At 53.2% G+C, this 112,264-nt stretch overlaps 1 protein-coding gene across 1 annotated transcript; it reads left to right on the top strand.

Annotated features, from left to right (window-relative positions):
• Window positions 1–41,144: 41,144 nt before the first annotated feature.
• Window positions 41,145–100,977, top strand: CLIP2 (CAP-Gly domain containing linker protein 2; the record flags this gene model as incomplete). Its single annotated transcript, XM_079719050.1, has 16 exons — window positions 41,145–41,268; window positions 56,117–56,667; window positions 71,705–71,829; window positions 73,318–73,531; window positions 74,151–74,348; window positions 75,279–75,382; window positions 77,569–77,629; window positions 83,804–83,908; window positions 85,556–86,491; window positions 88,738–88,795; window positions 91,397–91,480; window positions 92,441–92,597; window positions 94,144–94,303; window positions 95,999–96,190; window positions 96,478–96,540; window positions 100,843–100,977. 16 exons carry the CDS (start codon window positions 41,145–41,147, stop codon window positions 100,975–100,977), a joined length of 3,267 nt encoding a protein of 1,088 aa, XP_079575176.1.
• Window positions 100,978–112,264: the final 11,287 nt, after the last annotated feature.

Genomic DNA, 112,264 nt, shown 5'->3' with positions numbered 1-112,264 from the left:
CCCGCTCGCAGCAACGAAGACCCAACGCAGCCAAAAAAAAAAAAAAAAAAAAACTTAAGTAACTTTGCAAATAAAATTTCAGTGCACAGAAGTTGTCTCAGGGCCCACCAGAAAACCCCCATTTCCCCTGGGTGTTGTCACTGTATCCTGCAGTGTGTACCAGCATAGCTCTTACCGCAGTACCAGGAGGTAATTTTTGTTAAGTGCTAATCAATGCTTGAGTACTATTTTTAGTACAGATGAGAGAACCAAGGGTCACTGAGATTCAGTCTGCCTCTCTGAGGACATCGTGACATCCTGGGGGCCTTGATGGCCTGGGGTTAATTAAGGCCAATCTACCCGCAGAGAAGGTGCACTGGCCACCTGAAAGTCCCTCCCTCCGTGCCTGTCTCTGTCTCTCCTGGAGTCTCTCCCTGAATCTGGTTTCTCTGAATTTGCGAGCTGCTCCTGTCATTCCGGATAACAAGGTCACGGAGTGACCTCCAGCCGGCTCTCTCCACAGGCGTCCCAGAGAAGGCAGCCCATTTTTCCAGGACAGTCCTAGCTATTGAGCCAGAATGTGAGTCTCACATGGTCAGTCCACAAAGGACCGGGCCTGTGTGAGCTCTGTTCTGGGAGCACTGTTCTGACCACAGTGGGAGATGAAAAAATAAGCCCGACAAGAAGTTCATGATGGGAATGTCCTTGCACCTGGAGAGCACTTGCAGCTGGAGTGGCCCAGGCCCCACGGGGAGATGACCTGTGAGCTCAGCCTTCAAAGGAAGCACAGCTCAAGTTTAAATCGATGCTCCTGAGCAAGAGTGTCCAGAGGAGGCCTGATTTTTAAACGTCTACACCTCTCAGAGGAAAATCTTGGGTCCTAGGCCCCCAGACACCTCCATTTTGAGGGGCAGGGGGAAGATGCTACACAGGACCCTAAGATGCACCCTTTAAAAGACCTTCATTTTTCCTCACAAGGAAAAATGGCATTTTAGAGGGGGTGGGACTGGGGATTTCAGAGAGCCCACCCTGCTTTAGGCAAATCCCGAGTAACAATCCTTTAAAAACCCTCCCAGAGAACCAGCTAGTCTAAAAAAATGTGGTTCCAGTTCAGTGCCTTCTGTATGTAAATTTTTCATTTTAACTGTTTCGTTACATTTTAACAATCAGGAAATTTTGAAAACTGCTTTACACACTTCCTTGCCTTCTTAAAATAAAAGCGGATGAATGTTTCCTGGTGCCTTAGAGTTTTCACTACAGAGGCTGCGTGACTTGTGTGCTGTGATGGGGGGCTGACCCCAGGGCTGGGGGGTGTGCTGGACCACTTGTCCTCATACTTGACAGCCCGGATCATTAGTCTCTTTGGATTTTTTACTTCTCATTTTGTTCTGTTTGTTTATTTATCCAAGCTCTCCCTTCTTCCTGTTCTCAGTCTGTCTGCCCTGGCCTCCGTGTGGCTACATCTCAATCTGCTAGTGGATGGGGGACCAGAACATGAAGTTCGTTCAGTTACGTCCCGGCTATCCCTCCACCAATAATGTTAAAATTACTACATTTTAACATTATGCAAATGAGAGATGAGAGAGAGTACTTTTGTTTTTTTGCCAATCTGGTGTGCATATATATATATATATATACATATACATATACAGATACACACACGTATATTACATGTAATATACATATTATCTGTAAATGATAACATATGTGTATGTATAATTGCTGTTTTAATTTTAATTTTCTTTTCTTTTTTTTTTTGGCCACGCCACTAGGCATGCAGGATACCCCCACCAAGGATCCAACCCGTGCCCCCAGCCCCCCGCAGTGGAAGCGTGGAGTCCTAACAACTGGACTGCAAGAAAACTCCCTAGTTTTCAGTTCCTTGATAAGCTCCTTTTAATATGTGTGTTGACCTTTGACATTTCCTCTTCTGTGACTTGTCTGTCCATTTTTCTGTTCTGTACAAATTATAAGGCCCTTTTGGAGAGCAATGTGTCAGTTTCTAGGGATGCTTTGTTTTTTATTTCTATTATTATTATTATTATTATTATTTTGGCTGCGTTGGGTCTTCATTGCTGCGCACGGGCTTTCTCTAGTTGCGGCGAGCAGGGGCTACTCTTCATTGCGGTGCGTGGACTTCTCATTGTGGTGGCTTCTCTTGTTGCAGAGCACGGGCTCTAGGCACGTGGGCTTCAGTAGTTGTGGCACACAGGCTCGGTAGTTGTGGCTCTAGGGCTCTAGAGTGCAGGCTCAGTAGTTGTGGCTCACAGGCTCAGTGGCTCCACGGCATGTGGGATCTTCCCAGACCAGGGATCCAACCTGTGTCCCCTACATTGGTAGGCTGATTCTTAACCACTGCGCCATGAGGGAAGTCCCAATGCTTTAGAACTATACATTTTTTTGACCCAGAATTTACTTCTAGAAACTTGTCTGAAGGAAATACACATATTCGCAAAGATATGTGCGCTAGGATATTCATTGCAGCGGTTTTTGTTTGTTTGTTTTGTTTTGTTTTTTGGGGCCGCACTGAGCAGCTTATGGGATTTTAGTTCTCTGACCAGGGATTGAACCCGGGCCATTGGCAGTGAGAGCATGGAGCCCTAACCACTGGACTGCCGGGGAATTCCCTCATTGCAGCAGTTTAGAATGGAAACAAACAGAAAATGATAGAAATGTCCATCTGTAGTTGAATGAGTAGGTAAATTATGGTATATTCATGCTGTACAGTCACTTAAAAATGAAGGCCATTTACGTATGCTGAAATGGAAAGATCTCCGTGTGCCGCCCCCCCAAAAACAAACTCACAGGAAAAACATAATCCAATGCATTTTAAAAGAAACTATATCTCAGCCTGAAACAACCAACGTTAGCTGTGTTTCCCTCTGGGGAGGACAGTGGTGTGGAGGGGTTGCCGGTGAATTGGAGAAGGAACTCTTTCTCTCATGGACTTCTGTTAGTTGTAATCTTCTACAACAAGAGTTACCTGTGAGCTATTTGCGTCTGAAATATCTTATTTCAAATGAAAATTATTCTGTCTAAAGTCTTGCCACATCAGGTGTGGTCCAGGGTCCAGCATCATGGGCACCAGCTGAGAGCAGTTTAGAAATGCAGGCTCTCAGAAATCTCTCCACCAGTAACGAAAGCGGCAGAATGCGTCTCAGTACTCAGTGGAGCGTGGGCTCTTCTGTCTCAGGGCAGAAAGAATTCAGCGAGAGGCAGAGTGACAAGTAAGGGAAGAGTTTATTAGTATAAGACACTTGTGAGAGGTACAAGCAGGTGGGCCAGGGAGTGCCACCTTGAGAACTTAGTGGGCTGTAGTTTTATAATCAAAGGAAAAGTGGGGAGGGGGAGAAGACCACCTTCTCCCTCATTTTTTTTTTTTTTTTTTTTTTTTTTTTTTTTGCGGTACGTGGGCCTCTCACTGTTGTGGCCTCTCCCGTTGCGGAGCACAGGCTCCGGACGCGCAGGCCCAGCGGCCATGGCTCACGGGCCCAGCCGCTCCGCGGCATGTGGGATCTCCCCATACTGGGGCACGAACCCATGTCCCCTGCATCGGCAGGCGAATTCTCAACCACTGCGCCACCAGGGAAGCCCTCTCCCTCATTCTTGAGTAGACGTCAAGCTTCCATCATCAGCTCCACCTCCACGTCAGGTGGGGGAGTTTTTTTGTCCCTACGTGGTCAAGCCGGGACTGTCATGGTGCAATGGAAAAGAGCCAAAAGGCAGTAACATATACTAAAATATGGTAAATCATCTCAGGTTTCAGTATAATGTCACCTTTTCCTTATATTTTTTGTTTTTCTTGGGCACCGAGAACATGTTCTAGAAATCATTAACTTGAGCTCACAGGGCAGGATGTGGGTCTCATTCCACCATTTATTGTTTGGGGGCATGTCTTATGCTTCTGTTGCATGGTTTTGTTGCTAAGCAAGCCTGCTTGGTTTTGTGGTTAAGCAAACCTGCTTTCTTGAGTGATCATTAACTTACAGGGTCGCCCATAATTCTTTCTTTACTTGTAATCCCCTACTGGGATTAACTATTTAATCACCTACTCTGTCCCTACTCTGTGCCTATCGGTAATGTTAAAATTACTACATTTTAACGTATGAGGATGATTAATGAGACAGCATGTTTTTGCTCAAGCCTGGCTGCAGAGAATCACCTAGAGAGTTTTACACAAATGCAGAGGCCCCAGAGGTTCTGATGTAGTAGGTCTGGGGGCCTGGGCATGCAGTTGGGCTGAACCTCTGCTAAGGCGTCAATAAATGAGGGGGAAGCAGTGTGAGTAGGGGTGGGGGGATTCTCCCAGCAGGAACGTGAGAACCAGGGCAGGCTCTTTAGGCTGATCTGTGGGGTATTTTTTTTTTTTTTTTTTGGCCTCCTGTTGGGTACTCTGTGGCATGGGATATTTGGACTGCCAGATCAGGAAACCCACTTAAGAAGTCCTGGGAATTCCCTGGTGATCCAGTGGTTAGGACTCTGTGCTTTCACTGCCTAGGGCTCGGGTTCAATCCCTGGTCAGGGAACTAAGATCCCACAAGCCACCTGGCCCCCCAAAAAATTGTTTTAATAGGAAAAAAAAAAAAAAGAAGGCCTATACTGAAGAAAACTGTGTGTCCTCACAGGATCAGTTAGGGGTTGATTAACTGCATTCAAAAAACATCATCTAAGCAGTTTCACATTTCTTTCAGTAACAGTCTCCCCAGGACATTATTTCTCAATCTGAGGTCATGTCCACCATTTCAATACCACATCCACTGTGAATGGTTCATGTTGGTCCAGTCTAGCTGGCTGGTGCTCCAATTTGGGGGGTATATTTTATGTTTCCCCTAATCCCAGAAATAGCCAAGCATGGGTCTCATCTGAAGAAGGCATCATGTACATTTTAAACAAAGCTTAGTCCCAGCATGCCCACTCATGCTCACACAAGCACACCACATTCCTTGGGAAGCCCCAAGGGCGTCAGTTCCATGAAGGATGTGTCTCATAGGTGGAAATGTTTTCTTCATACCTGAGGCCATTGGGTGCAGGGTGTAACTGCGAAAGTCCTCTGTACCCTGATTCCACCAAGACTATAACTTCTTATGCTCCAGGAAGTGTCCTGGGTGCAGGGATGTGTAGTACACAGGCTGAAGGGTGAGGCGGTGAGGAGACACAGCAAGAAAGGCTGGTGCACAGTGTAAGGCCCTAAAAGAGTAGGGTCTGACATCCATGGAGCAGATGCGTGGGAGTGAAGGGTTCCATCTGAGGGTGGTAGCAAGAAGAAATGGCCACAGGGCTTCTCTGGTGGCGCAGTGGTTAAGAATCTGCCTGCCAATGCAGGGGACACAGGTTCAAGCCCTGGTCTGGGAAGATCTCACATGCCGTGGAGCAACTAAGCCCGTGCGTCACAACTACTGAGCCTGCGCTCTAGAGCCCACGAGCCACAACTACTGAAGCTCGCACGCCTAGAGCCCGAGCTCTGCAACAAGAGAAGCCACCGCAATGAGAAGCCCATGCACCGCAACGAAGAGTCGTCCCCACTCGCCACAACTAGAGAGAGCCACGTGCAGCAACAAAGACCCAATGCAGCCAAAATAATAAATAAATTTATTTTTTTTAAAAAAAGAAGAGATGTCCACAGACACAGGTGGTAATTGAGTTCTCTTCAGCCATCCATCCATCTATCCATCCATCCATCCATTCATTTATTCAGCAAGTATTTATTTAGTGAACCAGGAGCAAAAAGTCTGGGCCCTATCAGAGTGTGGGATACGGATGAGGAAAAGCTTTAGCTGAGCATTGCAGGTGCTACAATAAGGGAAGTCCCAGGCCATGGATGCGGGGAGGGGGACTCTGAACCCAGATTTGGAGGGGAAGCATCAGGACCCAGGCCAGGACCTGATAGTTGAGAGGGAGTTATCCTCCTGGGGGAGCCCAAGAGATGGGGTGCCCTGGGTTCCAGGAAAGGGTGTAGTCCATGCAAACATCTGGAGGGGGTGTCTTAGAGACCAGTTGAAGCTCACAGAGGTGAGTTCGCACCAGGTGGAGCAAGTGGAAAAAACAAAGGGACAGCACCCTGAGAAGGTACAGTTTGGGGAATGACGGGGGAGGTGGGGGGCGGTTGTTAGGGACACTCTTAAGTAGCTGAGACAAAGGATGCCCAGCTGCAGGAAGGGCAGGTGAGGGGCTGGAGAGGAGGCCAGGCACTTCTGCGAGTGCCAGCAAGTCAATCCTGTCTCAAACCGAGGAAGAGGGGATGAAGGGACCCAGGGATTAGGGGAACCGGATGCACCCTAAGGTTAAGCGGCATCCCGACTCACTTGGAGGGCACTGGAGTCCCAAACCCGGTCTCCAATCAAGGGGTGGAGCCTGCACATGCCCCCAACTCCCAACCTATAGAGGAGACGGGGGGGGGGGGTGGGGGGGTGGGGTGCGGGGGGGGGTGGGGGGGGTGGGGTGCGGTGGGGGGGTGGGGTGCGGTGGGGGGGGTGGGGTGCGGTGGGCGGGTCCCAAGTAAGCATTGTCCAGGAGGTCCCCACTTTGGACAGTCCCCGATCAAATACCACCTCTCCACAACCACCCGCAAATATTTACATCCTGTTTATGCCGAGGCCTCCCAGGGCCTCAGTTTTCATGAATAAAATATGAGTTTCCAGGCCGAGCCAAGGAGGGAAGAACCCCCGCCAGCTGGTAGGGACCAGAGGCAGTTTAGCATTTCGGTTGCTGTCGCCTCCCGCGTGGTATTTGGAGGCAATTTGAATTGGACGGTCAAGGTGACCGGGGCGGGAGATTTGGCTGTTTCTATACTGTCTGAGGGTTCCTGGAACTAAACTACTTGCAGTGCACATACCCGGAACTTTTTTCATAAGGCTGTTCCCTGAGAAACTCAAGACTTTCGCTTGTTTATCCTTCAGAAATGCTAAAGTCTGAGCATGTTATAGCCAGAGGGGGTTGTTTAGAGATAATCTAGCCCAAAGCTCTCATTTTAAAGATGAGGAAACAGGATCAGAGGGCAAGGAGCTTGCTCAGGGCCATTCAACGAATCAGTGATAATCACACTTCCGGCAAGTACAAAAAATTTACATTAATACGGTATTCTTCAGAACAGTTTTAGATTTACAGAAAGTTAAGTAGATAATAAAGAGAAGTTCCCCTATACCCTATTCCCTGGCACACAGCTTCCCCTATTATTAACATCTTGAATTAATGTGGTGCATTACTTATAATTAGTGAACCAACATTGATACATTATTATTATGTAAAGCTCACAGTGTACATTAAGGTTCACTCTTTTTTGTTTGTTTGGTTTTTGGTTTTTGATTTTTTTTTTTTTTTTTTTTTTTTTGACCGTGCTGCACAGCTTGTGGGATCTTAGTTCCCTGACCAGGGATCAAACCCAGGCCCTGGGCGGTGAAAGCATGAAGTCCTAACACTGAACCCGCCAGGGAATTCCCAAGGTTCACTCTTTATGTTCATCAGTTTTATGGATTTTGACAAAGGCATAATGTCATGCATGTATTCACGATTACAGTATCTAACAGAATAGTTTCAGCACCTAAAAATCACCTGTGCTCTACCTATTCAATCCTCCTCCCTTCCTCTCCCTCCCAGTCCCAGGCAACCACTAATATTTTTGCTTTCGCGGTGGTTTTGCCTTTTCCAGAATGTCGTATAGCTGGAATCATACAGTATGTAGCCTTTTCAGACTGGTTCTTTCACTTGGCAATATGCAGTATATATACATATATTTTTAATACCCATAGAAACTTCCTCATGAGTAATAGAGATCTTATAGTTTGATTGAATATTTCACATTCTTTGCTCCTTCCAAAGATGTGGAAATTCATGGAAAATGATGCAAAATTCTTCCTTAATTAGAGAGACGGATTCAGGTTGGTGCCTGGACTTGCTTCTCTGAGCCTCAGCAATTTTTCTCCCTTGCCTTTCAGATACCTTCTCTTTAAAAAAATTTCTTTGCCAGCCTTTCTTGTCGGGAATTTTTGCCTCTCAAGTGGTCTTTTTCTCGGTTCCGATTTCTCTACAAAACCTGAGTTGGGAGTGGGTCGGGGAGAAGTTTTGTTTCTTTGGACATGGAGTGTTTTTCCTACGCCAGGCTAGAATCAACTTCCTGCAACATTTTATTTAATCTCTACAAGTCTGTAGCAGAGAAATCCTTCCTATTTTTATACAGGAGAGAACTGAATAAGTCCCTGATCAATTAGCCCAAAGCCAGGCAGCCAGCAAGTGCCTCCAGGCAGGGGTGGGGTTTGAACCCAGGTCAAAGGTCCAGATCTGGGCTTTAAACCTTCACTGCTTCCTTGGACGGCCTTAATTTTAATTCGGATCCAAATAAAACGTCCCCCACATTTCCCCCATTTTCAGAGTGGGGTGACAATGTTAGTAACCTGAGGAAATACTACTTGTGGGAAAGAAAGTTCTGGTTTAGAACTGCTGACAGAAAACAAAACAGGAAGTCAAGCATTCCTGGCTTAAATGGACCATCTGGGAATCTACTAGAATTAGTCCTGCCGGAGGCCAGGCTGTGCAGCGCTTCACCCTGGGCTCAGAGGAGAGGAGAGGGGCTCGAGTCTGCAAACAGCCCTGGGCCGGATCTGCCCTCCCACGAGGGTGGGAGTCAGGGAGAGGGTGGCCACATCTGAGCTGAAGCACCAGGCGCAGGGAGAGAAGCGGGAAAGGCAGGAGCACCGGAAGCCCTCCAGCCGATGGGGAGGTAGTGCCATGGGGAGGGGTGGAGCGAGTGTGTGGGTGGGGGCAGACACCAGGGCTGGTGGGGGGATGAATCAACCTCGGGGGCGTGTGGAGAGCCTGCCTGGCTGGAGCTGGGTGGGCCATTGCAAGGCACTGGAGTCATTCTCTCCCACTGGGGTTCCTGGGCCGCTGGTACAAATCCCTGGCACCCCTGCTGCTTGAGAGCATAATTACTACCCCCTCCAGAGGACCTGCAGCGGTGCCAGAGCCAGGCGCTGTGTGCAGAGCCCTGGAGAAAATGCTGTCTTATTTTGCTCTCCCAGAGAGGCAAACTGAGGCACGGAGCAGTGAAGGTCGTCATCCAGGGTCACACAGTCAGTGGTAGGACCGGGATCTGAAGAGAGGCTGTTGCTCCCCGGACATCCCTCCTACCCCTCTGCCCGCAGCCTCTGTCTAGACACCTTGGACCGCCTCTGTGTCCCCTTTCCCAGGAAGTACCCGGGACCTGGGTCCAAGGTGTCATCTGATCTCCTCTCTGAGGCAAGAAGGGGGGAGCGAGGATGAGGGGCCCCAGATGTTTGTGGCCTCAGTCCGGTTAGGTGGTAGGAAGGAATATACCAGAGAATGGGTTGCAGCCATGGGAGGGGAAACAGGATCCATGGATTCTTTCCCAGTTCCAGGCTCCTTGAGTTAGGGCCTCCAGGCCAAAAAGCGGGCCCCACACCAGGACGATGCCCTCTCCACCCCAGCCCAGCTGCCTCAGTACCACCGGGGGCTGAACCATCCAGCTGGAGGACAAATGGCCATAGTTAGATTTTAACAGACAGCTGGAACAGGGCCCAGGTGGAAGGGAAGACCAGGTGGGGCTGGCAGGGTCCCTCACCTCCCTGCTAGGGGCGCTGGAGCCCAGGTCCCAGGCTGAGCTGGCGCTACCCGCCAGCAAGGCGGGGATCAGTTTTGCAGCCCCCCACACCCCGACATGCAGCCGTTCAGGTCTGAGAAGCCCATCTGAGTGGAGAGGCTTCGTTTACGGCCCCTGCCCTCCTGCTTCCTGGAAGCTCTTCATCTTTTGGAGGCTAGCTCTGGGCTTTTTGCATCTCAAGATCTCCAGGAGAATGTCCTTACTTACCAACTTTCTGAAATGACTTTGCACAGCAAAGAATAATTTTGTAAAGTGAATTAACTTAATTTTATCTGGAAAAAAATAAAAATGGCAGAAGGAGTCATCCTGGAGCCTGACCTTGGCATGTAGGTGGCCAGGTGGCTAGCATGCCCTGGGCTACCTTGGGCAGCGTTTGCAGTGGTGTCATTGATTTCTTTCGTCTTTACCTTTCTGAGTTTTGTTATTGTTGTTGTTATAAAGATTCATTTATGTAGACACTGAGCATTACACGTTTATTTTGTTAACTATTGAAAAATGTTAACAAACTATTGAGTAAATGTAACATTACTCTCCATGGCAACTAGATCTTTGATGTATGATAGTTTGCCCAAGAAATTTTCTTTAAAGAAAGAGTTGAGGGGCTTCCCTGGTGGCGCAGTGGTTGAGAGTCCTCCTGCCGATGCAGGGGACACGGGTTCGTGCCCCAGTCCGGGAAGATCCCACATGCCGCGGAGCGGCTGGGCCTGTGGGCCATGGCCGCTGAGCCTGCGCATCCGGAGTCTGTGCTCCGCAACGGGAGAGGCACAACAGTGAGAGGCCCGCTTACCACAAAAAAAAAAAAAGAAAGAAAGAAAAATAAAGAGTTGGCCCTGGAAGGGGATGGGCATTCAGTGTTGGGACCCATATGTGGCTTCTGTAGAACAAAGAGGCGTGTTGCTAAAAAGTAAATTGAAAATCTCTGATTTAAAGAAGGCCCCCAGAGACTTAAACCATGAAGAAAAAAGATGATAAATTTGACTACATTCATATTTAAAACTTCCATCCATTCACAGACATGATAAACAGAGTTAAATGAAAAGCAACAAACTACCAGAGGTTTTGACAATTCTTCCAGCTGATAAAGGAATAGTGTAAATAATCCTACAAATCATTACAAGAAATGACAAACCACCTCATAGAAAATGGACATTTGCATGGATAACTATTTCACAGAAAAGGAGACTCACACAGTCCACCAAATTTTGAGAGATGCCCAACCCCACTTGTAATCAGCTTTTGTTTGTTTGTGTTTATTTTTGGTTTTGTTTTTTCTTTTACAACTACAAGACAGCAAAAACTAAAAGGTCTGACAATACAAAATGTCATCATGGATATCAGACAAAAGAAACTTATGTTCTGCTGTGAGGATGTAAATTGGTACAACCAATTGGGAAAACAATCCGACATCATCGTATGAATGTGAGGGCTCATGTCCTCCAAGAATTTGTAAATTTCCCTCCTGAATGCACATGCCATGAGACAGGGACAAATGAGAAAACCAGAACAAAACTAAACAAGACCCCAAACTGGAAACAACATAATGGTCCGTCAGCCGGGGAACAGGTGAGTGTGTTGAGGGACAGTGGCCACCCTCATCCACGTGGACGGATCCCAAACACTGTTTTGAGCTGCACGAGGGAAATCGCAGACGAATACCTACAACATGGTTCTTTTTACATATGGGCTGAAAGCAGCAAAACAAACAAATGATCAAACAAATAAACAAAAACAACGAACACAGCATAATTTGAGGGGCATATACATAAAAAGAAAAGAAAAGCAATGGGAGAAAATCCAAATTCAAGAAAGCAGGTACCTTTGGGGAGGGGATGGGCTGGAGAGGCGGGTGTAGGGGGTTCAAAGGTCCAGGGAACATTACTTTCTTAAGCCAGGGGTTCCTAACATAGCTGTTCTTTTTATTATATTTAAGCCATGCCTACAAGTGTGCTTTATATGCATGATATTTTATGATCAAAACCAAAAGCAATTTACCACCCACCTCCCCACCCCTATTCCCATCTTATGAAGCAAGGACCAGGATGGTAGGGGCAGAAATCTGACCCTGGTCTTCCCTGGTGGCGCAGTGGCTGAGAATCCGGCTGCCATTCCAGGGGACACAGGTTCGAGCCCTGGCCCGGGAAGATCCCACATGCCGTGAAGCAACTAAGCCCATGCGCCACAACTACTGAACCTGCACTCTAGAGGCCGTGAGCTGCAACTACTGAGCCCGTGTGCCACAACTACTGAAGCCCGCGCGCCTAGAGCCTGTGCTCGGCAACAAGAGAAGCCACCGCAATGAGAAGCCCGCACATCGCAACAGAAGAGTAGCCCCTGCTCGCTGCAACTAGAGAAAGCCGGCTCACAGCAACGAAGACCCAACGCAGCCAAAAATAAATAAATTTATTTTAAAAAAAAAAGAACTCTGCCCCCAAATCACACAGGGAGTTGGGAGCAGAGTGCAAGATTACAGCCCCACCCTGATCTAAAGACCCCCCCCAGCCCCACCCTGACCTACACACTCCCCACTCTAGGCAAAACACCCTATGTGTCTCCTTTATTCCCACCCGATACTTCACTGCACTCCTGATACCAGATGTGTGGGATCCCCACACCAAGCAATTTTCTCTGCTACACCAGCTGGGGGTCCCGCAATTTTTTTTTTTTTTTCCACACCGCCTGGCTTGCAGGATCTTAGTTTCCTGACCAGGGATTGAACCCAAGCCCTTGTCAGTGAAAGTGCAGAATCCTAACCACTGGACCACCAGGGAATTCCTGGGGGTCCTACAATTTAACTCAGTTCTGACGCTCTCTACCTGGAGTTAGCACTCCTAGCTTCTCCCCAAACATGGGGCCCATAAGTTAAGGGCTGAGTCCCATGAGACTGTCCCCCACCCACCCCTGAGATGCCAGTCACAAGTCCAGCTTGTTACCTGTGCTTTTGATCAACTGGCTGTAAATTTGACGTTCCCACGACCCCTCCTTGGGTTCAGTCATTTGCTGGAACAGCTCACAGAACTCAGGGAAACACTTATGTTTACTGCTTTATTATATAATAGAGGATATGATAAAGGATAAAGATGAACCGCCAGTTGAAGAGACACATATAGCCGAGGTCCAGAGGGGTTGCAAGTGCAGGATCTTCTGTCCTCATGGAGCTGGGGTGCATCACCCTCCTCGCATGCGGATGGGTTCGCCCACCCAGAAGCTCCGTGAACCCCATACTTCGGGGATTTTTATGGAGGCTTCATCATGTAGGCACCATCGATCATTAACTCCATTTCCAGCCTCTCTCCCCTTCTTGGAGGATTACGGGGGTGGGGCTGAAAGTTCTAAGCCTTTAATCATGGTTTGTTCTTTCTAGTGACCAGCCCCCCCATCCAGGAGCCCACCCAGAGCTGGCTCATTAGAACAGAAGATGCTCTTGTCACCCAGGAAACTCCAAGGGTTTCAGGAGCCCTGTGTCAGGAACCGGGGTCAAATACCAAAGAACAGCACAAAAGATGCCCCTGGTGCTCTTATCACTTAGGAAATTGCAAGAATTTTAGGAGCTCTGTGCCAGGGGCTGAGGGACAGAGACCAATATATTTTTTCTATTGTTTTCCACCCACCCATCTGCACCCTGATCTAGAGACACTCCCACCCCACCTCCACGCTTACCTAGAGACCCTCCACCCTACTCCTACCCTGATCTAGAGACAGCCCCACCTCCACCCCTCACCCCTACCCCGGTCTAGGGGCCTTGCTGTGACTCTGATCTCGGTGTTTCCACGAGGCTCCAGGGAGGAGACCAGGGTCAGTGTGCTGATCCCAAACCCGGGGCAAAGGGGCTAGAGGGTGATCTGTCCCCAGTGCACCCTCATCTGCAGGGAGCTGGCAGGCACAAGAGGGGGAGGGGTGGCCTCGAGCAACACACTGGGCCTCAGACAGAGATCCTTGTGGACAAGAAACTTGGGGAGACTGCAGCTGCAGGCTGGGTGTGGGCAGGCGGGCACCCCCTGATTTGATAGTTGGAGGCCCTTTGGTGGATAATTCTGGGAAGCCTTTGGTAAATGATACCCTCTTGACTTCTGACAGCCCCTCTGACTTGCCCTGGGGCCTCTGGACACTTCAGCTGGGGGCGCTGGATGGAAGGACGGAGTTGCAGAGAGAAAAAGGAGCACGTCGGAGGGGCTGCAGGACCTGGGCTCCTCCCTGCACTGGCACCAGCCCTGGGACCTTGTGGCGAGGGCTGGGGGAGCTTGGCCGTGAGAAAAAACAGCAGCAGTGTGTGGTGGGGAAACTGAGGCAGGAAGCTTTTAGGTGTCTTTCTCAGAGCCCCATGGAGGGTTTGTGCAGGAGCTGCTTTCAGCTCTCCAGGCTGGAGGAGGAGAGGAACCAGCTCGCTGATGACATTCACAGACACCCTCCCTCCTGCCAAAGACGGAAAATGCTCATTTTGGTCCCCTCCTCCTCTCTTCCCTGCTAAATCTTGATCAGAGCTGCCCACTCTGCACCAACATCGCTGCTTCTGCCTCTTCTTGCCCAACCAACAGGAAAAGACAGGCGTGGCAATGCCTTACAGACATGGCCCCACTGCCCTAAATTCCCTGTCTTCTTAGCCCCGCAACTGAGAGGTAGACGTGGCCCCAAGCACCCTGACCATGACTCCGTCAGAGCACTTAGGTTTTGAACCCTGTCTGTCTGTCTGTCTGTCCATGCAGGTGGAGGTGGAGCCTGTCATTCCCATTTTGCAGACAAGGAGACTGAGGCTGCCCCTCCACCCTCTCCTCAGTCCCAGTTCCCTGGTGCTCTGTGGGCTGAGCTCTTCAAGTTTCCTCCCAACATCACTTTTGAGCTGCCCCCTCTGCCTGCGCACCACACTTATCCTTCCAGACACATCTGGGCTATCACCTCCTCCAGGAAGCTGCCCTTGGCTCCATGCATTGAGAATTAGATGTGGCCCAAAGCACTCTGCCCACAACTTCATCAGAGCTCTTATCACTTTATACTGAGAAACTGTGTCTGCATCTTTTCAAAGCAATTTTGTAGCCACACACTGGGCAGAAAAGTGGTGAAAGTATTTAAAAGCAGTAAAAGGGGTTTTGTTGCTGGGACACTAGCATTTTGAATATGAGCTCTAACTGTTGTATGTTATGCACACCTGGACCACATCTGTGGGATGAGGGGACAGTTTGAGAATGATGAAGCTGCAGGGGTGAGCTGTAGAGTAAGGAGGCTGCTGGTGGCTTTCCTAATGATGCTTTGTCTAATGCACTTTATCTTTCCTGCTGAAAAGCAACAGGGGTTGAACAAATAACCTCCTAGCTTCTCCCCAAACATCTGGCTCACAGACACTGGGGGTGGAATGACACCAAAGCTCAGAGGGTGCCAGAAGGTAGGGTGGGGAGGATGGAAGGGTGTGTGGGTTGGTCTAAGAAAAGCCAGATTAGGCAGCAGTGCAATTCTGTCAGGCAACCAAGGTGGCCGAGAGCCCCAGGAGGGGTGGAACCAGGAACGTCATGGCCCTGGGCCAGCGTGAGCCTCCTTAGGACACTGGTTCCCAAACATTCCAGGAATAGCTGCCAACTTTGACCTCCATCTGCCGCAAAGTGAATGAAAGTTTTCCAGAAAGCCAGGTTTACTTAATTCAAAGGGTTGTCTTTTATTCCAAAATGACGTTCTTACCTTTTTCTGGTGCTAAAACGTCCTTTCTCGCAGGCAATGATGGTGATAGCCCAGTTGTTTTTTTCCAGAGTCTTTTTATGGTAAAATCACAAACTGGTAAACTTCTGTCAGTTTCAAGTTTTGTGTTTCTGGTGGGGTGGGGTGGGGTGACTGGTGATTGGTGTGACTTCTCAGAAGGACCCAAAAGACCGAAACCAAAAGAAATGACCCCTCAGGTGGGGGCTGTGGAGAAGGTGCAGCCTGTGAGGGGCAGGCGGCCCTGGAGGGAGCAGGGGCCAGCAGCCAGCATCCTGGGGAGAAGGACACTGGCAGTCTCCCCGGGCAAGAGGCTCACAGAAACAGAATAAACATGATTCCAGGGTGTGTTACCACCTCGGCCGAATGATGCAATGCACAGATGTGCAAATTTGGGGACGTGGAGAGAGGGATGAGGAATAGCAGCTGGGAAGGAGGGCTCTTTCCCTTGGTTGGAAAGCAAGGGACTGCAGAGGGGCCCTGCAGGCAGCACCTTCTAGAGGCTTCCCTTGGCGAGAGGAGGCTGGGTTCTTGTGGCCCAGCTGGGGACCCAGAGAGGAAGTAACCCCAGGGGTGTGGCAGGCACAGGCAACTAAGGCCTCTACCCACAGAGGCAGATTTCCACCCCAGCAGGAACCACGGCAGCAGCAAAGTCCTTAGCTGCACGTCACCCGATTCTCAGTGACTGTGGGTGTTGTCCACCCACGCAGGGGGTGGCTTCTTCCCTCCACAGTCCCCCATTTCCAAGGCCCCCCGTTGAAGGAGCCCATTCAGGAATCGCCCAAGGAGAAGTGCCTCCCCCCGCCAATCAGGCCTCAGAGGAGGACTTGTGCCACCCCAGGGTCACAGGTGCCCCCCCCCCAATGCGTATTCACAGCCACTGCTTCATCTGAGAGGCAGGAAATGCAGGGATTAAAACATGGACTCTGGCCCTGGGCCGCCTGGATCCCACAGGGTGCTTCTCCCTACCTGCCTGTGAGCCTGGCCGAGATTCAGAACCTCACCTGTAAATGGGGCAGGTACAGCCCCTGTTCCTGGGGCGTCCTGAGGATTACGTGAGCTTACAGAATCTCAGGTGCTTAGAAGGGTGCCTGGCATGCAGTGAATCATCAATGCAGCATATACAATAGGCACTCAAAGTGTACGCCTGGAATTGGCATTTTGCGAGCAGCCCTGTGGAGCAGGCAGGATTCCTGTGTTACCTGCCCAGGGTCATAAAGCTGGGGAGCAAACAGAGCTCAGGTTGGAGTTTAAGGTGGCATCTATCTCCCTGCTCTTTCCTTACAGGCCGGAGGGAGCCTGGCTCTGAACCCCGGGGGCCTGGCTAACCACGCACTCACAAGCTGTGTGACCTTGGGCACGTCTCATAACCTCTCTGTGACTCGGTTTCCTTTTCTCTAAAATGATATAGTAAGCCCACCAGCTGTAGAATATTTGGTGAGGATCACAGGAGTTAATACTGACAGACTGCGTAGACAAATGGACAACGACCAGACCATATATAAAAACTGACTGGGCTTCCCTGGTGGCGCAGTGGTTGAGAGTCCGCTTGCAGATGCAGGGGACACGGGTTCGTGCCCCGGTCCAGGAAGATCTCACATGCCGTGGAGAGGCTGGGCCCGTGAGCCATGGCTGTTGAGCCTGCGCGTCCAGAGCCTGTGCTCCGCAACGGGAGAGGCCACAGCAGTGAGGGGCCTGCATACCGCAAAAAAAAAAACCCAACTGACTCACAGCCTGAGTCCTCCAGTTCAGGAATGCAAATGGTAACCCCCGGAGCAATGGGCCCCGAATGGCCAAGGCTCGATCAAGAACTGCCAGCTTCCTGAGTTTTTGCCTCTCCTTCCTGCTTAGGGCCAATCCCCGAAAGCCAAATGTGCTCCCCTCACCAATCACAGAGGCGATATTCATCCCTCTCTAGTTACCCAGCCTCCAGCCTCCAGCCTCCCCAGCCAACAGCCTCCAATCAAAACACACCCGAGGACTTCCCTGGTGGTGCAGTGGTTGAGAATCTGCCTGCCAATGCAGGGGACACGGGTTCGAACCCTGGTCCGGGAGGATCCCACATGCCGCGGAGCAACTAAGCCCGTGCGCCACAACTACTGAGCCTGCGCTCTAGAGTCCGCGAGCCACAACTACTCAGCCCGTGCGCCTAGGGCCCGTGCTCCACAACAAGAGAAGCCACCGCAATGAGAAGCCTGCACACTGCAACAAAGAGTAGCCCCGGCGTGCCACAACTAGAGAAAGCCCGCGTGCAGCAACGAAGACCCAACGCAGCCAAAAACAAATAAATAAATTTATTAAAAAAACAAAACAAAACCTACATCCGAACCTTCCCTCTGGTCCTCTCTGAAGCCCTCCCACTCCTGGCCTGTGAGTCTTTGCCAAATGCGAGTGATGCATCTGACTCCCTCGCTAGAGAAAGTGCTGAAAAAACAGCCTTGGCTGGTTCTCCGCTGGGTGGTCTTTGTGGATTTCCATAATCCACATAACTACTCTGTAATAAGTAGTCAGAAATGCCAGCTTTGGGTCACTCAGCGAGCCTGGGTACGGGCTGTATCAAGCCTGTACCAAGCGGAGGGAGGGGGCACGGCTTCCTCTTGAGGAAGGAAGAACTGGGCTCAGGCATCTTCCTTGCATTTGAAAGTAAGGGTGTGGCCTTCAGAGTGATGTGGCCTCAGCTCCTGTCTCCATGGTGATGTCACTCCCAGCTCAAGGCCACAACAACATCCAAACAATGTTTTGTGTGTTTTTAACAGAGACACAACATCCAAACAACCATTTGAACAGACACGGGTTTGGGTTTACATTTCTTTTGTTAGTTCTAAAAGTAACACATGCTTGTAGGAAAACACAGAAAAGGGAAGAGAAAAATCCCATTGGCTCCCCCCACCCAAAGGCTACCACGGTTACATTTTTCCCCCTTGACGGTTTACAAGGCTGAGATTGTACCATATGCACATTTTGTTTCATTTGACATAAATCCAGGAGTGTTTCCCGTGTTATTTATTACAAATTCCTTGTAAATAGCAATTCAGAAGCTATAAAATATTCTATCATGTGAATGTGCTATTGGTCCTAAAAAATTATACAATAAAAAGTATCCCAGGGAGACAGCAACCTGCAGGGCAGCCAGGCCTCTCGCCCCACCGCAGGCCCCCGCGAGAGCGCTGCCCTGGCCCCCCAGCTATTCCCAACGTGCTCTTCCCATGAAACTCCCCCTCCCGTGAGGCTGCCAGTCATGGCCAGTGTCAGCAAGAAGATGGCCAAATCAGCACTTTCTGTGGAGACAAAAGAGCTGGGTGAGAGGTCTATGGGGACAGCCCCCTCCCCCAGTCCTCCCCCTTCCCCCCCATCCCCAGGCCTGATGCCCAGGGCATCGTGCCCAGTTCCACCCTCCACATCTACAGCAGAAAACCCCAATCCAAGCTTCAGCAAGGTAGAAGCGGATCTTCTCTCACGTAGAAAAAGCCTGGCAGTAGCAAGGGCAGAACCTCTCAGGTGAGTTGCCCCTTTGCAGTTCTGCCCACCGTTCAGGTGAGGGGAAGCTAGGACTCTGTGGTGTTCCCTGCTGCTCTGAATAACTGGGGGGGGCGGGGAGGGCTGTCAGTGAGGGAGGGGGCCGGTGGGGGCCGGGGTGGGAGGAGGGCAGGAGAGGGGTGACTGAAACTGCCAAGTGGCACAGGTGAGCTCAGGTGCATCACAGCAGCACCTGGGTAAATCCCTGTCTCTCTTTAGACCTCAGTTTCCCCACCTGTACAAGGAGGGGCCAGTACTAAATGGTGGTTTTGTTTCCAACAGGGAAGCTTCTTAGTTCATCCCTGATGGGCTGGTGTCCTGGGAACTTTATCCAATTTCCTGGTTCCAGAAGCCTCAGGTGTCGAAGAAGGGAGAGGTGCCCACAGGGCCCAGGTGCCATTTGATCTGGGTCAACCCCCCTCCCCGGCCCTGCCCCAGTTTGGGCAAATCACACTTTCTGCTACACCCCACTTACCCCCTCTCTGTTCTGAGCTCTCTCTCCTGCCCTAGAACCTGGGTGTACAGACCAGGTGGGCTTCAGGGATCTGTGAACTGCCTGAAGCTGTCTGCAAAACTCCGTGTGTGTGTGTGTGTGTGTGTGTGTGCATGCACACATGTGCGCATACATGTGTGCATGTGTGTATGTGTGTACGCATATTGCATGTGTCTGGGGAGAGTCCCCATGGATTTCAGAGTTTCCAAGGCATGTGTGGCCCTAAAAACTTATAAGAACCCCTGGCCTGGGCCTCTCCCTTTGTTTTCTGTGCTGTCTCCCCTCCCCAACAGAATCCCAGACCCCCAGCTCTAGCCTGGAGCCTCCCAGCCTCCCAGCTGGTCTCTTAGGGCTTCAGCCTGCTCCCACAGGCTGCCAGGAGAACTTTCCTTTTTTTTTTTTTTTTTAATAATTTTTTTTTTTTGGCCACACCTCAAGGCATGTGGAACTTCCCCGACCAGGAATCGAACCTGCGCCCCTGTAGTGGAAGTGCGGAATCTTAACCACTGGACCACCAGGGAAGTCCCAGAACTTTCTGAGTAGTTTCCGACTGAGTCCTATCTGCTTTCTGTCATCAGGACCCCCCTGGCCTTTGTAGCCATCCTGAGCTCCCATCCTACCCCACACTAATTCCCAGGCAGAATATTCAGAGGAGAGTAACCTGCAAAAGCCCTGCCCTTTTACTCTTTGTGTTTCCTCCTCTCCATGGTGAGAGAAGTCCCTGTTAGAACTCATTGCTCACAGGAGAAAATCCAAACTCCTAATAGGCACTCAAGTTCTTTTCTAACCTAGCCATTTGAAACAAAGTTCACATTTCGTGAATGCAGGCACTATTTGTTCTTAGCACTTCACCTAGATTAACGTATTCAACCTTGATAACAGCCCTAGGAGGTAAGTGTGTCACTAGCTCCATTTTATAGATGGGGAAAACTGAGGCCCAGAGAGGATTGCCCATGAGCTGGTAGGTGATGGAGCTGGATTCTTACCACTGCACTTTGCCTCAGGTCCTATGTCTCAGTATCAAGACCGTCCATCCCAGCCACATGGAACAATTCACTCCATGTTTTCTGAGCTCAGCCCTCTCCACTCCCTTCCCACCCTGTTGACACCTCCTCCAGAAGCCTGCTCTCCACTGGGCTCACTCCGCACCCTCCTCCTACCTTGGTCTCCAGGTCTGGCTCCCCTGACCAGCGGAGACCTCCTCAGGGCTGGTCCAGTGCCCACCCTCCATCATCAATATCATGACCCATTTGCTGAACTGAAGTGAAACACGATCTCCAATTTATCAGTGGGGAAACTCAGTTCAAGAGGTGAAGAGGACTTCCCTGGCGGTCCAGCTGTTAACACTCCACGCTTCCACTGCAGGGGGCATGGGTTCCATCCCTGGTCGGGGAACTAAGATCTTGCATGCCACGCAGTGTGGCCAAAAATTAAAAAAAAAAAAAGGCTCATTCATTTCTCAGAGATTATGGATACCAGTGGAGGGATGGTTGGTAGCAACTTAGCAAATTCATCCATTCAACAAGTGTCATTGAATGTCGACCCTTGGCCAGGCAGTGCACTTATTCACAGGGCATATAAATAAGACTGGGCCTGGTGCCTGCCCTCCCCAGTCTCACTGTACAGACCACACCTCCCCCGACACACCCACATTCCCATATGCAAGGGAGATGGAGGTGAATTTGAGATGCGCTTTGAAGGGGAAATATGATTTGTCTAACCGAGAAAGTGGCGAGGAACCAGCAAGGGCAAAGGAACTGAGGTTACCTCATCAAGGGGAAAAGGGAGAACAAAGGCACAGAGGCCAACCACAGCCAGGTACCTTGGGTGTTGGGATTCAGTTACTTCTCATCCCTGGACGGCCACTTAGCCTCTGCCCTTGACCTCCCTGGGAGGGGGTGGAGGGTAGGGGATGTGGGGTAGGCGGGTAGCTATCCCAATCCTCTGATATTGTAGGAGTCAGCTGCTGCCGGGGGAGGATGGTGCAGGGTTCAATCTGTACCTTGGGTACCACTTTTTCCAAACTAGTGTTGGGAGAAAATCACCAAGACATCCGCGCCATTTGTCCCCACCCGTTTTGGCCTCAAGACAGCTCAGTAAGACCTGGAGTTCGCACGTCAGCTACCCTGTCTCCTCCTCATCCCTTCCGGTCCAGTTCAAAAGTCACCTCCCCTGTGAAGCCTTCCCGGAAGCTCCAGGAGCCTCCCCAACCTTCTCCGCAGCTTCCCGAGCTTCCATCTCTCGCAGTGCTCTGGGACATCCTTGTGAGCAGAGCAAGGCTGAAGGATGCTCTTCCGCCAAACACGACTGAAGCACCAATAGGTGCCCAGAGCTGAGGTGGGGGCTGGCGCGCCTCGGACGCCCCACGATTGACTGTCGCTGGAAGCGGTGGACAAGGTTCCACTCCGTTTTCCGCCCGCCCGCCCCCTTGCGGCGCGGCGCCGCAGCCTGAGAAACGCGAGGCCGCGCGAGCGCGCGCCTGACCCCCGCCGCTCCAGGCCCCGCCCTCCCGCGCCCGCCCTAGCGCCGGCCCCTTTTGTTCCCTCCTGGAGCCCGGCCGCTCGCTCCGCTCCCGCTCAGCTCCGCTCCGCTCCGCTCGGCCACCGGGAGCGCAGGCGGCGGTCGGGGCTGCCAGGGTTAGCGGCGGCCGGGGCTGCCAGGGTCAGCGCCTCCCGCCTTCCCGCCGCCGCCCGGCCGGCCGGCCGCACACGCGGCGCAAGGCCCGGGCCCGGAGCGCGAACGCGGAGCCCCGGGCGCCAGGAGGGGTTGCAGCCGGTGGGCAGCGGCGCGCGGGGAGGGGCCGCAGCATCCTCTGTCCCCGCGGCGCCCGGGCCGGGAGAGGAGGGGGCCGGGTGCCCGGCCACCCGCCGCTCAGCCTGATGCTGGAAGAGCGAAGGTAGGAGCAACCGGAGGGACCCCGAGGGAGGGGGCTCGATGGGCAACAAAGGACCGAGGGACGCGGGAGGCCGCGGTAGCCCCGGCCTGGTCCGAAGCGGGGCGGCCGGCCCGCAGGCATTTTCGGGGCGTGGGGGAGGTCCAAGGGTCGGGGGCTGGCGGGTGGGTGTGAGCGGGAGCTGGTCCTGGGTGCACCCCCAACTTCCCCGTCGCCTGCAGGCGAGGAGGGGGCGCTGCTGGTGTTGGCGGACCCTTCCCGGGCTGCGGGTCCTCTCGGTGAAGGCATCACCGGCACCCTTGGTGCCCCCAACAGGGCTTCGGCACATATACTGGGGAGCCGCCCGTTCCTCCTCCCAAGGGCAGCGCTGGGCGGCTGGACGCGCCGCGGGGCTCTGGGCTCACAGGCCCGCGGAGGGGGGTGGGGTGAGGGTGGTGGTGGGGTGAGCCTGGTGGGCGCGGCTACGCAGCCCCAGGATCTGGGAGGACACTGAGCCCCAGCTCCGCTGGCCGGGGTCACCTGGCCAATGCCCTTTGCACAACTTGGTTGAAGTGCATGGCGGAGGGGGTTAGGGGGAGACCGGGGTGGGGCGGCTTTCCTCAAGGGTGCCCCCCCCAAAGCTGGCGCTCATGGCTGGTGAGGCAGCACATTTTCTGCCCTCCCCACAGGGAGGGGCCGTGGCCGCGCGGAGGATGCTTCGCTGGGCCTCCAGGGCCCGCCCGTTTGGGTCCTTCAGGCAGGACCTGGGCGGGGCGGGTGCCCACTGGGCACTGCCATGCAAGTCCCAGCCCCACCCTGGATAGGAGGGGGCACCTTGTGGGGAGTCACACACCCAGCTGCGAATCCCCCAGCCTCGGAGATGCCGCCTCTCCCTTCTGGGTGAGAAGTGGGAGTCCAATATGGGGGGGTCTGCCCTCTCCCCTGTAAGATGCCCAGGGAGGCTAGTGGGGGTGGTGCTGACTTAGGGTTGTGGGCAGAGGAGGGGGAGGATGCAGGGAGTACCACGTGGGGCAAGACTTCCAACCAGTTGTAATGTAAACAATGAGCCCTTCATTCATCCAGCTGCTGTCACCTGGCCCCGCACTGCCAGGGGCTGACAGGTACCCTCACTGCTCCCACGGAGCACAGCCCAGCAGCCTTTGATGAGTGCAGTGATGGGGGAGCTGGGAGCACAGAGGAGGGACACCTGGAGGATGGGGTGGAGCAGGGAGCTTGATAGAGCTCACTGTAGAAGTTTGCTGTCAGGATGCCAGGGGGGCTTGAGGGAGGGGAAAGAGCATTGGCAGGGGATAGAAGTCAGGAGGCCTGGTGGCTGGTGGCTGAGAGGAGCAGCAAAGGATTTGGGTGACTGGGGCATGAGGTTTAAGGCAAGGGCGGTTCTGTTGAGGGAAGGGATTGTTCTGTCCCTCCTACTTTCCCAGGTGGGGCTCCTTAGACGCCCTTCTCCATAATCCCCGGACGCATTGGCATCTGCAGTGCCTGGCCTGGGAGGGGTGTTGGTATACAGGCTCTGGGACAGGTGGAGGGGGATGGGACGTTGAGTTTCAAAGGCAGAAGAGTCTGGCGGAGGAGACCTGGGGGGAGCCTCAGTACACAGGACGGTGTACCCGTAAGCCCGCAGGTGCAGCCAGCAGGCTGGGAAGGAGGTGCCTGGAATTTGTATCCAGAGCCTGAAATCCCAAGGGGTGCCGCCCACAGAGGCACTAATCCCTTTTCAGCATCTGCTGTCCACTCTGGCGATTAAGAGTTTGGATGCTGGAGCCTGACAGCCTGGGTTCAAAGCCCAGCCCTGCCACTTACTAGCTGTGTGACCTCAGACAAGTCACTATACCTCTCTCTGCCTCAATTTCCCCATCTATAAAATGAGGATACTTAAGGTATCTACCTTTTAGGGTTGTTGAGAGAATTGAATGGATGGATGTGTGCAAAGTGTGTACTGTGATGGAGAGAATGCCCGGTGTTAGTTGTCGCCACTGTACTAGGTGGCCCTCCAGCCTCCATCCACACCCACAAATGGCCCATCCCCTCCCCAGCTGTTTGTCCACTGTCAGGTAGTCCTGCCTTTAGCCCTGCCCAAGGCCCTGCTGTTCTCTGCTTCAGTGCAGCCTCTTCCCTGGGCTGTTCTCTCTGCTCTGGTCCAGCCTCCCTTGGTGATGGGAAGGCCACCATCCCCACAGCCCTGGCCATCCTTGCTCCTTCTGCTCTGGTCCACGATGTGGGGGACAGTTTTCTCTTGACCTTTCCTCCCTGGCCTTGCCACCCTAAAGATTGATCCTGCCCTCTTGATGCCACCTACCCTACCTCTGCTTCAACACCCAGAGGAGAGAAGCTGCATTCTTCACCCCTCCTGGTTCCCTGCTATCTTAGTCTGAGCTGTCCTAACAAAACACTAGGACTGGGTGGCTTATCAACAACACATTTATTTCTCACAGCTCTGGAGGCTGGGAGTCTGAGATCTGCATGCCAGCATGGTTGAGTGAGGACCCTCTTCCGAGTTGCATTTATTTTTGTATCCTTACGTGGTGGAAGGGGCTCGGGAGCTCTCTGGGGGTCTCTTTTACAAGGGCACTAATCCCATTCATGAGGGATGCACCTTCATGACCTAATCACCCCCCAAAGGCCCCACCTCCTAATACTGTCTCCCTGAGGGGGTAGGATTTCAACCTATGAAGTGGGGTTGGGGGGGACACATTCAGACCAAAGCACCTGCCCGGTGGTCCTTGGGGAAAATGTCAGCCTTCGTATAGGTTAAAAAAAACAAACCCAATGCATATTGAATGCTTACTCTGCCAGGAACTGTTTGAAACTCTGAGTGCCTGTATTAGTTTGTGGATATCTTGATACCATTGCCTCCATTTTACGGATGAGGAAATCAAGATGTGGAGAGATTTCCCTGTTTGCCCTCCACACATTTGTTAAACACCAACTGTGTGCTTGGGAGACCTGCTTCCTTCCCCCACCACGCCCACCTACCTACCTGGTTCATTTTCTGAAAGCAAGGTTTTGGCGGTGCCTTCCTCAAACACCTCCATCCCATTGGCTCAAGTACAAAATCCAGACACTATCTGGCCCTCAGGGCCCACCCCCAGATGGCTGTGCCCTGCCTTCCCAGTAAGGCTCTACCCAGACAGGCCTCACCTTTTATAAACTGACCAGTGACCCTGGCTTGATGGGTAGGCCTGGCCCTGAGCTGGAAGAGGGGGGAGGGCCCTGACACATGTCTTAGGATTATTTTGTCGCAGGGAACAGGAACCACCTCCAATTAGGTTAAGCGAAAGGGGAGTTGAGAGGAAAGGAACTTTGCAGGAAGCAGTTGCAGGCGGCCTGGCTCAGCCTGGCTCCCCCAGGACCCGGGAAGCTGGCAGGCAGCCCCTCCTCCGACTTTCCTCTCTCTGGACTGTGGTTTCATTTTCTCATCCTCTCCCAGTGCCTCTGTCTCTTCTCCTCTCCCTGTAGGCTGCTCCCTCTGGATTGCTGGCATGGCCGCCCTGAATGGTGGCTTCAGCTTGAGGCCCCAGGACCACCCAGGGCACTCCCCTCAGTCTCTGGGTGCCTGAGAGCCGGATGGGCCCAGCCTGGGTGAGGGCGCCCACCCCATCCCCTCCGCTGGTCGGGGCAGGCCACGTGGTCTCTGGGGCTGGGAGCGGGAGACAGTGCTGGGCACAGCTGGTACAGTGTCAGCTGCAGTTATGACGTGGGGTGTGTGCTGGGGAGAATGGGTGAGTGGTGGCCTCGCTGTCCCTGGCAGCCCACTGCAGGCCTCCCGCCCCCCCGCCCCGTCCTGGGCTCAGGGGCAGAGGATGTGCTCTCCCTTCAGCGCCTGGGAACTGGTGTGGGGGGGTGGCGATTGCTGGCAGGGGATCCCCCCCATCCCACCACTCCTTCCTCTGGGCTGTGCTGCCAGGCGCACAGAAACAGTAACACAGAGCTCAAGTTTTCAGAGGACATGCTTCAAAATGATAATGAAACATTATCCCTCTGAATAGAAAGTAGAGCATATCAGGTGGTTTTTATTAACAAGGCATAAATTTGGGGCCTTGTGCACTTACTGGCTTCCGTCTTCCCGGAGCAGCTCTGGCTGCATCCCTGGAACCTACCTTTGACTCCAGCTGCAGCCCAGAGAGACAGACGCCCACTCCTCATTCACTTCCATCTGTGCCTTTTTGGCCTTTTCACCCTGAGAGGGGGGAATTTGAGGCTCACAACGAGGGCCTGGTTTTCTAATCTCTCCTCCCTAAGGAGGTGACGCTGTGGTGTCCAGGGCTGATCTGCTCCTGCTTGCACCCATCTCCTCCCCGGGGTGCCCCAGTCCTGTCCTCCAACCTGCAGCGTCGAGGGTGACGGCTGGGTGGAAGCCAGCCCCTCAGTGTGGGGGGAACGCAGTACACCTTAGTTTTGGACCCTGCCTTTGAGAAGCTTTTGCTGAATTAGGAAGACATCAGCCCCCTTCCTGAAAGTGTAAACGACATCAGCATCTTTGAGCAACATTTTAAGGCCAGAGCAGAAGAGCCTCCCTGCCCAGTGGGGTCATTGCCCCGGGAGTGGTTCAAGTCCCAGCGAGGGTTGCTCGGGCAGGGCACGGGGTGTGTGGGAAGGCTGAGGAGACTGTCTGGGGGAAAAGGACTGGGCTGCATCCCGAAGGGTGGGTGGACTTGGGTAGGTAGGGAGTGCCTTCCATATGGGCACAGGGAGAGAAAAGTGAAGAAGTTTGGGTGGCAGGGTGTCGAGTGTCCGGCGGCGGGGGTGGGGTTCAGCGTGGAGCCCACCATTCTTCCAAGTCCACTGTGAAGTTGGGCATCTGGTTGTTGGACCCTGCGATGAAGGAGGGAATGACATTTGGTGTTTTCCGATTTTTTTTTTTTCTTTTTTGCTACCTTGTATCCTGATTCCGCTCCTGCCGTTCCCTTTTCTGCTGTAGACTGTTCCCTGCTTAACTTCATCTGCTTGTAAGTTCGCTCAGTCAGCTCACATTCAGCTTCTTTCCCATTCAGCTGGGCACTGGGAACTCGGAGCAGAGGAGGGAAGGCATCTGAAAGGGTCTCGTGTGTTCTTTGTCGGATTCCAGAAAGGACTTGAGGTGATTTACAAAGATAAATGCAGTATAACGAGATGAAAAAGATGTGAGAAAATCAGAGCAAGGAGAAACCCTGGGTAGCAAACATCAGATGAAGCTGGAGGAGCTTCGGCACCTTCTATCGGCGGTAATTTGCTCTGAGCTCTCTAGCAGCTGGATCGAGGGGGATAAGGAGTTTGGAGTGTCTTCGCATTGTCACGTTGTCTCGTGTAAGCCGCCGCTATATATAACGTGAAAGCCTGAGCGAGGGGCAGCAGCCCCAGGGAAGGGCTGGACAGGGTGGTCCTCGTTCTGGGGTAGGGTCCCCGTGAACCAGCATCTAGAATGCGGGGGTGGGGGGCTGGAGGAAGGCAGCCACCTTCTGATCTTTCTAATCCTCCTCCTGGAGGGTCCTTACCAGCAGCTGTGGGAGCCAAGAGCTGGGGCTGAGGCTCACAGCCAGCCCCCTCCTTGAGAGCCTAATGGGCTCCAGGGGTGGGTGAGACCTCGTGAGCCAGGAGCCAGACTGGTCCCTGCTGGAGAATCCCCATCCTGCTAGGAGGCCTCAGGGGCTATGATACAGGGGTGTGCAGAGAGCTCTGGACACACCCACTTGGCTCCAGGGCTTGGCTAAGGGGCAGAAGAGGGGTGAAGGCATTCCAGCAGAACAGGCTATGGGCTGGGGTGTCTTCAGGAGCAGTGAGAAGTTCAGGGAAGCTGGAATCAGGGTGCTGGGTGGGAGGGGTCCCAGGAAACAGGCCAGAGGCGGGTGCGGGCCAGGCCAGCTGGCAGAGGTGCTGCGGACCATGGCCTTGGCACCCAGGGCCGTGGGGCACACTCATGACCTCTTGCTTAAATCTGTGCCCTTGTTCCTGCAACCCTGTGCCTGGAGGAGCGTTGGTCCCAGTTCTGTGGAAGTAAAGATCAGTGGTTAAGAACGTGAACTCCAGGGCTTCCCTGGTGGCACAGTGGTTAAGAATCCACCTGCCAATGCAGGGGACACGGGTTCGAGCCCTGGTCAGGGAAGATCCCACATGCTGCAGAGCAACTAAGCCCATGCGCCACACTACTGAGCCTGCGCTCTAGAGCCCGCGCACCACAGCTACTGAAGCCCGTGTGCCTAGAGCCCGTGCTCTACAACAAGGGAAGCCACCGCAATGAGAAGCCCACACACCGCAACTAAGAGTAGCCCCCACTCGCCGCAACTAGAGAATGCCCATGCCCAGCAATGAAGACCCAGCGTGGCCAAAAATAAAAATAAATTAGTAAATTAATTTAAAAAAAAAGTGAACTCCGTGGCCAGAGGGTCTGAGTTCGAATCCCACCTGCAGCTGCTCAGTTGTGTCATCCCAGGCAAGCGACTTGCCGGCCCTGGGCCTCAGTTTCCCTGTTTGTAGAGCTCCCAACAGTATCTTCTTCACAGGGCTGCTGTGAAGACTGAACAGGTTAATATCTGTAAAGGGCTCTGACATGCCTGCAGCAGAACAAATGTTACTGGTCTGGGAATTCCTTGGGCTGAAACAGCTTGGCAGGGGATAGAGCCTCATCCCCTCTGAACTGCCACACCCAGCACACTGCACAGGTTCAGAGTCAGGCGCAGCAGCCCTGGGGGCCTGGGGCAGGGCTCAGCAGGTTCTGGTTAATGTTACTGACAGTAATGATAGCTGTGCAAGCTCATGAGAGCCTCTCAGGGCAGCAGGAAGCCACTCTGAGAGCAGGCCTCAGTCTCTACTTGATTCCCTCCAGAGACAGGGAGCTCACTACCTGATTCTTTGCTTGTTGGATCCACTGGTGAGCACTGGCTCTGTGCCGGGTGTGCTCAGTGCTGGGATTCAGAAGAATGTGAGTTAATCCTCCCTGTCCTTTCCAAAGATAGCTCCAAGCCGACCAGTGAGTGTGGCCATGGGGTGTGACAAGCTATTGTGGGCCTCCAAGTCAACATGGGAAGGATGATGGAGGCAGAGGAGTGTATTTCATTCATTCATGTATTCTTTTTTTTTTTTTTTTTTTTTTTAAAACACTTGAGTAATTTATTAATTTATTTTATTTTTTTTATTTTTTTATTTTTGCTGTGTTGGGTCTTCGTTTCTGTGTGAGGGCTTTCTCTAGTTGCGGCAAGTGGGGGCCACTCTTCATCGCGGTGCGCGGGCCTCTCACTATCGCGGCCTCTCTTGTTGCGGAGCACAGGCTCCAGACGCGCAGGCTCAGTAGTTGTGGCTCACGGGCCTAGTTGCTCCGCGGCATGTGGGATCCTCCCAGACCAGGGCTCGAACCCGTGTCCCCTGCATTAGCAGGCAGATTCTCAACCACTGCGCCACCAGGGAAGCCCCATTCATGTATTCTTTAGACATCTTTTGAGCTTCTCTATGTGCTGGGCGCTGTCCTAGGTACCGCGAGTCCTGAAACCAACAAGATATGCAAAGAACCTGCCCTTTAAAGCTGCTCTCAGTGAGAGAGGCTAGGGATTATGCCAGCGAATGAGAGGAAGGGTATTCTAGCAGAGGGAACAGCATGTGCAAAGGCCTGGAGATGTGACAGAGTGTGCATGGGGTGGCGGTGGCACTCTGCCAGAATTTGGTGGCTGGGGAGCTTTGAGGTGGGGAGTGCCTTTCTGGAAGCAATAAAAGAAAACACTGACTTTGAGAGGTTTAGTGACTGACCTCACCCCTGGGACCACCAAGTTCTGCCCCTCCTCCCCCCTTCTTTCCCCTCCCCCAGCAGCCCTGGCTGGCCCTGTTGGTAACCATGGCCCCCTGCCTGGTTCATCCCTTCTCCAGGCCACCCAAGCATGACCCCCTTCCCTGATTTCTAGCACCATTAATAAATTTTGCCTGCCTTTGAACTTCTTTTTTTTTTTTTTTTTTGCGGTATGCGGGCCTCTCACTGCTGCGGCCTCTCCCGTTGCAGAGCACAGGCTCGGGACGTGCAGGCCCAGCGGCCATGGCTCACGGGCCCAGCCACTCCGCGGCATGTGGGATCTTCCCGGACCAGGGCACGAACCCGTGTCCCCTGCATTGGCAGGCGGACTCTCAACCACTGCGCCACCAGGGAAGCCCTGAACTTCTTTTTTTTTTTTTTTTTTTTTTTTTTTTTGCGGTATGTGGGCCTCTCACTGTTGTGGCCTCTCCCGTTGCGGAGCACAGGCTCCGGACACACAGGCTCAGCGGCCATGGCTCACGGGCCTAGCCGCTCCGCGGCATGTGGGATCTTCACGGACCGGGGCACAAACCCGTGTCCCCTGCATCGGCAGGCGGACTCTCAACCACTGCGCCACCAGGGAAGCCCCTGAACTTCTTTTTAAATGGAAGCATACAGTCACACTCTAAGCACTTTTACATCTGCCTTCTTTCACTCAAGAGTCACAAGGTTCATACATATTGTTGCATGTGGTTGTACTGATAGTTTGTACATTCTCATTGCTGTGCTTTATTCCATTGTGTGAATAAACCACCAGTTATTTACTCATTCTGATGGAGGGATAATTTGGCTTATTTTCAGTTCGGGAGTATTAGGAATAGTCCCTATCTTTTGGTGCATGTATGTGCACTTTTCTGTGGTGGCATAGCTAGGAGTGGGATTGCTGGGTCATGCTCAGCTTTAGTGTGGAATGCCAGGCTGTTTTCCACATTGCTTACACCAACTTCCACTCCTACTAGCAGTGCGTGAGCGTTCTGGATATTCCACATCCTCACCAACACTTGGTGTGGTCCGTGTTTCATTTTATACATTCCGGTGGATGTAGTGTTGTCATGGTGGCTAATGAAGGTGAACATCTTTTCACCTGTTTATTGGTCTTTTGATTACCGACCCCCCCCTTTTTTTTTTTTTTTGGTGAAGTGCCTGTTCAAGTCTTTTGCTGATTTTTCTAACTCGATTTTTGGAGTTATTTCCATATTCTGAATAGGAATCCTTTGTACAATACAGGAATTACCAATTCTTTCTCTCTCTCCGTCCCCACCCACCCCCATGGTATCATTTGATGCACGGAAGCTCTAAATATTGTCCAGTTTATCCATCTTTTCCCTTATTTTCAGCACTTCCTGGGTTGAAATCTTTGCCTGCTCCAGTGTTAAGGCAGATCTTCTTTCATGTCTACTTCTAAAAACTGTATTGTTTTACCTTTCACATTTAGATTTGCTGTCCATCTGGAGTTGATTGTTGTGTACCATGTGAAGTACGTGTATTAGTTTCCTGTGGCTACTGTAACAAATGACCACAGACTTAGTGGTTTAAAACAACATAAATGTATTATCTTACACTTCTGGAGGTCAGAAGTCTGAAATGGATCTCACCAGGCTAAAAGCAGGATGTCAGCAGGGCTGTGTTCCTTCTAGAGGCTCTAAGGAAAAATCTGTTTCTAGAAGCCTTTTCCAGCTTCTAGAGGCCTCCCACATCCTTTGGCTGTTGGCCCCTGCCTCCATCCTCAAAGCCAGGAATGTTCGACCGGGTCCTTTGCAGGCTGCCATCTCTTTGCTTCTCTCTCTCCTGCCTCCCCCCTTCCACATATAAGGACCCTTGTGATTACATTGAGTCTGCCTGGATAATTCAGAATAATCTTCTGTCTGGTCACCTGATTAGCAACTGTTCTCTCTGCAACCTTAATTCCCTTTTGCCACGTAAACTGACACGTTCACGAGTACTGGGGATGGGGCCGTTACTCTGCCAGCCACAGAAGGGAGCATGATTTTTTTCCCATGTGGCTGTCCATTTGATCCAGCACCACTTATTGTAAAGACTCTCCTTTGCTCAGGGGTAATTTTTAGTTGTGTGTGCAAATTCCACCCCGACAGGCTGGGTTGGGGAGGAGAACCCAGGAGATGGGGGTGACTTTCCTGCAGCTGCCCTGGCCTGGATGTGTTGGATAGGGCTGCCATGGAAACCAGAAGTGAAGGAGGCAGTAGTGAAAGATGACTGGGTCAGCATCCTGGCCTGGAAGGCAGGATACCAGAGCCCGTTCCTTCCTGTTCCCCTGATCGCTGGGTGACCTCAGCAGGCCCCTCCCCTCCTTGGGCCTCTGACTCTGTCTGGTCTCAAGGACCTTCTTGGCCAGCACAGGTTTTCTTCATTTGGGCAGCTGACTCTCACTGTCCTGTTTGCTTCACTCCTGTGCCCTGGGCCTCAGTTTTCCCATTCTGTGAAATGGGAATAAAGGTGGGTCTGGGGGCAACTTGAGGTGTGTTGTTCCCCAGCCCTTCTTTTTGGACCTGATGAGGGACCCCATCCAGCAGAGCCAGGGTGATGCCTGCCCAGTGTCCTGGGCCAGTAGCAGGAGGGCTACAGATGTCCAGTTGCTGGGGCCGTGGGTGGCCACACAGCCAGGAGTGGGTTCTGGGGCCATGGTTGTGCCCTGGTTCTGAGCATGCCAACTGTGTGCATGCATGCATGTGTGTAAGACAGGGAAGTATATTGACGTTCCTTCCCCTCCCTAGACCTGACACAGCCCTGATCCTTTTTTTCTTTTTTTTTTTTTGGCTGCCCCACATGGCTTATGGGATTTTAGTTCCCCGACCAGGGATCGAACCCTGGCCCTCGGCAGTGAGAGCACGGAGTCCTAACCAGTTCCCAGCCCTGATCCCCTTTGCCGGGAGACAGGATCTGAACTCCAAGCTCGAGGGGAGGATGGCCACACCCCAGTGTGTCCAGCTCAGGTAGAACTGACAGGATGGCCCTTCCCAGGGCTCTGCAGTCACCCCAGGGGTGGGCAGGACACAGAAGATACCAACTGACTTTACAAAGTAAGAACCACAGCCCTGAGCTCAGAGGCCATGAGGATGGTAGGATGGTGAGTGTGTGGGACTGGATGCCAGCCTTCCGGCCTCAGCCCCTGCTTGTCTCCCCCCGGCAGGTGCCAGGGAAGCAGGGGAGTCGACCGGTGCTCTTAGATTGGTCTGTCCTTCCCCGCTCAGCCCCGTGGGTGCTCCTGCACCCCATGTCCGAGCTGCTGGCACGCATGCCCTGCCGTCTTCCCAGCGTCATCCTCTCTCCCCGTCCTTGAGGCCATATCAGCTGGTGTGGCCTGGGTTCCTGCCCCAGCCCTGCTGTGAGGCTTGGCTGGGTCCCTTCCCCACGCTGGTTCTGGATGGCCGCCAGGCCCCTGGGTACTCCCAGGGCGACTCGGGGCCCCAAGCCGGGCCCACCACCACCCCATTCTTCCTGGGGTCTCCCGTCCCATCTCCCGCTGCTGGCTGGCCCCTGTGTGAATGTTGGGCTCACACAGCCCGCCCCGCGGCCTCACTGACCTGGGGAGAGCAGGGGTGGGTGGGGGGCTGGGACGCGGGCAGACAGGCGCCGTCTCCTCCGCTCTCCCAGGCCTGAGGGGCAGCTGGTGTGAGCCGGCAGGCCTCGCAGCGGGGGGGCTGTCCCAGCTCTGCTCTGCTCTGCTTGCACGTGGGGATTCTCGCTTCACCACTGGGTGGAATTCCCTGAACGTCAGTCGCATGCGAACAAAATGGGCCTCTTTTCCAAGCAGGATGGGACAAGCAGTGGGTGCCGCCTGGACTGAGGCTCATGGGGACGTTGGTCACACTCGCCCTTGGGGCCCCCGCTGGATGTGGGGGTTGGGGTAGCACTGGGTTTCTGGTGCCGGCGGGAGTGTTGGGATGCCCCGTGGGGCAGCTGGGGGGGCCCGCGCCACACCCACATAGGGGCCTGCCTTTGGGAGCCTGGTGGTCAGCACCCATGGGGTTCAGTCTGTTTGGGGCCTGCCCCCCATTCCTCTTGGTGGGTGTGCATGGGGAGGGGAGGAACTGTTTCCTCTCCCCGTCCCCTGGTGTCTGTCTTTAAATTTTTTTTACTTAAATGTTTGAGGCACTCGAAAAGAATAGACAGGGCACAGTGAACTCCCATGTACAGCCTGCAGGACTTGAGCAAATCTCGGGACTTCCCTGGCGGTCCAGCGGTCAAGACTCCGCGCTTCCAGTGCGGGAGGGGCAGGTTTGATCCCTCCCCTGGTTGGGGAGCTAGGATCCCACATTGCCATTTGGCATGGCCTACAAGAAAAAGAAGAGGAGGAGGAGGAAGAAGCAAATCTTACAGATAGAAATGAAGCCCCAGTTGCCCAACCCCGGCCCCGTCCCCATCCCCCAAACTGCATTTCTTGGCTGTTGCGTGGGATGCTGTGGATAAGCGCCATGTAGGCGCCTCCAGGACCCTCGGCCAAGGTGCCCGGCCGAGTCTCCACCGCACCTGCACTGTTCCCCCAGGCTGTGCCCGCCCTTCGCCCAGCCCTTGGCCCACCTGCCCTCTCCCCGAGGCCTTTCTAGCAGCTTGGTATCACCTGGCTTTTTGACTTTTCGCCCATCTGATTGGGCGGGAAAGGGGATCTCCTTGCAGCGTGGATTTGCATTTCCCTGAGGACTGGGGAGGCCCAGCTGCTCTCCAGCCTAACGACATCCTCTCCTGGAAAGCTGGCCCGGCTGTCAGCAGGGTGCCGTCAGGTCGGTGCCCTCTGGTCCCTTTCTTCTCTGCCTCCAGCCCCATATACTACATACCAGGTGGATGCCCCAGGCCTCGGTCACGTCACACCCAGCCTGTCCCCAGATGAGCTCCCCACCCCGGCCCCTTCCTGCTCCCAGGTCCCCCCAGGTGTTGAGAGGTTCTCCCGCCTTCTGCCGTCCTCAGCCCTGCCTCCCCCCACCTCCTCCCACCTGCCCTCCTCCACCAGTACTTGTCACCTGCTTGGCATCTGTCCCCGCTCTGCCCCCTCCAGCCCCTGCCTCTGTCTCAGCTCAGGCCTCATGGAGTCCCTGTCTGTCACAGCACCCCCGTCATCCTCATTAGCTCCCAGAGGTTTCGCCGAAATGCTCATCCGAACTGTCAGATCCTTTGCCTGATGCCCTCCGTGGCTCCTCATCCCCTCAGCCTGATGCCTGGGCATGATTGGGAGACCCCTCCCCCCGCCAGGTGTCCCTTTCAGTCCCTGGATACCCACCCGCTGCACATTTTAGGCAATCTAAATCCTTAGCTGTTGGGTTGACCTGGCAGAGCGGAGTCTGTGCCCCGCAGTTTCCCCAGCTTGGACCCAGCCCCCCACCCCGTGCTCCCAGTTACAGCACGCCTCCCACCACCCTCTTCGCTCCCTGGCGCTGCTGTGGTCTGGAGCCTTTGGGCTTTTGCAGTGAGTGGGCAGGGGCCACACTAAGTCCATCTCTGGCTGCCATGTAGCCCGGCACATGGGTCACAGGCTCAGGAGGTGGGGGGAGCATGGGCACCCCAACTGCTTGGACCCCTGGGGTGGGGAGGAGGAGCCCCCCCCAGAGATCTGCGTCTGCTGGGCAGCAAGAGAGCCCAGGGTGTGGCTCTTGGCCGAGGTCTCTGAGCTGAGGTCTGGTCCTGGGAGCCTGCTTCCTGGTGCCTGCCTCCCGTGCCCTCTGGGCGACGCTGGCACAAGGACATGGGCTTTCCACTGTCCTAGTTGGCATCTTTCCCCCTTCTGTCGGGCCGCACCCTGGGCCGCTGATTGGTGGAAAGTTCCTGGGCCTCATCCCCCGCCCCCGAAGCTACAGCCCGCCACCCCCAGGGCAGCTGAAATGGAAACCCTGAAATGCAGCCCGGGTTTGTCTTTGGTAAATGGTAATTGAGGGCGGCACAAAGGGGGCCTGTTGGTCTGAACACCACCCGCCCTTGCTCGCCTCTCCCACACCCGCCTCGTCGGGGCCCCTGCTCCCTAAGGGAGGCGGGGTGTGCATCCCCGGCCTTTGGAGAATGTAATGGAGACCAGATCGTAGTGATGCTGCCCTTTCCACACAGCCTGCATGCCGGGCACAGAGGGACATTCGTGGGGCTGTCTCACGGACTCGCTCATCCGTGCTCCCCACACAGCAGCAGTGCTTTCCCCTCCATTTTACAGGTGATGACTCTGAGGCTCGTGCTGAGCCAGGGTCCCACAGCCACTCCTGGTGGGTCTGGGGTTTGGACTCCATGAGACTGAAATCTACTTCCTCCCAGGCCTCCCGCATCGGCTGCAGTGTGGCCAGAGGCCAACTTATCCCCACGTCCCGGCTTTTTCCAAGAAACCCCTCTCTTCCTCTGTCCCACAAGCAGGGCTGAGTCATAAAGGGGCCTCCTCCCCCTCTTCCTGTTCACCATTCTTCTCTCCATCTCCCCTTCCCTGTGTTCCCCCAGCACCGGAGGCCTGCACGGGGGCAGGGGTGGGACTGGGGTGGGCCAAGTAATGCAGCCTTGGTTCTTCTCTCTCCCGCCAGCTCCTCTGGTCTCCTTTGTCCGTGAGGCACGTGGGTGCTCTCCCCAGAGGCCAGGGGTCTCACAAATGTTATTCCAGGCCTGGGCCAGGCAGTGTAGGGAGGCGGAGGGCTAGACCTGGGTCTGGTTCCAGCCCAGCTGCTGAGCCATGTGTGACTTTGGGCTCGACCCTGCACTTTTGCGCATCGGATGTTCCTGCTGTAAGGTGACCACCGCCTCATCAGGGCATAAGGCCTGGCACACAATAGGTTCCTGACGCTGGATGCTGCCGGGTCATTAGGGTCTGAGAGGGTAGGAGGGTGACTGTGAGAGCCTCCAGAAGCCTCCCATGGGAACAATGTCCCTGGGGATTTGTGGCCTTGAAGGCCTTTGTCCTCTGGGCCGTAGCACATGTGCTCTCATACGGGGTTTCCTAATCACAAGCTCTGTGCCAGGCACCATGCTGGGGCTGGGTTCTCAGAGAGGAGACTGTGGCCCCACCTGGGGTTACCCGTGGGCTCCCAGGAGGCATGATGAAGGTAGGAGAACGGTATCCTCTCTCCTTGGCTCAGTGTGTGATCCTGAGGTCTCTGGGTCAAAGGTCCTGGGAGACTTCCTGGAGGAGGAGGCTTCGAGTTAAGTGTTCCTTATGTGGTTGGAATAGGTGAAGTGAAGCAGGTGGGAGAAAAGGCACAGGCAGAGTCTGGGAGGTGGGAGACTGTCAGGCGAGTGGTGAGGAAATGCAGGGTCATCGGCAGCAAGGCTGGTTGGGGAGCCTCCAATGCCGGACACAGTTATGATGCCTGGTCCCTGTCTCAGAGGGCACATGGGCTAGTGAGGAGTCTAGACCAGCTGCGTGAAAAGCTGTGGTGTCAGACGGCCAGCTGGGATGATCACTACAAGCCACTCAGTCCTGAGGGCTGGGCCCTGAGGAGGTGAGGGTGGCCTCCTGGGCCTCTTACCCCCATAAGCCAGCATCATTCATCCATTCAAGTGATTTCTTGAGCACCTATAGGCACCAGGCATCCCATCAGTGCTGAGGATACCACAGTAAACAGACTCAAGTCTTTTCCTTATGCAGTAGAGAAAAACAAAGCAGGGGAGGGCTGGAAAGGGGTTGTAATCTTCGAAGGGGACATTGGAGCAAATACTTGGAGGAGATGAGCAACACACTGGATATTTGAAGAAAAAGCATTCCAGGCAGAGGGAACAGCATGTGCAAAGGCCCTGAGGCTGGAGTGTGCTTAGTATGAGCTAGTGTGGCTGGAGTGGAGTGGGTGAGGGAGGGCCTTGGAGGTGGTGAGGAGGGCCTTGAAGCCCATCGCACTAGGAGGAGCCTTCAGGGATTTCTTTTTTTTTTGGCTGCATTGGGTCTTCGTTGCTGCACGCGGGCTTTCTCTAGTTGCGGCGAGCGGGGGCTACTCTTCAATGAGGTGCGCGGGCTTCTCATTGTGGTGGCTTCTCTTGCTGTGGAGTGCGGGCTCTAGGCGTGCGGGCTTCAGTAGTTGTGGCACGCGGGCTCTAGAGCGCAGGCTCAGTAGTTGTGGCGCATAGGCTTAGTTGCTCCGCGGCATGTGGGATCTTCCTGGACCAGGGCTCGAACCCGTGTGACCTGCATTGGCAGGGGGATTCTCAGCCACTGCGCCACCAGGGAAGCCCAAGGATTTCATTTTTTATAGAATTTTTTTTTAAGTTGAGATCTAATTTACACATTATTAAATCTATCCATTTTAAGTGTGCAGTTTGATGACTTTTAGTATAAACATACAGGTGTGTAGCCATCACCACAATCCAGTGTTAGAACATTTCTACCACCCAGAAAGTTCTCTCCTGCCTGTTTGAAGTCAGTCCCTGCTCTCAACCCCTGGCAACCGCTGATCTGCTTTCTGTGTCTATAGTTTTGAAATTTCAAATAAGTGGAATCAAGCTATATGGAGTCTTTTGTGTCTGGTTTGTTTCACTTAGAATAATGTTTTTGGAGGTTCATCCATATTGTCGCAAATATCAACAGTTGGGTTCTGCATTTGCAGATATGGAGGGCTGACTGCACTATACCATTTTATATGAGGGACTTGAGCATCCTCGGATTTGGGTAACCTCAGGGATCCTGAACCAATTCCCCAAGGAAACCAAGGGACAACTGTGTACTATTGTCTAGATGAACTTTGTGTTCATATATTCACCAGTTGATGGACATTTGGGTTGTTTCCATGTTTTAGCTATTGTGAATAAGGTCACTATGAACATTTTTTTTTTTACAAATGTTTGTATGGATATATGCTTTCATTTCGCTTGGGTGGTTGGGTCATATGGTAGGTGTATATTTAACGTTCTAAGCAACTGTCAAACTGGTTTCCAATGGGGTTGCACCATTTTTCATTTCCACCAACAATCTGTCCTGATTACTCCACATCCTCGTCAGCACTTGATATTGTCAGTTTTTCTGATTTTAGCCATTCTAATCTGCGTGAAGTGGTATCGCATTGTGGTTTTGATCCACATTGCCCTTGTGACTAATGATGTAGGTCATCTTTTCATGTGCTTTTTGCTGTTTACGTAGCTTCATTGGTGAAATGGGGATTCAAATCTTTTGTTCATTTTTTTATTAGGTCTTATTAGTAAGTCATAAGGGTTCTTCATATGTTGGTGAATAAATGACCTTTATTAGATATATGATTTGTAGCTTGGCCCAAGCCTGACAGTGAGTGACTCCTGGGCTCCAGAATTCCTGGGGTGTCAGGGAGTTGGTCAGGGGATTAGAATGTTGGATTTGGTGGACTCTGGGGGGCGGGCCAAGGCTGGCAGGCATGCGCATACTCCCATCAGCTCACCTGGGCATGTAGGTGCCACTACTTTGTGCCTTGCAGGAGCTCATTTTCCTTTGCTCTTATGTCTAACCACCCTGTGTGAGGAGCTGATCCTTCCCATGGCTATGCCAGGACGGTAATAGTGTTGTTGGCTCATCCTGCTGGCCTGGGAGCCTTTCTGGGGACACATATTCCTGCTGTGAGCATTGTGGGTTGGCTTCTGTATTAGTCAGAACTTCTTTGGTTGCAAGTGACAGTGTCCCTCAAAGAGAATTAGGCAAAAAGACATAACAATGACTGTGTGTGTCAGGATTTGTTGGCTGATGTAAGTGAAGGGCTCAAGTGACCAGCTTCAGGTTCAGCTGGATCCAGGCCCTCCAAATCCTGGGACTTAGCTCTGCTTTCTCTGTGTTGGCGTTGTTCCCTGGCAGTCTCTTCTGTGTAGTAATCCTGCAGCTCCTGGCTTTCATCCCACACCTAGACAGCCCCAGAACAAGAAGAGCACCTTTTCCTAAAGGTTCCAGCCAGAGTCCAGGCCCTGATGCTCCTTGGGTCACATGATCTTCCTTCAGCTAACCATGGGGCTCTGGCCAGGCCTGGGTCATGTGTCCACTCTCGGTGTGGGGATGGGGGGTCAGCTCATGTAAGTCATATGGCTCAAGAATGGAGAAAAGCGTTCTCTAAAAAGGAATAATATTCTGTGACCATGGGTGGGATAAGGATATGGCTGGACAGGCAAAGGGTGTGGCATCCCCTACTGCATGAGTTTAATGTCCAGAAGGCACTAATTTCACCTGTTCCCGAGGTCCTGAGGGGGTGATGCTTTCTCCCAGGATCCTCTGTCCGTCCGCGGTGCTGTGCAGCCCCTCTCCCCACTGGACAGTGTGCTCCCCTAGGTGGAGGACGCATCCTGCCTGCGGCTCTGGGGCAGGACAGGGCCTGGCCTATGGTGAGCCCTACATGAATACCTAGTTCGAGAGAGGGTGTGCACACAGACAGTGGGGGAGTAGGGGATGTGGGCCTGTCCTTTCTGCCTCTCCCCCAACTCCCCTGCAGCCAGTCCCATCTTTCTGTCACCTAGTACCCTGAGCTGATCACCACGGAGATTGGGGGCTTCCCCTCTCAGGAATCCCCTTTGTCAAACACTAGTGCCCTATTTGCCATATGCATCGCATCCTTCTCTGCTTAGTCATGAAAACAGGGAGCTGTCATCGCGGGAGGGCAGGCTGAGGACATGGCAAGTCCATCCTGGCAGGGGGTTGAGGCAGGCGTAAGCTCCTCTGTATGTGTGTCGCCGCACCTGGGGTGGAGTGGGTGAGTGCTGGATGGTGAACCCAAAGCTGGCGTATGGCCTGTGTGGTGAGGCTGGTTGATTAAATTAGATGTTGCTTTGTCCAGCCTGCATTGAGGGATGTGAGCTGTTGGCTGGTCCTAGAGGGTCTGGGGGCCACTGGAGAGTGACCCACTGGGTTGCCCATGCATGTCAGAATCTGCTGGCCAGTGCTCTGTGGTGAGAGCTGCATTCAGCTGTTGGTGGCCGTGCTGACCTGCATGGTCCCGCTGAGGGGGCTGCTGGGGTTAATAGAGCCTGTGCCTTAGCCCCCTGAGCCGGCTTGCTCCCGATTTTCACCTCCTGGGTCCCGGATGTAAGAGAGAGTGTGTGCCCGACCCAGAGTCTGGCAGACTGGAACACATGTCCTGGCAGCGCCACCGCCATGCCGGGCCCACGCCTGCGGCCACTTCTCTATACCTCAGTTTCCCTATCTAGAAAATGGGGATGACCATGGTCCCTGCCTCACGGGGCCAGGGGTGCTCTGCCAGCTGGTGACGTTGTGATGTAACCCCTCCTGTTCTCTGCCCACAGGTGAGTGACGATGGCGGAGAGCACGTGACCTGCACAGACCCTTCTCTGCCCACCGAGTGGCACCGCCATGCAGAAGCCCAGCGGCCTGAAGCCCCCCGGCCGCGGGGGGAAGCACTCAAGCCCCATGGGCCGGACGTCCACTGGATCAACCTCGGCCTCTGCCACTGTGACGGCCACTGGCTCCAAGGAAGGTGCGCAGGGCCAAGGGGGGAGCGGGGGTGGGTAGTGCTTCTTCTGGAAGAGCCAAGGGAACTTGGGCTGCTCCCTGACCAGCCTGGAGGCCAGCAGTTCCCAGAAGTTCTTGTTGATGTCTGACCACATCCCTTTGAAAAGGGACAGGGACACATGCTTTATGTGCATTGTTCCTTTTCACGCTCCTCCAAATTTGGGAGGCAGTACCACTGTTGGCTTCCCTTAGGGATGAGGAAATGGAGGCCCAGGGAGGCATGGCAACTTGCCCACGTCACTCAGCCTGGAAAACACAGCCCGATTCAAACTCTAGCCTCTGCCAGCCTCCCTGCCCCCACTCATTCCCCTTCCAGGGTCTGAAATGATCCCCATCTTCCCATCAGCTTTCTTGTCTACCACCCAGACCTATGCCCTTTGAGCTTTACTTGTGTAACCTCTAGTCCTCCTGCTGGTGGGCAGAGGGTTCCTGGCAGGGCAGGGGTAAGGCCAGCTGCTCGGGCTGGATGCACCAGCTCTGAAGGCAAATGGGTTGAGGACAGCTGTTAGCTATTGGCTTTTTCTAGTGATAAAAAGTAAGAGAGTCCACTCTGTAATATTTGGAAAGTTTGATGTAGGGGTAAAATTGCCTATAATCTTCCTTAGAAGTAACTATTACTATTTTGGTTTATATCCTTTCACTTTTTTTTTAATCTTTGCAATCATGCATATACAACTTGAAAATCTGCTTTTTTCTTTTTTTATAAATTTATTTTATTTATTTTATTTTTGGCTGCATTGGGTCTTCTTTGCTGCACGTGGGCTTTCCTCTGGTTGCGTCGAGCTGGGGCTACTCTTTGTTGCAGTGCACAGGCTTCTCATTGCGGTGGCTTCTCTTGTTGCGGAGCTCGGGCTCTAGGCAGGCGGGCTTCGGTAGTTGTGCCACGCGGGCTCAGTAGTTGTGGCTCGCAGGCTGTAGAGCGCCGGCTCAGTAGTTGTGGCGCATGGGCTTAGTTGCTCCGCGGCATGTGGGATCTTCCCGGACCAGGGCTCGAACCCGTGTCGCCTGCACTGGCAGGTGGATTCTTAACCACTGCGTCACCAGGGAGGCCCTCTTATTTTTCACTTTGGTAAATAATGCTGTGATGAACATCTTTGGCACAAATTCCCGCTTTGACGACACTCCAGCCAGCAGGGTAAGACAGGGTCCATCTCATCTGATTGGCATGGAAGTTTGGAGAGGCAAAACCAGTCACAGGCCAGACTGGGCAATCTGGGCCCTGGGTAGGGTCAAGTGAAGTTTGAGCCAAAGGCACGGGCAGTTGACAGAACCAGGTTCCTGGGAAAGCCAGACAGCTAGCATGGAAAGGTGAGGAAGATGTGTCATGTGGCCCGTGGACAGCCCTGCCTGGTACAGGCTTGTGTGGAGGCCCAGACAGCCCCTTTCAAGGTGGCAAATCCTCCTTTCCTCATTTCTGAGCCTGAGAAGAACGTAGGCGGGGAAAAAACAAGGAGGAAAGGCTGTTCTGGGTGAGGGAACAAGTAACACAAGGACCCTGAGGCAGGAATGGATTGTTTGTTAAAACAGAGAAAGAAGACAAGTCTGGGTAAAGAGGAGTGTGAAATGAGGTTGGGGAGGGCGGCAGAGGCAGGTGGTGAAGGGCAGGGGGCTGGGCTTGTTTTAAATGTGCTGGAAGCTGTTGTAGAATGTTAGCAAAGATCGTCTGGTGTTGTTGGCATCCCTCAGGCCACCAGGCAGAGGGCGGGTTCCGGGGGTTAAGAGCGGGGCTGGGAAGACTGGTGAGGAGGCATGTGGTCACCCGGGCGAGGATGTTTGCACTCACTGCCAGGGCTGGGGGAGGTGAAGGGGCTGACCACCATGAGTGGGCTGCAGGGAAGACTTCCTGGAGGAAGTGTGAGTGAGCTCAGCCTTAAGGAAGCGGGGAGTGTAAGTGTGGAGGAGGACGACGATGTGGGGCCTGGAGACAGAGCATGGGCAGAGGCACCAAGTGGGCCTAGTGGTCTAGAGCGGGTGGGAGTTGTATATCCCACTGGCTGGAGAAGGGCCCCAGCCAGGCTTGACCCTGACCTTCTCCTCCACTGGAGAGAGCCCCTAGCACCTTCTGGACTCTTTCCTCATTGCTTCTTCTCTGATCCAGAGGGCCTGAGTTCTGGCTCTGATCCAGCTCTAATGTCCCTCCTGTGTGACCTTGGAAGCATTACTTAACCTCTCTGAGCCACAAATGGGATAATGTCATTTCTCTCAGGGAATCAAGTGAGTTAATAAATGGGAAGTGCCTGCAGGCACAAGACTCATTAAAGAGTAATTTCTTTTTCTTTCATCCCTCCATAATCTCATTACAGAAAAATTTGAGTGATAAAAGAAGGAACTCCCATTACCCCTCCATTTCACCTAATCACAGCCACCACTGTGTCATATTCCTTCTGGTCTTTTTTCCTGTTCACATGTTGTTGTTTCAAGCAGTTAAGTCATGGGTTGTATCCAGACTTGCATCCTACTGCTTCACATTTGATTGCGTTCTGTGGGAAGTGCCCCCGGCCCCCGTGCTACGGCAGTGTCCTCTTTGCCATCATTTTGAATGGCTACATCCTGGTCTCTCGAGGGAAGGGGAATGGCCACACTGTGTGGCCTGCTGATTGCCTCCTGGTCACACCGCATGGTGGTCTGGGGGCCGCTGAGGGTGGGGGCTGGGTGGTCAGACTCTGCCTGGACCCCAACCCCGCAGGCCTGTTCCTGTGTGGGAGAGGAGGTGCCACTCCATGAATGCCCGATTGATCACAGAGACACGCCCCCTGCCGAGGGACACGGTGGCGGCGGCAAAAGGCTGCAGCTGCGGTTGGTGCCGCCCTCCTTTCCGCTCTGGCACCTGCTGCCTTTGCAGGTCAGAGAGAGACAGACCCCCAGGCTGGGGGAGGGAGCAGAGAGCCGGGAGCAGTTGGCCAGGGCAGTGGAGCCCTCTGACAGGGGAAGGGAGATTTCTGCCGCCCAGAGCTGCTTTTGTCCCTGCTCCAGGTCTCATAACAAGAGTCCCAGCAGAGGCGGGATGTGTGACAGCAGCAGGGGAGGACGGTGACCCCATTCCTGGCCCACAGGCTCCCTCACCCACCCCATGGAACTGGCCAGCAGCTCTCTGAGGTGCTGGAGGTGCCCACCCCCATGGGAGGCTGGGAGGCTGGGACTCCGGAGGTGGGTGCTGGAGCACCAAGAGAGGGTCTGGCAGAGGCTGGAGCCTGGTGGTGGTTGGAGGGGGGCAGTTGCTCTGGGAATCGGGACAGTGGCAGCCTCCCAAAGCATGAGCTCAGCCTCCAGGCAGAGGATCTGCCAAGGGTCAGGCCTGGGCTGATGCCTCCACCCTGCCCGGCCTGTGTCGGTTCCCAGAGCAGCAGGACCAGAGGGGCCGTGGGAGGGGGTCTCTTATACCAGGAGGTGGCCCAGAGGTGGTCAAAGCAGGTGCACAGGAAGGTGGTCTGGGACCCACCAGTGGGCCAAAACCTGGGTGGGGCCTCTAGGTCAGGGGCAGCCCAGCCAGATGGGATGGACCCCCTGGAGGCTGTTTCAGATCAGGCAGTCGGGACGGGGGAGGGGGTCCTCGCTCAGGAGGTGACACTGGTGTGAAGATCTTAGTGACAAGCAGGAACCCGCAAGGTCAGGGAGAGGGCATCCAGGCAGAGGCAGTAGTGGCTACAAAAGTCCTGAGTCTTGACACCTCTGAGGACGGGGATGGAGAGCGGCTTGAGAGGCCTGGGGAGGGTTGTGAATGGGCCGGGGCAAGCATGGGAGCTGGGGAGCTGTGACCCAGGCCGCCTGGGAGTTGGGAGCCTATCCTGGGCCTGAGGAAGATGTGGGGGGAGCTCAGGTCTCCGGGCTGGTGGCCCAAGATGCTGCTGGGGTTAGGCCTTCCCTTTGGGTCAGGAGCAGCCGGCAGTGGTCGGGCAGGTCCAACACTGCTGGGCAGTCGTAGGAACCACAGCAGGCTGTGCACAGGAGCCCTTAGTCCTTCCCGGGGTCTGCTTCTGAGCCTCAGGTGGGGGCAGGCCAGGCTAGGCCGTGGGTGTCCCTCTTGGGACAAGAAGGGCTGGCCGCAGGGACCTGGGGAGGACTCTAGGGACAGGGACAGACCATAGGCCACTGTCGAGGTCCCTCCGCCCTTGCCCCCCACTGGGGCAGGCGGGTCCTTGGAGGGCCTCTCCCATCCCTTGCCCTGTGGTCTAGCCGCAGAGATTTCCCATCCAGGAGGGACGGCGTTTGACACTTGTGTGTCACAAGCCGGTCCTGCAGCAGGTGTCTTGTCACATTTCTTTCTCATTAACAACTGAGTGAGAGAACTGCTCTTCTGTCCATTTGAAAGATGACAGAACTGAGGCTTGGAGGTCTCAGCTGAGTTGCTCAGAGTTACAGGGCCAGAGGGTAGCAGGGCTGGGCTTGCTCTAAAGCTGGTTCAGGCTGCTGGCACCCACTGCCCCCAGGGCTGAGGCAGCTGGGGTGGCTGGACTCCTGAGTCCACTCCCACACTCTGCTCAGGCACCGGCTAGATGGGCAGGGTTGGAGGAGCGATCTGTTCTCGTTAGGTTGGTCACAGCTATCCCCCAGTGTGCCTGTGGCCTTTGCACACGTGGGGGACCCAGGACACAGGAGGTCGAGGACACGTGTGCATGGGCGTCCCCCTCAGAAAAGCAGTGGGCCACTTGGGGTAGGGTCCACCTCCTATATATTGATCTCCCCCAAGGGGCCCAGAGCTTTGCAGTTCTGGCTTATTGAGCTGGGGCCCGGGTGCTCCCACACCCTGTGGGTGCTCCAGACATGGGAGCCAGCCTGATGTGCCCGGGGTGGGGTGTCCCACAGAGCTTCACAGCTGGCTTCTAATCCTAGACACTGACCCCACTCCACTCCACCCCCGGAGGTTCGTGTCTTTCACCTTGATCCCCTGCGTGGGTAGATGGCTTCATCCCCGTCTTTTTTTTTTTTTTTTTTTTAACATCTTTATTGGAGTATAATTGCTTTACAATGGTGTGTTAGTTTCTGCTTTATAACAAAGTGAATCAGTTATACATATACATATGTTCCCATATCTCTTCCCTCCTGCGTTTTAACTGACCTGTCCCAGATGCTGCACAAACCTGGGCAGAACCAGGACCAACTTCCAGCCCTTGCTCCTGCAGAGCTAGCACTGGCTCCAGGCGGCACTCACTCCCTTCAAGGTCAGCTCTCCTGCTCTCCTCCCCTGACCACATCCTAAACTTTTTAATGGCATCAGGATGGGGAAAGCCAAGCTGAGCTTTTCTGTGGCTGGGCTGCGGATGGGCGGGGGGCAGGGCAGCCTCCTAATGTTCCTGACGACGCCCAGAATCGATCGGGAATGGGGGCGGGTGGGGGGGTGAGCTGGGGGAAGCAGGGGCCCAGCTGCCAGCGCCTGCCCGCCTGCCTGCCTGCCTGCCGTGGCCGGCGTGGCTGTAGCAGGGCTTCTCCATGGGGAGCTGGCTCTGCTCCTTCCAGGGTAAGCCTCCTGCATCTTTTTCTCCCTGGGGCCTCAGCTGAGTCTGCTGGGTAGGGGCTCTGTCCCCCTGGTTTGGGAGTAAGGGGAACAGAAGGGGGCTTCTGAGTTCCCTTTGGCTCAGGAAGGACGCTGAGCAGTCCTTGGGACTGGGGCCCGCCCCGGAACGGCGTGGTAGAGGGTCCCTTCTGCAGGGATGGATGGCTGGAGACAGCGTAGCAGGGGAGATGCCGGGCCTGTGGTGGCCACAGGGGGCAGGCCCTGCCTTGGTCAGAGTGGGTTGGGAGGGGTCTTTCCAGAGCCCATATGGGTGGGGCGCTGTCAAGGGACTGACTGGAGGGTGGACCGGGCTGGGGGGCTCACGGTGGGAAAGCTGGCTCCCTTGAGGAATGCTCTAGAGACCCCATCCCTTCCTTTGGACCTCGGCGTTGAGTCCCTGCCAGGAGAGCCGCGGTCTTAGAGCAGAAAGCTGCTTTGGGGTTTGTGGGGCATTTATGTACGTTGCATTGGGGGCCACCAAGGAGGGGAGGTCAGGGTCGTGTCCAGGGTATATTTCAGCCCCATTTTGGGGCTCCAGGGATGGAGAAGGGGGTCTGTGTGGACCCCACCTCCCAGGGCTTGTGTTCTGGGTGGGGTGTAGACGTGTACCCTGGCAGCCTGGGTGGCAGGCTGTGCCAACCAAGGAAGAATGGAGTTCTGTGGGGTGGCAGTGCCAGTGAGGGGTGGTGGAGCTGGCCTGATGGGCAGGCAGGGTTTCCTTAGGCGACACAGAGAAAAAAATGCTATAATTTTAGGCCAGAGTGACCATGTACTGCCGGGGACAGCCCTAGTTTATGCTTGTGGTCTTGGCATGATACTATATTAATAGCACCTCTTTTCTCTCCACCGTGTCTGGTTTTGGATTATAAATTATGTAGTCACCTTATTTATAGCCCTTCCTAAGTCATCACACTGCTCATTTGCACATTAAAGGCTCTGACAAGTCCCGCAGCAAAGTAACCTTAACTTTGCTTAAGCCCCTGTTCCTCAAGTTGTTTGAATTTGGAGATTAAGGTTTTGTTTTCATGATACCTATTAATGCCTTGTGGAACTATGTTCTATGGAACATTTATAGATATGCTTTTTTCCCTCTGGCCTTCAGGGGCAAAGGGCCAACTTCATCATGCTCCTTGGTGCATGTCATATCATCACTGTGGGTCCCTCCAAGGCCCCTCTTGTGTTTTGGGGGTTTTTTTGTGGTACGCGGGCCTCTCACTGTTGTGGCCTCTCCCGTTGCGAAGCACAGACTCCGGACGCACAGGCTCAGCAGCCATGGTTCACGGGCCCAGCCGCTCTGCGGCATGTGGGATCTTCCCGGACCAGGGCACGAACCTGTGTCCCCTGCATCGTCAGGCGGACTCTCAACCACTGCACCACCAGGGAAGCCCCATCTTGTGTTTTTTAAATTGATCCCTTTTTATCCTGTTTCCTATTCCCGTTTCCCCCACCCCCAGGCATTCATACCTGTGTACTGTGCATTGGGACACTCTTGAACCCTTTCTCACCAAGCATCACATCATAAACACTTCCCCCTGTAACCTGGAAAAATTATTTTTAAAGAGTACTTAATAATCCGAAAGACTTGACCATAATTTATATAACTGCTTACTATTTTGGGGGGCCCTAAATCCAGGTTTTGTTTGTTTTGTGAATAACAAGACAGTGAGTCTGTTTTTTCTTTCTAAATTATTTCCTTGGGAAATGGGCCACAGATGACATTATTTTATTATTTTCTTTTTCAAATATTGTATTTCATTTTTTATTACGTTATTCATTTTATTACACAAGTAACATGGGCTTCTCGTAAAAGCCAAAGGTTAACATAAAAAGTGATACCCATCTAGAGAGTGAAAATGAGTCGGGGGAGTGATGATGTGGTTGGGTCTGCCTTCAGAGGGCTCACGCTGATGGCTCTGGAGGAGGGCCTGAAACAGGGGGCTGGAGACTAGATGCTGGAGACCCTTCTGGAAGCTTCTCTGCTGAGCAAGGTGTGAAATCTCAAGGACTTGATCTCGGGAGGGGTCTCTGAGACCCTAGAGGGAGGTGTGGATTTAGGAGTTATTCTGTGAAATTGCTAGATCTTGATGAATAACTGGTTTGGGGGTGGTGGGGGCGGGGGGAGGAGCAATGAGGGTTAGTGGCCTGAGTAAATGGATGGGTGGGGGGGACAGAGGAGGAGCTTTTGGAGGTGGGGTCACTTTGGTTCAGGATGTCTAACGTGAAGTCCTGGGGGACATCCAGGAGAAGGCAGCTGCTGGAAGGGCAGGTCTGGCGGCCAGGGAAGGGATCTGGACTGGGGAGAACAGCTTCATTCTACGTCATTTTGTGTCACTTGGATCTTTTACAAGGGGAATTTATTAACGTCTTTTAAAAAGCAGAAATGTGGGCTTCCCTGGTGGCGCAGTGGTTGAGAGTCCGCCTGCCGATGCAGGGGATACGGGTTCGTGCCCCGGTCTGGGAGGATCCCACGTGCCGCGGAGCGGCTGGGCCCGTGAGCCATGGCCGCTGAGCCTGCGCGTCCGGAGCCTGTGCTCTGCAGCGGGAGTGGCCACAACAGTGAGAGGCCCGCGTACCGCAAAAAAAAAAAAAAAAAAAAAAAAAAAAGCAGAAATGTGACAGAATATAAGCAGTAGCTAATGGTGCAGGAGAGCGTTAGCTTATAGGGGAGCTGGGTGTAAAGCAGGGCTCCCAGGTACTGACCAGAGAACAGGGGCATTTTTGCTGCCTCTCGCCCCCTCCCCGCCTGCTCCCTGCGTTGGAGACAGGTCAGGGCTTGGTCCTTCTCTGTCTTCTCTTCCTGTCTCTCATTCACAGGGTCTAGATAATTTAGACGGTTCTTTGATGGGCCACCATCCAGGGTGTGGGCTGGGATAGGGCCCATGGTGTGCTGGCGCTGGCCCAGGCTGGCTCACGAGAGCCAGTTGCGAAAGTGTCAGGAATTTTGCAAGCTAGGTATTAAACACAGCCATCATTTAAACAATCAGATTGTGTGAACTTAAACTTAAGTACATTCTATTAAAAACAGAGGTAATAAATATTCAAAACTCATGACTTCTAGTGGTTCTCCTAGTAGTGTTTATACCACTAATACTACTACTATTTTACTACTGGTAAACAAGCTACTATTTACTACTAGTAAGATTTTGTAGCATCTGTTTTTTTTGTTTTGTTCTGTTATTTATTTATTTATTTATGGCTGTGTTGGGTCTTTGTTGCTCGCACAGGCTTTCTCTAGTTGCAGTGAGCGGGGGCTACTCTTCATTGAGGTGCACGGGCTTCTCATTGCAGTGGTTTCTCTTGTTGCGGAGCACGGGCTCTAGGTGCGTGGGCTTCAGTAGTTGTGGTGCACGGGCTTAGTTGCTCCGTGGCATGTGGGATCTTCCTGGACCAGGGATCAAACCTGTGTCCCCTGCATTGGCAGGCAGATTCTTAACCACTGCACCACCAGGGAAGTCCCCAGCATCTGTGTCTTTGAGGTTATTTACTCTATGTTGGAAATACTATATATAATCTCTTCCCAATTCTGTGTTCAGTGGCATCTTGCTGGTAGCTTGAGATGGATCATGGTGGGAGAATTTACACTATGGAAATTGGCAAAGGCTACAAAATCAGGGTTATTATTATTATTTTCTTTTTTCTCTTGGAGAACTAGTTAAGCCTTTCCCGGCACAGCACTGGCTGGAATATAGGTGGAGAGGTAGTGGATGGAGACCACCCCGTCGGAGAGGACCACCAGCGTGGGCCAGGGTGGAGGACTGGGGAGGCCCCAGTCCTGTCACGGGAGCAGGGAGCCTTGAGAGGAGCATGGACAGCAGGGCCAGGCACCACAAGGCCAGGAAGGGCCCCCTGCAGTGCAGCGAGGCATCCTTGCAGGAGAAGTTTCCAGAGCGGGGAGGGGTCAGGAGCTGAGGGTCAGAGAGGGACTGGGAAGCAGAGTCTTATTAGGACATGGAACCGTTTCCTTCTAGACACTGCTGGATGGAAAAATACCAACTGCAGGAAGAGCAGAGGACTGAGTAATATCTAACTACAGCCTGGCTTGTGTTTTTGACTTTTAAGTACTATACACACACACACACACACACACCCCTACACGCACAGGATAAAGCGTGGAAAAACACACACCAAGATGTTAACTGTGATGATGTTTATATGATGGAACTATAGGTCCTTTTCTTTTTTTTAATCAGTAACTATGTTTAAAATTTTTTCTGCAATGGACATGAATGATCTATGTAATAAACATTTAGAGAGAGAAAAGCTTGTTTGCTGGGAAGGAGAATGGGTGACAGCAGGAGGGGGCGAAGTGAGGGAAGCTGTTTTGTGGGCCAGGGCGGTGTTCATGCCACCCGTGGACTCTGACCTCTGTGGGAGGGCCATCGCGGGGAGAGGAGAGAGGTGGCGGGGAGGCGGGTCCCAGGGAAGACCAAAGGGGGATGGAGGTTTGCTTCTAAAAGGAGAAGAGGGTTCTTAGCTTTCCTCTGGAAACACAGGGAAAATGGGAAGGGCTCAGGGAGGTACAAAGGCGGAAGGGGGACCAGGTGAACTGGAAACTGCCTGGAGTGAGCCTCAGATTCCTTGACTGAAGAAATGGGAGCAACGTTCTGCAGCTCGGATTGTTGACTATTCCATGCACCCAGCACAGACCCGGGGTGGGCCCCAGTTCTGAGCCAGCAGTGCAGTGCAGTTTGCATGGAGGGCCTGCTGCGGGGAACCAGGCTGGGTGCTGGAGAGGAAACACAGCCCATGTGAGCTTCCATTTAAGTCTGGAGGCAGACATACACAGGTGAAGATGGGGTAAATCTCTTGAAGAATAAAGTGAGTAGAGGGTGCTGCAAGTGGGTGGGCTTTTAGGTGAAGCAGTCAGGGAAGGCTTCTCTGAGGAGGTGAGGGAACGAGCCCTGTGACTGTCAGGGCAGAGGTTCTGGGAGGTGCTCCCACCTCTGTTTGCAATGAGCCCTCTCTCCCCAACCCCAGGGCCCCGTGGACCTTGGTGCCTTCCTGCCAGGCAGAAGGCCGGCTGAGTTGTAGCTGCGGTCCTGGTGTTCTCCCCACCCCTTTGCTGGGCCCACTTTTGACACTGGGTGCTCAACGAATGGGGTCCCTGGTGGCTGAGATTCAGCAGGTATGAAAAATGCCTGTCTCCACTTCCCAGGCAGGGCAGGACCAAAGCCCTTGCGGAAGCAGGGGAGGATGCGCTCTCATCTGGGCACCTCCCACCACCCCCGCCTTGAGCGCCCCCCGCTCACGTTGGACCAGGCCACCAGCTGCTGTCACTCCACACCATGTCCTTCAGCCCTTTTTATCAAAGTTCTACTTTGAACTTGAAACCAGCAGTCAATTCCCTTGTGCCTGGTGTCTGGGGAAGGATCAGCTGCTGGCGTGAGGTTTAAGTCTGTTGCTGCCCTTTGCTTTCTTGGGGCTTTGCTGCTGGTCTATGCGGGAACTAGGAGGGTGGGGAGGCCCAGGCCCTGCCCTCAGGGAGCCTCTAGAACCGCCCCAGAGGCTCAGCCCGTCAGCCAGGTCTCATAGCTCTGACGACCCGCCAGCTCCTCTGGGAGAAGAGCTGGGGCTTGTAGCATGTCAGTGCTGGCCAGTACCTTAGCAATTTCTGACCTCGCCCTTTGTTGTCCCATGGGGAAGCTGAGGCCCAGATATGGGAAGGGGCTCATCCAGGCCCAGCCAGTGTGTTACTAACGGCTCCATGGAGGGAAGGGGGCTCTAGTGGGGTTGCCACACTTTCCTCAGCTCAGGCGGCTGCAAGCTGCCTGGGGTGAGTGGGGGAGTGGGTGAAGGTTTGTGCCTGTGAGACTAGGGCGCCAAAGAGGAAAAATGCAGCAGAACACCCAAGTGTAGTTGCCAGGCTCGTGACCTGGATTATATTTTAGCAGCTGTTCAAACAACTGGTCCCCGGGGCCTGTGACCTCTGGAAGGGGCGGGGGTGGGGAAGAAAGGAGATTACCTGGGGGTCTGCCTGGGCCAGGACAGCTGGGAGGACAGCTGAGTAGGCAGCTTCTTGCCAAGAATAGCCATGCTGGGTCGCCCTCGACCTGGGACCCTTCTCTGTGCTCTCTGCACAGACAACAGGTAGGGCAGGGTCTCACCTGAGCCACGGCCATTCCGTTAAGCAGACATCACAGAGCCCCTCAGCACAAGGAAGTGTTCTGGAAATGGATATGGGAAGGGCACTGACACCTGCTAGACACCTCCTATGCCTGCCTTACAGGGAGGCTCTGAGCCAGACCAGGGGGGCCTGGTTCCTGCCTGGGTAACTTTGGGCAAGTTTTATAACCTCTGTTTCCTAACCTGCAAGATAAGAATATAATATAGAAAAAGTACCCAGTCCAGGGCTTCCCTGGTGGTGCAGTGGTTGAGAATCCGCCTGCCAATGCAAGGGACACGGTTTGAGCCCTGACCCGGGAAGATCCCACTTGCCGCGGAACAGCTAAGCCCGTGCGCCACAACTACTGAGCCTGAGCTCTAGAGCCCGCGAGCCACAACTACTGAGCCCACGTGCCACAACTCCTGAAGCCTGCGTGCCCAGAGCCCGTGCTCCGCAACAAAAGAAGCCACGACAATGAGAAGCCCATGCTCCGCAATGAAGAGTAGCCCCCCCTCACCGCAACTAGAGAAAGCCCGTGCATAGCAACGAAGACCCAACGCAGCCAAAGAAATAAATAAATAAAATTAATTTATATATATATAAAAAAAAGGTACCCAGTCCATTGAGGGCACGTAGTCTCACTTCATGAATGGTAGCTGCTGTTTTAATGATGATAACCTTGACCCCTCGTTGTTAGCAGGACCCACGGGCTACTTGGGCAGTTTTACGAGGGACCTGGAACGCCATCTAACTTGTGGCTTCCTCCCACTATGGCTGCTTTTTGGAGCAGGGTTTTTTTTTTAAGGAACGGGCCCACCTGACCTAGTGGGGTTCCCAGGCCCCGTACTGCTGTGATCCCAGCAGAAGCTCCTTGTAACAGGATTGTCCTAGATGAGAACCAGGGCCCAGAGCTCAGCCCAGACACAGGGAACAGCAGGACGCGGTTGGCTGCTCTGGGGGGTGTGTGTGTGGTGGGGGCAGAGCCATGGGTCCAAGGTCACCAGAACTTGCCTGGAAGCCCTTCTTCTGCCCCCTGATCCTTCTGTGGTTTTAAATTTTTTCTAATCCCTTAGTTTGAGGATCAGTCATTTTCATCACAGTAAGAACGGTCAGCACTTGTTCACTTGTGTGGCCCAGGCACCGTCCCTAGGGCTTTGTGTCCATCACTGTACAGCAGCCCCGTGGCGGAGGGTAGGTGAGGAGACCGAGGTGGGGCTCCAGGGTCTGCTCCCTCAGCCACTGTGGCCTCCACCTTGTGGGATCTCGGGTGGAAGAGAAGAGCCTTGGGGACCCCGCCCCACCCCCGCCCCCAGGGTCCCACGCAGGGTCCCACAGAAGGAGAAGGAGACATCCCTCTGCAGGAAGGAGTACAAGATGAGATTGTTCCCTGCTCGAAGGGAACTGTAGGGTTTGGTCAGAGTCTAGGAAACAGGTCCATGCAAAGGAGTCCAAGATTGGGGTGGTTGTAGTTTAGGGTTTGGCATGGTGGGTGCCTTGTACACATTTCCTGGACGAATGAAATTGCCCTGAACCAAGAGCCAGGGGCTGTTGGCCGGACCTTGGTGCTGCTGCCTCCTGCCTGGGGGGCCTAGATAAAGCACCTGATATCTCCAAGCCTCAGTTTCCTCATCTGTAAAATGGGATCATGGAATCACTTCACAGGGTTAACTGAGGGTCCAATGAGCTACTGTATGTATGTCTGCCTCTTAGCACAGAGCATCAATTCATGGGTGTGATCACTCTGGTTGTTAATCAAGTTCAGTAGCAAAGCTCACTGATTCCCCAGGAGCCCAGCTCACAGCTGAGAGGGAGCCCCTTGCCCCTCAGTTAAGACCCCCATCCTGGCTCCCCAGGCCCTGGGTGATCACATGCTTTCCCACCACTACCAGTGTCCCAGAAGGAGAACCTGCCTGCTTGAGCTTGTATGTCAGCCCTGCGTTGGAGTTGTGTGGCTTGTCCTTCCAGCCTTGAGACAGCATGCAGCCAGGCCTGCGGCCCCAGGCTCCTTGGCCTCGGGTACAAGGAGGATGCTGGTGGAGCCGCTGCCCCTGTGGCTCCTCTACTGGCTACCCATGGAAAGGACCAGAAACACAGGCAACTCTGATAGGGGCATGGCAGTGCCTGCTTGCCTCCTGTCCCCATCTGTATTTGACAAGTCCGTCGGCCTCTGGAGTAGAGGAGGAAAAGGATGAGTCCTTCCCTGCCTGACACTTGGTCTGGCAGGAAGGAGGGGCAGCCTCCAGACCTTGAGGTATAGATGGGCAGGCTTGCCAGCATCCACTTGCACAGGAGGCCCTGCGTGGGGCCCAGGAGCCAGACATGCACAAAGCATGGTGGGTTTGAGCTCTGCTTTGTCCTTTTGTGAGTGAGCATGAGCAGGTTGCCCCCCGCCTTCCCTTCTTCTTCTGAGTCCAGAGCACATCAGAGCCCAGGCCTGGGAGGCAAGCCCCCTCCAAGGGTTTGAGTCCCCATTTCTGCTGTGTGGCCTTGGGTGAGGCCCTGGCCTCTCTGAGTCTCAGGGTCATTCTTTCTGTAAAGAGGGGCTGGATTAGGGTACCCAGTTCAGGCCAGAGAGCCTGGAGTTCAGTCCAGGAATGAGGTTAAGTGCTTGCTTCCGCCTCCCACCCTCCTCACCGCCCCCGCCTTTTCCTGGTCTGTGTGCCCTGAGGCTTGGGCTGCAGGTTGGGGACCGGGGAGGAGAGGGAGACTCAGGAGTGGAATAAGAGGGTTTTCTGGCTCCTTCCTTGTCCCGAGATGTCTATGGTCAGCTGCCAAGGAACAGTAAGGACCCTTTCGTGGGGCCCAGAACTGGCTGGAGAAGAAGGTGGGGGGGCACAGAGATCCCCCCACAAGACCTGAATCCCACATGGGGCCGTGGGTGGCCTCAAAGTAACAGCTGAGGGCCTGAGCCCACCAGGATGCGGAAGTAGCAGCTTGTAACCCTCGGTCATGGGTTCATTCTGCCCTCAATTTCGAGTGACCCTGAGCAGTGGAAAGCCTTCAGAGGAGGCACTGTCCTGAGCTTTTCATCCCTAGAACTTTCCAGAGGGGCTGGCAGAGTAGGGAGCCACCCGGGGATGCCGACGGCCCAGGAAGAATGAGACCCGCCCCAGGTCCCACTCCCAGCCCCGCCTGCCTCAGTTTCCCCCCGGCCAGCTGGACCGCAGAGGGTCCAGCCCCAACCCGAGCCCTAACTGCCGCCTCTCTCCTCCTCCACAGGCTCCCCCCTGCACAAGCAGGCCTCGGGCCCCCCGGCCGCGGCCCCCGCCGCCCCCGAGAAGCCCGGTGCTAAGGCGGCCGAGGTGGGCGACGAGTTCGTGGGGGACTTCGTGGTGGGCGAGCGCGTGTGGGTGAACGGCGTGAAGGCGGGCGTGGTGCAGTACCTGGGCGAGACGCAGTTCGCGCCAGGCCAGTGGGCGGGCGTGGTGCTGGACGAGCCGGTGGGCAAGAACGACGGCGCTGTGGGCGGCGTGCGCTACTTCGAGTGCCCGGCCCTGCAGGGCATCTTCACGCGGCCCTCCAAGCTGACGCGGCAGCCTGCGGCCGAGGGCTCGGGCAGCGACGCGCACTCGGTCGAGTCGCTGACCACCCAGAACCTGTCGCTGCACTCGGGCACGGCCACGCCGCCGCTGACCAGCCGCGTCATCCCCCTGCGGGAGAGCGTCCTCAACAGCTCCGTCAAGACCGGCAACGAGTCGGGCTCCAACCTCTCCGACAGCGGCTCTGTGAAGCGGGGTGACAAGGACCTGCGCCTGGGAGACCGTGTGCTGGTGAGTCCCCCCCACAAGCATTCCATCCCACGTGAGTGAGCTGGATCCCCGGGACTGGGCAGGGCGGGGGACCCACGGGGCTCGGGTGGGGTCTGGGCCGGGGCACCTGCTCCTGGTCAGAACCACAGAGTGACCAGGGAGACGGGTAAAGTGGGGACCCTGGAGACTGTCACTGTGTGACCCTGGACAAGTGTCTTAACCTTCATGGGCCTCGGTCTTCCCATCTGTAAAATGAGAACTTTAATAGTACCTGCCTTTTAGGTTGAAATGTGTGAATACATGTTAATGCCTTTAGACAGTGCCTGATACTTAGTGCCCTCAAAATGTTAGCTGTCATTGATATTATCCATTGATCCAGCCCACCAGCGTGGATGTGCCAGGATTATACTGGAAAAGGCTGGGGACCAGAGTGCTCAAGACCCTTGGCCCTCCACTTCCTAGAGTAATGAAAATAAAAACAAAAATAAACAAATGGGACCTAATTAAATGTAAAAGCTTTTGCACAGCAAAGGAAACCATAAACAAAATGAAAAGACAACCCACAGAATGGGAGAAAATATTTGCAAACGAAGCAACCGACAAGGGATTAATCTCCAAAATATACAAGCAGCTCATGCAGTCAATATCAAAAAACAAACAACCTATTCAAAAAAAGGGCAGAAGATCTAAATAGATGTTTCTCTGAAGAAGACATACAGATGGCCAAAAAGCACATGAAAAAATGCTCAACATCACTGAGAGATGTTGAGATGTTATTAGAGAAATGCAAGTCAAAACTACAATGAGGTATCATCTCACACGGCTCAGAATGGCCATCATCAAAAAGTCTACAAACAGTAAATGCTGGAGAGGGTGTGGAGAAAAGGGAACCCTCCTACACTGTTGGTGGGAATGTAAATTGGTACAACCATTATGGAGAACAGTATGGAAATTCCTTAAAAATCTAAATATAGAACTACCGTATGATCCAGCAATCCCACTCCTGGGCATATATCCAGAGAAAACCATAATTTGAAAAGATACGTGCACCCCAGTGTTCACTGCAGCACTGTTTACAGTAGCCAAGACATGGAAGCAACCTAAATGTCCATTGACAGAGGAGCAGATAAAGAAGATGTGGTACGTATATACAGTGGAATATTAGCCATAAAAAAGAATGAAATAATGCCATTTGCAGCAACGTGGATGGACCTAGAGATTGTCATACCGAGTGAAGTAAGTCAGACAGAGAAAGACAAATATCATATGATACTGCTTATATGTGGGATCTTTAAAAAGTAGTACAAATGAACTTATTTACAAAACAGAAATACAGTCACAGACATAGAAAACAATCTTATGGTTACCAGGGAGGAAAGGGGGGGATAAGTTGGAAGATTGACACATACACACGACTATATATAAAATAAATAACTAATAAGGAACTACTGTATAGCACAGGGAACTCTACTTAATACTCTGTAATGGCGAATATAGGAAAAGGATCCAAAAAAGACTGGATGTATGTATAACTGATTCACTTTGCTGTACACCTGAAACTAACACAACATTGTAAGTCACCTATACTCCAATTAAAAAAAAAAAAGACCCCTGGCCCAAGGTTGGGTGGTTCAGACATCTAATCAGCTATAGCCCAGAGTGGTCAGGCAAGCTGGCTTACAGTCTCACTGAGCTGTCCTTGGGGATGCCTGGGATCTGAGGGCACCTGCTGGCCATGGCCACTGCAGGGAAATCAGGCCCAGGTTCGTGCCTTTGCTGCTACTTCCCAGCTGTGTGATGCTGGGTGATTCACTTAACTGGGCCTCATTCCCATTCATTCATCATCTGTCCATTCAGCAAAACGGGCGTAGATAACTCCCGTGTGATACTTTCACTGGGATCATTGAGAAGCTGCTGGCTGTGGAAGTGCATCGTAGTTACCAAGGGCTCTGGCTGTGCAAGACCTGGGTAGTGTCATGTGAGTGCCCTGTGGGGTGGGAAGTGGAGCCCCTTAGGGTTATTGACCATCCCTGAATGCTCCTCAGGTTGGGAGAGGAGAGAGGTTTAACCCCAGTGTGATCCTGCCTAGAACTCCCCTTGTACCTGCTCCCCGCCCAGGGAGTGAGAACTGGACGTACTGAGCAGGGGGCACTCAAGCTGTCACGAGGCAGGCCCTGCTCTGGAAATCTCCGCCAGAGGGCAGCCCTTCAGCAGGGTTGGAAGTAGCAGACGGGCCCCAGTGACTTCCCAGCCTGAGACTGGGTTGCATCCTTTGGTTTGAAACACTGCTTTCTCCAGGGCGTATCCATGCCCAGCACTCTCTGCACCTTGTCTCTTTTGGTTCTCCCCACTGCCTTACGCAGTGGGTGTTATCTCCCCATTTTACAGATGAGGAAACTGGGCTCAGCCCTGGAAAACAACCTGCCCAGGGCCACTCAGCCAGGAGGTGCTGGGCCATTCATTCCTTTATTCACTCAGCAACTGTGACTGCCCTGGAAACAGGACATGCTTGGATTCTGGTGGGTTGGGGAGAGGAATTTGAAGGAGGGATTTACTTTCACCTCAAGGATGGAGCCCCACATGCCCCACCCTAGTTCACAGCTTCCCTTGGGTTAGTCCTCCAACCTGGACCGCTGTGCACACCCAGGATCCAGCTGGCTTGGCCGACCCTGGGACTCGCTACTTCTCCGTTGTGCCTTCTGTAAACACCTGACACATCATCTTCCTATCCTTACCCCTCCCTTTAACAAATTATATCCTGGACATGAATGAAGGTAGAGACCTGAGCTTATACAATTTGAGGATGGGGGCTTTTTAGGAAACAACAATACAAAAAATATTGCTTTCGCAAATTTTATACATCATGTGATCCCATGAATGTATTGTCAGGGCCCTCCCCAACCAGAGCCTCCAGAGAGGCTGGTGTATGTGAGGGGCTCTGATTACCTAAGCTATGTTAGCTTCGCCAGCCACAAACCTGCTTCTGACCCGGGTCAAAGGCATGAACAATATTTGTTATTTTTGAACATAAATAACAGAATTTATGTCCATTAAGTTATGCTGCTCTTCAGTGATACCTCTGGATCCTGGTTTCATTTGGGCCTCAGCACTACCCCAGGAGGTCCGTGTACTCGCCAAATAGTCGTGGGCAAGTTGTTTATCCTCTCTCTGCCTCAGTTTCTTCACCTATAAGATGAGGATAAAAGTTCACCTGCTGGGAATTCCCTGGCAGTCGAGTGGTTAGGACTCTGTGCTTTCACTGCCGGGGCCCAGGTTTGATCCCTGGTTGGGGAACTAAGATCCTATAAGCTGCACAGCATGGCCAAAAAAAGTTCACCTGCTGCATATGTAGTGTTTAGAAGGTGGTCTGGCTCCAAGTAAGCTCTGTGAAGTGTTAGCTGGTATCAGCATTAAAGTCCATGAAGGGTGGGCATTCTCCCTGGGCCATGGGGTCCTGGACACAGGGAGGGACTCAGAGCTCGGGGAGCCTCTCTGAGGTCACACAGCGGCTCACGTCGGCCTGTGTGTCCTTGGCTTTCACTGGCCGAGTGCTCGCTGGGAGCGGAGCCTTGTGCCAAGAACTTTACACGCACAATCCATTTCCTCTTCAACCCTAAGGGGCCCTGGCCCCCGGAGGAACCCCTGGGAGGGTGACACAGGGGGAACATGCCTGACCTTCTTGGAATAGTGTCACTTAAATACTGGGAATCTTGTCACATGCCTGCCAGAGCCAAATTGGCAGAATTTCCAGGTGTGGTTTGGAGTTGCACACTGAGCTGCATGGATTCACCTCTTACTATCCCAGATGCCCGTGACACAGATGTTCATTGTTCCATTTTACAGGCTGAGGATGAGAATCAGAGGCCTGAGTTTCCCACAGCACCCAGAGTGGAAGTGGCAGAGCTGGGTTGTCCTGCCTTTGTCCTTCCCGCCCTCGGCCCCTCCCCAGGACACACACACACACGCACACGCATGCGCATGCACACACACACACACATACACACAGAACCTTTCTGGCTAATCCCTGAAATTCCTTCAGCATTGAATCATTCTATTCCACCCCAACTTCCTCTTCTGAAATCCTCCCTCCCTGAGTGCTCCCATAGCTCGGACTGGGTGAGTTTGGGGGGTAGTACTCAAGGATCCTGGGTGTCTGGAGTTGGGGCGCATGGCAGAGGTGGGAGCAGAGAGATGCAATGACTTGTCCAAGGACATGCAGCCTTTTAGAACATGCCTGGCACAGCTGAGACGGGACCCAGGCCCACTGGCCCAGCCTGGTGGGACCCTGGCATCCCAGGCCACCTCTCTATTTCCTTCTGCCTGGGAACACCCACCACTCCCTTTGGTCCTGGGCACCTTCCAGGCCCGGGGAGCCTATGGGGGGCACTCGGCTGCCTAGCTGGCCTGAGACATAGCTGCTGTGTGTGTCCCCCAAGGTGTGGTCCCGAGGGTCCATCCCAGGAAGTGGGTCTGTCCGCGTGGTTTTAGGGATGTTGCTCCAGAAGCAGCAGGGCTGGTGTGGCAGACTCTAGAGCCAGCCATTAGTTTGGGATTTAGGTCCTGGAAGAGAAGAGACATTCCAGGGGAATTAACGGAGAAGAAGGAACCGAGACTATGTAGAAAGGCAGCTTGAGAACTGGTGGCACAGAAGAGGGGTAGGAAGACAGCCCCACCCCGGGGGGCTGATCCAGACTCAGACAGGCCTGCTGGGGCAGAGACTACCAGGCCTTAATCACTCATTGTACAGGGAAGGACGGTGAAGGTCAGAGAGGGTGAGCAGTTGCCTGGGGTCACACAGCACATCATGGGCTGGCCTGGAACAGGAGCTCTGGGCTTTTATCTACCAGTCCTGGAATGTCCTCTGTATCCCCCCCACCCCGAGTGGATCCAGCAGTCCAGGTGGAGGGCTGGAATTATCTTGGTCAGCTACAGTTGCCAGCATGGGGTATGATTAGCAAGGACCAGAGGAGGCTGTCTCAGGAAGGAAGAGGCCTGGCTGGTTGCCTGTGGCTCCAAGAGGTGCCCCAGGGCCAAAGCCGCAAGGAGTGGATGTCAGTGGGGTAATGGGAGAGCTCTGACCCCCAAAGATGTCAGATGGCTCATAGGTTGCTGTGGAGGGTCGGGTTCTCCAAAAGTAGGCGCCAAGGTGGGGTTTGGGGTGTTTCTTAGGGCTTTTAACTTCTCTGAAAGATTGGGCAGAGGGAGAAGTCAGACTGCTCTGCAGGCCAGACAGAGTCTCGGCCAACCTGGGGCAGCACTGGAGCAAGATTGCCCATCACTGCGTCCCCATGCTGAGCCAACGTGTCCAGGCCTTTCCGCCCCAGCCTCGCTCAGTCACCGCATGTGAGTGCCCCATCTCCGGCGAGGGCTCCGCACAGCAGGGCAGCAAGGGCTTCCTTGAAGTGGGATCTGAGTGGAGCATCTCCAAGTACTTGAAGTCTCTGCCCCTTTATGTCCCTTCATGTACTGGCCACAGAAGCATCCTGAGGAGGGTGGACCAAGAAACCTTTCCAGGGGATCGCCTGTACTGCTGGCACCCTCGCCCGGCATATCCCAAAGCTCCCTGCTGGTGCCAGCCTGGCCTTGCAAATAACCCAGAGTGTACCAGCCCGCGAGGCAGCCTGAGCAGCCCGGCCCCTCTGCACTGGGTGGGTAGGTTCTCTGCAGGGCTGTGTCCTGCCTGCTGCCCCCTTGGCAGCTGGCCTGGGCAGTGTGGGACCAGCCTCCTGAGAGATGAGGAATGAGGTTTTCTCTCTGCAGGTGTCTCCCTCTCTCCTCAGGCCCCAGTCAGGTTCCCACCGGTCTGCTGAGAACAGACACCCAGCAGGGCCATCTGTAGTGTAGAGGCTGCAAGGTGGCCTCTGGGGTGTACAGGCTTGGGCGTGAGCTCAGCTCTGCCCTTCACAGCAGTGTCCCAGGGCAGGGTGCTGAGCCTCAGTTTCCTCGTCTTTAAAATGGGCCTGATATTCCCATTTTGTAGGATTTGTATAAATTGAATAAGGAAGGGACTTCCCTGGCGGTCCAGTGGTCAAGACTCTGAGCTTCCACTGCAGGGGCCATGGGTACCATCCCTGATCAGGGGACTAAGATCCCACATGCCATGGCGTGGCATAAACAAACAAATAAATAAATAGAATAAGGAAGACTCCCGGTTTGCAGTGAGCCCTCGGGAAAGGCTGGTTTTCTTTCCTTGCTCTGGGTGTTGTTTCTTCACCCCGGAGTCTTCACAGCTGAGGGGCAAGTGCTGTGATGCCCAGTGTGAGGCCTGGCTGTAGACGGGAGAGGTTTGTGAGGACTGGCCAGGGGGCATCCTGGGGGCTGCTGTCCTGGGTGCTCAGGCAGAGGGAGCTGGTGTCTGTTGGGAGCGGGGAGGGGTGAGCAGGAGGGGACTCGGTGGCCCACCGAGCACACAGGGCTGCTGGGCCTCCGTGTTCAGGCTCTGCTAATGGGGGGCAGAACCAGGTAAGGCAGGGGGCCCAGGAGGTACTAGAGCTGCCTCCTGCTTCCTCTGTGTGTCATGGGGCTTCTGGCTGGATGGCAGGGGGCAAGGGTGTGGCCTTTAGTCCTCCCATTTCCTAGAGGGACAGGGGCAGGGCCTGGGAGGTCAGACTGACCCCAGGCTAGGAAGACTCCAGAATGTCTCCCTTTTTTTTTTTCCCCTTTGGCCACACCTCACGGCATGCGGGATCCTAGTTCCCTGACCAGGGATCGAACCCGTGCCCCTTGCAGTGGAAGCGTGGATTCTTAACCACTGGACTGCTAGAGAAGTGCTGAAATGTCTCCCTTTTTCCCAGGGGAATTCTGGCTTGAGTTTGTGTAGTAGCCTCTGTCTGGCCCCTCCCACCTTTTCTTTAAACTATCCACGTGCCTGGGAGGACAAATGACCGACTCCCCCGTGTGCTGGGCTGGGGAGAGGATGGACTCGAGGCCCGCAGACCTACTTGGGGGAGTCAGCTGGGCCACTCACTACCTGCCGCTTAGCCTCTCTGACCCTCAGTCTCTTCTGTAATATTCATAACCATCTTCTCTCCAAAATATTGCCAACGCCTGCCCCTCCCCCACATTTCAGCTGGTTGACTCTTCTGTGCTTCCTGGGAAGAACAGGGCTGTTGTCCACCACCAAACCCGCCGGCGTCTGCGCACTCTGCCTTCCCTCCAGCTGGTTTTGTCCAGTCCAGGGCCCCAACCTCCAGCTCTTGTCCGAGGCCAGCCCCTCCCACCCGCCCCCTGCAGACAGCCTCCCTCCTCCCCTGCACATTCCCCCTTTCCCGACTCCCCCAACCCCTTGCCTTCCCCCTGCTATTTGTCCATTTCTCTGTCCTCCCTTCAGCTAAACCCCTTAAGAGGCCCATCCGTGACCGTGGTCTCCACCTCCTGCTCTCTCCCCATCACTGATCACTCTAGGGAACTCCCCCCCGCAAGGCCACCAGAGCCCTTCACATTCCAAGTACAATGGTCAGTTCTCAGCCCTCATCTTCATTTCACCTCTTAGCAGAATCGGCCACCATCTCTCCCTGCCTCCTTCTAGAAGCACTTTCTTCCCTCACCTCCTGGGATTCCACACACTCCCCTGGTTCCTCCTACCTCCCTGCTCTTCCCCTTTCCAGCATCAGGTCAGAACTCCAGCCTCAGCTTGTCTCTCCCTTGATGGAACCATCCAGGCCCGTGACTTAGGACAGTCCAAGCATATGTGGGCATCACACTGCCCAGGGTTCCATCTCCTGTCTCGTGTGTCAAGCCCTTAGTCAACATCTCCACTTAACCTGCATTAGTTTCCTATGGCTGCTGTAACGAGTACCATGAACTGGATGACTTAAAACAGAAATGTACGCTCTCCAAGTTCTGGAGGTTAGACATTTGAAATCCCAGGTGTTGGCAGGGCCATGCTGTCTCTGAAGGATCAAGGGAAGAATGTGCTTCATGCCCTTCTCTTGGGTTCTGATGTTGCCCGCACTCCTCAGCGTTCCTTGGCTTATAGGTGCGTTCCTTGAATCTCTGCCTCAGTCTTTACATGGCCTTCTTCCCTCCGTGTCTCTTCTCTTATAAGGACACCAGTCATATTGGATTAGGGCCCACCCTAATGAACTCATTCTAATATGATCACATCTAAAAGACCCTATTTTTATTTATGTATTTGTTTGTTTGTTTATTGGCTGTGCCGCACGGCTTGCTGGATCTCAGTTCCCCAACCAGGGATTGAACCCGGGCCACGGCAGTGAAAGCCCGGAATCCTAAGCACTAGGCCACCAGGGAACTCCCATAAGAGACCCTATTTTTTAATCAGGTTACACTCATAGTCGTGGGAGTCAGGTCTTCAGCATGTCTTTTTGGGGAACACAGTTCAAACTATAACACACCCAACCCCCATCCCCGACCTGCTTCCCCCCAGCCCCATCCTCCCCATCTCAGTAAATGGCACACGTGTGTCTCCAGCAGACCAATCCAGGAACTTGGCAGTTGGCCTTACGTCCTGTTTTTCTCTCCTCCTGACCACGTGATTCATAATCAGGCCTCTGGTGCTGCCTCTAAAATACACCCAATTGGTCCCCAGCCCACCACCTCTGTGGGCAGGTCCTCTCTCTCCAGCAATGGAACCGCCCCCTCCTTGGTCTCCCTGCCCCCACTCAGGGCCCAACACTCCAGGAGCCCCCATCTCACGTGGGATAAAACCCACCCATCTTCCCATGGCCCCCAGACCCTTGTGGTCTGCCCGCCCGCCCTCGTCTGATCCGACTTCGCCCTCCGTCCTGGCTGCACTCAGCCGCCCTGGCCTCCTTCTCTGCTCCCGTACCAGGCCAGTGCCTCTGCTGTGCCCTGCTGACCTCCTCCACCTGGGACTCTGACCCCAGGGCTCCCCACAGCTCACTGTCCCGCTTCCGTTAGGCCTCTGCGCCAATGTCACCTCTTGGAGACGGGGCCCTCCGGTGCTGTTCCACGTAGCCCTTGTCATCCTGGAATGACAGCATTTACTCACTTACTGCTGGGGTGTCTGCTTCCCGCCCTGACGAGGAAGGTTGTGGTGTTTTGATCACGTGGCTGCACCCCCAGGGCCTGCAACAGAGCCTGGTGCCAGGGAGGCGCTCAAACCTTCCTGCTCAGTGAATGACCCACGGCCCTGCCAGGTGGTCCTGAGAGCGAGTGAGGTACCACGTGTATGACGTCGATGCTGCAAAAGCTAGTTGAGCCCCAGATGCCCCTCACTAGCTGTTCAGGTCAGCGACCGTGGACATGGTCAGGGAGGATCACTGAGAGGGGCTGCTCACCTCTGTCCCCTCATCTCCCTGAAGGTGGCCCAATGCCACCACTCACCTGCCCGTCTCTCCCGGGCAGCCTCTTTCCTACCAGGACCCCCTCCTTCCCCGCTTGCTCTGCTCTTCCGCCACAGCGGCCCAGCAGGTGCTGCTCCAGGCCTTGGAAATGAGCCCCTCACTGGACCCTCATGGCTGCCCTGTGAGACGGGGGGACTTGCCCCAGCCTCCTGATGGCAGAGCTGTCTGTCCTTGTGGGCGAGACGCATGGGTTTATTTTAAACGAGTCACCTGTTTTAACTTCCTCAGAGGAAAATCCCGGAGAAACAGATAAATTCAATCTGCCCACCTCCCTTGTTTTATGAGACCCGGATGTAGTCGGTGTTTGGCCCAGGCCAGCGGAGATTCCAGCCTCACAGATAACCCTCAGGTGCTGGAAAAGGAGCGGGTGGGGCTCATCCCTCCAGAGACTGGGGCCCAGCCTGTCCCCCAGTGGAGGTGTGGGGAGGGACAGTCCCTTAATGGAACTACAGGGACTCTGGTGCATTGCTGGGGAGGGCCAGGATGCAAAATGCACAGGCACTTAGGAAGACAGTTTGGCCACTTCTTACAAAACTAAACATGCTCTCACCGTGCGATTCAGCAGTCCTGCTCCTTGGTACTTAGGCAAATGAGCAGACATATCTGCATGAAAACCTGCACACAAATATTTCTAACAACTTTTTTCCTAATTACTAAAACTTGGAAGCAACTGCGATGTTCTTCAGTAGGTGAATGGATAAATAAACTAAGGTGCATCCAGACAGTGGAGTGTTATTCAAGGCTAAAAGGAAATGAGCTGTCAAGCCATGAAAAGACATTCAGGAACCTTAAATGCATAGTATTAAGTGACTGAAGCCAGTGGGAAAATGCCACGTACTATATGATTCCAACTGTATGACATTCTGGAAAAGACAAAACTTTGGGGACAGTAAAAGATCGTTGGTTACCAGGGGCTAGGGGAGGGAGGGATAAATAGGTGGAACACAGAGCATTTTTAGGGCAGTGAAACTATTCTGTATGATACTATAATGGTGAGTATGAGTCATATATATTTCTCAAAATCCATAGAATGTACAACACCAAGAGTGAACCCTGATGTGAACTATGGACTTCAATTAATAAGTTAAAAACAACTTGTTGGCTCACCATTGTAATAAATGCACCCCACTGATGCAGGGTGTTAATAAGAGGGGAAACTGTAGGGGCGAGAGGTAATGGGATATATGGGAATTCTCTGTATTTTCTGCTCAAATTTTCCAGAAACCTAAAATATCTCTATAAAACAAAGTCTATTAGGGACTTCCTTGGTGGTCTAGTGGTTAAGAGTCCGCCTTTCAATGCAGGGGGTGCGGGTTCGATCCCTGGTCGGGGAGCTAAGATCCCACATGCCTCAGGGCCAAAAAACCAAAACATAAAACAGAAACAATATTGTAACAAATTCAATAAAGACTTTAAAAAAATGGTCCACATCAAAAAATCTTAAAAAAAAAAAAAAAAAAAAAAAGAGAATCCGCCTTCCAATGCAGAGGACGCGGGTTCGATCCCTGGTTGGGGAACTAAGATCCCACATGCTGCAGGGCAACTAAGCTTACACACCACAACTACTGAGCCCTCGCGCCGCAACTAGAGGGAAGTCCATGCGCTGCAGTGAAGATCCCGCGTGCCACAACTAAGACCTGATGCAGCCAAATAAATAAATAAAATTTTAAAAGCAACATCTTAAAAAAAGTCTATTAATTTTTTACAGTAAAGACAAGGTTAAATATAATAAAAAAAGAAAGAAGGGAAAGGTCTCATACCTTGGAGGGCAGGGCCTGGCACACATGCAGTGGGGTCTGGTGAGGGGGAAACTTGTCCATTTCTTCTAGGTTGTCGAATTTGTTGGCATGTAATTGTTCGTAGTATTCCCTTATGGCTTTGGGGATTTGTTTTGTTTTGTTTTTTGCCGTGCACCGCGGCATGCAGGACTTAGTGCCCCAGCCTGGGATTGAGCCCGGGCTACGGCAGTGAAAGCGCCAAATCCTAACCATTAGGCCACCAGGGAACTCCTGAATTGCAAGGTTTAGAATTCATGTCTTCAATGTGCCTGGCACATAGCCAGTCCTTAAGAAATGGTGGGAATAGAATGAGTTTTAATTAGGGAGCTGGTTCCTTTCGGGCACACCTGAGGGTGTCAGAGAAGGTAACATTTAGAAAGTCCTATTTTGGTTCAGATAAACACAGTAGATAAACACACACATTTATTTTCACCCTTTCCTGAATTTGCACTAGAATGACAGTGAAGGGATTTAAAAAAAAAAAAAAGGTTTTAAACCCTCAAGGACAAAGAGAACAGTAGAGGAGACAGCAGAAATACCACTGGAAACCCAGTGCAGCCCAGTGCACAGGCAGCCGTGGGGAAAGCAAAGAAGCAATCAGTGTTTCCCTCAGAAGCCCGCTGAGGATCGGAAGTCAGCCGTGTGGTGGCCTCTGGAAATGGAGCTGACATTGTTTGAAAAATCTTCAGACTCCACCTCCCTGCCTAGGGTCCCCTCTGTGCGGTGACTGCCCCTCCAGCAGACGTCTGGGATGAGTGGTTGTCTCGTGAGAGGTTCAGAGAAGGAGTCTTTGGGTGGGGGAACCCCTGGCATGTTGGACTGAAAAGGGAGGATTAAATGAACATGTCTATCCTAAAAGCTGAGCCCCTTTTTCCCACCGGCTTCTCCCTCACTCAGCTCCTAGATCACTGGCGGCCAAGCCTGCACCCTCCAGAGGGCACAGAAGCTTCTCTGGGGAAGGTGGCCAGTCCTGTGAGAAATAAGAGAAGGTGATACCAGTGTCAAATCTGAACAGAAGGCCATGGAATATAAATATGGATATTCAATTAAAAAAGCTCTGGATAATGAAAAATCTGATTGCAGCTATAAGAAACATCACAGAAGTACTGGAAGATAAATTTAAGGAAATCTCCCAGACAGGAGAGCCAAAAGACAGATGGAAAACAGGAGAGAAACACAAAACGATCAGAGGAAGAGAAGGGTGGAAGTCAAATAAGCAATCAGAAAATTCCCAGGGTTGACAAGCATTTCTTGGTTGGACAGGAGCCTAGGAAAATGGATGCAAAGAGGCACAGTGCTCCTGTTTGTGAAACTGTACAACCCTGGACAGGCAGACAGTCCTGCAGGTTTCCAGAGTGAGAAGATGGGCTCACAGAAAGGCGTGGGACTCAGAATGACTTTGAACTTCTCAAGAGCAACACAGGATGCTAGAACACACAGAGGGAGACTTCTAAATTCTGAAGGAAGAGACCCCGCCAGACTCTTGTTCAAGAGTGACAGTCACAAGAGAATTGAAGGTGTTCACACATCAACTTGTACATGAATGTTCACAGCAACTTTCTTCGTAATAACCAAAAAGTGGAAACAACACAAATGTCCATCAGTGAATGGATGGATAAACAAAATATGGTATAATCTGTACAGCGGAATATTATTCAGCCATAAAGAGGAATGAAGTGCTGATACTGATAAACACGGATGAACCTTGAAAACACTCTCCCACATGAAAGAAGCCAGACACAAAAGGCCACATAGTGTATGATTCTGTTTATAGGAAATGTCCAGAATAAGCAAAGCTATAGCGACAGAAACTAGCAGAGGAGCTGGGGAGAGGGGAATGGAGTGGGCAGTGACTGCTGTTGGGTCCAGGGTTTCTTTTTGGGGTGATGAACATGCTCTGGTTTTAGGTAGCAGTGATGGTTGGGAATGTACTAAAAGCACTGAATCGTATACTTTAGAATGGTGAATTTTATGTCATGTGAATTTTACCTCAATTAAAAAAGAAAGTGAGGACAGAATAAAAAATATTTTCACATAGGCAAAGGCTCAAATATTTTATTTCCTCATGCACCTCTTCTTAGAAAGCAATGGAAGGCAATAGATAACTAATAAGGACGTACTGTATAGCACAGGAAACTCTACTCAATACTCTGTAATGACCTATATGGGAAAAGAATCTAAAAAAGAGTGGATATATGTATATGTATAACTGATTCACTTTGCTGTACACCTGAAACTAACACAACATTGTAAAGCAACTATACTCCAATAAAAATTAATTTAAAAAAAGAAAGCAGTGGAAGGATGTGCTTTACCAAAATAAGTGAATAAACCAGGAAAAATGGAAGATATTGCATCCAAGAAATGGGAGATCCATCCCAGGAGCGAGGCAAAGGGACTCCTCAGGGCAATGGTGACAGGTGGTCTTGGGGTGACGGCCATGCAGAAGGGGGGCACCCGGCTCCAGGAGCGTCTTCTCCAGGAAGAGCTTGATGGAGTTTCCAGTGCCTCTGGACATCTTGGCAGGAGATGTAGGCAGTTGAAAGAGTTTAGGTTAAATTAGTGTAAGGGCCATAAAAACTAGACAAACAATCATAAAAGACAGTTGTTATCTGTAGGGAAAAATTGGTGCTGGGAGGGAAAAGTATCTGCATCTGCCCATCCACGTCTGTGAGTAGTGTTTGCTTAGTCCCAGCACCGTCAACCTGGAGTCTGATCAAAATGAAGCCATCACTACGTGGCAGGGGTAGAAACCCAGTAGGGGTGTGTGCAGCCTGGTGATGGGGAGGGAACGCCTCCCCTTTCCCGATGAGATGTAGATGGATGTCACCCCCAAATTGAAAAATTGACAAGTAGCAATATTAGCATGTCATTTAGAAATATGGAGGTCAACACCAAAAACTTCATCTTAAAGAGTGAAAGTGCTTCTGGGGAGAGGTGGAGAAACTTACAGGGTTTTTTAAGGCTTTGGAAGTATGTGTATATATATACATATATGTAAAACTTTATGTATATATATAACTTGAATTGAAAGTTTTTAAAATCATTTTTACAGTAATATTCCTGATTACTGGCCTGTCCTGAGTTTTTTTAATTGTGGTAAAATACACGTAACATAACATTTACCTTCTGAACCATTTTTGAGCGTACAATTCAGTAGTATTAAGTATATTCACATTGTTGTGCAACAGATCTTTTTCATCTTGTGAAACTGAAACTGTATTCCCATTAAACAACAACTCCCCACTTCCCTTCCTGCCCAGCTCCTGGCAATCCCCATTCAAACCATTTTTTTTTTCCTTTTGGCCGCACAGCTCGGCTTGTGGGATCTCAGTTCCCTGATCAGGGATTGAACCCGGGCCCTCGGCTGTGAAAGCGTGGAGTCCCAACCACTGGACTGCCAGGGAATTCCCTAAACCTTTTTTTTTAAAAAACATCTTTATTGGAGTATAATTGCTTTACAGTGGTGTGTTAGTTTCTGCTTTATAACGAAGTGAATCAGCTATACATATACATATATCCCCCTATCTCCTCCCTCTTGAGTCTCCCTCCCACCCCCTAAACCATTTTTAAGGATAACATTTATTGAGACTCTAGTATGCTCCAGACACTGCACATTTAGTACTTAATCCTCACAAAAGCCATTTTGACAGATGAAGATGCTGGAGCTCAGAGAGGTTAGGTAACTTGCCCAAGCTCACACAGCTTGTAAGTGGCAGGGTTTGAATGCAGGTCTGTCTTTCTGACTCCAGAGCTTTTGCTCGGGACAGCCCTGGGAAGCACTCTTTATACTTGTACCCCTCCCAGCTGTCCTTGGGCCTCCCCCTCATCTCCCCTGGCCCTTGCACACTGGAAGGGAGGCGTGGGATGAGCCCGGGCACCTGGGTGCCTGTGCCATCTCTGCAGTTCCCACTGCATCCTCTGGACCTGAGTCTCTCTGTGTGCCTATAGGTTGGTGGGACGAAGACTGGCGTGGTACGGTACGTCGGGGAGACAGACTTTGCCAAGGGCGAGTGGTGTGGCGTGGAGCTGGACGAGCCCCTTGGGAAGAACGATGGGGCAGTTGCGGGCACCAGGTATGGTGGGGAGGGAGGAAGGGAGTCCTCTTCTCCTAGGGTGGGTGCAGGGGTCGGGGTTGGGGCATCTGAGAATGCCAGTGTTGAGCATCTGGGTGGCTGTGCCAGATACCATGTACAGATGCTACCACCTCCCTTCTGTCATAGCAGCTCACGGAAGCAGGTGGTGGGAATATCACCCCCATTTTACAGATCAGAGAACCAAGGCCAGAGAGGTCATTGCTCAAGGTCACACAGAGAGTCACGAGCAAGCACTAGGAGAGTCATCTGTCCCTGGGTTCCCCTCCCCCTGCCACCCATGACTAAGTGAGGTGGGAGCACCAGAAAAGGAGAGGCAAGGGTCCTGCCTTCTGAGAGTTGCCCTGGGTGACACAGGAAATAAGTAGACAGTGCCTGGTGCTCTACAGCCAAGGTTAGGGTCACAGCTGGGTCCCAGGTTTCTCAGCATCTCTGATTAAAGGGAATTGACTGCCAGGAATGCTGGGTTGAGAAGGTCTAAGGCCATGCCTGGGCCCTTTGAGGGTGGGAGGGTGATGCTATGGCTGAGCAGTGTCAGGGGTGTGGGGTAAGGCAAGGTGGCCCGTGAGCCTGTGTTGGCTGTCCCTGGCCTAGGTTCTGTCGTCCAGAACCTGTGACAGCTCTGAGAAGGAAGGTGTGCTAGGCTGGGGGTCAGGCTGCACAAAGACCTGGATGTGGGAAGAGGCAGGGTAGGGTGGCAGTTTCAAGGTGAGCGGGAAGCTGGACAGAACTAGCTCCCTGGTCCCACGTGGAATCCATGGCTAGAGAGGTTTTGAGAGAAGATGATCCAGAGTTCCATGACAACACTTGCCTTCCTGTTTTCAAGACGGATGTTTCTCTCAATTTACTCTTGCTCTCAGAATCCAGGGGCAGGTTGGGCCGCATCCCTCACCCCACCCCTAAGGTGCCTCCTCAGGCTTCTGCTTCTCCGTTCGGGGGCTCCATGGGCAGAGAGCCTTGGGGCTGGGGGTGGTCCAGAGGCAGCCATGAGAGTGGGGCTGCAGATATGGCTGGGAGCCTCTGACTGATGTATGGGAGCCAAAGCATAGTGGGCTTTGGAGTCCACTGGGTCCAGTCTCAGCTTTGCCATTTAACCAGCTGTCTGACTCTGGACAGGTTACTTAACCTCTCTGAGCCTAAATCTCATCTGTGAAATATGGATAACAATAGAGTGGTTGGGGGATCGAAATGAGCATTTATGTAAAGGGACTGGCATGGAGCAGGTGCTCAGTAATTGTTATTCCCCCATCCCCCAGAAATATGCCCAACCGCTGTTCATGGCTATGCAGAATATCAGGCCCTGCTCACCTCTATTCCCTTTCTGGGAGTCCTGTCTATTGGTCTTAGGGTGTGGGTGATGGGTCCCCCAGGAGAAGCCTCTCTCTGCTGGGCTCTGAAGAGGTAGGGGAGGCAGGCCAGGCTCCAGGCTGTGGGCCCATGATAGCAGCATGGTCTCTCCTACCTCTCCAGGTACTTCCAGTGCCCACCCAAGTTTGGTCTCTTCGCACCCATCCACAAGGTAATCCGCATCGGCTTCCCATCCACCAGCCCAGCCAAGGCCAAGAAGACCAAGCGCATGGCCATGGGAGTCTCGGCACTGACCCACAGTCCCAGCAGTTCCTCCATCAGCTCTGTCAGCTCTGTGGCCTCCTCCGTGGGGGGCCGGCCCAGCCGCAGTGGCCTGGTGAGGGATACCCTGGTGTGTGTATGGGGGTAGGGCGGGGACAGAGAGACCCAATTGTCCCCTGACTTGTTCTGGTTCCAGGCATCTGTCAGTTTGGAGTTTTAGAACAAAAATGATAGTGTATATTTTTTAACAGAGAAATTGACCCATTTACATTTATTGTTATTTTTATATTACCGATTTGTCAGTAGCTTAAGCTCTTCCCTGGGAGTTAAAGAGGGTCATACAGAGGCAGGGCAGGTTATACAGGTGCAGGGCAGGTGCTTTAGAAAGGCTGGCACAGCCACCTTGGGTGAGGAGGGAAGGTGAAGTTGCCCTTCCAGCAGAGCTGTGTCTACATGGGAGGTTCCTCCTAGTCCAGGAGGTGACCCAGGTGAGGGAGCCCACCATGAGGCGGACCCCCAGGGGCTGTGACTCTCCTGGGAGCAGGGAGTTCCCTGGATCGCAAACATCATGATTCCCTTTACATAACTAGGCAGAGTGTCTAGGGCCCTGGGAGGGGGAGGAACCAAACCCCAGGAGCTGAGGCACTTGGGCCCCCCACTTGCTAGGTAGTGGTGGGTTGCCTGGACGGTGCTCCACATCCCTGAGTCCTGTCTGCACCCACGCCTTCCTGCAGCTCACGGAGACCTCTTCACGCTATGCCCGCAAGATCTCGGGCACAACTGCCTTGCAAGAGGCGCTGAAGGAGAAACAGCAGCACATTGAGCAGTTGCTGGCTGAACGGGACCTGGAGCGGGCCGAGGTGGCCAAGGCCACGAGCCACATCTGTGAGGTGGAGAAGGAGATCGCCCTGCTCAAGGCACAGCATGAGCAGGTGGGTGGGCAGGCAGGGCCATGGAGCACCCAGAGGGCACCAGCGGTCTCCTCAGGCTAGTCTTGCCCCTCAGTCACGCTCAGTGAGGAGAACTTGGGGTGTGCAGAGAAAACTGAGACGCATGTTACCAACACCCCTCATCCTCCTGGTGAATTTCCTTCCAGTGGTAGGGACTTTCTGCCTCCAGAACCTCGATACAAACTTGCGTGTCCTGCTTTTTCCTACTTCCTATAGTGCCAGCATGATTTCTAGGTCATGGAAAATTCTTCCCCGTTTGAAGGACTGCGTTGCCGTCTGTTACGGGCTGTGTCCTTACTGACCTTACTGACATGGCCTGTCCCCTGCTGGTGTTTAGGTTGTTTTCCAATTCCTCACTTTTTCTAAATAATACTGATATAAACATTTTGGGGGTATATCTGTCCACATTTCAGATCATGCTTTCGAGCAGATTGATTCCTGGGTTGGGTTTCAGGGAAGGAAGTCCTCGCCCATAGCCTTGACTCTGCTGCTGTCATGTGTCTACGCTTCCCTGATGCTTGTTCCCCACATGGGAGCTCCCTCCTAGGCCCCTGTCCCCATTTGGAGCCTGGCTCACTCTTCCCTCGGGTTCTGGAATTACTAAGGCCAAGCTCACGTGTGTGCCGTGACAGGGGCCTTGACAAGACAATAGGTCTTAGGCCCTCAAGGGCTGAGGGAGGTGGCAGGTACTGGGGGCAGGTGGACCTGAGGTTCCCGTTCCTGGCACTCAGCTGGCCCTCTTCCCTCACATGTAGGTCCACGGTTCCGGTCAGACTAGGGCTGGCAGGGGATTAGGGGTGGCTGGGTTCCAGGCCTGGCTCCTTGCACCACCTCCACATCCACCCCTCCCCCACCTGGCTCCCGGTCCCCAGGAGGAGGCTGACCCTGTCCTGGCCCTCGCTCGGGGCCCAGTATGTTGCAGAGGCAGAGGAGAAGCTGCAGCGGGCCCGGCTGCTGGTGGAGAGCGTGCGAAAAGAGAAGGTGGACCTGTCCAACCAGCTGGAGGAGGAGAGGAGGTAGGTGCCACTCCTGTCCTGGTCCTGGCGGGACACTTTCCCAGAGCCTCGTTAAGGATGACCAGGAAAAGCAAGGCTCAGGACCAGCAGGCACAAACCCTGCCTCCACCACGTACTGGCTGTGTCACCTGGGCTGGTGACATGAGCTCTGCAGGCCTTAGTCCTCTCATCTGCAAAGTGGGGTGATGATCCCCATCTCTGCAGGCTGTTGGGAGGACTTACAAGGTAACTCCAGTAAAGCACCCAGCATGACACTGAGCACATGGGAGACACTACATACGTCACTGTTTTCCTTCCTGACATGGGGTTCACCGTTCCTGCCCTGCCCGGCTCATGCAGCACCATGAGAACGCCCAGGTGGGCGGGGGGACCTCTCACTAGGGAGATGTGCATCCGATGTCCCGACCCCCTGACCCAGTTCAGCGCAGGGAACACCCCTTCTGCATCAGGTCCCTCGTGTGGAGCTCACAGCCCGTGTCCTGAAGCTTCATTCCCATTTCATGTGTCAGGAAACCGAGGCTCAGAGAAGCAGCAGGAAAAGGCCCCTGGAAACACCTTGCGCCTGGGGCTCAGCCCCGGGGCTGGGTGCTTTACCTGTTCTGTCTCTCTCTGTCTTACAATTAGCCCAGGAGGCAGGTATTGCCCCCCAGGTCACAGATAAGAAAACTGAGGCTCAGAGCAGAGAAGGGACTTGCCTGGGGTCACCAGCCTGTTAGTGATACCACTGGCTCTTTCTGTCCTGCCAGTGGCAAGTGGGAGTTGTGTTCCCTCTGTGTGGGGACTCTGGCCTGACTTGGTCCTGGGTCACCTGGTGGGACTCAGAGCTGACTAGGCCTGACAAGGGTTTCCCTCAGCCCAGAAGCCTCTCTTTGTCTCCTAGCTGCTGGCACACAGATTTCTGCAGCTTCCTCTGCTACCCTGCACAGTAGCACCTCCCAGACCCAGCCCTCCACCTCCCCCAACTTGGGTCTGGTTTTGGGCTTTCAGCTGAGGCATTTGCTCCATGGGCTGTTGTTACTGTCTGACTTGGAGACAGGAGGGCTTATTTATATCTGCCTGAGAGGGTCGGTGGGGCCCACGCATCTGGTTCCCATGGCAACGTGCCTGATGCCAACAAACAAAAACAGATCTTTGAGACGTCGTGGGAGTTGTGTTCAGGAAGGCCTGGGTGCAAGTCCCAGCATTGCCCTGCACTTGCTGTGTGACCTTGGGCAGGTCACTGGCCCTTTCTGGGCCTTAGTTTCATCCTCTGTGTGCTGGGAGCTGTCATGAGGCCCCAGGAGTAGCAGCTTTGTGAGCTGTAATGTGCCTGTGTCTCTTCCCTGTGCTCTCTCGGGGGTGGGTGGGTGTATCTCCTTGAGGGTGGGCCCCACACCTGCAGCAGGGCATTGGGGGCCCTCCACATCAGGGAGCAGCCCAAGCAGTGGGGGCTGGGACTCTGGGCCCTGATTTTGAGGGGAGGGAATGAGAATGGGGTCAGTAGGGGAAGAAGCCCACCTTGCCTCCTTCCCCACAGACTGTTCCATGCGGCATGTCTGTTCCCTGCTGTGATGAAAACAGAGCTGTTAGTGCTTCTATTTACTATCCATTCTGTCATTTATTTCCACAACCACCCTAGCGGGGAAGGATGCTGCATTAAACATTCCTATTTTGGGCTTCCCTGGTGGCGCAGTGGTTGAGAGTCCGCCTGCCGATGCAGGGGACACGGGTTCGTGCCCTGGTCTGGGAGGATCCCACATGCCGCGGAGCGGCTGGGCCCGTGAGCCATGGCCGCCGAGCCTGTGCGTCCGGAGCCTGTGCTCTGCAACGGGAGAGGCCACAACAGTGAGAGGCCCGCGTACCGCAAAAAAAAAAAAAAAAAAAACATTCCTATTTTATATCTGTGTGTGTGTGTGTGTGTGTTTGCAGAAGGAAGGATTTATTTCTTGCAGCAAGTAAGGAGAACACTGGGGATCTTTCCCAAAGCAGTGTCTATTTTAGAGAAGCCAGTGTTCTCTGTGTAGAGCATGGATCAGTAAATTGGGAGGGCTGGATGTTTCCAGGAACTTGGGGCTCTGGGCAGTGTCTTCTGCATAATCTGAGTGTGGACTTTGGGCCACCTGTGGCCTTGGCTCTCTCTGCCATTGCTGACTTGGCAATGCCCGCCCCTCTGGGTGAAACTCACTCAGCTCCCTCTCCCCCTGCAGGAAGGTGGAGGACCTGCAGTTCCGAGTGGAGGAGGAGTCCATCACCAAGGGAGACCTGGAGGTAATGGTCAAAGGCCCCCCCACCCCAGGCTTGCACCCCAAGCCCAGCCCTCGAAGAGCAAATGGCCATGAGGTCTAGGCAGCAACTCTGGGCCCCCTGGGAGGGGGCAGGGGGTATTGCAAGGAAGAAATGGGGAAGGGTCAAAGATCATACCCTGGGTGGGGGTGGTGGTCATGAGAGACTCAGGTGTCAGAAGTGGCTCAGCTCCAGGAGCCCCAGAGGGGCCATGCTTCCTGTGTCAGCAGCTGGGTGGAATGGACCCAAGGCACCCACAGAGCTGGGCCTGAGGACATAGTGGCCAGGCTCCCCTGTCCCTTCTTTCTTGGTCAGTAGCCCTAAAGGTGTTCCCTGGGCCCTTTGTTCGTCTTGAATTCCATGTAAAATTTTGGCTGGAAATAGCTTGTGGTTGAGTCACAGAATTTATAGACGGGAAAACAGGCTCAGAAAGGCAAAGGGACCCTCCCAGTCATGGAGCAAGTCAGCAGCCAGTGGGACCAGGACCCAGGACTCCTGACTCCTGCATCCAGCCTGTAAGAATGGCCAGTTACAGCACCTCCTCAGTTACAGCACCTGGACGAGGGGTCTGGACCTTTCACTCTCACTCTCCAATCCAACCCACTCTTTCTGAGCTGAGGGATGAAGGATGCTCACATCAATGAGTAAAGCACTTAAGGATCCCTGCCCCCCAAGACAAACACTAGCCCCCCTCACCAAATCATTTGGAGACCACGGGGCTCACCAGGCCTGCTCACAGTTGGGTGGGCAGGAGTGCCTTTCCACTGAGACCCTTCCTGCTCCCTGGGAGGTGACAAAAGACAAGGACTCCCAGAATCGTCAGATGGGGCAGGGGGCAGTCAGTTCAGTCCCTCTCCACACTCTGGTCCTGGCCCTAATTGGCCTTGGGCAGCCTCTTCCTTTCCCTGGGCCTCTGTTTGCTCCTCTGTAAAATGAGGAGGTTGAACTAGGTCAGTGATTCTCCGACTTGAGAATTCATCACCTAGAGGGTGTGTTCAGACACGAAATGCTGGGCCCTGGCCTGAGTGGCCGTTCGGTAGGTCTGGGTGGGCCCCGAGAATCTGCATTTCTAACAAGTTGCCAGTTGATGCTGGTCTGGGGACCACGCTCTGGGAATCACTGCACTAGATCATGTCTGAGCTCCAATGGGAAATCACGGTTTCTGATTTTGTGAAAAAGCCGTGTTAAGACCCCTATGACTTCCAACATCCAGCAAAATTGTGCATATGTCTGTCCTGTCCCTGGATGACCACGGCTCGGGGAGAGACATGTGTGATCTAGGGTCACTGACAGCTGCCCCTGTTGAGGCAGGTTTTGCTGCCTGAACTTAAAGGATGGCTACTGGGGCACAACCTGGTGTAGGAACCGCAGCCTGATACCAGGGTGTTCCAGTGTAAGTTTCCGTCTTAGCCAAGGGGGCAGGTCATGTGGTTATGTTTATCAGGCTCTCCTGCTGGGCGGCTGCCCTCCTGCAGAGGCTGGGCCTGGGGGCTTCTGGGAAAAGCACCTGTGGTTGCAAAGAACAGAGACCCCTCCTGCTAACTCCAGTCATCCAGGGGTTACTGGAAGGCTGTAGGGAAGTCTCACAGCCCCAGTGGCAGGCAGTTCAGGGAACCAGAAGGAGGAACAGCATCAGAAATGGAGCCTATTCTCCCCCACTGAGGGGCCTCCCTCTTCTCATGACTCATGGTCAGTCTGTCTGTCTGTCACCGTGTCTGCCAGTCTCCTGGCACATCTGCTCCCTTCTCCCCGACACCAATCCTCCTGGATCTGCCCAGGCTCCAGCACCTACTGTCTCCCAGCTGTCCTCTTGGGAGAATCTGATTGGCCCCAGGCTAGCCAATGGGCTGGCTGGCTTTGGATCAGGTGTCCAGCCCAGATCCAATCAGCCTTGCCTGGAAGAGGCGTGGGGGTGGGACAGACAGTGACAGCTAATTCAGTCCAAGGGCAGTGGAGCCCCGTTGCTGCTGTTTTTATTGTGACTATATTCATGATAACCAGAAGGCAAAAGTCCCTCTCATCCTCGCCTGTCTTAAAAGTAAAACCCAGAATACATCCTTGAGCTTCTGGTCCCCCTCCAGCTGTGTCACCCCAGTTCTCTGCTTGTCCTTCTCCTGTCCTCACTCCCCCAGATACCCAAGGTGCCCCATTCCAACCTCTCACCTCCTTCCTGACGTTGAATGTTGGCCTGTCCAGGGCCTCAGTCTCAGTCTACACTCTCCCTGAGAGCGTCCAGTCTGTGGCATTAATACCCTTTATAAGCCCATGATTCCCTTGGTCCTCCCCTGAGCTCCGTGCCAGTATACCCACCGGACATCCCCACCAGGAAGAGCAAGTGACAGCTACTTGTAATAGTTCCTGGGGCTTCAGGAAACAACTACCACAGTTCAGTGGCTTCATCAGCACACATTTATGCTCTCACAGTGCTGGAGGCCAGAAGTCTGAAATCAAGGTGTGGACATGGTCAGTTCCATGCCTCTCTCCCAGCTCTGATAGGATGGCTGGCAGCCACTGGTGTTCCTCAGCTTGTCGCCGCATCACTGCCTCTGTCGTCACGTGGCCTTCCTCCCTGTGTGTTCCTGTGTCTCTTCACGTGACCTTCTTATAAGGACACTAGTCATCAGACCCACCTTAACCCAGTATGACTTCATCGTAACTACTTCCATGTGCAAAGACCCTATTCAAAACGAGGTCACATTCTGAGGTTCCAGGTGGACATGAAATTTGGGGAGATGCTCTTCAGCCCAGGACAGCACCCCGACATGTAACGTGCCCCCAACAGATCTCTCCATTTGTTCCTGCCTCCCCTTCACCCCGCACCCCCCTTATCCTTCCCATCTCAGTAATTAGCCCCACAATCCACACGGTTGCTCAGGCCCCACAGCTAAAATTCATCTTGAACCTTCTCTTTCCCTCATCCTTCCATCAGAAACCCACTTGACCTGGCCTCCAAAATTGTCTTCATCCCCACCGCCACCTTCCTGGACCAGGTCACAGTGGGTGACCTGGGACAAGTTACCCCTCTGTTTGGCCCCTGTGTTTCCTCTCTTCTTCCACAATGAAGCCAGATAGCCTTCAAAAAGAATCTTTAAAATTTTTTAACGTTGGAAAAATTTTTAACATAAGTAGAGAGGATGGTGTGATGCACTTCCATTTACCCATCGCCCAGCTTCAACGATGATCAACTCCTGGCCACTCTTGTTTCACCGCCATCCACAGCCCTCTCTCAGGTTATTCTGAAGCAAACTGCAGACATCATATGACCAAATCTCTTGAAAACATAAATCAGATCCTGCCCCTTCCCTGCTCACACATCTGGTGGCACTACTCTAGATAAAAGCCGGGCTCTGTAGCCCAGGGACGACCCTGGGGACCCAGCCCTGCTCCAGGTATGTGGGGCTCCTGTCTGAGCTAGAACACACCCCATGCTCTGTCTGAGCTTTCTGCACGTGCTGGTTCCTCATTTCTCCTCCACCCCTGCCCTGGTCAGCCGGTTCCTGCTTTTCCTGCAGGTCTCCCCTTAAATTGTGTTTCTCAGAGAGGCCTTCTCTGCCTCCTTGGTTTTGCCTCATCCTCCTTGCTCTGTTCTAGGCCATGTCACGGTCACAGTCTGAAATGATCCTCCCTGGTCATGTATAGTTTGCATCCTTCCCCAGGATGTAAGCCCCTTGGGGGGGCCCCTGTCTGTCTTGTGCTCCTTCCTGTCCCCAATGCCAGAGCAGGGCACAGCATGGTGAGATGCTTCTGAAAAACAGGCCGGGGACATGTTCTGTGGTTCTTGAATGGGTGTGGCATCATGTTGCCTCATGAAAACGTGTGCCACTCCCTGTCGCCCCCCTGGTGGGGACGTCAGCTAGCTACCTTAGACTTGAAGATATTGGGGTTTTGCTGTTGTTTTATCATCCAGGGGTTTTGTGTTATTGTTTTGTGAATTAAATAGCGCCTCGGTGTTATTTTTCCTTGGCATGGGAACACCCATTGTAAGGGGAAGAGCCAGAACTCAGAATCAGCTATTTGTTGAGAACTGGCTGTGCAGCTCAAGGCCTGGAGGGAGATGAAGAGGGGCGACGTGCCTCTGGCCTTCAGGAGCCACTGGTGCAGTTGGGGAAACTCCCCAATTAATAATAGCAGCCTTCTGTTATCCGAGGGGCGTCCCAAGGCAGTAACTTTGTGCTTTGGAGTGGGGTAGACACCGGGCGTGCAAGGAGAAGGGGGAAAGCTGTAGGTCAAGGGCTCAGGCCAGGCTTCACCGAGCTTCCAGGATTTGGACGGGGGCAGGGACACAGGGAGTCCCCCGCTTCAGGAGCTTCCGTCACTGCTCCGTGTTGCTGCTGGAAGTCTATGTCTCCCCTCCGTGAAGTCAGGCTGGTTTGGGGGTGGGGAGGCCCTGGTTCTAGAATCTGGAAGTCTGAGGTTTAGGCCTCCTGCTGCCCCAAGTTGCTGGATGATTCTGAGCCTGAGGTCTTCCCCCTGGAGTGGCCGCTGTGAGATAGGGAGATAACCGAGATACCACATGTGGGGGTGGGGGGGGGAGGGGGCGGGGCTTGGGTTCTAAAGTCAGCACGTGAGACAGAAATGACATCCTCCCTTACACTTCCCTGAGTGTAAGCGTGGTAGCTGCCACTGCTCACGCCTTGGGCAGCATCCCTGGAGCAGAATGAAGCCCAGGTCGTCCATCTCACCTAAAATCTAGGCTTCAGGGGCTCTCCCCCCGCCCCAAGCTCCTATGGGTTCTCCTGTGCCCCCATGGACCAGGAGGCTGGGAGTTCTGAAAGGGATAGTGAAGGGTCCTTTTGTAGGGGCTACGAAATGAAGTTGCCCATGAAATTGTGAAGCCTGGAGGCTTTTCTTGCCCTTGGGGCCACAGGTATGGTATTTGTGATCAGGCTCTGTGTAGTGTGGGTCCCGGGCAGGGTCGCCGTGCCTGTCATCTAGGAGCAAGGTGACACGGCCCCTGCAAGGCTGGGGTTGAGGCACCATCTTCAGCCTGTAATTTTCTGGAAGAGACTGAGCAGGGCTGTTTTTTAGCACTGGGGCATGCTGCCCTCTTGGGAGGAGAGAGAGAAGAGGCATTTGTTCCTTTAGGAAAATTCACAGGAATAAGATCATGGGCCAGAGGACATAAAGGTCTCCGTAGCTCTTGATGAATTGCACGAGTATTTCTGGGACGATACTGTGAGTCTACACTGTCACCGGTACCCTTGCCCGTGTCGGGTGTATTCGTGGTTTTTACACAACATGCTACGGTGCTAAGCCCTGCCTCTCCTGAACTGCCGCTCAGATTTGCTTTCACCTCGTCTCTCCTTGGTGATGATGGGATGCGCAGGAGGATGCAGACAGAGGACCCTGGCTTCTCCCTATGGAGAACTTGGTGTGCAGACCCCTCTGGATGCCCTGGGCCTTCAGCCTCCCGCTGCCCTCGCAGATCTCTTAGGGGAAATCCAAATGCCCGTCTGGATGCCCTGAGAATGTCGGGCTTTGTTAGTGTGTGAAGCGGGTGTTGTGAAGCAGGGACAAAAGTGCTCTTGTGCTTTCGGGAGACCAGGCGTCCTCGGCGGGGCCTGGGGAGTGGGCAGTGCTGGGGCCGTGTTTGGGGCAGGGCAGGGTGGGGGCATAGTCCAGCCTCCACTAAGGAGGCCTCGCCGGGAGAATCCTGATGGTACGGGTATATTTGAAAACCTCCCATTCAGTCGGTTCTTTGACCTTTAAGACAGGCCTGGGGGCCAGGAATCCTGGGGTCATTTACGGGGGCTTCCTGTGTGCAGGATTTCGTGCCTAAAATGAGAAACAGCCCTAGGCTTCCCGATGGGGCGGGGGGAGTAGGCTTTGGCCCCTGCCCCGGAGCTGCAAGGGGAAGGGCCACCTGGGGGTGACAGAAGGGATCCGGGTGCCCATTGTCGCCCCTTCCAGGGGCCGGCTTGGGCAGTGTTGCTGCAGTCTGTGCTCTGCCCTTAAACCCAGCTGGGACACAGTGAGGGGCGGGCAGCAGGCCCACCCCGCCCCGCCTCCCCAGACATCCTCTCTTTCCTTGACCTGCTCTCCTGTCTTGTGCACAGAAGATGACCTGCCTCTCTCTCTCTTTTTCTCTCTTCCTCCGGCTTCCTGTCCCTGTGCCCCTCTCTCCTGTCCCCACCTCGCCACCCGCCCCGGGTGGACCAGACCCAGACGCAGCTGGAGCACGCGCGCATTGGCGAGCTGGAGAAAAACCTGCTACTGGAGAAGGCGCAGGCCGAGCGGCTGCTCCGAGAATTAGCCGACAACAGGGTAACCGCCGCCACCTCCTGCCACCAGCGCCTTCGCCTGCTGACGCCCCCTTCAACTTCCCTGTTTTTATTATTTTCTCTCTCTCTGGCCGCTCTCCTCGCTTTTTTTTTTCCTTTTGCGCCCCTTCTAGGGAGGTTTAGGAACGTGCTTTTATGCCCCGTGGCCATGTGATGCTTGTTGAGAGGAGGGGGTCTTGGTTCTCTGGGACTTTGCTCCCCAGCTCGTGGACCCACTGGCTGGGAGTGTTCTGTGCGAGCCTCCCCCCGCCCCCCCCCCACCATTGCATTGCCATGACCGTGCTTTGTCATGTTCAGAAATCGGGGGCTCTTGGGAACATTCTGCCCCTTCTGTGGCCAACCTATCCATGCCTCCCGTCTCCCCAGGCTGGGGAAGGCAGAGGTTGGGAGACTGTGGATCCAGGTTTCTTTAGCCTGGAGGGTCTTAAATAGAATGGCATGAGGGGCCAACCTGAAGGACCTGGGGCAGTGGTGGGCCTTCGAGGGAGTGGGGTGTTCCCAGGGCATGAGACTCTGTGTCAGCCCCAGGGTGTGAGTGGTTCCTGGGCCAGGGAAAGCTCTGCGTGGGAGTGAAGTCCCCCCTGACTCCCAGGGCATGGTTCTGAGTCCGGTCTCCAGACCCTGCTAGCCCCTCCACGCCCACCATGCGTGCCCTGGGGGCTGGGCCCCCATGCAGGCACACATCCAAACAGCTGGTCAGCCTAGTGGACAGCCCAGCTGCAGTTCCCCCGGCCATAGAGTTAAGCAGCCACAGAGCAGAGATTGGGGAAAACCACCAAACACAGGCAGTGGGTGTAGGGTGGGCGACCATTGGTTTCTGCAGGTCGGCCTCAGTACATGAGTGAACATGTGTGTGCCCGTGAGCATCTGGAGACACACACGGGTCCCTGTCCACACATTGGCCATTGCCAGGTGACTGCGTGTGCAGTACATATGCATGTACACGGAGTCTGCTTAAAGAAACCGACCCAGTCACAGTTGACAGGCTGGAGCCCTCCACACCAAGGCATCCTCCTCTAGGGCTCAACCTGATTAGAAAAACAAAAGCAGGTTTATTGAACTAAAGGTCACCTTCAGAAACAAATTTCTTAAGCTTGTAAAAGATTTAAAACTTTCAAATATATTGCACCCAAATCTGTGATCACTGACACGGTCGAAGTAGGTTTCTGGCGGATGGAGCCTCTGATCTCAGAGTTTTCCACCAGAAGGAGGGTCTGGGAGCATTCTTTTTTTTTTTTCTTCTGTGTTAAACATTAAACCGGACCCTTCTTTGGCCACCCCCTCCAAAAGGCCTCTCTGGGAATCAACTCATTCCAGCTGGAACTTTTCTAGAGCAGGATAATGCGGAATTCCCTCTGTTGTGTCTGCCCTTTAAAAATAACATGAACTTGAAGGAAGCCATAACCTCAAATAGATGGTTTCCTTTCGCCACCGATTTTTCCCAAACCGCCTAGAGCAGCGGGGACCAGGGAGTCCCCGAGTCACGGGGACACAAGCCAGGGGAAGCCCCGCTAGGAGCTGCAGTGGGCAGGGCGGCACTCAGGTGGAGTGGGGCATCCTTCCCTTCTCACGACCTTCCCCCGTGCCCTCCAGCCGGCCCGCTGACCCCAGTCTCCCTCTCTCCCGGTAGCTGACCACGGTGGCCGAGAAGTCGCGGGTGCTGCAGCTGGAGGAGGAGCTGAGCCTGCGGCGCGGGGAGATCCAGGAGCTGCAGCAGTGCCTGCTACACTCCGGCCCGCCACCCGCCGATCACCCCGAGGCCGCCGAGACCCTGCGGCTGCGGGAGCGGCTGCTGTCCGCCAGCAAGGAGCACCAGAGGGAGAGCGGCATGTTGAGGGACAAGTACGAGAAGGCACTGAGGGCCTACCAGGCGGAGGTGGAGAAGCTGCGGGCGGCCAACGAGAAGTACGCGCAGGAGGTGGTGGACCTCAAGGCCAAGGTCCAGCAAGCCACCAGCGAGAACATGGGGCTCATGGACAACTGGAAGTCCAAGCTGGACTCGCTGGCCTTGGACCACCAGAAGTCCCTGGAGGACCTCAAGGCCACCCTGAACTCGAGCCCGGGTGCCCAGCAGAAGGAGATCGGGGAGCTGAAGGCCGTGATGGAGGGCATCAAGATGGAGCACCAACTGGAGCTGGGCAATTTGCGGGCCAAGCACGACATTGAGACGGCCATGCACGTGAAGGAGAAAGAGGGCCTGCGGCAGAAGCTGCAAGAGGCCCAGGAGGAGCTGGCCGGGGTGCAGCAGCACTGGCGGGCCCAGCTGGAGGTGCAGGCCAGCCAGCACCGGCTGGAGCTGCAGGAGGCCCAGGACCGGTGCCACGACGCCGAGCTGCGGGTGCGCGAGCTGGAGAAGCTGGACGTGGAGTACCGGGGCCAGGCGCAGGCCATTGCATTCCTCAAGGAGCAGATCTCCCTGGCCGAGAAGAAGATGCTAGACTATGAGCTGCTGCAGCGCTCGGAGGCCCAGAGCAAGCAGGAGGCTGAGAGGCTGCGGGAGAAGCTTCTGGTCACTGAAAACAGACTCCAGGCTGTCGAGTCCCTGTGTTCGACCCAGCACACCAACGTAGGCGGCCACCCCTCCTCCTGGCTGTGCGGGGACCACGGACGGCAGCGGTCCAGGCTCGAGGGCCTGGCTGGGGAGGGTCTAGGCGTCTACTGACCTTTTATTTCCAGTCCAGGGAAGCGTCCTCGTTGCCCCCAGGAGCACGCCATGCGAGATTGGAGGGCACCTGGCTCAGAGGAGGAGGTCCTTCCATTAGAAGGGCAGCAGGCCCGGGTGACCATGGGGCCCCAAGGCGGTCTGAGCTGACCTGGCTGGGTCCCCACGGGCCAGGCCTGGAGAGATGTGTGTCTAGGGCACAGGGAACAGCCTTCTTCCCAGTCCCCAGACCCGCCCTCCTGTGCAGGCTCCTGGGCCTCCCCAAGGCACCAGTACCAGATGCTCTGGCACTGGGCTGGCAGAGATGTGGAGGGCAAACCCTGCCCATCTCCAATGAGAGCACCGACCTAGGGGACCCGAGGGCGGCCCCCTACCTGCTGGTCCTGATGAGACTGAGCAACAGTTCAGCAGCCGCTTTCCCAGGCGTGGGGTGGTCCCTGGAGAGGCTGCTGCCATTGGAATCAGCTTTGCTCCAAATCTAGAAGTCCCAGCTGAGCATGCTGGGGAGGCCAAGACCCTGGGTAGCCTGGGCGTGTGCTCCAGCGGGGGCAGGAAGGGCTTTATGAGTGGCTCTGGGCACCACACCTGGTGCAGGCCCTATGATGCCCTATCTCACCTGGACTTCAAGGTCCATATAGGCTTCATTTCATAGATGAGCAAACTGAGATTCCGAGGCAGAGTACCTTTCCCAGGTTTTCTTGTCCATCAGTGGCAGACCTTGTGTCCAGCCCCACTGCCTAAGGGCCAGCAGAGGGTGCCCGGGATGACGAAGTCAAATCTTACACGATAGGACAGCTAGCAGCAAGATCGTTGCCTTTTTATTAGCCACGGGGGTTCCTGAGCTTCTGGTTCCCTTTGTACACTTAAACCAGAATTTAACGATTGAGCCACAAGTATTCAGGAGTTCCACGTACAGGGGGTGGCTTTTTTGTAAAAGGAGCTCTGCCCGTGTCACACCTTGAGGGCCCACTGCACCGGCCTTTCTGCCCCCTTCTCCCAGGGAGGGACCCGCAAGTGCTCTCCCAGGATGCTGGGCAGAGAGAAAAGGAAGATCCTCAGGTTAGCTGTGTACACATGACCTGATTGGCTGCTCAGGCAAGGAGGGTCAGGCCCGGGACCCCAGGACCTGGGCTCCTTAGCAGGGGAGGTTTGGGGCTGCTGTGGTGCCACAGGATGGTCTGCTGCCCCTCAGTCACAGACCTCAAGCCGAGGAGTGGGTGGTGATCTCAGGAATGCCCATCTCTTGATATCCACACACGTGGGGACTTGGTCTGGACCCACATGCCTCCCAGATTCAAAGGTTTAAGTCCAGGGACAACTCAGTTTTTGGTCTCGTGTAGTAAGTATGGGAATTTGGAAAATTTTTAGTGTGTGCCTCATTTTCCCTGCAGTGTGTGTAAATAAAGATCTAGGAAGCTTAGTTAATCGCAACAGACTGAGACTAAAGCAGGGCTTGGGATGTATGAGCAGAAGTATGAGGGGCAGTTGGATGGAGGTGACTGCCTGCTCAGCTCTGTGCTGCCCTGGTATGCAGTGCTAGAGTCTGGCAAACTGCAGGCTCAGGGGACAGCCAGCTTGGGCAGGAGGCCAAAAACTTCCACCAAAAGGCAGCAAGGAGCCTGTTGATGTTTGCCACGCAGATTTTTTTTTCCTTGGTTGATCTTTTCTTCTTTGGCTTCTGGATTTATTTTTTTTTTAAAGACGTGTTAGAGAGAAAAGAAGTAACATTTCTTGAAGTTCCCCCGGGAGCCGACCCCGGTGCATGCCCTGCACACGCTGCCCCATGGCGGTCAATTCTTGCTTTATGGATGGGAACCAAGGCCGGGAGTCTTGCCTCTGGATGATGGTGGAGACAGAGTCCCAGGACCAATCTCTGTAGGCATCCCAGGGAAGGAGACATCTGTTTAATATAATAGGCGTTTGCACGAAGGAAAGGGTAGGAGGTGATCACGTGGAAGCTACATAAACAGCCTTCCGGGGCCCTGGGAGCAGAGGGGGTCCTCTTGTCAGGGAAGCTAGCCCAAGGACATCTGTGCCCCCTGCTTCATCGAGCCCCTGAAAGTCTCCTTGAATTGGGGAGAGGTGGGCTGGCTGGGGCTGAGGGCCGAGAGGGGGAGGCGAGTGTCCCCCTTACCAGGCTCTCCTTTCAGATGATTGAGTCCAACGACATTTCAGGGGAGAAGATGAGGATGAAGGAGACTGTGGAGGGTGAGTGGCCGCTGGGCCGGATGAGAGGCGGGGCTATGGGGAAAGGCTGGTCAGTTCTGCCTCTGAGCTGGGTCCCACTTTGTTCTGCATCATCTGCTGTTTGGTGAGAGCCGCCTACTGTGTGCACCAGCCACTCACCCACCAGGTGAGGAGGGCGGAGGCTCAGTTTATTGAGAACCTGATTGTATGTTTGATCTTGTTATTTTTAAAATAGGTATAAACTTCAGCTTGTTCAAAGGGCATATGGCAAAGCATCCTCTATCCCCTAGTTCCCTCTGCAAAGGCACAATGTTGGCCAACTCATGTCTCTTTTCCAGACATGGTTTATGCACATACAAGCACAGAGGTAGCACAGATGGTGCCACACTTCCCACACTGTTTGGGCCCCTTACTTTTTTTTTGGCCACGCCATGTGGCTTGCGGGATCTCAGTTCCCTGACCAGGGATTGAACCCGGGCCACGGCAGTGACAGTGTGGAATCCTAACCACTAGACCACCAGGGAACTCCTTCGGGCCCCTTACTTCTTTTTTCCCATTTAATAATGTATCTTGGAGACTGCTCCCTGCCACTACATTCTTTTATGTGGTGCAGAATATTCCATCATGTGGAGCCACCATCGTGTATTTAGCTGATGGATCACGGGTTGTTTCCAGTTTTTGTCTGTTACAAACCCTGCTGCAGGAAATTACCTTGCCCTCCATTAGGCTCAACCCGGGCCCTCAGCAGTGAAAGCGCAGAGTCCTAACCACTGGACTGCCAGGGAATTCCCAAGGCTCAACTCATTTTAACTCCCACCGGCTCTGGTTGAAAGTATGTTTCCCCACAAGCTTCACCAACAAAATATTTCATCAAACTCTGTGATCTTTGCCAATCTCAACTGTAAAAGATGTTACCCGATGTAGCTTCAACTTGCCTTTCCCTTATGTGAGTGACACTCCATTGCCATTTCTCCTTGCATCCTTTGCCCATTTTTTTCTCTGTTGGGTTATTGATCTTTTTGTTGATTTTTAGAAACTACTTACATATGACTTTGCAAGCATTTTCGCCCCATTTGTGGTTTGTCTTTTGACTCTTCTTTGGGTGGTGGTTGCCGTGCAGATTTTTAAAAATCAGTCTTTTCTTTTTGGGATCCTGGGTTTATTATTTTTAAAATGTATTCCGTGGTTTCCTCTAGTACCTTTTAAGTTCCATTTTCTATGTTTAAATCTCTGATCCATCTAGAATTCTCTCTTCTATAAGGTGTGAGGTAAGGATCCATTTTTATTTTTTTCCCAAGAGTACCCACTTATGCCAGTACCATTTTTGAAAACCTCATCTCCTGCCTCCACTGATTTGAATTAACCAAATTTACCATCTTTAAATTCCATCAGGTAATTGGCTCTATTTCTAGACTTTCGATTCTTTTCCAATGACCTGTCTGTCTCTTCATGTGCCATTTCTGCAGTGTTTTGAAGCTTTGTTTATATTTCAGTTACTGGCAGGGCTAGTCTTCCTACTCTGCTTTTCCAAAATTCTCTCAGCCATTCTTTTTTTTTTTTTTTTTTTAATCGAGACAAAATTAACGTAAAATAAAATTAACCATTTTAAAGTAAACAATTCAGGGGCGTTAATACATTCACAGTGTTGTGCAACCACCTCCTCTATCTAGTTCCAAAACATTTTCATCACTCCAAAAGGAAGCCACATATGCATTATCAGTCACTGTCTATTTATCCTCTCACTGCAGCTGCTGACAACTACTAATCTGCTTTCTGTCTCTGTGGATTTGCCCATTCTTAATGTTTCATATAGATAGAACCATACAATATGTGGGCTTTTATGTCTGGTTTATTTCACTTAGCATAATATATTCAAGATTCATCTGTGCTATAGCACATGTCAGTGTTTCATTCCTGTTTATAGCGGAGTAATATTGCATCGTATGCATCACCACATTTTGCTTATCCATTCACCTGTCAATGGACATTTGGGTTGCTTCCACCTTTTGGCTATTGTGAATAGTGCTGCACGTGCAGGTACTTGTTGAGTACCTGTTTTCAGCTCTTTGGGATATATACTTAGGAGCAGAATTGTTAAGTCATATAGTAATTGTGTGTTTAACTCTTTGAAGAAGTTTTCTGCCAGACTCTCTTGGCTAGCCTTGCTTATTTTTTCCAAGCGATTTTAGAATCAGTTTATCTAGTTCCACAAAAATTACAATCTGGCTGGTATTTTTATTGGTATCATGTCAAATTTATAAATGAACTTACAGAAAGTTAATACCTTTCTAGCACTTTCCATGAATCTTTTTCATGACTGTTCTGAGGCTGTCCAGTATTGAATGCACATGGCCAAGTGACATGGGCACCATTACTATCCCCATTCTTCACTTGAGGAAACTGAGACTCTGAGAGTTAAGTTGCCCAAGACCACACAGTATTGGTGCCTCTTCTTCAGGGTGGGTTACCCAGAGGGACCACTGGGACGAGGAAGAACTTGGACTCTTGAGGCCAAGTGTGACCCCATTTTAGGGTTTTGATGGAAGGGCCACCCTCACACCCACTGGACCGCAGTGTTGGCCCTGGAGTATTGATGGCCCCTCATCTCTCCCTTCACCCCAGGCCTGCAGGACAAGCTGAACAAGAGGGACAAAGAGGTGACAGCCTTAACATCCCAGACCGAGATGCTCAGGGCCCAAGTAAGTGGTAAGTCTCCCTCCTTCACGGCAGATGCGGGGAGCTTGCTTTGGGCCGTGTGCCAGTCCAGCAGGGGGTGGGTGGTACTGCGTCAGCGTGCCCTCCCCCACTCTGCCTTGAGGAGAAGGCGGCCTGGCCCAGTTCACATGCACTGGGCTTCCGCCTGGACAGCAGTGAATGGGGAGCAGTAGCCCGCACTCGGTCCATAATATAATTGGGGGCCCCAGCCAGCTTCTCTCCTCAGAGCCAGGTCTGTGTTCTCTGTGTTCTGAAATTGCATCACTAGTTCTCACTTTCTGGGCTTGAAGACCCTTGGGTTTCAGTCTCTCTACTTTTTGATACAGTATTTGTGCACCAGCCCCTAGAAGAAATACCAGGATTTCAGAATCAGGGGGAAGGACTTTGGCCACAGCAAAAAGCAAGGCACAGGGAGAATGAGGCCAGAGGGGAGACTGGGGAGAGACGGGGGGTCTGGAGTTTGTGACTTGGTGACAAACTGGCCCTGCTTCTTGTCCGCCAGAATGCCATTGGTGGTGTCCATGAGACGGCCCCCATCCTGGGAAATGGTTCCCACCCCACTCCTATCCAGTTCCCATCACGTTCACGTGGCATAATTGGTCCCGACCAAGGTCAGTTGACCTCAGATTCCTCCGGGGCCAAGGTGAAGTTTTAGCTTTTCCTTGTCCAGGCAACAGTGTAAATACCCGGGCCCTGTCTCGGGAAGGGTGGACTGCTTTCCTGACACCAGAGGGCCCGGCTACTGTGTGGGAGCTTTGGTCTGCTTTTCGTAGTAGCTCTTCTCGGCCCCTTGCTGCCTGGCCCTACAGGACAAGAGAGGCCCACTCAGTGGAGTGTGTCCCTGTGACCCCTGGGAAACCTGCTCCCTGCCCGGGCCTTGGCCCCCAGGTGGGATAGATTCCCACGGTGATCCCAACGCTCTCCCTCCTTGCCCTGCCGGCTGGCCCTCAGCACTGGAGAGCAAGTGCAGGTCGGGAGAGAAGAAGGTGGACACCCTCCAGAAGGAGAAGCGGCGCTTGGAGGTGGAGCTGGAGGCCATGTCCCGGAAGACCCATGACGCCTCGGGCCAGCTGGTCCTCATCAGCCAGGAGCTGCTCAGGAAGGAGCGGTGAGTCAGCCGTGGGCTGTGTGGTCAGACCTGCCTGACCCTCACTCCACCCAGTTAATATTAGCCAGTCTTCTCCAGAGGCGGGGCAGGGATAGACCCGGTGGATAGATGGCTGGCATCACCGATGATCACCATACTGTGCACTGCTAAGCTCCGATGAAGCCTCAGAATCCTTCTTAACACAGTTCTCCAAGCAGAGCTTATAGGAAAGGTTAGTGGTTCCCAAGCATCTTGGGCCCAGGGACTCCTTGAAACTCTTAAAAATTATTGAGGATTCCTACCACCTCTTCCTTGAAGCTCTTCTTGATTGATGTAGGCCACCGTGAGCTCCTCCATGCTTCTGTGGTACTTAGGATGGGAGTGGGACATCAGCAGATTAAACAAGTAGAGATTTATTTTCCTCACATAACAAGAAATCTGGAGGTAGCTGTAGCTGGCATTTGGTTCAGTGGCTCAAGATATCAGTGCCAACACCTTTGTTCTCTTGGGTTCTGTTAGACTCTCCCTTGTGGTTGCAAGGTGGCTGCTGAAGCTCCAGCCATCAGGAGCCATCATTCCTAGCAGGAAGAAGGAGGAAAGGGAAAGGGTCAGTGCCAGCAGACTTCCACTTTGTTCTCAACTACCCATGGCCACCCAGAGAGGGAGTTTTCCCCTCCTCTATAGTAGATGCAAGCAAGGGAAAGAGCTTAGAAGGTGTGTGTCCTTTTCTCCCGTGTTGTGCCCATGGAAGACATTGCTACTTGATCACTGCACTCTTTTTCTGCAAAGCCCAGAATCATTCTCACCACAGTACTCCAGGCAGCTACTGCCAGTTGATTAAGAGTTGACATAGGAAATAAAACTTATTTGACATCAGGCGTTTAAAATGTCTTGCCACATGAGCTCTCTTGGATAAATGTTTTGTTTTTTTAATTTAACTTTATTATTATTTTTTAATTTGAGATAACATTGATTTATAACATTATATAAGTTTCATATGTACAACATTATATTTCTACTTCTCTATTATTTAGTTTTTAATTAAACAAATACTATATTCTCTTTTTAAAATTTATTTTATTAAAGTATAGTTGATTTACAATGTTGTGTTAATTTCTGCTGTACAGCCAAGTGATTCAGTTATACATGCATATACATTCTTTTTCATATTCTTTTCCATTATGGTTTATCACAGGATATTGAATATAGTTCCCTGTGCTCTACAGTAGGGCCTTGTTGTTTATCTATTCTCTATATAACAGTTTGCATCTGCTAATCCCAAACTCCCAAATATGCTCTTTTTAAAAAAAAAAAGTTCAAAATCATTCTAAGAAAGGCTAAGTCCTCTTGACCGTACCATCCCCGAATACTGGCCCCTCTCGGGTTGTGGTTGGATGGTTTCAGGCCTTGTATTTCCTCTCTGGCCCCTCCTGGCACAGATGCTGTCTTACTAGCCAGCGTACCCCCTCAGGGTGGCCAGTCTCCAGGCACTTGGCAAATTGCGGAGAGCGGGAGGGGAGGGGCCCCTCTGAGTGCAGGTGTTCTGTGCGCCCCCCGCCCCCTCCAGGAGCCTGAACGAACTGCGTGTGTTGCTTCTGGAGGCCAATCGCCACTCCCCGGGGCCTGAGAGGGACCTGAGCCGCGAGGTCCACAAGGCCGAGTGGCGGATCAAGGAGCAGAAACTCAAGGATGACATCCGGGGTCTGCGGGAACAGCTGACCGGGCTGGTACGTGGGGAAGGGGGCGGCCTGGGGATGGCGGACACCAGGGAGGGACTGGGGCTATCTGCTGTCAGCCATGGAGACTGGTGACCTCCTGGAGCCACCCCAGGGATAGCCAAGCCACAGGGAGCGTTCAAAATCCCCTAGAACCACAGGCAGGGTCAGCGAGGTACCTGGTGGAGGGGCCATGGGCGGCCCTCTTTGTAGATATTGTGGCCAGCTGCGTGTCCGTCTGGGTGATGCAGTGCAGAGGAAGACTTCCTAAGAATCTCACCAGTCCAGAGGTGGGATGGGCTACCGGCAGGTGGTGAGCTCACCATCCAGAGATGTAATCAACCAGAAACCAGCTCCTTGTTCAGGGTCCAACAGTGGTGATTCATGCATCCATCTCAGGAAGGAGAGGGGAACAGGGGCCTGACTGAGCAGAGTCTCCAGAGGTGGGGGTGGGGTAGGCGAGTGATGCTGGTAGCACAGGACAGAACCATCCCACTCCATCCCCCTGTGGTCAGCCTTCAGGATGAGCCTGTGGCCGGTTCTTGGGCCTGGTCAACTCCAGAGCATTGACAAGATAGGGTCTGGGAGGACAGGACTGCTGTCAGGGGAAGCTGCTCCAAAGACCCTCGCTGCCCTCCCACCCAGCCACACAGGCTCAGCCACGCTGGAGGCGATGGAAGGAGAAGAGAGGCCTGCAGCCATGGAAGCAGCCCTGGGCCTACAGGGTTAAGGGAGAAGGGTATCACTCTGGCTTCCTCCAACTGTGTGTATGGGGACCACCGGGCCCAGCCACCCTGCGGCCTTTCAGTCCTGGCAGGTCTGGCCAGCAGGGGGTTGGTTACAGAGCCCTCCGTGGTCCTCGTGGTGCTGTGAGCCTGGGCCAAGGCCCCGAGGCTGGTGTGGATTTGGGAGCTCTGATTCCAAGGCTTTCCCAGAGCCGCGTGGGGGGGGCAGAGCTGCGCTGACTGTCTCCATGGGCCACAAGCTGGTCAAATTTACATGTGACTGGCTGCCCCTTACCCTAGGAGAGCCTCTGCCATGTCCCCCTGCACTGTCCTCAGTGCCACGGAGCTGCCCCCCTGGGAGAACTAGGGACAGGCTTGGTGGTTAGAAAACCTCCTGAATGAGGAAGGTTTGGGTGGAGAGGGAGGTTTGGGTAGAGGGTCAGAGCAGAGCCGAAGGACCCTGGAGGCACCGGCCCAGGGAGGGCAGTGCAGGGAAGCTTCGTGTGGGAGTGAGGAGGCTGGTCTGCCCCCAAGGCAGGTGCATCTCCAGGTACCATGGTGGGCGGGGTCAGCTGCAGAACACTTGGAACGGAAGGGAAGGCATGTCCTGTTGGGGCAGGGGCGGGTTCTGAGGAGAGGTTCGGGGGTGAGGTCTAGAGGTGAAGAGGAGGGACCTACATAAACGGTGTTGAGGGAGGCGGCGGGGTGCAAGAAGGAAAAAGGGGGAGGAGGGGTCCTGGGTTTCGGGACCTGAAGAATATGGAGCATCTGACAGAGCCTGGGAATTCAGGGCGGGAGCCAAGGAAGATGCTTCAGAGAGGACCCTTAGGTGAGGGAGGGAGGCCTGAGGGGCATCCTGGTGATTCTCAGGCCTGACCCAGAGATGAGGTGGGGCAGATGAGTTTCTGGCCTAAAGGAGAGACCACCCTCCTGCGACACGTACACGCGAGCACATGCTCTTCCTCTCTTCTACTGCTTCCAGGACAAAGAGAAGTCCCTGTCGGATCAGAGGCGCTACTCCCTCATTGAGCCGTCCTCGTCCTCGTCCCCGGAGCTCCTGCGGCTGCAGCACCAGCTGATGAGCACAGAGGATGCCCTGCGGGACGCGCTGGACCAGACTCATCAGGTGGAGAGGCTCATGGAGGCTATGAGGGGCTGCCCGGATAAGTCCCAGGTGAGCTGGGTCTCAGCCAGGTCCTGAGGGGAGAGACTCCGCCCTGTGCCCTGGGAGTCCCAGCCCAAGGGGTACATGGCTTTATCCTGAGGAGCTCAGACTAAGGGCGGAGATGCCCTGAGAGCCTGTGTTTCCTGGGGTGTGTCCTGGGACCCCCACTCTGATGGGCTCTGCTCAGAGTTTGGATCCTGAGATGGTCCTGTTGGGAAAACCTCGCCATCTAGTGGACAAACCAGGAAATGCTGCCTGGTGAACCTTGCTCAGCATCTTGCCCTCGACTCTTACAGGCCACCGGCAATTCCGGTTCTGCAAATGGCATCCACCAGCAAGACAAGGCCCACAAACAAGAGGTAAGGGGCACCCTGGCCCCGGGGAGATGCTCTGCCACTCCCACGGTCCTCCCGTACAGGCCGACTTCTCTGGAGAAAAACTTTGAAAAGCCACCAAAAATACACAGATACATCGTGCAAGAGGCTTTTCAATAGGGTCGCTCACAGAGTGGGGCCAATGTAGTCCAACTTGATTCAGTTACCATCCTGCTCTTTTAACCTTGTTTCTCTTTCAAAAAAAAGAAAAGAAAACCTTTTATTATAAAGTAATACATGCCTACTGGGCACTTTTGGGGGAAAAAAATTAAAAATATATAAAGAAGAAAATACCAGGAATTCCCTGGCAGTCCAGTGGTTAGGACTCCATGCTTTCACTGCCATGGGCCTGGGTTCAATCCCTGCTTAGGGAACTGAGATCCCACAAGACATGCAACGAAGCCAAAAATAAAAATACCTACCAGTAGCCCTTCTACCCAGAGATGACCAAGGTTAACATTTTTAAGTGATATCCTTCGTGAACTTTGCTAAGCATGTACATGTGTGTATGTGTATGCATGTACAGTCAATCCTTACTATTGCGTATTTGCAGACTTACCTACTTGGTAACATTTATTTGTTAACCCCAAAATCAATACTCATAGCACTTTCCTGGTCATTCGTGGACACCCGTGCAGAGTGGAGAAAAAATTTAATCACCGGACATGCACGTTCCCAGCTGAGCTCATACAAAACACCGTGCTGCCTTCTTGTTTAGCTCATTCTGCAAACAAGTGTCCTTTTCACAGTCTATTTAGTGACATGTTTTTCACATTTTCATGCTTTTTTCTTGGTGATTTCCACCGTTTAAAATGGTCCCCAAATGTCTTACTAAAGAGCTGTCTAGTGTTCCTAAGTGCAAGAAGGCTGCAATGTGCCTTCCAGAAAGTACTTTAGAGAAGCTTCATTCAGGCATGAGTTATGGTGCTGCTGGCCTTGAGTTCATTATTAATGAGTCAACAATATATATTCAGTGAGGTGTCTTTAAACAGAAGCACACATGAAACATGGTTACATATTGATCAATCAATGAAAATGTCAGACCAGAGGTTCGCAGGAACTTTGTAATTCCACTGGGAGCGATGGTTCAGTATTTGCTGATTCCGCATCTGTGTGATTCTGTAGAACAGAACTCCTGCAAATAACGAGAATTGTTATGTGTGTATGTATATGTCTGCAGATGTGTGTACACATTAACTTTTAAAAAAACATTTATTGAAGTATAGTTGACAACTTAGACATTAACTTTTTATTTGGAAATAATTTCAAGCTGACAAAAAAGTGGCAAGAATAAAAATAGCACCTAGAGCATCAGCTCTCCTTTTCCCCAACATAACATGTTGTTAATCTTTTGCCCCATTTGCTTTATCTTTTGTTCTCTATGTGTAGATGTGTGTGTTATATGCGTGGAGTATTTTTCTGAACCATTTGAGTATAATTGCATGTGTCATGGTCCTTAATACTTCAGTCCGTATTCCCTGAGAAAAAGGACGCGATTTTACATAAACACAGTACAGTTAACAATCTCAGGGACTTCCCTGGTGGCACAGTGGTTAAGACTCCACGCTCCCAATGCAGAGGGCCTGGGTTTGATCCCTGGCTAGGGAACTAGATCCCACATGCATGCCACAACTAAGAGTTTTGCATGCCACAACTAAGGAGCTGGTGAGCCGCAACTAAGGAGCCTGCCTGCCACAACTAAAGGGAGCCCACGTGCCACAACTAAGGAGCCGAGAGCTACAACTAAGGAGCCTACCTGCCACAACTAAGACCTTTCACAACCAAATAAATAAATATATTTTTAAAATTAAAAAAAAAAATCTCAGCAAATGTAATGCTGATACGAGATTTATATCCAATCACTCTCCATACCCAATTTCTTCACTTGACCAGGGAGTGTCTTCAAAGCTCTTTCTCCCTCAGTACAGGATCCAGTCTAAGGTTGAGTCAACTCATTGCATTTACTTGTTATGTCTCTTTAGTCTGCTTGAATCTAGAATATTTCCTCAGCTTCACTTTGATTTTTATGACATTGATATTTATTTATTTATTTATTGGCTGCGTTGGGTCTTCGTTGCTGCACGCAAGCCTTCTCTAGTTGCAGTGAGCTGGGGCTACTCTTCGTTGCGGTGCTCAGGCTTCTCATTGCAGTAGCTTCCCTTGTTGCGGAGCACGGGCTCTAGGCACGCGGGCTCGGTAGTTGTGGCTCACGGGCTCTAGAGCGCAGGGTCAGTAGTTGTGGTGCACGGGTTTAGTTGCTCCGCAGCATGTGGGATCTTCCCAGACCAGGGCTCCAACCCGTGACCCCTGCATTGGCAGGCGGAATCTTAACCACTGCGCCACCAGGGAAGTCCCGACATTGACGTTTTTGAAATACAGTCCTCCCTCCTTTTTTTTTTTTTTTTTTTTGCGGTATGTGGGCCTCTCACTTTTGTGGCCTCTCCCGTTGCGGAGCACAGGCTCCGGACGTGCAGGCTCAGCGGCCATGGCTCATGGGCCCAGCCGCTCCGCGGCATGTGGGATCTTCCCGGACTGGGGCACGAACCCGTGTCCCCTGCATCGGCAGGTGGACTCTCAACCACTGTGCCACCAGGGAAGCCCCTCCCTCCTTTTTTAATAGAAGATTCCTCCTTTGGGGTTCGTCTGATGGCTCCTGCTGCTCGGAGCCAGGTTCTACAACTGAGGCTGGAATACACAGTCAGTGCCACGTTCTTCTCCGGGCATCACGACTGCGGTGTGTGATGTCCATCTGCCCTTCATTCCTGATGTGAATCTTGATCACCTGGTCAAGGTGTTGTCTGACTCCTCCGCTGTGTAGTTGCTGGTTATTTCCTAACGAGCGTTCGGTGGAGACCCTGGAAGACCCTGTGGATCCTCTGCTCGTCACCCAGATGTCCCCTGGATTCATCATCCATTCATGGATCTTGCCTGAGCCGGTCTTTACCGTGAGGGTTGCAAAGTTACATATAAATTATTGTACTGTATTGTATTGTATTATTATTATTTTTTTGGACACGCCGCAGAGCTTGTGGGATCTTAGTTCCTCCACCAGGGATCAAACCTGGGCCCCCTGCAGTGGAAGCGTGGAGTCCTAACAACTGGACCGCCAGGGACCTCCCTAAATTAAGTTAATGGAGTAGGTAGTGTGCTCTATATTCAATTTCACCTCTTGGTTTTTTTCACTGAATATTTTCTCTCTTCCTTAAGCAGTCTTTGTAAAGTCTTATGTTTTATAAAATTGTGGGTAGAAAATTTGTTTCCTAAAACTTCATGGGCCTGACTCCCTTGCTGGGAATGTCTTTGCTGTGTTGTGTTTTAAGTGGGTGCCTGGTGGCCTCCACCCCACAGTTAGCCACTGGCATTCACCCACAGTGTTAGAGAGCCCACCTGGGGCCCAGGTGCTAGCCCGATTAGGCTCTGTCCCTGGCTTGCTGTGTGTTTGGGCCAGTGAGGCTGGAGCACAGGAAGGAAGGCTTGTCCTTCCAACTTGGCCAGTGGGACCACGGCCGCAGGCGCTCATGTAGAGACAGAAGAACCCTGGCCACAGCATCTGCCGAGGGCCTGGCCCTGTGAGTGAGAAGCAGAGAGAGAGAGATGGGCGCGGGGAGGAGGGGACCCTGCACAGGACCAGAGAGCAGGGTGGAGGCACGGAGCTGTAGTGGGACGTGGTGGGGTTGTGTCTGCAGAGGAGCTGCCTGTACCAGGCACCCTGGGAGTTGATGTCCAGACCTTGTGCGGCTTTGTCCTGCAAGGCACATGGGGGTCATCCTGGTTTACAGATGCAAAAACTGAGGCTTGGGGTCTCAGCACTAGTTTTCCTTTCCTCGGATCCAGCCTCCGTGCAGGCCCTCAGAGCTGTCTGTAAAACCCACCTGCTCTCGCCTCTTCCCCTCAATTCTCATAAACTGCTCCCACCCTGCCTCCTGTCTCACCATGCCCCAAACACACAGCAAAGAGACTGCTCCTGCCTCAGGGCCTTTGCACATGCTATTCCTTTTACCTGGCCCAGGTGGGTCTCCTCCCCCAGCCCCACCCCACCCCCTCTGTCGCTTGTCCCTATGCCCACTGAGACACTTGCTGACCAAGCCCATTCTCTCTCCAGGACAAGCACTGACCCTGAGGAACACTGTGGAGCTGCCGGGTCCACACCAGAGCCCCTCCAGCCTGCCCCAGCGGCGCCACCTCCAGGCAGGGGCCAGGACTGTTGCTTTGGAGAAGAGAACAGTGTAACAATAACGTACCCACCGCCGCGGACAATCCCCCACCCCGACCCCCCTGCCGGACCAGGAGGCTTCCTCAAGCACGACCTTCCACAGAAGGCGGTACAACCCCGGCCTGGCCCCCGGGACCTTCAGCCTGGACGCCCTGGACACCCTGGACACCCCGACAGTTTCTGGAGTTGGTTTGGGGAGGCCGAGGTGATCCGGCCAGGCCCCCTCCCCAGAAGGAGCTGCCCTGTGGACCATCTTGGCCCTTTGGGCACGTCCCTGCCCTCCCTTTCTTCCCCTTCTTCTCCTGGGTCCCTCTCAGACCCCAGAGCCATTGTCCCGGGAAGGGGCCAGAGGAGGGCTCCAGCTTCTCCTTCAGGCACCAAAGAGGGAAGTCCAGCCCTTAGGAGCCAGGTGGGGGACCCCCTTTTCTGCGGCTGCTTCCAGGCCAAGGCAGTCCCCAGGGCTTCTTGTCCCCGCATACTGAGCCTCTTTCATGCAGTGGTACAAGTTCCCTTCAGCCCGTCTGCCCAGTGAGGCCCCAGGTTCAAAGTGCTGGGAGGTGAGGCCCTTCGTTCCCACCCTGACCCCAACGCACACACAGCTCCGAGCTGCTGGCCGGAGGGTTGTCACCAAGGCCGGGAGCCACAGTATTAGGAAAGTCTGGAAGCCCCTCTCCTTCCTGCACCCCCTACCCCCAGTGACCTGGCTTGGAGCTGGAAAAGGGTGGCCCCAGGGGGCCCAGGACTAGGGCTCTGGGTATGTTTTGACTGGTCAGTAATATGCTGTCCCCTGGGTTGACTTGTTCCGAAACCGGGCCTGCCATCTGCAGATTCACCCTCGCAGACCCCGACATATACACCCACTGACCCTTGGCACACACACTCAGGGGGTCACGCGTGCACACGTGCCGTGTAGGTGGGACTTTTGCAGTCAGCCACACTCAGACCACATGGACGCTCACCCTCGGGTTCCAGGACCAAGCCCCAGGCCTGGCAGGGCCGTGACCACACGCATTGCAAGTGCTCCTGCGACCTCACCGTGCACATACACAGCCAGGTACACATGGGTGAGCCTTCAGGGGGGGCGTGGCCACACATGCACAGGAACACACATTCCAACAGCCCCCTTTCAGTGGTACAAGGCATCTGCCTTGGGCTTTTTTTTTTTTTTTTTTTTTTGCTGTACGCGGGCCTCTCACTGCTGTGGCCTCTCCCGTTGCGGAGCACAGGCTCCGGACACACAGGCTCCGCGGCCATGGCTCGCGGGCCCAGCCGCTCCGCGGCATGTGGGATCCTCCGGGATCGGGGCACGAACCCGTGTCCCCTGCATCGGCAGGCGGACTCTCAACCACTGCGCCACCAGGGAAGCCCCTGCCTTGGGCTTTTTAAGCCCTGTCCTCTGTAGCCAAGAAAAGAGCCCAAGGATGACTGGGACAAGAAAAATCTCCCTGCCTCCCCCGCTTCCCCTCAAGCCCCGCCAAGTTACTCCAGCCTCATGCGTGGTGGGAAAAGACAGCGTCTGCCCAAAGCCCCCACTTTCAGAGCTGGAGGGCCCACGGGTGACTGCCTTGTGCCCTGCAGCGTCTCTGCCCTCCTCCCCCAGCTCAGGGAGAGTGCTCACAGGGGCCTCTCCCACTAGGGTCTGGGGTGGGGGGGGTCTGATGGCCCATCACGGGGTTCCTGAATTGCACCAGGACAGGTATGCAGTTGGTGCCCCGGGAGCAGCCCAGGTAGCCTCTGAGTGCTCCTGGGTACAGGTGGGTGGTGCTCACGTCCCTGCCCCAAAGCAGCCCATCCTGGGGGTGGCCAGTTGGTCCCATCGGCCCCCTCCCCTCCCCCCGTTGGCTTTCGGTAGCTCTTGCATATGCGGTTTCATTAACAACGGTCTAGAAGCAACGCTGTAGTGGCTTAACCCAGAGTCAAATTCTACTCTTGCCAGCAAAATCGGGCAGCTGCCCTGCCCACTGGAGATTAGTCTACTAACAGCCAAAAGCCCACACCGGGAGGGGCTGAGCCCCCGGGGCGGGCTGGCAGGTGGCAAGCGCTTTCCCTGTGAGCGTCTGCGCCTGCCCAGTGTGCGCTCAGCCACGCCCCCTCCCCAAGTCCTCCCGCACCCTTCCCTTCCCCAAAGTGGAATTGTTGAAGTGTGGCGAGTCCGTGCTCGAGACAATAAAGCTTGTGACTGAGGTCCAGGACCCCTGCAGTTTCTGCTTCTCTCTGTGGGTTCCCTGGGCTCCCCCATCCTCTCTCCGCTCACTGGCACCCTGGTGCCAGGAGTGTGTCTTGATCCTGTTCCTTGTGGACTGCCAGCTAATTCTTACTCAGGTGTGAATGGCTGATGAGAGCCTCAGAGGGCCTGGTGTGGCTGCCACGTCCAAGGAGAGGGAGCTCAGCAAGAACAGGCAGAGAACCAGAGATGGGGGACAGCAGTGGAGGCCAGGCAAGGTTGCCAGAGAGGTCTGGGGGGTTGGATTTGAATCTGTTGGAGGTATAAGTGGGCCCACAAGGAACGATTGAAAATACAAAATAGTATGTACAAAATAGTGATGGATCAGCTAACACAAATTTGATGCGTTTGGTGAGAACACTTTTAAAACTTCAGTGAGCTAATCCTGTCTCCTGCAGCAAGATGTCTGTGGATCAAATGGTCAACGTTTTGCAAGCTTTATGGTCATTTTGCAGGCTGTGCAGTTGAGGGTCCTCCCCCCACCGCCCCCATGGAGACTGAACAAGGCTCTCGAGGTTAACAGCTGGATGTACCCAGAAGCTTTGTGCTCTTTCTCAGGCACTGTATCAGCAGAGTCCTGGAGGAAGCAGTGGGGCCGTGCGAGGGGGAATAAGAGTTTAAGGAGGGGCTGTGTGCACAGGTGTGGACAGAGCAAAGGAAACCTATGAGGGTCTCTACTACCCCCCCACACCCCGCCGCTCTTGCCAGCCCCTCCCATTGGCTGAACACAAGCAGAAGCCAAGGCAAGGGAGCCTATTGGAGGCCGTAGAGGTCAGCTCCTGGGGCACAGCCAAGATGGAGAGGGGGGTGCACAGTGGGTCTGGAGGTGGGGACAGATGGAGAGCAGTCAACACAGTGTCCATCCGGGGCAGATCTGGGATAGATTGAAACAGCAGCCAATTCTTAGGTTTCTGCCGCCTCCAATATAGTTGGTCTTTATCTTTCCAGAACTCATCAGCCCAGTATTCTGAAATTCAGAGAGCTTCTGCAAAGATCTTTTCCTCTGAGACTTACCAAACACCGCTGTGACTTACCGGGTTTTTTTTTCCATTTTACCCAAGGCACCGTGTTAGCCCAGTCACCCATCAGGCGATGACGCTAAGTGGGTCACCCTCCCCGAGGTAAAGCGTTTCCAGGACCAGTTTAACCTTCGTTGGGAACTCCACGCTGGGGGCTCGTGGTCGGAGAAGAGAGAGACCCCCCCACCCACTCATGGCTCCCAGGCCAGCAGTCGACGTAACCCTGACGTAACCCTGTGTTAGCTGCCGTGAAGAAGAGGTTGCTGGCGGCGGGGGCAGGGAGGAAGGAAGTGTGGGCAGGCAGGGACTGTCAAGGGGAGGGCGAGGGGCCTGGTGTCTCTGGCCGTTACAGCCGCGGGGCTGAGGGTGCATGCGACCTGAGGCCAGATGGAGAAGGGGGGCTTGAATCTCTTGGAAGGAGCTTCCTGAGTCCTTCTCTGTCCAGGGCTTGGCATCCAGGCGGTGCGGGATGAAAGGAGGACACCTGAAGGAGGATGAGGGCGGCCGTCCGCCAGGGGTGAAGTGGTGACAACAGCCTGCCACAGAGTCCTGCTCACAGGGGCTCAAAGCCTGGGGGGCAGGAAGCCCAGGGGTGGGGATTCAGGGAGCTGTGTGCAAAGTCAAAGACCTGGAGGGCAGCCTTGAGCCCTTCAGAGCTGTACCCCTTGGGGGGGTGTCTCTGACAGCATCACCCTGGGAAGAGCTCAGGCACTGGACGTCTTTGGGGTCCAGCCCAGCCCGCCACCCTCTGGCTGTGGGCCAGGTCCATTTCTCCGCTTCCCTGAGCCTCAGTTTCTTCATCTGTAAAATGGAGAAAATAAAACGAATCTTGTGCACCGTGGGGTCTAAATGAGACCGTGAGAAGCCCTTAGGTTATGGGCTACACCTGGTGGTTTCCTTCACTCTCCCAGCCTAGCAGGGAAGTTGTCCTTTCTCCATCTGCAGGCCCCTGGGAGCCCTCACCCCCAGCTTGGTGGGCCCCTGGACAGTCCAGTTGAGAGGCAGCAAGCTTGCTCCCCCCAGGACCGGGTCTGGGGTATGGGTGGCAGGGGCGGGAGCCTGCCACTCTGGGCAGAGGGTGTCTTGACACCACCCCGGGTCGATTTTTTTTTTTTTGGCTGCACCACGCGGCATACAGGACCTTAGTTCCCCAAGCGGGAATCGAAGCCGGGCCCCCTGCAGTGGAAGCGCAGAGTCGTAACCACTGGACCGCCAGGGAAGTCCCCTTGCCTTTCCTAACTTTTAAGTGTTGAGATAATGTCAGCCATACAGAAGAGCTGCGGATAGAACTCCCACACACCCTTCACCAGCTTCCTCTAGAGCAAACCTCTTGTCCAACCACAGGACGATGATCCAAATTAGAACACTGACACTGGTAGGGTACTGTGGACTCAAGTACAGACCTTATTTGGATTTCACCAGTTTTCCCTCTAAATATCCCTTTTCTGGTCCGGGATCCCATCCGGATCCCACAGGGCATGGATTCATCATCCAGTCTGTAGTTTAGTGGACTTTCCTGGTCTTTCACGACCTTGACACAGTTGAAGAGCATGGAACAGCTATCTTGCACAATGTCCCCCAGCTTGGTTTGTCTGGTGTTTTCTCACGATTAGATGGAGCCCCGAGGTGATGTGCCCTCTGGGTGCACCATATCAGGGGCACCTGATTTCAATCAATCTGTGTTATTACTGATGACCTTGATTGCTTGGTTAAGGTGATGTGTGCTAGTGTTACCGACCAGGGTTCTTGGCCTTCCCCAAGCAATAGAAATTGACTAGAGGCCAGACAAGAAATTTGGGCAAGGCTTTACTGGGGCCCCTGCTGCAGCAGGGGGCAGTGAGAACAAACAACAGGTTCCCTTGCTTGCTCACTCCCTGAGGGCGGCAAGCTTGTTTCTTATATGGGGTAAGAGTAGGGGTGTGTCCAGGGGTCGGGCCGGAGGGTTGGCTTAGGCGTTTTGCCCACCCCTCAGGTGATGTTGTGTGCAGGGGCCAGGTGCAGTACCCTGCTTTTGCTCCAGACAACCTGTTTTTGCCCCAGCCTTTTCAAAAGTGGCGGTTGGGTTTTTTTGGTCTCTTTGTATATTTTGGGTCCAGAATTTGCCCCAACTGCACATGCACGCAGTTATTTTTAGTCCCATACAGTTTCTTTGTATTTTGTTGCTCAAGGAGAGGTGTGTCCAGGTGCAAGCATTGCAGCACTGCAGCAAAGGGTCCCAGGTCCCAGCCTGTCTCACTAGGATTCTCCACTGTCAAATTACTCTTTTTTTCCGTTTCTAATCGTAACTATTTTGGAGGATATACTTTGAGATTATGCAAATGTCCCATTTCTCCTTAAACTTTCACCACTGATTTTTGCATCTGTCCACGGAGCTTGCCTGCTGTGATTACTACTATGATATTCTAATAGTGGTTTTCTAGTTCTCTCATTCTGTCTCCATTTATTAACTGGAATTGTTCTGTAAGAGAGAGTTTTTCTTCTCTCCCATTTATTTATCTATGTATTTATTTCGCTATGGATTCATAGATATTTATTCCATACTTTGGGTTATTATCCAACACAATTGTTATTTACTTTGTTGCTCAGCTTGTCCTAGCCCTGACCATTGGGAGTGCCTTCAGCTGGCCCCCCTGTCCCTTTTTGTTTTGGTTTGGTTTGGGTTTTTTTGGCCTGCACCTGGCAGCATGTGGGATCTTAGTTCCCCGACGGAACCCATGCCCCCTGCATTGGAAGGTGGAGGTTTAACCATTTAACCACCAGGGAAGTCCCATCCCCTGTCCCTTTGGTCCCTTTGATGTGCCCTCATCCTTTTGTTTTTTCAGCACTTCCATACTTTCTGCAGTATGCTCCAAACTCATTTTGTATTTTTCCTGCCTCAGCCCTGGAGTCAGCCATTGAGATAAGAATCTAAAGCACAAGCAACCAAAGGGGAGAAAAATAGATCAATTGAATTTCATCAAAATTTAGACCTTTTTTTGCCTCAAAGGATATCCACCAAAGGTGAGAAAAAATGTTTGCAAATCATTTACCTGCTAAGGGTCTAGTATCCAGGATACATAAGGAACTCTTTCAACTCAACAATAAAAAGATAAATACCTCAATTTAAAGTAGGCCTAGGGGGACTTCCCTGGTGGCACAGCAGTTAAGAATCCACCTGCCAATGCAGGGGACACAGGTTCGAGCCCTGGTCTGGGAAGATCCCACATGCCGCGGAGCACCTAAGCCCGTGCGCCACAACTACTGAGCCTGAGATCTAGAGCCCGCGAGCCACAACTACTGACCCCATGCGCCTAGAGCCCGTGCTCCACAGCAAGAGAAGCCGCCGCAATGAGAAGCCCGTGCACCACAACGAAGAGTAGCCCCCGCTCGCTGCAACTAGAGAAAGCCCACACGGAGCAACGAAGACCCAATACAGCCAAAAGTAAATTAAATTATATTAATAAATAAAACTTCAATAAATAAATAAATAAATAAATAAATAAGACTTCAATCAGAGGGGAATTCCCTCTCAGTCCAGTGGTTAGGACTCTGTGCTCACTGCCGTGGCCTGGGTTCAATCCCTGTTCAGGGAACTAAGATCTTGTAATGGGGCGGCACTAACCCCTGCCCTCCCAAAAAAGCCACTTCAGTGAGATACCACTTCACACCCACTAGGAGGGCTACAATTAAAAGGCAGACGGGGGCTTCCCTGGTGGCGCAGTGGCTGAGAGTCCACCTGCCGATGCAGGGTACACAGGTTCGTGCCCCGGTCTGGGAAGATCCCACATGCCGCGGAGCGGCTGGGCCCGTGAGCCATGGCCGCTGAGCCTGCGCGTCCGGAGCCTGTGCTCCGCAGTGGGAGAGGCCCGCGTACTGTAAAAAAAAAAAAAAAAAAAAAAAAAAAGGCAGACGGTAACAAGTGCCGACGAGCTTGTGGAGAAATTGGAATTCTCATACATTGCTGGTGGGACTGTAAAATGGTGCAGCCGCATGGGAAAATAGCTCGACAGTTCCTCAGAATGTTAACCATAGACTTACCATATGACCCAGCAATTTTACCCCTAGGTATATACCCAAGGTAAATTTTATTTTTTATTTTATTTTTTAATTAATTAATTAAAAATTTTTTTTTTTTGCGGTACGCGGGCCTCTCACTGTTGTGGCCTCTCCCGTTGCGGAGCACAGGCTCTGGACGCGCAGGCTCAGCAGCCATGGCTCACGGGCCCAGCTGCTCCGCGGCATGTGGGATCTTCCCGGACCGGGGCACGAACCCGTGTCCTCTGCATCGGCAGGCGGACTCTCAACCACTGCGCCACAAGGGAAGCCCCCCAAGATAAATTTTTAAATGTCCACACCAAAACCTGTGCACAAATGTCCACAGCAGCATTCTTCACAATAGCCCCAACGTGAAAACAGCACAAATGCCCATCAGCTTATGACTAGATAAACAAAATGTGGTAGATCCACATAATGGAATATTTTTCCACCATAAAAAAGAATGAGGGGCTTCCCTGGTGGCGCAGTGGTTGAGAGTCCGCCTGCCGATGCAGGGGACACGGGTTCGTGCCCCAATCCGGGAAGATCCCACATGCCGCGGAGCAGCTGGGCCCGTGAGCCATGGCTGCTGAGCCTGCGCGTCCGGAGCCTGTGCTCCGCAACGGGAGAGGCCACAACAGTGAGAGGCCCGCGTACCGCAAAAAAAAAAAAAAAAAAAAAGAATGAAATACTGATACATGCTACCAGGTGGATAAACCTCCAAATCATAATGCTAAGTAAAAGAAGCCAGTCATAAAAGGTCACATACCCTATGATTCCATTCATATGAAATGTCCAGAATAAATTCATAGAGATGGAAAGCAGATTGCTGGTTGCCAAGGTCTGGTGGGAAGAGGCAGTGGGGAGGAAACTGCTTAAGGGAGGTAGGGTTTGACTTTGGTGTGATGGAAATTTTTTGAAACTAGATAGAAGTGCTGGTTGTTGGACTTCCCTGGTGGTCCAGGGCATAACAATCCGCCTTCCAATGCAGGGGACACGGGTTTGATCCCTGGTCGGTGAATTAAGATCCCACATGCTGCAGGGCAACTAAGCCCACATGCCACAACTACTGAGCCCTTGCGCTGCAACTAGAGAGAAGTCCACGTGCTGCCATGAAGATCCCATGTGCCACAACTAAGACCCGACGCAGCCAAATAAATAAATAAATATTTTTTAAAAAGCAACATCTTAAAAAAAAAGTCTATTAATTTTTTACAGTAAAGACAAGGTTAAATATAATTAAAAAAGAAAGAAGGGAAAGGTCTCATACCCTGGAGGGCAGGGCCTGGCACACATGCAGTGGGGTCTGGTGAGGGGGAAACTTGTCCATAACTACTAAGCCCGCACACTCTAGAGCCCGTGTGCCACAGCGAAAGATTCCCGCATGCCCCAACGAAGATCCCACGTGCCAGCAACGAAGATCCCACGTGCCACAACTAAGACCCAACATGGACAAATAAATAAATAAATATCTTTTTTAACAAGTGCTGATTGTATAACATCATGAAAATACTGAATGCCACTAAGTGATCATTTAATCATTTTAAATGATTAATTTTATGTGATATAATTTTCACCTCGGTAAATTACTTTTTAAAAAGAAAAGAAATTTTACATTATGATAATTGCCATGTTTCCACATGTGTACCAGTAAGATTGTGGGAGGAGTATGATTTGTTCATATTAACACCAAACTATTGGCACTCTTTGTTAAGCCGTGATGTGTGAACTTTTTTATGTGTTCAGCTAATTTCAGAGAAGAAAATTGCTAAGAACCTGAGCAGGCTTAAGAACTGGACAGTCTGATTTTGTATTCCAGCTCAGCCACTTACCAGGTTTATGACCTGCACCACACCCCTAAACCTCCCCGAGCCTCTGTTTTTCCATCTCCAGTATGGCAGGGATAGTGGAATACGTCTTATGGGATTGTTGTGACAATCAAATATGACATCCCCTCCCCCCAACACAGGGTCTGTCTCCTGGGGGGTGCTGGTCTCAGGAACCGGCATTTCTCTTGTCCCACTTCCCCTCTTTACTCCGACTTCCTGGGGAAACATCAGTCAGGCCAGCTAGGTCAATTGGGAGGTCTTGGCCATCTCCTCCTGAGGGAACTGGGAGTAAAGCTGGAGGGTGGGTGAAATACACAGCCCTGGATCCACGGGGACCCATCTGTCAAGCCAAGCCTGTGATGCTTCCCATCTACCACCAGGTGTCACCCTCGGCCACTGCGTATCAATCCTCCGTGGATGGATGGGGAAGGGGAAGGGGAGACTGAGGCCCAGAAGGCACATGGCCACGTTCACAAGCCAGAACCAGATGGGGACCCAGATGTCCCAGTGCGTGACCCTAGAGCCCTCTGCCCCTGTGGCCTCCCAGTCTTGCTTCCGGCCTCTATGTGAGTATCTATCTGGGACCGAAGCCAGCTGGGGGTGGATACTCATTCCATCACCAGGACCCTGCAGACCAGGACCTGACCCATCTCCCTCCTCCCATCATGGTGGCCTCCCCACCCTGCAGGACCTCGGGTCTTGATGCACCCCTCCTAACTCTAGGCTCTACCCGCTCCATGGAGATGCCTCCTAGACCTAGAATCTCTGTCCTAAACGTTTTCTTCATGTCCCCCTTGCCAACCCCAACTCTGGGTACTTTTTCTGGTCCCCCTCATACACCCCAAGAGTGGCTTAAAAATGTCTTAAGACAGAAGTTTGGGGCCCAGTGTAAATTTAGGAGACAATATGGGATAGAGCAAATAACCAGGAGACCGAGTTCTAGAGTGTTCTCTGGAAACTTGGGCAAAGTTTTCTGCTCTTTCGCTCGGGTGTCCCAGCAGAGGGAAGGACCTGCTGCCTCCAGGGCTGCCCCAATGCCCATCTAGATGCCCCTTACAGCCTCCTTTTCCCAGTCACAGTGACCACCCTCCCCTCTGACCCACACAGACAACTTTGCCTCCAATTTCCCAGAAGCCTTGAGCCCGAAATTTACCAGGAACCTCTTCATTATGTCCCTCACTAGGTGTGCGTCTCTGGACTTCATTACGTTTGTCACTTTCTATCCTTCATTTCTCAGTCCTGCGTGGACCTCCCCCAGGTACCCCGTCCCCCTTCTCACAACTCAATCCTCAGATCCTGGCTCAAACCCCATAGCCTCAGAGAAACCATTCCAAGTGACCAGACACACACACACATAACCCGCGTTTTTCTCCCCCTGCACGCTCCCCACCCCCTCATGGCACAGACCACAGTCTGAACTTGTGTACCACCTGTCTCTCCCAGGGGCAAGCACCGTGTGGGGCTCACCCCATACCCCTCACAATTAGCCCAGTGCCTGACACAGAGTAGATGCTCAATAAACAGTTGTCAGATGGATCTATCCCCACTCGACACACACACCTAAATCTTCAGCCTTGCTTTCCTCTTGGCCATCTTCTTTGAACTCCAAACATTCCCAGGTTTGCCCTCCGTTCTAAAAAATATAGCCCTTTATGGGTCTCTTAATTGTCCTCATTTACTTGTAATCTGAGTTTATTTTCTGTATCTGTAAACTTCTCCAAGTTTTTTGCTGTTGTTTCCTTTAAAATGGTTTTTCTCTTAGTCCTCTTTCAAGTTTACTTCTTGTTTAGAAGGTAAACAGCACCGTCTGCATTCTCAAAGTCACTTCTTCATCCAGGGTCCCGTCCTCTTGAAAATCTCTCTTTATCTCGTGGGTGGTTGTCTGCATCTTCTTAAACTCTTACATCTTTACCTTTCCTAGGTTTAATCTTTTAATCTCAGACTTTAGGCTTTGATCTTCAGTCTTCAATCACATTCATTTTGTCACTTTATTTTATCATCATTTTAAACCTCTTAACTTTCATCTCTCATTAAGGGTAATTTTAAGCCCGATTTCCTGGTTTTTCATTTTCATTTTGCATTGGCTGATTACAACTTTGTATGATATATACCCATTTACATTTTAAAGTTGTCATCTCATTGGTCCTAGTCTTTGATTTCTGTCATCTTAAATTTTTTTCATGATTTCAAATAATTCTCTACCATAAGTCTTGGCTGGCTTTTGATTTTCTCAGTTTAAAATCATTGTTTTTCTCAGGGATTACGTCTTCTTCATCTTCCAGGCATTCAATCTTCACTAAACCCAGTGCAACTGGTGTTCTAGGATTGCCATCAGCTCTTTTTGAAAGGTGAGCAGATGAGACCCAAGGAGGATAACAGTTGCTGGAGGTCACACTGCCGGTGAATGGCG

This window comes from Hyperoodon ampullatus (genome assembly GCF_949752795.1).
Source record: "Hyperoodon ampullatus genome assembly, chromosome: 14".
Taxonomy (NCBI): domain Eukaryota; kingdom Metazoa; phylum Chordata; class Mammalia; order Artiodactyla; family Ziphiidae; genus Hyperoodon; species Hyperoodon ampullatus.
Note: the sequence above shows the minus strand (reverse complement) of the source record. Positions and strands in the feature narration are given on the sequence as shown.